The 119,508-nt window shown below is 38.4% G+C and overlaps 1 protein-coding gene across 2 annotated transcripts; it reads left to right on the top strand.

Annotated features, from left to right (window-relative positions):
- Positions 1-27,616: 27,616 nt before the first annotated feature.
- NFATC3 (nuclear factor of activated T cells 3) lies at positions 27,617-102,188 on the top strand. Of its 2 annotated transcripts, XM_068411109.1 has the most exons (11): positions 27,617-27,945; positions 44,546-45,677; positions 56,977-57,139; positions 72,592-72,791; positions 73,951-74,123; positions 74,889-75,029; positions 77,361-77,416; positions 78,052-78,178; positions 79,621-80,673; positions 88,866-88,967; positions 98,652-102,188. In XM_068411109.1, exons 1-11 carry the CDS (start codon positions 27,846-27,848, stop codon positions 98,774-98,776), a joined length of 3,372 nt encoding a protein of 1,123 aa, XP_068267210.1. In that variant the 5' UTR covers positions 27,617-27,845; the 3' UTR covers positions 98,777-102,188. The 2 variants fall into 2 exon arrangements, with proteins under 2 accessions (XP_068267210.1, XP_068267211.1); XM_068411110.1 differs by lacking the exon at positions 88,866-88,967.
- The last annotated feature ends 17,320 nt before the right edge of the window (positions 102,189-119,508 follow it).

Here is a 119,508-nt window from a genome sequence, read left to right as displayed (position 1 = left end):
TCTCTCGTCCTGCCACTTAGAAGAATCTGGCTTGTCGTCATTGTCCGTCTAAAATTAAAATGGAATCTTTGGATAAATCTCAATTATTATAGGTGATGGTGCCTAAATACAGTGTGGACTTGTGTGGTGGCAATTACTATGGTTTGGTGGAAATTACAGTAGATTGGGACCAATTTGTAGATAAGCCAGCCATGGGGATCATGTAATTTATGTCTTGATTCATAAAGCCCAAAGAAAAGTCACTCAGGAGAAAGTCTGCTACAGCTGATAATGGACCTCTTTCAGAAAAGAGATAGGATCATTCAGTATAGGAGCCAAGGCCTTCATAACAGTATTTGTACCTTTTTTTTCTCCTGTCATTTTTTCACATGATATGAACATGCATCCTTCCTGCCTCCTTAGTGAGATGTAGCCTATGTCAGCTTTCCACATTGTTTCTTTACAGCAATTGACTTAAAGTGTGATTCAGAGCACATGTTTATGGTGAGAGATAGGTGAGTCCAGTGGCAGTTGAGAACGTATAAAATTTGATTTTTATGTTGAACAGCTGAGCAGATTTCTGCAGCATGCTGTCAAAAATACACATGGAACTATAGTTGAAGATAGATGCCTAAACAGAGGTTGTATGAATACCCCTGCATGTAGATGCTTCACCAGTCGTCTTGTGTTACAGAATATGTGCCTTGGTTTGGTTGATGGAGAGAACTGGGTAATACTGGATATATAGTTTACTATGAAATAAATACCGTGTTAGCGCTAGTCTGTGAGGTATAGGTATTGTATTTACATTAAATCAAATGGGTGCTAAATGTTGTGGGGGGGGTGTTTTTCTAAGAAGTGCATGTTTTCAGATCTTTACTTAAATTATGTTGTCACCAATGTTTACACCTACTCCTCTCAATTCATTGTAATGGTTGTATACATTAATGAGGTTGTCTGCGCTGTAATTGTGGATGGCCATAGCTGGGCCAAACAGAGCATGTGAAAATGAAGAGTGAGTCGTCACTCAGTTGGAATGAGCATTTAATGCTAAATATAGAAGGGCTGTAAATTGTGGCAAATGGCTAGAAAGTATAACATGTTTGACATCCTTGACCAGTTTCAAAAAGACCTAAAGAAAAGCTGCAATTGTATGCATGTGTGTGTGCAAGTCAGAATGTTTTGGTTTAATGACTTTGTTACATGATTTCATTCCTCTTGACTCTGTTCCAAGTAATGTGTGACTTACTGTCCTACTTTGATCAATTCACTCTCACCATTTCTACAGCTAGGATAGTTGTATTTACTATGCCTGTTCCCTTCTCAGCACTGGTCTTAAAGTAATTGCTTCAATGACCAGTGCTTTACTTCTAGAAATTGTTCTATTCACGTTAGTTTTAAAGAGCAAACTACACTGGTGAGTAGTTTCTCCTGTGCTTCTCTTTTCTGCTGTACCTTTCATAAACAGAAGGTGGCAGATTTTTTTCCCCCAGAAAAATATGCTGATTTCTGCAGTATTTAACAATCCACCCATTGCACTTCTGCATTCTTGCATAGGGTGGCAATTGAGACCGCAGTTGGGTTGGAGGGTATTTAGCCTCACTCTTCAGAAGTCTTTGTTTTTTGGTTTTTTGTTTTTGTTTTTTTTTTTTAATGTGGTGTGAATATGATACTTGGTCAATACGAACTAAAGCTGTGCTCTATTTTAAGTATTTGCTTAGTGAAAATGTTTCACTATTAATCCTACGGAATTCAGTGAAGCAACTGTGTTTTTTTCTGTCACAAGGCTATAGCAAGCAAACAAAAAAGCAGTTGTGTTTTGTTTCTTGATACTGATGCTGCAGAAACTATTTGTAATGATACCTGCCAAAGTGTGATCCATCGGTATGGGGAGAACTATAACTTGTCCTCCCTGTAGTCTACGTGTACTCTGCTTATTAGAAACGTGAATGGGAATGCAAAGATATTTTTACTAGCCTTTTAACATGGATGCGCTCGCTGTGGGGCTACCTCCAGGGCCTTGCTGGTTGGAATGCTTTTTGGAATGTCCCAGGCTCTGAGCCCAACCCCGCCCTGGAATGTGAGGTTAAATGTTGGCGGTACAAATACAGAGTTTGAATATCAAAATCCTAGAGTTCCCCAGTACTGCAATTTCAGAAAGCCGGCAAGTGAACCACATGTCGGCTCAGCTGCTCTCTGATTCAAAGAGTAAGCATGCCTTGGGTTGCTAGGGGAGGAGGGGGAGGTAGGATGTTTTTTGGTTTCATTTGGTTTTTACTTACCCGTTATGACCTGCAGAAGGGCATGCTTTTCAAAGACGTTAACTGGCAAGATTGCAAGAGGTCCCAAACAGGTGTTAGCTAGAAAGAAATCTTCATTCACAAAAGCATTTTATCACTGCTTCTTTACTCAAACCTACAAGCTCAACATACTCGAGAGCTGTTGCCTTGTTAAACAGGAGTCTGCTTATATTTGGACTGCAAGTCAAGAAGCTCTGTTGATGAGATGGCCTGTAAGGCTTAAGTTTCCATCTGTACCACAGTGCAGGAGGCCAGTGTTTGAGGCTTTTATTCAGAGTTTCTGGTGACAAAACTGATGAAAAACATTAAAAGCAAGATGCAAAGCCTTTGGTGAGGAGGGAGTGCCTCATGTATTGTTAAACAGCAGTTGCCTAGGTCAGTTAAGGAGAAGAATTGATGAGCTCCAGACTGAGTCTAGTCCAGTCATCCTTACTCAAAGGAGTATTAACCTCAGTGTTTTTGAGAGGAGGCTTAAAAAATAGACATTTCTGGTGTTCGCTTAGCTCTCAAATGAAACTTGTTGTAGGAGTTAATGTGAATTTTCCTATTAAATATCTATTAGATAAATAAATAAATACTTTTCTCTTGCCCTGGCATGGTGGGAGAGTCTCTGTTTTCCATTTTTAGAAAGTTATTGTCTGAGAGAGATCCTCCTGTGCGAGTTTACAAAGCCCTGTAGCACAAATCTGACACTTTACTCACTTTAACTAAATTTTTCTTGATAGTCTCCATACATTTGTTATTGCTTCAGTGTGCCATTGTGTTTGATGTGAAAAATGAGCTTCCTGTTTAACTGCCTTTAAAAATTATTGCTTGGTGATTGTAAGTGAAATTGTTATAATATATTTATAGTTGTGAACATGGATTTTTGATTAGTATTCTATGGCGTAGAGCTGACCACTGGATTTGAGTATAGATCTTCAATCTGTACTTTTTAGCTGTTTTAAAACTGTATAAACATTTTACCTTTCCTAATAAGATTTTTTTTGTCGATTTGGAAAATTATCTACGCAGTGTTAGGATGCTGCATGTGCCGTGCATGCCTGTGTACTTGCCACTGTCTATTCTGCACACAGGTGTTAGGAAGGATTGTCAGAAAGGTCATAGGTCTTTATGTTAAACTTCTTAAACGGAAACTGATAAAATGGGTTCCCTCATTGTGGTCTGACAAAAGTGAGAGTTACAAAGATATTAAACTAAAAGCTGCTACTTTTTTACCTTTTTTAATTTCAAGTGTTGGAAAACATTCTCCTTTTGAGTTAGAAAAAAAGATGAGGCTCTAATCAAACTTCATTGGGAAGCTTCTCAATGACTTATGTGATTTGATTCAGTGCGTGCTTATTTACTTCAGAAATTAACTACTGCAATTTTCTTTAAGTTTCTCAGGCAGCAGACTTCAACGCCATGTAGTACTTTGCTGTTTTACTAGCTCTCTGAATCATTATAAAATTTAAACCAAATTTCTTGACCATCTGTGTATCTGCTCTAGTTACATACTGATATCAGTCCCAGGCAACAAACAATTGAGAAGCTGAAACCATTGTTGTTTTCTTCTCACTGTGCTGAAATAGAGCCAAATCCTGGACACCAGACAGAACACAAGTAAACATGTCTGGGTAGAGGTACCTATATGAACCACAAAACCCATGAGATCTCAACAGTGTTAAAAACAATATGGGACAGTTTCGCTTCAGCAGAAGTGTGCATTTATTTCCCCTGTATGACATACAATGCTTTTTTTTTAAAAAAAAAAAGTTTTTTCAGAAGTTAATTGAACATTCAGTGCAGATCCTTAGGTGAGATGAAACAGCAGATGGAGTGTTCGGAGGGGCTTCAGAACGATACGATTTTAGAAAGCTGGAATATTGAGACTGCAGGATTAAGCCAGTAAATCTCTGTACAGTTACACCATGATGCCTACCTGTCATATCAGTGACATGGTAATTCTAGTTTACTGTCTTGCTGCCCTGTGACATTCTTTTACTACAGCTAATACCAGCTTTCATATTTTGCACTGCCTGAGCATGGAAAACAGTTGTAGTACTTCCAATATTTATAGCCCTTAGGCTATATAAATATTGCATTATGGATAGTGAATTAATAGAGACTTAATAAATTATAATTATCTTCTCTCCCATTAACTTTTATCAGCATGCCAAATGTTGCAATGTAGACTGTAAAATCAGTGGTAGTTTGCTTACTAGTATAGGTAACATGTAAGACTGCAGTGTGACCTGAGATGTGTGCAAATCCTGTAATGGCAGTGATGCTGGGGTGAAGGGATAAGTAGGGCAAAAAAAATGAACTAGTCACTGATGTCTTTCTGTACAATAGTACTGGTTCAGCATTTACCGATAGATTTAGCATTTACCCATCTCCTCCTGTTCATATTCAGTATTTAAACTCTTGCAAGTCCGTAGTAGAAGGATTCTCCATTCTTTGTTAGAGAAAAAAATGTGTAACACACCGTTTATTTAAAATGATGCCCTACACCACTGTGTTACAGAAGCAAATGGAGCTCAAAATATGATGGAGGACAGAGTTTCCATTTCATTTCTTGTAGAGAAACACACTGAAGACAAACTGATTTGTTCCACCCCCACTTTGTTATTTTTTTCATACATCTTAATTAAAAAAAAAAAAAAGTAATTTAGATGAAAAGGAGATTTTCCAGAAAGGGTTGATGTATTTCCATGAAAGGAAGAGCTAACCTCATCCTGTTAAAAAACATCTCGCATCTTCACCTATCACTGCTAGACTGGCATTATGCGTACTGTTTCCCCCTCAGCCCAGCCTGTGAGTTCACCAGATCACCTGGTCGGGGAGAACATTTCGCCCACACAGTTCACTCTTCTCACTTCCCCTGTGCTTTAGAACCCCACATGCACGCTGTCATCGTACTGACATCCTATATGGCCCAACAAACAGACAATGATGATGTTTCTGTGTGAATGCATGTACAAAAAATGAACACTCTCCTTTCAAATTTTACAGGGTTTTTGAGCCAAACCTGATCCTTAAGCCATGAAAACTTCCCCTCTGGGAAAATGAGAGAGGTAACATAGTAGCTGTCCTGTTTTAGGACATTCTAATCCTCTAATTGTATTCTTACAAACTAGGTACCTGAGGTCAATGGAAAATGCTTCTGTTCCAAGGCCAGAACTCTCACCTAGGTCTGTAGTTTATTCCTGCTGGTTGCAAAGATAAAAGTTCCTTTAAGCCAATAGGAGGGATATTCCTCAGTTTAGTATGCAGTGATACTCCATTTTTTTGAGACACCTAGGATCCTGGACTCAGAAAGCAGCTAACTGTATTCCTTCTTGCATTAGTAAGTTTGGGTTTTCTATAACTGTGACTTAAACTGATTTTCACTAAATACAGCTTGGCTTTTAGAAAAGAAGTTGTTTGTACCTTTTTAACAGATTTTGGGATACTGACAAAAGCTAATCTTAGCTACTCTTCACTCAGGTCAGTGTGGGTTTGGAAGAGAGAGTTTTCAAATGGTAATTCAGAATAGTTTCTGCTCAGTTGTTTTCTTAGCCTGACTAAGCTAAAGTTAGCTTTTGTAAATACCATTCTTTTCTTTCACCTCAATATTTAGAGTAGGCATGTCAAGCTGACCAATCTTTTTATCTGAACATAAATAGTCACCTTGTTAATCCCTGAATTTCCATTGCAAGCCTTTCTTGCATTCTTTGACACTTCTATGCAAATTAGCACAGACATTAGCAAGATGAGAAGTTCAGACCAACTGGATGTGCAGTTGTCTGGTATGCTTCCTTGTGATTCAAGAAATGGAACTGGGAAATGTCTGGCATATTTCTATCCAGTATACTTCCCATCTATTTACTGCTTAGTAGTTTGTGGACAATCTGCATAGCAGATAAAAGCTATCAAATTTATTCTGCTAATTTGTATAGATTAGTCAATTAATGAACAATATACAGTATTGAGCTCTGTCAACAACCTGTGTGTGTATATATTATAACAGTGCATCATGAACTGCTGTAGTTTAACATAAGACTAGCACCAAGAGGATCTTCCTTGATAAGTGAGGAAGTGGCATGATCTGTCATTAGTTTCCTCCTAACGAGAAACAAGTATCTTCAACCACATCTTTAGACTCCCACGCCATTGTGGATATCAAGATGTTAAGATCGGTTTATTTTAAAGGTCATCATGTGAGATCTAACACACCATTTCTAAACTATAAACAAAACATCACTCCGCAAAAGGAAAATGCAGATTATCAAAAGTGAGTGAAACTTAACAATGTCTAAAAATAGACTCCAACATTATTTTTATGACTTAAAAACATTAGCAATTATGCACAGGGTTTGTTTTTTTTGTTGTTGTGAGATGAAGTTCAGGTCTGTGTGGTATACAGTCTTATTATCTGTATTATAGCAACATCCAAAATAGGCCAAGTGTTAAGAGTACATGGAGCATCCGCTATGAAGAATTTACCATCGAAGAGAACAAACATGAAAGGTAGGGCAGGCAGGATATAACTATGCAAAGAGTGGTAGGTAGGGAGGAGCACAAAGCTAGCTGACCCATTTTTCACAAGAGTAGAGGAGAAGCTGGAGTACATCTCTTTGTGCTTTTTGTGCTCTCTGTGACAGACAAAGATGGATGTGGTAAAGGAGGAGGAAGCTGAGGGACTCAGAGTGGACTCATGTCCTAATCAAGACATGGGAGAAAGAAAAACTTCATATAAAGCAGCTTAAAGAATGTGGTGCTGGCTGAACCAGTGAGAAGAAAGTTAAAATAGTCAGGGATCTGGAACTGGGGTTACATGAAGACATATTGATGTTATAGAGTAAAATGATTTACCATCTCCCTGAGTGCTTTTATTGGTGATTTAGATATGGTTCTGAGATGCTGGATAACGTCCTGAATTCAGATCTACCCACTACCAATATGGGAAGTAGTGACATACGTTCTTATATATGATTCTTGACAGGAGATTACTTAAAATGGAGATCAGCATTGTTCCAAGTTTTCGCTAGTTGACTATAAAGCTTTAGACTGAATTATTTATAAAGGATGAAACGCTGGGTAAATTAGATGGATTAAAGTAACATATTTTGGATCTCAGTTCTCACAAACTTAAAAGCTATTTAGGCAAGGAATTTTGCCTCGAGCCCTTTTCTGTTTGAAATTTTTAAATTGTGTGCTTAAAAAGAAGGAACTGGTATCCAGTACTTCATGGAGACTGTGTGAGATTTTTCATGAAAAGTATTATATTTTACTGAGATGGGAGGTGCACTAAAGAATGCCAAAAAAGGGTATTGAATGACCATCAGTTAAAGAAGTTAATGCCTGTCCTTGAGTCTCATAGGTGTATTAGAATGACACCGTGTTTGAACTGTGTTGCCAGTATATTCTTGGGACTAATTATTCCTGAAACAAATAACACACAATTCTCAGACACTCAAAGCTACTAAATAAACTACTGTAGCGTTCAATTCAAACATGTTAAATGCTTTCTTTCTTGAATGTGTGGAGATATAATTAAGGCAAGGGACTTTGAAAGCTGACTTGACATCTAGAATAGATACCTTTCATTGGGCTGTTCAGACTCACCAGTAATTTCATCCCTTTACAGTTCTAGTTCTTCTGTTAGCATAGAGACATCGTATGTTATCAAGGCTCACATAATAGGCTGTGGTTCAAACCAGGTTATCAAGTCCTTGCCTCCTGCTTCTTGTTGCAACCTCCATCATTTATTACCTCCTCCATTGTGCCAGCACAGACACTTGCTTATGGTTGCTTTTATTTTTCAGGCGAATCAATTCCCTGATCTGATTCACTGTGGGACCACACAAGTATTAGTGGTGGCACAACAGCAAGGATGGCACCCAGGCAAGAAAGGGTACCTGGGAATGGAGAGCACATAAAGAGGGGAAGTGTGGACTGCTGAAGTCAGTATTTATCACCTAGGAAAAGTCAGTACAGCCACAGCCTCATTAGCTTCAGGCCCAGAGAAGTACCTCTTGTCAGCCTGACCATTGTGTTTGTAGGTCTTGTTTATGGGCAGGGTTCATATTAGTCAAATCTGAGTTGTATTTTTTTTGCATGAGATTATCCCTATAAATGATGAGAATCATGGCAATAGAGCCCTCCTGAATAAGAACGCTGTCCGTTGGGAAACAGTTTGCTTTGCAAGTTCTGTGAGTCCTGAGAGCAGCTAAGACAAATGTTATTTCCAAGTAATTTAAGTCGTATTGTTAAAATACCAGTTAAAACGACTGGCTACTGGCAGAACAGCCAGGCCAAAACAGATCCCAGAGCTGGCTAACCTTCTCAAGTATTTATTCAGTTTTGTAGAATGTCATGCACCCCTGCAATGAAATCTGTGCTGCAAGGGTTCTGTTAGCAACAGCTAATACAGCTGCTTTATAGCCAGGCTGGCTGTGCCTGCATGAGCTGTACCTCTAAAAATGCCTGCAGTGTACATACACTCTCAGTCACAGTGGGAGAAGTTGGTGGGACAGTATCTGAATTATTTAATGGTAAAATAGTTGTAATTCTGATGGACTTCCTGCTGATTTTGATGCATATTGCAGCAATGTGAGTTTGTGGTGGAAATCTCCATTTCTGAGCATAGATTGTGATTTTAGGGAAGACTATCTTTTAAACCCTAGACATTTTATTGCCTCTTGCTAGTCCACAATAGTGATCATGGCAGCTGATAAACAATTCAGTCAAGTGTAGAATCTAAAATTAAATACCTTGTTTTACCTCTTTTGCCTTCCCACTATTGTTTCCTGAAAATGAAGAATAATTTGAAATAATTATTGAATCCACAGCATACTTCTAAATGTTTGTCTAGGGAATTAGTGCTCTGGAAAAGGTTTAGATTAGTGTCTGTACAGGCTGAAGTCCTTTGCCTGTGATTCGGATACAGTGTGGTCAAGTCAGGTTTACAAGCGTGTCTTGTGAAGTCAATTCTAGAAAAGTAACTCTGGACATTTCCTGCCCCAGCATCGCCCTCTCAGTTCTGCAGATGCAACTATGTGTACAACTATTTGGCTAACTAGGCTGGGGAACTCATGCAGGGTAAAAACAAGCCACCAAAATTGAGTGGTTTTGTTGGGTTGAATTTTTTGATAACCAAAGGCCACTGCTGCCAGAAGAACCGCTCATGAAACACTCTTATTCTCATCTAGGATTACTTTGAACCAGGCTATACAGTTCCTGGGCTATCCAGGGCCCCACAGTTCACATTACCAGATGCTTTGGACAGTGTCTTACTCCTAAATGAAAGATGAAAATAGATACTTTTTCAACACAGAACTGGCAGCTGTAAGTATTTAAAGGGTAGATATTGGCAACTACAAATGAGTTGAAATGGAAGCTAAGTGGGTTCTTGCATGGCTAAGACACAAATAGCATTCTTGTACAAAGTGAGTTGTCTTTCCTGGCAGTAAGGCAATCAGAGTTGTTTCTTGACCGTGTAACAGATGCTGTGCCTCTTTATGCAGGTAAGATATCAGTATTTCGTATTTGGAGGCGGGGGGGGATTAGTCTGCAGCAAACAAAAGTTGTGTCAATACAAAACATGGACAAGAGATCAAATATATTTCATCTTGCAGCAGTTTCTGATTTCACTGGTTTTAATTGTAAAAATTATTTTAAAAATAGATCTGCCAGAGGCTAAACTTTACAGATCATTAAAATATAAAGACTTTTTTCCAAATGGTCATCAGTTTCTCTCTTTAAAGAAACTGCTATACAGTTACCTACTCCTATGATATTCCTAGGGTTTCCTAGCGAGATTTCACTCCTTTCTTCTAAATTATGGTATTCATTCACTTTGTTTCAGGTATTAATAGCCATGGTAACCAACTCTCAGTGAGAACCTTGTCCAGTCCCTAGACTAACAGGAGCCAACAAAAAGGAACGTTTTTCTTTCATTCCTTTCCTATGGTTCTCTGATCATTTGCCACAAAAAGCAGATTACTTTGACAGAACCAGGTTAGGGAGTGGCTCCATGTGTAGTCAGACTGGCAGAGGACTGGCAAACTACAGGTGGTGCAAAGGAGTTCACCCCTTCATACCAGATCAGCTGCACAAGTCTGACTGTGTCCTCAAGTTCAGTAACGCTTCCTCTCAGATGAAGGCAGGGAAGATGGAAACTCCATTCTCAAGGTGCCTTGTGATACTAGTTCTTCTTTCAAAAAAAAAAAGGCCAAATAAATGCTCAGTTTATGGTCTATATGATTTCTGAATTATAAACTTGCAGTTCTAATTGCTCTAGACAGGCAGATGAGCTTGATCTTTTGCTTTACTTGGCTATGAGTGAAGCCAGGGTTTGCGGAGAGATCCTCCATATTGGAGTGGTCCCAAAGAGCATAAGAGATGGAAAAATGTAAGAAGGCAAAGGTTCAGGGGAAGTAATTGAAAGAAAACTTGTTCCAGGATCCACACTAACCTTTTCTCAATATGCTTTGATGCTGCTTCTGAGAATCTATTATTTTCTAACCTAATGAGGTGATGACATCTTCTACAGTATGTCTTCCTGATGAATCCAGGTACTTCTTACAGCTCCTGAGATACGTGACAGACAAACTAGACATTGTTATCTGTGAACCATATAACATATATCAGGAAAGCGTATAAACTTTTTGACACTATTCACTCTTGAATAATTTAAGGCAGATTGGCAAAAATAATACAGTTGGCTCTGGTCTCCATGTTCCTACCAAATCTATATAAGCCTAGATAAGATAGAAGTTCCTTTAAAAGGATTTATGCATTTTAGTTTTCATCTGACTCCTGGCTCCATATTTTTGTCTATAGATCAAAAAACCCCAAACATGCAGGATTATCAAGAGTCATTTCTAAAGAGAAAGATTTGGGAGGGGAGGAGCAAAACAAAAATGTCCGTCTATTCCCTAAAACAAAAGCATATTCTTTGGAATCTCTTTATGGAGATTCTGTATAGGGAGCATATACACTGGTCAGTATGTGAAAGGTACTCAGTCTAGTCCCGCTGCCCTTCGAAAATTTACCAGGCTCTGGCAGTATCACTGAGGAGGCAGATACGACCTGTAAACAGACTAAGCGTTAGGGATTACCTCCTACCTTATGCCAAAACAAGTACTGTATTATATGGAGCAGTAACTCAGCCCTGTGTTCGTAAAAGTGGGGAATGAGCAGCTGCCTAACAGTGCTTTTCTGAGTGTTATAGAGCCTTTAAAAATCTGTCTGTGAATTTTTCCTTACAAATGCCTGTATTGTGTAATCTGGTTTGGGGATAGGCAAACATTTGCGATCTTGGAAGTTTGTAAATTTATGTGTGGTTATAAAATAGTCTGCATATTTTAATTTTTAATTTTCCAATAAACTGCAAGAGTCAGTAACAACAAGCTTGTTCATACAAGAGCAGTATGCAGCTGCCACAGTATCTGGGATGGGAAGGACAAGGCGAGACCCCCTCGAAGACTAAGCAGAGTGAGTTTATTATAATGTGATCTTAAGTCTGTGTGACCCTTTTTAAGTGGGTATCTCCTTGGTCCTCATAACAAAAGTCTGAATTATAGGAGGATGTTCTTTTTGGGGAGAAAAGGGCAATGTCAGGTAGTTTGTGCACAGACAAAATGCCAGCTGAACTATGAGTTCCGAATACATAATATTGAGAGATATGGCCCTTCAAAAATTTTGAAATTTGAATAAGAACTGTTTCTACCACACAAGCCCTGTGTAAACAAGCCCAGTTTGCACATTTAGTAAATGTGCTGTAATACGGATTTGCAAAGAAGCAGCCAAAAGTGTGTATTTGCAAGGAAGTCACTGAATTCTACTCAGATATTTAAATGGCTCCCCTATAGTTTCAGTTTAAACGAGAGTTTTCTTATTTAAAGGACAAGTTTTGTTGCCATCTCTAACTGACACCTTTTTGCTTTCTAAGAATTCTCCTTTATTTGGCTGCTTGGTTAAGTAGCAGGAACATCCTATGCTCAGACAGGATAGCTGCTATAGTTTGATGAACACCTTTTCTCATGTCAGTGCTCCTCAATCCCCAACTGTTGATTCCCCACATCTTTGTCACTGTCTCAGTTGTGGCAGTACAATTGTTCATGGGATTTTGTGGTAAAACAGATTAGGGAATTGAAACAGGTTAAAAACAACTGCTTCTCCACACCCCTCACACACACATCCCTCCAAACAGTTGTTCAGGGGCAACAAGGGAGAAAGGAAGGAACAAGGAGCCTGGAAGCAAACGTGTTTTAAGTCAGCACTGCTAACAAAAGCAGTATTTATCAGACTATGTCCTGTAGATATCAGCTACCTGGTTGACTTGGATGTCTGTGACAATAGAAATCTGTCAAAGACTTCCCAGTAGAACTAGTCCAACGAAGTGTAAACCAAACCTATTTGTTTCGGCAAAAAAATACCTGATCTGTCAAAAGGGAGAATTCCTGTTATGGAAGTAATGTGCTGTTTCTCTAGCTGCCCTTGGTGAGGTAGAGCAGTCTGCTGGAGCTACAGCATGAAAATTTATGTGCACATGTACACCGGAGTCTGTCCTTTCAAATACATGTATTCGCCACATAAAGCTGTTGGTAAAAAGATCTCAACAAATCTAAGTAATTTAAAAGTTCAAGTTCCATTTTCAGAACTAATAATGGAGACTACATCCCACTGACTTATAATGAAAGACTTGATAAATTTCTAAGGCGTTTTGGAAATTAAATTTAGTTTTTGGAAATAACTTATCTGCTGTAGACAATTTACTCCATCCATAGCTAAGATGCTACTCCTACTGCTGTGTATAGTCAAGCTTCATTTGAAGGCACTGCCATAAGAACTTGGTGGTGATCAGAGTTATTATTCATGTTAATTAAGAGAGGCATTTTGATTTAGTGCTATGTAACTAAAAATCAGAAGTTGTCTTTCAAGTTGTATACGTGGGGATTTTTTCAATTTGTAAAATGAAAAAAAAAATATTTCTTCTGTAAGTGTATGCAATTTTTCATTTTTCACCAAAATTTTACTTTACTATCCCATTGTCTCTTTTAGTAACAAGAGCCAAAGTCAGTTTACATAGGATAAGAGTCTCACTGTAATCTTCTATTTTTAGAACTGAACTTTTTCCCCACAACTCTTGAAGACAAAACACCATGTGAGAAGTTGACTACTCTCATCATATTCCAGCTGAGAACAGAAATAAAAGCGCCAGCAACACCACAAATAAGCCTTTTTCTCACGAGACTTACAGCACATTTTTTTCTGACAGAAAGCATTCAGATGAATTTCTAAACTCTTAGATGTTTATCTGAACTATACCCACATTTTTTAACCTTTTGTAGCTCTTACTTATATCTGAGACTAAAAAGTACATTCATCAGGCCTGTGGCTTAGAACAACAATCATCCCTAGTGGATAGATTGTTTTCAGAGTTACTGGTATGAATTGTGGGGAGGGGGATGAATTGTTGTCTGTGTTTTAAAGATTCTCTCTTACTTGAGGTAAGTTTCAGTCCGTTTTTCCTGATGATTACTATTGCATATCACTTATTTCTGACAATGATCCTTTGAAGTTATTACCCTTCTCTTTACTGAATGCAAAATTTATCTCTGTAACTGTTAACAAGAGAAAATCCTATAGCAAATAATTCCATAGCCCCGTCTTTATCAGTTGCAATAAACATCATTACTTACTTTTCAGGCTTATTTTCTCCAAGTGTCGCTATTGATCAGCCTCATCACAGGTTTTCTTCTAAAGTCACTCTACAGCAATGTATTCACAGTATTTATCCTTGAGATGCCATCTGTTCATTTATATACTTGTTCATGGTTTTTTTACTGGCGTTTGTAAAGAACACCGATATGAAGGCAGTGTATTAGAGTGTTTCTCTCGAGCTGTTGCCCCTCGTGGGCATGCACCCTGACTAGTACTGCTTTGGCACTTCTGTCTCATGACACAAAGTATTTGGCAGCGGTACTAACTTAACATATCCTCGGTCTGCATTGCTTATTGCAGCCGCTACACCATCCCTGAACAGTTGTGCTGTCACAGCTTTTTGTGGGGCCACACTGTGGGTCACATCAGGGAACTTACCTGACCTGAACAGTCCTCCCCGACTCCCCCCAAATAAAGAATGAAGCTGGGTCGGTTCCCTTGGTCTGGCTCGCAGGGTGGCCTCACAAATGGTTGTGCCAAAACAGCCAAGCAGATGGCATGCTTCTATGGTGCAGAGGGAAGGAAGAAACCATGAAGCCAGTATTGCTTAACATCATATTCTTATTAGTCTCAAAGTACAACCAGATGTAAATATTAAATTTATCTCCTAGTACTTGTTGATATAACTGCAATTTACCTTAATGGCTAGGTTGCTGATTTTAAGTATAAATGAGTAAAGGAGGGGGTTTTGAGACTTAGCTGTTATAATTTATCATGTAGGCTAAATTAATTTATTTATTCAAATTGATTAAAATGTTGTTAGAGAAAGTTCTATACTTAATACACCCAGCTGGCATTAATGGCAGTCTGACTAACTGGTGCAGATCAAAGCATTGCTTGTTTTGCTAATTATTCTTTAATTGCTAAGTTAATATCATCTTTGGTTTGTTATCTGGCACAGTAGAGATACATGTTTAAAACAGCAACAAAGGGCCTGCAAATGGGGTCAGGTCTGGCTCTGTTCCCTAGATTGGAGTGTGCTCTGGCATTCAGTCAAATTGAACTGATTCCAGTGATTTCTGTACTGTGCCTGACGTGGGCTGGCTTTTCCTGCAAGTCTTGTAGGTCAGAAACCTGTGATTGTGCATTTGCTGCCCTGCATTCATTCTCCATAGATTGTTCTTTGATCCAACCTGCAGATACCCCATGTTTTAAAAGCTTTTTTTTTTCTCTCTCTCTACACTTCGGCACAAGGCAGGCAATTGACAATTTATGTTGAAGCAGCAGGTTCATTCTTATCAGTACCTTACTTTTTTTGAAACTGGGTATGTTCAGTTGGTATAAATTACTCCCTTTTTTTCTTTTTTTTTTTTTTTATGGAGAAGGTGTGTAGAAGGCACAACAGAGGAACAGGAAGGGGCTATGTGCAAAGCCTTGTCTTTCACACGCCTGTTGTGGCCTCATTGTAAAATAGGTGCATAATGAGAGTGCTCCGGTACACACCCAAAAGATACCTCCGAGAACTGGCTCTGGGGCATAGGCAGGTGGGTTGTTGGTGAGGAAAACGAAGGTGATAGTTATGACCGAGGTACAGGTTCCATCCTGATTTTCAGAGGGAGTTAAGGGAGATGTGCTGTTTAAGCTGTGTGGGCTAATGTGGATTATTTCACTCTAACTGAAAAGGGAGCATTCACTGCTTCGCTCTGTAAGCTGTGTAGGTGGCTGGGAGAGGTAACCTCTTCCCAGAACCCAGCAGCAATCAGACCAGGACACGCATCCATAGCCTCAGAGGCAAAGGTGGCAGGCTGAGCTGAGTTGAAAAAAACTGTTGCTTCCAAAAGAAAGTGATTCCCTTCCCACCTTATACTGCCCCAGGCAGAAGATGAACAAAGCAAAAGTGAGTGAGGTGTTTCCATCTGGTTTAGTGAGTTAAGTCAGTTCTCTGAGGGTCATGTGAGAAAGAGCATGCTGAAACCCTCCTTTCCCTTACAGGGAAGCGTGAGACTGGCGCAGCTATCTCGCTGCACCTTTACTCTGGTGGTTTTAACGAACGATTTATAACAAGTCATGCCGGGTGATTTGTGACTTTATGCTGAAAGATGTTACTGTTCCCTTGTCAGAAGTAATCAGATTTAGTGAAGTTTCATCTGTTTAATTTACTAGCTGCCATGTTAGTGGAACCTAAAGCTAATTATAGTTTAAGCCACTATTTAGTCTCTGAACTATGGGGCTCATATAAAGATGGTTAGCCACTGACCGTTGGGCAGCTCATGGTCCCAGGGGTTCTCTAGGACTTTATATCAAACATGCATGAAACGGAGCTAGCTGAGGGCCCTCCCTTGTGCCACTCATGCTACCATATAATGAGCCAGTTCAGGGAACCAACACAAAAAGTTGCTTTCTTTGGAGAGCTAGTTTGTAACTGGCTGAAATCCCTGAGCTGACTTACTGCACAGTGCTCACATCAGCACAAATCACTGAGCAACTAAGGGTAGGGTGGAGGGCCAGGCTATGGCAACTGTAAATTAGGTTGGCTTAAGGTGTTACAGAAATACACCCTAAACTGAAGCAGAAAATACATAAAAACTTCCCTTTAAGAATACTGTTTTTCTTGAGTGTTTGAGCCACTACTGAGAAATGAAGAGATATTAAGTACAAAGGAATTTAAATCCTACACAATTGTAATTAAATTTTTAATTTTGAGTCATATTAGGGCCAGTTATCTTATAAATATTGAAGTAGATTTCCCAAAAAGGAATTATTCCCACCCTTTTGTTTAAATACCTGTCATTTTGGTGATTTTATGGGTTAATTAGTTCATTTTCTGAAATGTATTTCTGGGATATTTTCCCTTTAACTACTTTGACCCATAACCTCATGTTCTGAGAGTTACTTAACCTTTGGTCTTGTACAGTTTACTGGCAATCATTCCTTTCCTTTTAGGATCTTTCTTATTTGTGATTCTCTTAGCAATATAAACCACATATAGCTACTATTTCCTAACATGAAGCCTCACACAGTGAATTGACGTTACATTTAATTAACGGAAGAGTTTTAGATATTTCACAAAGTTAGTGACACCAGGAACACTGTACATTAATACCAAATGACATCATTTACTGTAATAAGAGATTATAATCCCAGATGAAAATAATATTAAAAGATGGATCGAATTTATTGTCCAACTAAAGGACTGCTGTAGGAAAGAGTTAACATTGCTTGGATGTACTATATGAGGTTCTATGCCTTAACAAGTTTGGATTTCTTTCAGGTTTTACTCCAACAGTAACATTTCTTGGCTTACAGTTGTTTTCTACTCTAATTTTAAAGCTTAATTTTAAACAATCAATTTTATAGGAACCTTGGTATAATTTGTTAGGGCATTCCCAATGAGAAAAAGTCCAGGAAATCCAGTAAGACTGTTTTTAGTACTCTGAAGGTATATAAATACCAATGTTGAAACTATTTTTAGTTTGATCTTTTCTCTGATTCACTGGTACATACCAATTGTTTTGTACCAAGCACAGTCAGAGCCTGGTAGCCAGTTGAACTGGGTTTACAACTTTGGAAGCTGCTAGACGAATAACTTTCATGTACTGTCTTGACTGGAAAAGATTCATTACCAGTTTATGGTCATACTGTAGCAGACACACCCCTCTGTGATAATAAATATGAAACAGTATTCTGTGATACGGATCTTTAATATATTGACTGTTTTTGGAAGGTGTTACCGTAAAAATTTTAAAAGCATAAAATACACTTTTTCTTAATATAGGTAAAACTTTGAGCAAGCCATTTCCCATTTGGTGCCTCTGGTACTTTAGAAGGCTTTTCCTTTTAATGTTTCTTGAACAACTGTATAAACCCAGAGGATTAGAGTCTGCCTCCAGGAGAGCACCAAGAAGGGCAGCTGTTGTTCTCTTCAGCATTTTTTTGCTGAGCAAAAGCATGTCAAAGCCTTCAGGACAGCTTAATGTGACTACATGCTAAAAAAGTCATGCATTATAGTGATTGTGGGTACATACAGTCCTGCTGACTACTTCCTGCTGAATCCCTGCCCAGCAGAAACCACTTCATGGCTGATTGATCTGTTTGTTCCTTTTTAATTGAGCAAAACTGGAGAAGATGTATATGTTTTAATTCAAACGGAAAAGTAAGTGCCTTTTCTTGTCTGTGAGTACGTTTAGTTCAGCAAAAGGGTTTATTAAGTTAATGAAGAAATTCTCATGGAAGTACTAGCACCTCCCTGTACTTTATAATTTTATGTTAGTTTATAAATATTAAAATATTTTAAAAAAAAAAGTTCCACCCTTTTGTTTAGAAAAGGATGTCTGTCATTTTGGTGGGTTTATGCGTTAATTCATTCCTTTTTTTCAACTGTATTTATGAGGTATTTTCACTTTAACTGCTTTAACCCATACTCTCCTGCTCTAAGAGGAACTTAACCAAATGCATATTACTACTGTGTGCACTATTGCTAAAACATGTTATTCCTCAGGATCCTCCCCTTGATTAAAATCTTTTTCTTTACATGTTTCAGAAAACATTTTGGACTGTTCAGTTGCAGACTGAACGAGACTTGGAAAAGAGGTGTGTTTGGTTTTGTTTAAATAGGAAATAGGCTGATATGATCCTGATATCTATTATCGCCAGGTAGTGTGCCATGAACATCTCTTTACAGTGACAGTGTTGCTGTCATACTACTGTAATCTTTTGAAAATGTGTCCTTTGTTGTCCTACCTTGGATTTCAGCCTGGTACCCTCTATTCCTGCTCTCTCAATGGCTGACCAGGTAAGAGTCTGTACGTGTGCCACCAATTTCCATTAGTTTATTCGCTGTGGTTCTGTGGAGGGCACTGTCAGTGGTGCCTACATGTAAGTGTATTTACTAATCTCTTTACATTACTCTCCTCTTAATAACATCTTCCTCTTCTAGATGTTTACATTAAAACCCTTCTGTCTACCATCTGCCTATTTTCTTTGTAATAGGATAAAAGTTAGATGCCATATCAGCAGTAGAAATTTTACCTGGAAAAATTATCCATCTTTTTGATAATGTTTTGCTGGGCTTTTAGTCTATAAAGATAGAAACAGTAAAGGGATACAAAATAGGCAACACAGTAGTCTTCAAGCTTTTTTTTCCTTGTAATTAGATGAATTTCCAGTTGGAATACCTTTCTTGCTGTTTTCTTGATGTTTTTTTTTCCTTTCTCAAATGGTCATCAGACTCTTTTTCTAAATTTTCCCCCACTGTATTATCTTTATCAAAAACGTATCTTTAAAACCTCATTATGTCCCAATGAAAGAATATTTTACTCTGTCCCATACAATAGTTCTGACTTTTTTTAGATCTTCAGGGGTTTTGCATTCTTTTTCATCCGGATATCTGTTTCGTAGCAGTCATTGCTAAAACTCCGTTGTGTTTTAGTCTTCCATCTGTGGAAAAGGCCTTGAAGATGGTTTGCAGCCGTACCAAATAAGTTCTGACCAGAATCTATTTCCAACCAATAGTTTAGGAGTGTTAGTCTGTGGGTGTAAATACAACAGACATCTCCATATATTAGAAAACCTCTATATACTATATATTTTTTGTCTTCCGTTCTACTTTCTCCCTAAATAGCTTTTAACTTTGATATAGTGCCTTTCATTTAGGGACATTAAACTACTTGTTACTACTCACCTTTATCACAGAGGTGACCAGTTTCCATTACCTTATATTCTTTGCCTCCCAATTGTTACTACCATTCTGGATGTAACTACGATGACATTTTTGCCTAACAATGACAGAAACTAGATGTAATTGCCAAGATTAGAGAGTAGCCTGCATGCTGAGCAATTTTCTAATGATACATTTTGCAGTTCTTGGCTGCTTTCTTATCAATCAACAGATTGTGAACCTTGGTATCAGCAAATGCTTAATAAAAAAATCAAACTGAGTAAGTATAAAAATGAATATTTAAATGTTTTACCAGTAACTAGTGCAGTCTTGAACACTTTAAATCTAAACTAGACAACATTTTAAGTGATAAAGGCACATAACGTATTGTGCACATAATTATGTCTTCAGTCTGTTAAACCCAAGCAATTTTAGTGCCTGAAAAGGACATTATACAACAAAGTACATGAGAAAAAAGATTTTGACCACAGAGTAGTCTGTATAATGCTTTAGAATGGATGTATTCCTTATTTTAACATGAATCACTGTTAATGTCATGGTTTATACAATTGTTTCAGACAAATTTCATTTTTTAATGGGAAGATAATCTATTTACATTTGGTAAGGACCTCATAGAATTATTTATTGATCAAATAATGTCATAATGTTGAATTTAACAAGTTTAGCCTTTTCTCTTACCAGTTTTCTTAATCTGAAAATATTTGTTCTGTAGCTCATCATTAGTTTTCTCCTTGTGGCTTATTGGCATTATTTCTTCTTAACATACAGGAGCACCAGGCCCTGGTCTCCAAAGGAGTAAGCAGCAGGTCAAACATTTTCTTTTGAACTTGTAGGCAGATGATCTGTGCATATTCAGACGTCTGTGGCCTTTTTCATAATGAAAGCAAAAGGACTGATCATGTTATTAGTTTTTGCTCGCTGACTAGATGACATGAATCCTTGGGATAAGATTTCTAGTTTGAATACACGTTAAAAATCCATTTTATGTGAGCATTCATTGAAACTCTGTTGTTTTGTTTAATATAAATTAACAGCTAAACCATTCTTTATACATATCTGATGAATTAATATATAGGATCTGCAAATACAGCAAAAATAAATTAATTTTAAATGGGTGAACCTTTACTGAGTGATGTTCTTCCAGAGCTGACTGGGATCACTTCATTAATTGAATAACTCATTCTCCAGCTTGGAAGAATACTGAGATAGTATTTAATCAGTTATGCCTTTCTGTGTTTTATCTTTTCTGCTTTCCATAAATCTTTAATATACAGCAGTACATTTATCCCAATCCAGTCTGACATATAAGGAGCGAGAGGATGCAACTAAGCCTATTCCTGGGAAGGGCTTAGGGCAGAAAGATAAGGACTGGGACCAGCAGCATAATATCAGATGACAGACTGTAGTGAAGATTGATTTTGTGACCGAATCAAATAGTTATACCTCCCAGCCCTTGCTCTGTCAAAGAAGAATCAACCCTCTTACATGCAATCTGGACAGCAAGCCAGGTGGAAACTCAATCAACTAAAAAACTGAGAGGCAAGAGCTGCTAATGAAAACTACTGCCTCTATTCCAATGCAAAGGAAAAAATAAATGTAAACCACCTGGCTGGCCTGTTTGACTTTATACTGGGATGGGTCACAGCAAAAAAGCCACACAAGCACCTGCCACAGCTGGGATATGGCAATTGTGTTCGACACCTGCTGCCTCTCAGCTGAAACCTGTTGTATCCAAATTAAGATGTTAGGTCAGAAAGCTCATTAGGCACAGACTAAGCAAGTGGCGTGAGCATGTGATCTAACGACTGCAAAATGGATCCAGTTCCCCAGAGAAACAGTAGAAGTCCAAGATCCAAACTACCAGGGAGCCTTTAAAGTTTTCCACAGCGTTAGAACCTGTTGTTTTATGTTGGCTTAGTCTGATCTGAGTCAAGGACAAAAGAGTGATTTGCAGAAGGCTGACAGGCCTTCTCACTGAAAAGTGAGCCCAGCAGGCTTTACACAGAAACCTGGGAATATGCATATCAAGAAAAGATTAGTAATACATTTATTCTGGTTGCTCATTATGAATTATGGTGAAAAGCTGTAATGAGGGAAAATATTCTTTTGCTACCCCTGAAGACAATTAATATACTGATAAACCTTAATTTACTGATAAGCAAAGGCTATGTATCATTTATTAAATTACAATCTATAAGAAGGAATGACTTAAGTACATGAGATTGTGGTTATATCTGAGCTAATCAAAGGACATCAAATGTATGTATGGAATACAGAAAAACTGGTGCACCTTAAACTGCACATGCATTACACTTTAACAAAACAGAACCATATCATAGGGGTATCATAGTACATATAAATCCTAGAATGGAATAGCTAAAGGCTCAGAGACAGGGGTTACATTTTGCTGTAACAGTTGTGTGATGCTTCTCCTTTTCCAGTACAAAGAGAAATACTAGCCCAAATCATCTAGCCAGGCTGCCTGGCTGTTCAAACACAGTGTATAAGAAGTATTCCAGACTTGAGAGTCCTTACTCAGAGGCATTTGCAATCTAAGTGAAAAGAGAAGCAACAGATGTTGTATTATCCTTACCTTAGAGGGAAACCAAGGCAGTGTTTTAAGTGTCTATATAAATAGCAAGTTACTTGTGCCACTTTGGGAGAGTCTGAAAATCAGACTACAAGAAATTGGAAGCTTGGAACAGAACCTTTATTTTCTGTATCCCTGTCCTGTACAAGAGGGCTGTCTGCTGGCTAATGAGCAGTCAAAAGTTGAAGTTAAAATATGGAAAAGTAAGTAAAATGCCACCTTAGTCTTTGTATCAAGCCTAAGAGCTTTTATGAAACCTCATTTGAGTTTCCACAAATATTTATCTTATGCAAACATCACTGTGCATTAAAGGAGTTTGTTCTTGTTCCGGTAACAATCTCAGTTGTCATCTGATTTCACTCACAAACCACTTTAGGCTTTGTAATAAGACTCTAAAGTATCTGTAAAAGCAATCATTTCAGAGGTAAATACTCGTGCCTGGAGTGTCCTTATATATTGATATCAGTAATAATGCAGCTGATAATTTTACTTTGCTTTCACTTGGTGATCTGAGTGCAAAATATTATGAATAAAACGTCTGTGAAGAGAGCCATGCAGTTAAATGCCAGATTTCTAGACCCTCTAGTCTTTTTAACATGTGTGATGGTAACCTCCAAATGGGAGGATTCCAACCTGCACCATTAAACGATAGAAATATAAAGCAGCAGCAAACTTTATGAAGTAATGTCTGCTTTACGTGGCAGAATGTTAAACAAACAATAAAGCAAGGCAATGATTGTTTAATGTAAAAATATATTGAAGAAAAATATATTAAAGTGTATTAATATGACTGCAGTAAGTTTTGGAGAGCGATAAAACTTCTTTGAGAAAACTGTAGAACGGTTAAATGAAACTGTGACCTCATTAAGTTTTTATATAGGTATGTTTTTGTCAACACCCACCTTGGAGGCAATCTTTTTTTTTTAAACTTTGTAATCTTGCTATTACAAACGCCCCATTGATCAAATGCTGAGCACAAGATCTAGATAGCAGCGTTGTAATTAACAGCCATGGCACAGAGAGTCTTAAAAGGATGACTGCAGATTTTCACTGAAAACTTAACATTTATCCAAGTTCAGTCAAATTACTCCCTTTTACTCTGTCTTCTGTTACCATGTATTCTACTGCCTGAATTAGGATAACTCCTAATTTTCCTACAAAACTTTCCAATGCTATGCAATCTACTTTTGTTTTTCTTTTAATTCCCCAATGGCAGAAGTTTCACATTTCACCCAGGCACTGGTAATTAGCCAAGGAAATTATTTAAAATGCCAGATGTCACGTATTAAATATAAATAACCTATGACCTTGTGTGCAGAATGCAAGCCCCCTTTCCTATACGACTGTTGAATTTAACTTTCTTGAACACAGCCTCCATACAGAAATAGTAGCTTTCCCCTATGTAACACTGTTCTGCATGCTTAAAAAAATGGATGTGCCTTGTTAGCTCTAAGAGACATAAAGGCTGAGATGATTTTGTTTGTATGCCATTTGCAAATGAGTGTAGGTGTGTAAAGATACATTCACATCGGTCAAAAAATTTCCCTTGTTGTACTCATGCTTTTTTCAATAGTAGCTGTAAAAGGCATAACCACAGATGCAGCCAAGGAACATTATCTGCTGTTTCCAGGAGTCTTTGTGCTTTCTCATCTGCCCTTTCTATGCCACGCTGGTGTGTGTGGCTTCTAAACAGGTCCAGATTCAACCACAAATGGGAATGAGATCAAGCACATGAAATACAACCTTATGCGTTATATTCTTAATTCGAGGCTGTTTGGTTTATTGAATCATGCAGAACGAATGCCTGACCATGCTTCTTCCAAAGCCTCTTCTGGCTACAGTTGCACAGCTGGGTTTGATTTGCTGCCCAGAGGAAGGGGGGAGGAATCCCTGTTACTCCAAGACAAATACAGATCTGGGATGTGGCTGCAGATCCAGAATTCCTAGCTATCCAGCATAGGATGATGTGTGGAAAATAAAACACAGCACAATGTAGCCCTCAGGTTTTTGGAGCAGATAGTCACAACACGCCTAGAAAATTGCCCCAGTTTGGAAAGGACCCAAATACCACAGGAAGCGCGTTCCTGCCTTCTCAAGGCACATGCAATAACTCCAGCTTCTGACCAGATCAAGGTGTATCCCCATCTGGATGCAATAACACAGCCTTAAAGCAGCAAGGACAGAAACCACCTATGCATATTAAATAAATGAATAAGTAAAAGCACCCCTGCCTTACAAAACCACAAGTGAAAGAAAGTTGCCCTCGTTACTGCCACCTTTTAATCTCTCAATAGCAAGCAGAAGCCAAATCAGCCATCCATGCCATGGACCTCAAGCACAGAGGTTGACATAAGTCCCTGGAAATTGATGTAAGCCCACGTCAGTCTTTTTAGGGCTTCTGCCAGCTCACTCTCCATCACGCCCCAATTATTCTTTAGCTGCATAGAAAGGGTTTGAAGGTGTTTTTCTTTTTACAAATTCAAGTGCAGAAAGGATGCGCATTTTAATGCAGTAGGACAGAGAAAGCAAAATGAAAACTATGGTGAAGACAAGACAAAAAGAAAGGATATTGCTGGCAAGAAATCTAAGTTCTGAACTCAGAGACAGATATATCTGATTTTGGTGTAAAAACTTTCTAAAGATTACTGTAAATAATTGCTTACAATGCCACCTTACCTTCTACATATTCTGTAAATTCTTGTAGCTAGATGGTCATGACATAATCAATTAGTCTATTTTATTTTAGGATATGTAGTCTATTTTCTTTTTAATTGACAGCTGTAGGTAGGACTAAAAGCACTGACTAATGACCTGCATGTATCATAGTTTTCTGAATGAATACTGTCTCAGGGGAGAAGAGGTTTGTTTTACAGTTAAGGGAAAGGAACAAGACAACAATATACATATTTTTAATTTAGCATACTCATTAGAAATAAGCTGTGAGCATCTTCTCAAAGAATATGGATCAAATACTTACTTGTGTTCAGATTTCCCCTTATGGAGAGCACAAGTTTGGTTGTATTTTTCTCCAGGGACATGCATAATGAATAATCTATGGCTGTAGCAGAACAGGAAACTGCTATGGTTACTCCACGTGCTGTAAGCTGACACAACAATTATTTAACAATAAGACAAATTCTAATAGATCTGCTTTGAAAACATGAAAGATTACCCAAAAGTTTTTAGACAAAAAGTAGCTACTAAGAGCCATTTTATATATAGTATATTTTACTGAATTGTTGGTCGTAGACCTGTTTTCATTCAAGAATGCATGAGGGTTTTTCTTAACGGTGGTTAATCCAATTACACATTCTTTTCCAGCTTGTCTTGCTACATGACCTTGGATTTAGAGGTAAAAAGAGGCTACAGGCCAACTGGGTGTGAGCTTCTTATAAAGGTTCAGGCTTCCTTCAGGAGAGGGAGTTGGGTACCCTACCAAGAGCATCAACCTTTGGTTTAAGTAAAGTATTGTAGGAACAGTAGCTGTAGTTACTCATGTATTTTAGGTAAAGAAATACCTAGTGGCATGTGGGAAGTGGCAATGGAAAGGACAGTGCATTAGAAGATTATGTAAAAGATAAACATATCTGTGCTTTGTATTCTGGGTACTAGAAGCAGCTTCCTGTTTTCACTTGGGCAGACTCCTCCAGTCCCAAGTCTTACATAGTATCTTTTAATATGATGCTTTCTGTTTCTACTAGAATTGCAAGGTCACAAAGTAGCTTTTCATTTAGGTTTGCTTTCTTCAGCATAGATGACTGATCTTCCTTATGAGTGCACAGATAGATACAATTAACTGAGCTCTTTGAAAAGCCTTCTGGATTGAGAATTTTACACTGTAGCCAATTTCTCTTCCCCTTAGCCTTCTTTTCTCACTTTCAACCACAGTCTGTAAAGAGAACACCTAGATACAAATGCATGTATGGGATTATGATATGCTGGTTTGGATCCCCCTAAACAGCAAGAAACACAAAAAGACCCTGTGCATAGAAACCATTTGAATTAGTTATTTATTAATCAAACAATATTAACAGCTAAACCTAGAATTTCCACGTGGCCATAGAGTCATGACACACTAACTCTAGTTCATTTAGTTTTTCAACTAAGTAATGAAACGTGGTCCTTTAAAGGATAATAGCGATGATAATTCTGGTTAATATGAGTTTCACAGTCCATAACATAAGTAAAACTGTGAATATCACATAACTATCTATAAGCAAATGTGAGTGGCTGTGAGTAGCAGTTTAATTCCCATCAATGCCCAAGTTCCAGCACAAACCTAAAAATCTTTCTAATCACATATATTGAGGATTAATCTTTTATTAATTCCACAGCACCCAGGGGTGGTTTCATTAAGTTGCTCTAGGATTTCTTAGACTGCAAATTCCAGGCCAATGATGGTTTCTGCACTGCCATCCGCTGCTGGGAGCCGATGCTTCTGCTATCAGAACCACTTAAATTCTACATTTTCTTTTGCCCTTTTGTCTTTCAACCTTAATGCAAGGCAAAACAACAGGTGATGGTATATTATTGTGCAGGCAGAGTTTTCTGAAACTTCTGTGCTCTTTCTAATGACTACTTGGCTCCCTTTACTGATGGCGTTCACAGCTAAAAAGTATTTTAATTAGTCTCCTTACAGTTGCTTCATCGCCACTGTTTCCCAGGAGCCTGGAAGGTAAGTGGCTAACAGCTTAGAGTCCTTCAGCCAGCATTTGTTATCCAAGTTACATTCCGCAGCTGACGCCAATCTACCTAATTACCCGGTGGTTAATTGGTGCCAAGAACACCACCTATTTACACGCGATTCTTCACAAGGCTCTAGCGCGAAACCCGCATCCCCCGAAGGATTTTGCTCCTTTGCTCTCACGTGCGGCCATTTGCGCCTTGCAGGAGGGCTCACACGCCGACTCCCGAAGCAGTCCCGTCCCGTCCCGTCCCGGCTCTGGCGGGCGCTGGCGGGCGCTCCCGCCCGCCCCCGGCAGCCGCCCGGCCGAGCGCGGGCCCCGCGGAGCCCGCCGGCCCCTGCCCAGCCACGGCGACACGTGGCACGCGCACCCCGCGGCGCTGCCCCGCCCCTTTGTGCGCAGCTGGCTCCCGCGGATTGGGCGCCCGCTCAGGGCCGACCAACCAACTACAACCCCCGGCAGCCCTGGCGGCGCGGGACGGGGGGGCGCGAGGCGGGCTCTCCGCGCCACGTGACCTGCCGCGAGGCGTCCCGCCTCCCTCAGCGGCACCGGTGCGGGTCACGAGGCGCCGGCGGTGTCGCCGACGTCAGCGCGTGAGAGACCAACTGTGGGAAACGCCGGCGAGGGGCGGGGCGGGGGGGGCTGCCCGGGGGCACGGCGCGGGGGCGGGGCGGTGTGGCGCGGGGGCGGGGCCAGCCGCGGCCCGTAGTAGGCGCCCTCCTGCCCTGACTGACAGAAGGCGCCCGGGCACGGGAGCTCGCGCTGGGGCTGCAGCCGCCGCTCGCGCCGCCGCCTCCCCGCGCGCTTCCCTCCCCTCCCCCGCCCGCCCCCTCCCTCCCTCTCTCCCTCCCCTCAGGCCGCGGCGCCATCCGGTGTTATGAGGCGGCCCTGAGGGGCGGCGGCGGGGAGCGCAGCCCGGCAGGAGCCCGGCGCGGCCCGGCAGGGCGACGGGGTCTCGCTTCGCCTCGCCGGCCAAACCCATGACTACGGCAAACTGCGGCGCCACCGACGAGTTCGACTTCAGGCTGATCTTCGGGGAGGACGGGCAGCCCGGCCCCGGGCCGCCGCTGGGGCCCGCAGGTGCGCTCCTCCGCAGCCGGGTCGCGGTTGCTCCCCTCCCCGCCGGGCTGGGGAGGGGGGGGAGGGTCGGCTTCCTGTTTTGCTCCGAGTACAGCTCGGGGAGGGGGGGCTGCCGCCTGCCCAGCCGCCGCGGGAGGCCGGGGGGAGAAGCGGCGCCGTCCCTCTTCCCTCAGGCTGCGGCCGCTTCACGGCGCCGCTCCCCTCCCCTCGCTCGCGGGACGTGGGGGCTGCGGAGACGCCGCGGGGGCTGCGGGGGGCGATGCCGGCTGCGGGGCCGGGCCGGCGCCCTCCGGGCCTCTCGCCGCCGTTACAACTTTTCTTTGGGAAGAGAAACCCAAGAGCTCGCGTCCTGCGGGAGGAGCCTCCCGCTCCCGGGGCGCGGTGGCCTGAGGGGGGCGAGGCTCTGGCGGAGCCGGGGGGCGGTTTGGATGCGGTGGGGCTGCCCCCCCTCCCCGGACCGGGGCGGCCCCGCGTCCCGCCGCCGCCTCTGGCGCAGGTAGCGGCGGGGGGACCCGCCGGCGATCCCCTTGGCTGCCGGCGCCGAGCTTGGGCCGCGTCGCGGGGCCTGGGGAGGGCGATGGCGGGGGGTCCCGGCGGGGTGCGGCGCGCCGTTAGATTCGGCATAGGGCAGCAAGCAGCGAAATGCTAACGGGGCTGGGCTAGAGACTGGTTTGGGGCGCTTGCGATGGAAAGTTTCAACCCAGCTGTTCTGCGTGTATAAAGCACCGTGGTTACTCCAGTGTATTCTTACAAACTTTGTGTACGGGCGTGTACATACGTGTGGGTGGGCAAAACAGCGCGTGTCGAGAGGTGACGGCAGTTTGGGTCAGTATGTACGGACATCTACACGCGTTTCAGAATGCTTCTATTTTATTCTGTTTTGTAGTATTGGAGCCTGAAAATCCCATTAAAAACAAACAAACAAACAAAACTCATTTCGTTAAACCGCGGGGGAAAAAAAGTATTCCCTGTAAATTATGACGTGGGGAATCAATAAGAGCCAGCTGTGCAGCGTGTAGCTGTACCAGAGTTCAATGGCTGCATGCTTTTTTTTCTGACCTACTTGAAATAACGCGCTGTCTTAAGTCTGTTAGATGATAAGATAGCTCTGAAACATGATTGTATTCAGGCTAAATGATGCAGCCATGTTGTTTTGTTCTCTGACTCGGTTGTCTGCATAAGTTGGTTAGAAAAAAAATTGTTTTATACAGTCTGTATATAATCTAGTGTGAATTCGGGATTAATTTCTTACAAAATCTCTAACTTTCTTGGTGGTAAGATTTAGTTTACAGATTCCTTCAGATAAGAGGAGATTTTCTTTGCCTATTTTCCAACTTAGTGGAATGGCAGATGGTGCTTTCGGGAAGGGGGCCTGAGTTCTGCTAGCCAAATAAATGCATTATGGTACCATATGAAAACGATGGTGAATGTTAACAAATAACAACAAAAATAATTATGACACCCCTATTTCTATTCTTTTAACATAAAACTAGTAGTCTAAACTATGCTCCTCAGTCAACAGTAGGTGAGGATGAGAAAAGAAGTTGCTCAGAAAACTGGAAATACTAGTGGTACTTACTTCACTTTTATAATATATGTATTTTGGTAGCATTCTGTAACAAGCAGTTCAGATATTACTGTGAATATAGAGAATTTTCCATGCTTGATAAGTTAAAACTATCTTTAAGGCAAATTTGAAAATGTGGTATTCAGACAATGAACTGATTGGTTTGCTGTAGCTTTCAGTAAGAAATCCTGCAGCTGTATCTGCAGCTCAGTAATTTCATTGTTTTGTGGAATACTGGAGATGATCTTGCCTGCTGTGCACAGGTGTGGCCTTCAGGGGAAAGGGTTGGAGTAGATCTCTGCCTTCGAGTATTCTATTAAAAGGATTGCCAGAGTTTAGCTGTTAATTCTGCCCATATATTTTACGTATGAAGAACTAGATTTCGTATAAGAGGGGACCCATATTGGAAATCTTATATTTTTCTCTTCCCTCTCTTCCAAGTGTATTAGTTAGATGAACAAAAGTTCTTAGATCTCCCTAAAGCATGTATTTCATAATCCCATGTCACTTGCTTCAATGTTGTCGTCCGTTGTGCAGCAAAGTAAGCATAAGGGTATTTTTTTTTTTCTAATGTATGCTAATAATAAAACATGTAGGTCACAGGGAAAGGTGCTTAATTTGAAATAAATAATATTAAAATTACTAAGTTTTCCATGATCATGGAGAACACTTGAAAACACATTCTCATGGTTCATGCTGTATCTCTAGAAGTTTGGGATTGGCATCCTTGTGAAAGAAGTGTCTAATACTCTGGTTCTGGTGTAAATAACATGGAAATCTAGATTAATGCTTTATTTATGTCGAGACTGCTGTATTGTTATGAGGATTTTATCCTTTTATATATGTACATATATAAGTATATATATTTATATTTTTATTAACTATTTTAATTGAAAGAAAAAAAAAGTGAGTTATTCTTTCATTTCATTTAATATACTTTTGATTTTTGAACTACTAAGAAAATGCTAGTCCCGGGCAGTAGATTACCTTTTTTATGACATTAAAAGGACAATAAGAGAAATGAAATCATCTGGGATTCTGAGTTATTATACAGAACAATTTCAGTGTGTGGCAGAATGGTAGAATTAACATACTTAGTTCTGTGCTAAGTGGCAGAATTGAGACTAAAGCTCTGCAGTAGTGCTTGTCTGCTTGATCTGAAAGTTGTAGTTCCTGCTGCAGAGGGGAATGCATGAAAGATGGTTTAAAGGTGCTTAAAGATCTGTAGTCTAATACTGCAATCTTTGCAGCATACTTGACTTGAAATCAAAGGGACAGACAAATTTAATATAGCTTGTGAACTGAAGTAAAAATTTGCTCGGGTGATTGCTGAATAAGAGATTGTCAAAAGCTCTTCAGCTACTTTTAAATGAAAGTTAGGTACTAAGCACCTTCTGCAAAATCTTGCTCTCTTTTTCTGATAGTTTAGTGTCCTTGTCGCAAAGAAAGAAATTATCACGTTGATTTTTGTAGTGTTCAGCACTCAAAACGGGTGGTACCCTTCTAGGTACTAATGAACTTTGTCTTTCTGACAAAATAATTCAGGCTTCCAGTGCCCAGAGGTAATGCTATAGAGCGCTCTGAAGTGAACCACATCACTTTGGTATCCTCTTTCTTGCGAAACTGTTTGGTTAGTTGCAGTAGCATCTGATTGCATCTTTGCCACCTTATATCAGTTGCATTTGAAATGCTTAAGTAGGCATTTGAATTACAGTATCGTTCAGGTCCTGTACAGTCTACTAAAATAGATTGTCATGAACTAACTTTGTCAGTTAATATATTTGAGGTGCCACCATGTTTGGTCTTTTTAATTAAGAGATTTTTGAAGTGTAATATGTGGCACTTGGATAATTGAATTTAACTTGAATACATTTCTAATGACACACACAGACACACTCACACACACACAGACACACACCCCCCCACCCCCCCGGTTTCACAGTACTATTCAGTATAATTTGGGGAAGTTTGCCTAGAATTTATTAAGCATTAAGCAAATAAACTGTGTTAAGGTCTTCACACTACTGTTAAAAACTGCTGAGAATGTGGTATACTGTTTAAATGCCAAGCTGCAAAAGGGAAGCAAATACAAGTTGCTGTGATTGTTTCTTTAGCTGAATTTTTATTTTAAGTGTTCATCTTTTATTTTAAAGAATGAGCTTTTACAAGGGAAGAACTTTAAAGAACTTGGGGCATGTAGTACTAAGCTGGGAATTCAGGTTCGTGTAAGGTTCTGTAACATCCAAAATTATTTCTTGTTGGTACGTGAAATGGGGACTGACTTAAAATTAGAGGCTGCAGACTGTTCAATATCCAGAAAATGAATTATTTAATTACTTAGGAGATTCTGACAGATGAGTTATTGATGCTGCTGTTTAGAATCCTGTCTAAAATGTTCCTTTATTTCTGATGAAGTCTTCTAAGAGCAAAAGACGGGCTAAGGTTTTACTACCCAGTAAAACAGAGTAATACGTGGAATTTCACCCTAATGTTCACCTTTTGTTCTTGGGTTCTGAAGTAGGGGAGGAGAAATTAATATTATCTTGCAATATAAGTAATGATCCTTGGTTGATTTTTGTTTATTTGTTTTCCAAAAATATGAGTGCTTTAAAAATACTGATAAAAGTACCCTCTTTGGACTTCTGGTTCATAATATCTGTTTTATTTTCTTGGAAGCTATGAAACAAGTTGAAAAGAGGTCCTCCATATTTTCTGTGACTTAATATTTGGTTAGGTAATACTATTTAGTAATCTTGTTACAAATGAATCTTACAACCTCTCTTACTTTTCTCCTGAAAAGTATGGTATGAAAAGCATGAAAACTATCCCAGTTCTGTGATGAATTTAGTGACAGTTCAAAACATCTTTGCGAGCTGGAGCCTCATTCTGGATAAGGACAGTGTATCTGGATTTGGATCTTTAGTTTATTTGAAAACTTCTATACTCTTGTTCTCCTTTGAGGTTTTTTTCCTCTAGCTTAGAGCTTATTGGTTGAGGCTGTTACTGATGGAAATACATATTTTGCCATTGTGACTGTGAAAGTAATACCTGATCTTTTCTTTTGAATGTTTCCATGTCTGACCTCTCTATGAGCATCTGCAAGCTGCTTGGGCTGCTCAGCAGTTACCTCCTGCCCATGTATTGCATGCTCTGAAGCGATGCAGGGCACTGAATTTTTCCTCAGTAGCTAGGCAGAGTTCTCTGTAGCAAAACTGGCACTGTATATATGTCATTTAATTTAAATATGTAGTAAAAAGTCTTAAACCCGATTATTGAAACACCACAACAATACTAGTCTTTATAGCTTTGCCTTGATCGTTAATATGTAAATTATTATTCTTCACTTCTTAAATGTGTGTTCATGACAGGTATTGCTGTCAGGGATTGTTGGTAGAGAGTAGAAAACAGCCTAAGCTGTTTACAGAAGTTTGCAGTGTGCTTGAACTTTTTATTCTCTTCCCTAAGATGGTGGTTAAGGTAAGCAATACTAAGAAAGTCAAGTTGTGGTAGGAAAGAGAGTAGTCTCATAATTAGACTGAGTGGAAAATTAAGGGCTGGATGCTGGCAATAGTTGTGAACTTGAATTATGAGCTGACTGAGGGTTGCTCTTGGTGAAATTCATTTTTGTGATCACATACTTCTGATCCAGAACTGTTACAAAGTTTGCTTTCCTTAGCTGAGTAAGAGAAACTCGTGAGACATGATCTTCTGAAGTCTTTTTAACAGACCACCTTGCACACCTGTATGGTTCACATGAAGTTTTATTCCTTTTTAAAGTCTTTTTATTCTGTGTAGATTTGGTTTCCTGTGTAAACGGGTAGGAGAGAAAGTCTTTGCACAAGATGGTAACTCTGTGATTAATACATATAATTGGAGCCATCGATATAAATAAAGCTGTCTGTGCTGGTCTATAAACATTTGCTGTACAAAAGAGTGATCGTGGATTAAGACTGGGATCAACTGGTGCAACTTTAAGAAAGGAATGAATGGACAAGTTGCTTGAGTGTTTCTTTTTTTCTCCCTTAGACATAAATGATACTTTTTAACAGAAATGTTTATTTATTAGATATTGAGCATTAAAGGTATTGTAGTAGGAACCACCACTTGTGGGAAATTTAGTTACTATCATTTTGTTTTACAAGCTAGTGGATGCTGGTGTCTGTGCACGTAAAAGACTGACATGCAGGGACACAATGCAAATCAGGCATAGACTGTAGTTATATAATCTGCTGATGGAGGGGAGGAGGGAAAACCAAACAGCTGCATCTGACCAAAAATAGAGGGTCTGTGACAAGAGCCTTGTGACTTGAAGATAACTTAGAGAGACACTGAGGAAGAACCGAAGGAAAATGTGTATTAAAGTCAAATTTGGTATCAATGGAGTCAGAGTTGCCTGGCCGTTAAGAGTAACAGATTAAGATGGTAATCCTGGGAAGCTGACATGTTTGAATATATGGTGTTTTTTCACAGTATACTGGCTAAATGAAGTCTTGCCTGTTTGAATACAGCTTGACCAGGATGAAACCATTTGGAAAAATACCAAACTCTCTTGTGTGCTGTTGCGAGGCAGTTGTAGTTGTGTCTGATCTAATTTCATAACTTTTATGGTTTGGCATATGGTTCTTGGATCCCTACATAGTGCATCGAGAATCACTATGTAGTGAGTCACTACGAAGTGCAGAGATTTGAAAAAGTTTGACAAAATGTCACTTATTTTGTCTGTGAATTCATAGTTGCACTTCACCCTCTGTCTCCTTCCCTCCCATCTGAATTATGGGCACGGTGGAAAGGAAAACAAATCCTGTGAGTTGGGATGTGGGAGATGGGCAGGGTACAAAAGCAGTTGTGCCAATGCTTTTATTTTACATATTTCTGAAAATGAGAAATAAGTTATTTCTTTTAAGCAGAGGGCTACTTTTTACTTCAAACATTATGGTCTTTTTCGTTTTGTTTGTGTTGTACAACTGCAAGCAGTTTATTGTGTCCCACCCGAAGAGTAGCCAAATAAGTAATGTTGCTGTGAATGAGTGAGAAATGAGTGTAGATTGGGCCTGGGTCAATAGTAAGCAGCAGTTTGGCTGTTCACAGCAATAACGTAAATACAGGAGTTGCTGCCTAAAGCTGTCCTAGCGGGGCAGGGAGGAGCGTGGAGCAGACTTGGCAGTAAGCCCAGCCCGTAAAACAACATCCAAGTCCTTGCATTTGTCCAGGCATGCCATGTGGGGTTCGAATGACAGCGGAATTTAAGATGAGTGAAATGATCAGTAAGACTAAGTAAAATTGCTAGGCAGGAGCAAGCTTATCAACAAGCCGACATTCTCTTCTACCTTTAGTACACCAATCTGTGAGTATTCTTGTGAAATACTGGTGAAACAGAACATTAAAAAAACCCGTGGAACTGTTCGAAGTCATTCAGGGAGGATCAGTTTAAATGCGAAGAACGGCAGTACTGGTTGATAAGGAGGCTTTCGGGCTGTGCTGTGGCCTGTGCATCTCGTGAGGTAACTGAACAGCTAAACTTAATCGTTTACGTGGCTCTTCTGATTAAATGTCTCAGTGGCATTGGATGCATATGGTTACTTTTCAGACAAAGGACCATAGGTGTGATAGAAGATACTTTTGTCAGTTTTCTTTGGGAGGCCCAGTCCTCGTTTTTATGTACCTGGGGGAAGGAGAGAAGAATCAGCTTTCTGGGGATCTGACTACAAACCCATGATGTTTCAGCAATACATTCATGAACATAGAAGTCTGGGTTTGGTTTAGGTTTGGGTTGTGTTGCAGTTTTGGTGTTTGCTTTTTTTTTTTTTTTTTTTTTAAAGCAGAAATAAAAACTTCATTTAAAACACATTTGTAGGAAGAAACATGAGCAGGTACTTACAGCTGATTTATTACTCCTAGAAATGTAGACTCATTATTCATATTAATATTTAGATTAATAGCAATTGCTTGTTTAAAAAATGGCTGCATTTTGAAGAGTAGTCATCACTTCTAAAAATGAGTAATATTTTTGATATAGTAAAATATTGCTGGATGGAGTTGGATTTTTCTGTTTGTTTTTTAAGAGGATAGTGGAGAGGGTTATTTTCAAAATCTTGTAAATAATCCTCTTTGGACTCACTCTTAGATCCTTTCAAACAGAGATCTTTCCATTTTCTTATGTATGAGGTTATTCAAGATTGCAGGAGGCAAATACCTTTGAATTCACTGCTTAATGAGAGTCTTCATGTTTTAGTGGCTGCTAAATTTGCTTTTTAGGAACCAATGCTGTGAGAAATGTTTTTTTTAATCCAAGATTTTATTTTTTTTGATGATTTTGGTAAATATCAAGAATGGGAAGACCACTTAAATATAAATTCAGTGATAAGCAGCAATTGTACTGTGCTGGAGGGGGAAAGGGATTATGACATTGTAGCTGGAACAGGGCACACACTATTACCTTCTAACTGAACTTGTTTTACAGAGTAACCCTTTGTATCTTCATACCTGAAATGAAAACGCACTCTAAAAACAGAATGACTGATAACACATTCAGGGTGCATTTATTAACTGCTAGTGACAATGATTCACTGCTTTTGATGACTGCATAATGGACTGTAATAATGTCCACAATGATTTATAGCTACTCATGTGTATCTTAGATGTTTTCTAGTAGTTGTTCCCTAAATCAAGAACGCAAAGGAGATGAGGAGATGGAGTAAATGTATGATTACAAAAGGATTTAATGGTGTCATTTGGGATAGCTGTACTCAAGTGACAGGGCCACAAGAGAATGTGTGGTTTAATCCAAGAACCACTAAGAAAATCTGTCAATGTTTTGTATTTTGTGTAGCTTCTTTAAGTTAGGTCAGAGTCTCTGTATTTCATCAGTGTAATTTGTCAAATTTAGGCTTTTGAGAGCAAATGCTACCATCTTTCAAATTACCTAGCTTTTTTGGTTAGGGGCAGGAGGTTAGGCTGGTTAGGTACAGTATGTGGTGAAACCTCTGCTCCTACTGGAATAAACACAACATCTTTAGGACTCTGCAAAGAGGTGCCAAGTTTCGGGGCTTGCATGTGGGACAGTTGTGAGGCATGCTAACATGGTCTCCCTTATATTTTGGGGGTTCATTCTGAAAGTTGCTGAAAAAATGGTGTTAGTGCTCTGCTTCAGCCTCTCCTTTCTCATTTGGCTTTTTAATTCTTATTTCTGCCTTTTATGCTTACTGTGTCAGGCTTAGCAAAGTGAATTCAAGGTGGTTCTGATTCTACATTAATGTGAGCAGCTTGGAAAACAGGAAAGTTTCAGATTATCATTCTGGATCATTTCAGTCCTTTGAGGTAGAGAGCCTTTGAGTTTCACACACTGGAAGTCTACATTAAAGCTGTATTATAAAATATATTGGTGTAAAGCTGTACTATTAATGATCTGAAATACTGAGTGAACTATATGGTACGATTGCCTGCTGTGGAATGGTTTGCCCTGTGTCATGTAGGACAGCTGCAGAAGTAGAGTGTAATTTTGCTGAGGTATGAAGAGTTCCCAAACTAGTTTGTTCAGATACTGTCAATCCCAGTTCTCAGCCTCTGTCATGCTCTGTTTGATAAACAGAAAGAGGCATGCCCCCATGTTGGTCTTCCCTCTTACTGTGTAACCTCTCCCCACTCAAATTTCTTGCCTTGGCTTATTGCATCCCTTTTCTTCCAATTTTCATGAAGACCCCAGCCTATGTCACTGCGTTCTCCTATAAACTAAGATACTAATTTTCTTGTACACTCCTGTCTTGTTTTGTGTGCTATGGCTCTACTTACGCATTCTGATCTTGGAGACTTGTGTTCTGCTCAGTGCTTGGTTCGGGACTGGAGCAGACTGTAAAGCTGGAGCTGTCTCTGTATAGAGCAGCAGGTTGCTGTCAGCAAGTTCATTGGTGTTTGAAGTTGATCAGTGGTAAAGGCATCCATGTAGGTAGGTAGGTGAGGATTTCAGTTTATAGGTACAGCATAAACCAGAACTTTGAGTAACTGGAGAGCCTTTTATGGAGTCTATTAGCTTTGCCCCCACAAAGGGAAGAGTTAGGTTGTGGTTGATAAATTGGCCTGCAATACCAAGAATCTAGACAAACCTTCGGCTGGCAACTACAGCACATAATTCCATTCTTCTCTTCAATCAGTATTTGCCTAATGTCCTCACTTACCTTTATGATCAGTCTTCTTCCCAGGGGTCAGGCACAACACATCAGTTTTGGAGTGCTCCGTCTTCTCTCAGTTCCCATGTCTACACATACTAGGTGCTCTGGGATTGCAGGGCTGCAGTCCTTTCATGAATTCTAAGAACTGATTGTATAGAATAACGTACTTCAGGATAGCAGTGACAAATAGGCTGTTAATACTATGTGCTATCAGCTGCTTGTGTGTCGTTTTAAGAATCTCCCCAAAGGCCATAGTGTATTTCTTTATCTCTGAACTATTGGGTCGTGTTATGCTGACTTTCTATCTAACACTGAATGACAAATGAGGCTTCATCAAACTGGAGGGCAACAGCTTCCCTTTTGTCTACAAGGGTGTTAATGCAGTAAAATGCTCTTGAATGACATACACACAGCGAAAAAAAGGAAGCAGAGAGGAGCCAGTAAGACTTAGATTTGATTTTTTAAAAGTGAAAAGTAAATATTTTTCTTTTTTAACCTGTTATGAGTATTAATGAATAATCCTTGAATATTGAACCACAAGTTCTATAAATTTTTCATTTAAAGACATGCTTCATAATCAACCAGAAATACGAGGAGGGCTGGAGAAGGCACAGGTATAAACACTGCCTAGCACTTCCGCTTGCTATTTTCTGTTCTTGTAACTGAACTTAGAATGACTAATTCTTGTTGAACCTTACAGTTACAAGCTGGGTTCTTTACCTCCTATGTACATCACTTTTTATCAATGTATCTCAAAGCACTCTGCTATGAAAGATTATGAGAACTTACATTTTTTAAAAAAGGAAAAAATCTCAACTGAGATTAACTCAATTTGCTGCAACAGAAGTACACAATTTTCTGAAATGTGCTTATGACTTAAGCAGATGCATTTGATTTTCATGTTCATTTAGTCCGTTTTTCTTACACGCCAAATAAAATTTCATGACTGTTATTTCCCTATTTGGAACTTAATTCCGTTACTTCAGGGTGAAGCTGGATGTACGCTAAGACAGCTATTCTGGTTTCAGTGTGTGCCAGGCTATGGTCTAAGGATTTAGCGGCACGTTACATTTTCATTTGATAGTGAAAACACCTTCAGTTCCTGTCCTGGTTGCTCGTTTCTCCCTGTGTCCTAAAGCTTGCCATCCTGTCAGTTGTATATATACAGGTGTTTACGTTAGTGCACTCTAAATCTGTTTGCAAAATCATCTAGGTTAAAAATACCTCTCTTCTCATTTCCCATCCCTGTTTGTGTGTGAGTGTGGGAGGGTAGTTGCTGCTGAAAAAACCATAATGTAGTTACACCCTGAGAGCCAGTATGTTCTTATTTTATTCATTGTCAGTTGTAAACATCTGATATGCTGCATTATTCTCTTGCTTAAACTGCTTAAACTAGTGCAGCTTCAGTATTCTTCTGTATTTGTACTGAGGATAACAAATTCTCATCCAGACTCATTGAGGAGTTCCCACTGTTGAGAAGATTGTTTTTCTTGTACATTTCCAGCATTCTTGCTTAACACAAGAAAATGAGTGAAATTCTGATAGGCACGACAGAGCTGCCTCTAGTGTACATGACTGATGGAAGTAAAATTTATTTTTATCCTTTTTGAGTAATCTGATATGACCATGAAACAGAGCACAAAATCATTGAAGAGGGAGAACTGCTTCACAAAATGGCAGTTGTTGTAAATCATCCTTTTCTGAAAGCTTAAACTTTCACTACTGTTTTGTGTGTTGCTAAACTTGATCTATAAGGATGTGTCTTCCCCCTGCACCACCTTCCTACCTTAATTGTTTTCATAATTTATACTTTTTTGGTACCATATTTGGTGCCTTACTAGTCAATTATACTCCGTATAAACTAATGTATTGCTGTGGGTTTTATAGGGGGTTTTTGAGTTGTGTTTTTTAAGTTGATGTTTAAGCTTATAGGAAGTGTCTCTGGAGAGCTTACAGGTTGCAATGGAAAACTGGAGTAAAATATCCAGTTATAGAGCTTTAGTGTGGTAGTGCACCAAAAAGAACCCATCGATCGTCTTTTTAAGTGCACAAAAGGAAAACTATGACTATTGGGTATATTGGGTTCTTTGTGAAGATTGAGACTCCTCTTTCATCCCAAGAAATATATGAACTGCTGCAAATCAGTAGGATAATGAAATTTAAAAATGGAGCTGCATATGCCTTTTGTTCTTATTTACAGGTATTTCTGTGGCATTCTTTATAATACCGTTGTGTTCAGAAAGAGATAATGGTAACTGTCATGACAGAACTGAAAAACAGAAGAGGTTGTCATTCTTGAAGCTTGAGAGCGGAGACGGATTATATGACTTGCCTGAGAACACACATGATGTCTGTCGCAATGCTCAAGTCTTTCCTCATGCTATTTAAAGGACTTGATTGCTGATCTGTTTTTGAAGTAGTATTTTCATAAGACCTGGGTTGTGTTGTGCTTTCTTAGTACCTCATAACAGCTCCTATTGTTTGAACCTGTTTGTTTATGGGCTTACAAACCTAGAATAATAAAGTGGTTTGGATAAGTTTGGCACAGGGCTTGTGTTCAGACATTTGATAGTAATTGACCTTCCTTCTGTGGAGAAATCTGGCTCACTGCACAGCTGCACGTATGCATGTGTCAGTACATCACTGCAGAGTGAACAACTGGTGGGCAAGCATTACTAGTCCTGAATGTGCAGTCTGATATGGCAAATAGCGAGCAAAATGTACTTTAGGAGCAGTTGTTCTGGATATTATTTAATTATATTCTGCAGTTAGACAGCTTATGTTGAAGCGTAGTTAGCAGCTTAGAATTGGATGAGCCAGCATTGTTTTAATACTGAACAGGAGCTTCTGTAAACTAGTGTGTTTCCAGATGATAGCAAATGGACATTCAAAATGACAGACCTTCTGGTTCTCATCGATAAAGGGTGACACAGACACCTGATGAAAGATTGCAGTGGAAGTGTAAAGCTTTATATAGCTTATATACACTATGTGAATGTAGAGCATCTGCTAATTTTTGTGATCCCTCAGTAGTAAACCTGATCTCAGCAGGGTGGGGAAGAAGGCGTCACTAAATTTCTAAAGACTTAGTGGTTTCTCCATGCATGGTAGTGTTAAAAGTCTTAATAAGTTAAAACAAAGCTGAGTTTCTTTCTATGCTAGCTATCCAGACGACCGCCTTTGATCGTAAAGCAAAATTTGTTTGACATGGTTTTGTTCTTAGCAAACGTTGACTTCTTGTTTTGTTTCCCTGTCTCCTTTTAAATGCTTACTGGAACAAATAAACTATTAATACTACTTCTAAAACTGAAGTTAAACTTATTCACCCATAATTCTTCAGTACTTTTTAACCTTTTATTTAGTCCAGTTTTCTTTACTCTGCATTGTTATTAACTTTGTTAGCAATTTACTCAGTTGACTTTAGTAAAGAAAAGGCATTTACCAAACCTGCCTTTTCAGGGTCATGGCAGGCTTTTGACATGCTTGGCACTGCTTCTTTTGGTCTTTGTGTTTTGCTGTGTCTCTCCTATCTAGCATCTTGCCCCCATGTGCTTGCGGTAGTTTTTATGCTCTACCTTAGTAATCTGACCTAGTTTCTGTTTCTTGAATGCTTCTTCCTTATATTTTATGGTCAGTGAAGGCCTTACCACTTGGCCAACTTCACTTCTTTACTGTCTTTCCTCCCCCAGCAGGATTGTTTGGATGTAATAGCTCTCCTATTAAGTAACCAGATTTCTGTAACTCCATTTTTTTGCCTTGGGCTTCTCCATAACTCTTTTTTTTGCTTTGCACTTGCCTATTGTGAGACTTCCCTGAGTTTGTTTACCCTCTGCTTTCTTGAAGCCCTGAGTTGGATTTTTTTGAGCTATTCTCACTCCTTTCCATCTTCAGGGTTGTCAGCTGTTTTTTTTTTTCCTTTCTTTTTTTTTTCCCCATTTCTTTCACCCAAGTTATATTCATCTTTGTCTGTTTAGTAGTTCCTTCAAATTGGTTAGAGGGCTCTTCCCGATTGGATTTTCTCTACAGTCTTTAATAGGACAAAAATAATTATTGGTAAATAGTCTAGTAGAATTAATGACATGATTTGTAAAGGTCTTAGTAGTTAGTGTTGTCCTTTGTATGAGCAACTAACAGGTTATTGTAGCACATGACTATAAAGGGGGAGGGTTTGTGTGCAAACTAAAATAAATCTACCTGTTTACTGATGCTGTCTGAAAAGGGTTGGGTGATTTAGACTACAGAACGTATTGTTTCCACAGTCTTATCCATGCTTTTGGGATTTGGTGTTCATTAGATGCATAGTTGTTACTCTAGGTTTTGAGCGTGTGTATTTATGCTGCTGGGGAGGGGTGATATAAGAGCACTGTGCCAAACTCATTAGAAGTTGTTTGTTGTGGAGAGGGACCAGCAAAGCCTGAGTCAGAAGAGTGCTCTCCTGCCTTCTCCATCTCTTCCCTAGTTTTTCCCAGCTGGTGTTGATAAGGCTGTGTTAGTCTGATCTCTCCACCTCAGCACCATGAAACTTAAATTTTGAATATACATCTGCTGTTTGTAAATCCCAGTGACACTGAAAGTGGACAGATTGTCTTAAATATTTTAAGATTTCTTGATTATTGCTGCAAGAGAAATGAGGCTTTTTTTGCAATGTTGAGAGTTTTAGCACAAAAAATGTGCTGCTACTGTTCCTAAAGTAAATGGTTACACACAGGACTTGAAGACTTCACCTGGTGTTTTTCTGTAACATTTTTATTATTATTATTTCAAAATTTCAGTACCTGTAACTGTTTTATTTGTAAGTTTTGAGTAGCTGGAGAATTGCTCTTCTTAGGATTGCCTTTTGCCTCCCTTGACCTACGCTTTAATACTAATATTGAGTTAGGAAACAAGGACATCTGTGATCTTACACATGAATATACCAACAGATGATATAATTATCTAATATGGATAATTGTTATATATGACTGTGATATATATAAAAATCACACGATGCTTATAAAACTACTTAGTACTAGTCCTAAATGCAATTTTGTGCCTCCTTTAAGAGACAGATTACTAACAGGGCTGCTCCCTGCCCAGGAGCCTTCAGCCTTTTTTTTTTTTTTTTTTTTTTTTAAAGTCTGAGGAACATAATCTGTTCCTTGAGAACAGTATGCTTTCTCTCCATTTGAAAATGCTTCCTTGTTGTCTCTGAGGAGATGCTGCTTTGTTTTGTTTCTGTTTTAGTTAATTTTAAGGTGATTGCTATTAGTGAAACTGATAATAGAATGACTTCATTAGCATACTAATTTTTTTCATCATGGAAAGGCCTAAAATACATGGCTTCCTGTCTGGATATTTTATCTGATTGTGGGAGAGACTAGATTTATTTTAAAACAAGTATTAATATTCTACCGATACTCAGGGCAAAAAAAAAAAAAAACATTAAAAAAAAAAAAAAAGAGCTAATACCCAGAGATGCAATTAATGTCATCCAGTCTGGATTTGTGGAAAATAATTACATGAACATGATATTTCATCGTCCTATTTGACACAGGAGCATTTTAGTCTGCAGAAACATTTATGCTTTTGCATAACATTCTGTTACTACTGAGAAAAAAAAACTTAGAAAAAAAACAACACGCAAAGCACTAGGAACTGTATCATTTTAATGGTGATGTTAAATGCTGTAATAGGTCAAAAGCTTTCAAAGTGATTCAGCATTAAAACAAATTACTCAGGTTGTAGAGACAATATTGTTAACAGATTTTGAGACTAGTTTCAGTGTCTAGTGGGGATGGTCCAAGTGCATTTAATTTTATCTGCTAGGAGATGATAGTCTAGTGAACTACCTGAGGTCTCCTGCATACTTACTTTCTATAATTACAGAGGGAATGATCTATTTTACCAGGGGAAAGAAACAAGAGTGGAAGCGTAGTGGTTGCAAAATAATAAAAAAGCTGTGTTTTCTACTCTTGTTTCAGACAAATGTCTCATTCTGGCAGTTAATTCAATATTGAGAAGCGAGTCAAGAAAATCTGCTTCAGTTCTGTGAGACAAAGCTGCTGATTTTGTTAACTGGACTTGTACTCCCTCTCAATTGCTTGTTTTTCTTTGGAATATTTCCTGTGTTTTGGATAGGTTAGTGAGATCTGAGAATATTTTGGTTTCCCTTTATTATGCTGAACAACTTGTGCTCGAACTTCGTGAGACTGCACTTGAAAAATGCTGTTCTGTGGGATGGGACACTTGAGAGTTTTCTAAGCAACCAAAAAAGATCTTTGGAATAAGATACTTCATAATATCTTTAATAATATTCTTTGTTAGGCCTCTTTTGATTGAACGTTTTTAGTTGTTGCAAGTTTGAGTCACTGTAAGATGCTTTCTAGTGTTAAAGGAGATAAATATTATGTATGCAATATTCTGGTGCTTGTAAGTGTTGAGTAGTGGGCTTGCAGAAAGTATCATAGTCCTATTCGTTTAAAAAATATTGTTAATGGATTATGATTTAAAATGTTTAATTATGAGTGGAGTGTAGATATGAAAGATAAAGTTTGAATTGAGTGTTCCAGCTTAGATCCTTTCAAGATTTTAAAGCCATTTTCTGTGTGTATTATATTTTCAAGCACTGAAGATGTGTATAAACTGTGGAATCTGGTTGAAAACAAGATTTATGAGAGAAAACTGTGCTGTACTCATATTTACCTTTAAATATGGCTGGGGAAAATTTAAAATTAAGAATTAGCTTTATTTTGTGTGGCTAGTGTAATGGGAAGTGCCTAGGATGCTGAAAACAGGCCATCCCTGGGAAACAAATGATTTTGTTTATGGCATTTTTCAAGTATTGCGTTCTGACTCTGTTCCTTTTTTTTTTTTTTTTTTTTTTCTGTAGATCTTGAGTCAGATGACTGTGCATCCATATACATCTTTAATGTAGACCAGCCATCATCCTCTGTAAACCAGCCAATTTGTATTCCTCGCCATGGATTGCAGTCTCACTCCTCTCCTCTGTCACCACCTACAAGACTTCAGAGTCATAAGAACTATGAAGGACCATGTGAGGTACCAGAATCCAAATACAGTCCACTAGGTGGACCCAAACCCTTCGAGTGCCCTAGTATTCAAATTACATCTATTTCACCTAACTGTCATCAAGGGATTGAAGCCAATGAAGATGAATTGCACACAAATGGCACAGAAAATGAGTATATGGAAAGGCCTTCACGGGACCATCTCTATCTTCCTCTTGAGCCATCATATAGGGAATCATCCCTTAGTCCAAGCCCTGCCAGCAGCATTTCATCCAGAAGCTGGTTCTCAGATGCTTCCTCCTGTGAATCCATTTCTCATGTTTATGATGATGTAGACTCAGAGCTAAATGAAGCAGCTGCTCGATTTACCCTTGGCTCTCCTTTGGCATCTCCTGGTGGTTCTCCGAGAGGTCCCAGTGATGAATCTTGGCAGCAGCCTTATGGATTTGGGCACGCCTTGTCACCGAGACAGTCTCCCTGTCATTCTCCTAGAACTAGTATTACAGATGAAAATTGGCTAAGCCCTAGACCAACATCAAGGCCCTCATCAAGACCTACATCCCCCTGTGGGAAACGACGACACTCCAGTGCTGAGATTTGCTATGCTGGTTCTCTCTCTCCTCACCATTCTCCAACTCCATCACCTGGCCATTCTCCCAGAGGAAGCATAACAGAAGACACATGGCTAAACACGTCCATCCATAACGTACAAGGCCTTAATTCTGGCCTTTCACCATTTCAGTGTTGTACAGAGACTGATATTCCTCTGAAAACAAGAAAGACCTCAGAGGATCAGACTGCCACTTTATCTGGAAAAATAGATATCTGTCCTGAAGAACAGGGTAACTTATCATCATCCCTTGAAACTGCAGTAGATGACTGTTCTGGATCTCAGCACACCTTGAAAAAAGATTTGCCTGGAGACCAATTTCTTTCTGTTCCTTCACACTTTACTTGGAACAAACCAAAGCCTGGTCATACTCCTATATTTCGGTAAGTGATAAGAAAGTCCTTCCCTCCCGTTTTTCCCTTGCTGTGCATCTTAAATAGACAAATAAATGTGCTTATATTTCAGTGATGCATTAAGACTTATTAAAGAAAACTTCTTGTAGGCAGGTAGGTGATATAATTAGGAAAAAACAAGTTGAGACACCAATACCCATCTTTTTCTTCTTTTAAAAATACAGTAGATGCATTGTAACATAGGATTAGTTTTATTTAAATCTTGTTTGCATACATGCACAGAGCCTAGCTGAATCAAACGTCTGCAGATTTTGTACATGCTTTGCAGTTACATCTAATCTGAGCAGTTAACACTTTAATATAGCTAAAGAAACCTGACTTACATGGTTTTATAAAACTGTGAGACCACAAAAGAGGTGGGGAGTGTATTTGCTTTTGGTTTTACTTGCTTCTTTGGGCTGATAGAATTCTAGAAATAGAATAGAGAAAAAAAATTGCATGCCATACTGAATATCATCCAGAAAGAATTGATTTCTGGGCTGTAGTTCCAAGGGTATTTCTACCATCATGGTGCTGAGTTAACTATCTCTTTCCCTTATGTAGTCCTGTCATGGGCTAGCAGGATGACTTGTGGAGGCTCAGAAAAGGGAATTAGTTTGGTGGGGGGAAAAATTTGCCCTCCTTCCAATTCTGTCACTTTGTAGTTGGAGTGGTTCTGTGATCTTTCCAACCACATAGCTTCTGGAATCACTTTGCCAGTACAATGCAGTGGGTGGAGTAGAAATGAGAACTCCTTAAGCAGCATTGCTGATGGATGGACATATACTGTGATTACTCAGCTCAAGTTATCCTTTTGATTCCTGAACCTTTCTTGTGCTCTACTAAGTTTTAAAAACAAGAGGTAGAGAGGTACTGGGAGGAAGAAGCTGCAGACATTTTTCGTGTGGACATTTTGTAAGAAAGGTACATTAGATTAATATCTGTAAAGCATAATTATCCATATAAAAGCCATTTTATATGTTTAAATGTCAGTGCTTCCATGTTAGTCTGTATTGATTTTAAAATAACTTTGATTAAAATAGTATCATTCTGTCCACAGGCAATGCTTAAGATTTGCCCTTCAAGGATGTAGTGGATGAAGCAATTCCTTTCTTAGAGGGGGGGGCAAGATAGGGTAGGATTGTCCACATATATGCTTTATTTTGAAAAAGGCAAAGCTTAAATCCTAAAAATTACTAACAAAATACAGTGTTCTCATTGCAAAGACATCTTTGCAAAGCACTTGTTTGCACATGCTGTATTTTTAATTTTAGAAAGAATGGCTTAGAAAATATTCATGGTTTTAACATTTTCCTCCCCCCTAACACCTCCTCCCCCAAAGTAAGTGAAGCAAAATAAAGAAAGAAGTGTTTCTGACCAAGCTTCAGAGATGCCATGTAGGGGGCTTTTTTCCCTGGCTCTGAGTTTTACATTCTTAGCAGAAAACTAGAATTAACTATTGCCCAGTAAGCCAAGCTTACTGAAGAGGTATTGTTTTCAGGGACCTCCCTCAAAAGCACAACTTGTTGAAAAGTGGATGCTGGCTTTCATGGCAACATGCTGGTTTTTATGTAATTCGCATTTCTAGTGGGTTTTTCCAAATTTGGATATCATTCTTGCATCATTTAATGTCTTGATGTATTATTTCCTAATGACTTGTCAGATGGACAAGCCTGTTGAAAAAATGTTTCAGAATACCTGTTCTTATTCTCTGTTGTGTACATGAATGTTCTCAGGGATGTCCATCTTGTGGAATATAGAAGCACTCGGTCGTCTTTTAAAGATTGCTATAGCTGATTCTTTCCACGCACGTTTTGGGCAGAGAACTAGTGGAGAAAATTCAGCTGTAGCTTTTTCTATTGAGTACTTAAGACGGAAGTTATGAACACAAATGGGTGAAATATAAACCAATACTTTCAGGGTACAGTGAAAGAAACATCCTTAAAACAAATGGAAGATAAGTGAATCATAGCTTTAAGAGCTTCCCAAAGGGTAACTTCTGATGAGTACATTAACCAGGCTTCAGCGTTCATCTGAGTTCTAACGATGAACTTTTCAGTTTTACTGCTGAATGTATTCCTGCGTGTTGATGTATCACTGTCACACAGAAGGATCATTTTTATTAATACAAAACTTCTGTTAATTTTAAAATTAAGTTTTGTATAAATTCTTTAGAAGTTGTCAACTAGCTTAGACTGGCATTTTTGTTAGCTTGCAGGCTAACATAGTTCATAAAAGGTGAGCACTATTGAAAGGTAAAAGCACATGAACATATAGGCGCATGGCAAGATGGGGTGTAGATCTATGTTTTTTTTGTGGGATCACCAAAACAGTTACGAAAATAGATAGTTAAACCTGCTTCCTCTTGTATGGAGAGAACTGAGCAAATCTGAATAAAAATCAATTTTACTGTTTTCATTAAGAAGTAAAAATATTGTTTTTAATGTCAAAATTTATTTAGAAGATGGCACTGAAGAACTCTAAATTTAAAATGGGCAAACAGGCAGAAGACAACAAAAACTACACCTAATCACAAGTAAACTAAATAAAACTATTAAGCTGTATACATTTGCTGCCAAAAATGTAGCCTATTGAATTAGTGGAAATGGCTGCATTGGCAGCTGTATCCTCAGTGAAATGTTGAATTACTTACCAGCTGTAGCCTGTTCCACAGGTGCTATGAGAGTATGTGTCTTCAGTATGTTAAAACATTTAATCTGTCATGTAATATTGTATAATTTTGATGCTTATAAAGCAGGGAATCTAAGTTGACTCTTATGTTTTATGAATAAAAATTAAAAGCAAGAAGATTCACTGTTTCTTAAATAGTTTATGACAGTGACCAAAAGCAAGCACCTCAGTTGTCATAGTTAGATATTAATTGTATATCTTTATTACATATTATGTATAGTAATAGATTGTAGTATAAATTACAATATATTACAATTAGTATGCTTTTAAAATGTCTTGATTGTATTGTCAAGTACAAAGTAGTGCATGAAGTAAACTAGAGTATCGATTCTAAGCATGTGAAGTGACTCTGACCAGTGTGCACCCTCAGCTGCAATGAACTGACCCCTGGTAGCAGTGGGGATAATTTGCCTTGCATGTGACATGGTGTGAAATGTGCAGATAGCAGCTTCTTCTCTGAATGCTATCTAAAGTAAATCTGTAATCTAGTTTATCTATCGACTCCTGACCATGTTTTCCTTCTTTATTCTATGTTCAGTAAGTGTGCAATATGAAATGTGTAACATGCTTTTGAGCATTTTAGTCGTATTTCAGATGCCATCCAAACACTTCTGTTAGATAACAGCTTGGTATTTGGTCACAGAAATCCCTAATCTGCCAGTGTGTAGCATGTGAAAAACGTGTATGTATTATGTGCCTTGAGTCACGTTTCTGCTTCCTTGTCAAAGGTAAGTCTAGACGAGGGACAATGGACAGAAGCACTGCAACAATTCCTTTCCAATAGGTAAAAAGGAACTAGGTAGTGTCTTCCGTATCTAGGAATAGTGAAGGTATCTGTTGATGATGTCATTAACCACGTACCTTGGCAGATGAATGCTCTTTCGACTGCAGATTAAATTGGTCACTTTACAGAATATTCAGCACTGAAGTTATTTGATAATTTTATTTATTACATCATTACTCTTGTTACTGTTATTTAAGATACCTCTTTCTTCCACCCCCGAGCCTCCTCCCAGGATGATGGATAAGAAATGGGTTTATCTGTGTCTCATATTTCCCTCCCTTCCGCTTGGAAAATCCCTTTCTTTTGGGGATCTTAATGTAGTGATAGGAGATCTGACCTCCGCATTTGCTTATTACCCCAACATTTCATGAAGGTGCTGGTTTTACGACTTTCTTCCACATCTACTGTTAGAGCTTGAGTTTTACTCACAGAAAAAACTCAGGTTTTTTTTTCACTAAATCTCTTTAAAAGACCTATTTCTAGGCTTTCGCATAAAGCTATTTGAGATTTTTTTATTAATCAGATTCTCTTTTTCTTTCGGTCCTTTTCCAAATATTGTATTGGCTGTTGGAAAGGTAACATAGTTGCTTCAAGTTCACTTTCTTATTTAGATAGCCTATGTCAGTATAAGTTATAAATAGTCTAGAGGAATACCAGAATAAGTGTTTCTTCCTAGAGTCTATTCGTATACAAATAATCTAAATTTGATCGGCTTGCTCACACTGAGGCACCATCTGAAAGAGGTTAGTATGCTTATGGGAGTTATCTTAAGTCTTTGAAACTTTGTGAAATTTCTGTTTAGTAGGTATTTGGTAAATATTTATGAAACCATGTAGTATTGGGAAGCTCTTCAAGACTGATCCTTTTTATTAAAATTTTGTTGTTTAGATTCCAGTCAGCCTCCTTCCAGTCAACCTCCTTAAGTACAAAGCTGCTGTATTAGAAAGATGAGTAGCTGTCCTGGTTTTGTGAGGAAAAAAATTATAGAATCCATTTTCTGTTACATTTGGTTTCAGTTTGTGGCCAGCCATGGTATGGTGATCAAGGCCATTAGCAGTAAGCCATGGCAGCTGACCCAGGCTGGCCCACAGGTGTATTCTGTAACATAAATGTCATGTTCACTATAAATGGGAAAGCTTTGCTCTCCTCTCCATATTTTTCCTTTTTCTCTCTTCTCAATGGTTGTGATTCCTGGAGGGACTTGCCACCACTCTATGGGCTAAGTATAACTTCGTGTCTTTTGTATTAGTATTGATATTGGTTTTCTTATTTTATTAAATCTGTTTAAATTTCAACCCACGAGTCTCTCTCCTTTTCCCAATTCCCTTTCTCAGCTGGGGAGGGGTCTTGGGTGATAGAATAACTGCTTATTGTTTAGCCCTGGGTGTGGGCTAAACGAAGACAGTAGCAAATAGTATTTTGAAGTGATATGCATATTTATTTTACAGAAGTTAATGTTCTCAGTTACGATGTTACAGCTCTTCTGTATCTGATCCATCTCCCCTGAAACAGGTTCACAGTTGTAAGATTTCCAGAAAATGCAAAAAAAAAATAATTAGTCTGTTTTACAGTACTTTTTTTAAACTTGATCAAAGGGAATAAAAAGAGTGTAGGGAACACCCAGAAACCTCTACTGAGCAATTAATATAATATAATACTTTTGGTGAGGACTTGTCACTAGAAGTACAAATTATAAGAGGACAGCAACATTTGTGGTGTTAACAACCATGGTTAACAGACATGGCCAGCACTGATGTAGGTAACATGGGGTATTTTGTTAGGAGAGTCATCAGTGATGATGCAACAGAAAATGGTGGGGGTTCGTTGTTTTTGCTTTTAGGTTTGTTGTTTTGTTTTCTTTTGCTTTAGACTTGCGACTTTAAACATGAATGGTTGGTGAAACAGTAACTTTTAGGTTCTGTAAAGTAGATCTTGAGAATCCTAATTTGTGTCTCAAGCAAATAGGCACTTTGTAGGGTAGTAAACTTAAAGAGTCAATTCATTTTTTCTTTCTTTAACCCCTGAAGTATTTGATAGGAACAGACGGTACATCTGTGTCTGGCAGATAACCAAGCAATATTCGTTAATTGCCAAAAATCTTGAAATAAAACCTAGTTTATTTTACTGTGTCTTCCCTCATGGAATTCTTAGAGACTTATACATTAAATTAAAAACTACTATATAAACTGATGTCTTCAGACTGCTGTGTCACAAATTTAATCTAGAGCACTGAAGTGACAGGATATCAAGTAATTTCTTTGTTCCAGTAGTGATGAATAAACAGGCTTTAATAGATGTATTTACAGTTGAGGAATCTCTTTAGTGATGGAGGCTTAATGGCAGCTTGAGAGTATTTTACCTGCACTTATCTGGCAGTTACTCCTGGAAACTAGGATTGCTGGCAATGTTGCTTACTCTTCCAGAAAAAAAATAGTTTAAATATAGAGGTAGATGGCCGAATACTCGGAAAAGTTGCTTCTCATGTCTGAATCCTTCTCTTGGAAGTCTGGGGAGTAGAGAGGAACAGAATTCTGTTCTATTTTTAGCATAACTATTGGGACTTTGGTCTTCATTTTAAGAAGAATAAATCTTTCAGTGTGAGTGGGCTATAGGCAAACTTAGTCTGCTAGGTAGTTATCTTATTTTGATAAATAGAAATAACACCAGCGCTACATTGACAAAACTTTAAAGTGAAAATATTTGCAAATCACGGACTTTGAAGATAAGGACACACTGAAGTGAGACAAGCAAGAGAACTTTGAACCTCTTAGATTTTTAATAAGCTAGGCTATTGCTGTAATGTTTACACACCATTAATGAATCCAGAGAAATTCATGTAGTGTTTGATACAGGACCTTTGTGCTGTACATGTGATTCAGCTCTCTACTTTGTTCTGAAATGATACAGTATAGATTTTACTTGGCAGTATACTGTATCAGTACCCTGAAAGCTTAGTTATTGTGGGTCTGCTAGTAGTAAAACCGTGATATTTTGAATTTAAACTGTATTTTTAAAGTCTGTCGATAAGCCACTGTGGCCTCAAAATTCTTAACTCCAAAATTTTACTCCACCAGGGAAAATGTTGCTTTGTTCTAGATAGTGAAGAGCAATCACAGCAGTATTTTGGCTCTACAAGCATTCTGGAAAAGGACCGTATTATTGGATCATAGTTATGATTTGAGATTCTCAGGGGCTTGCTGTGTTGCAACATTGACTTGTCACAGGATACGCTGTTGGTTAATCTCTGCAAAAACTTGGGATGAGGAAAAGATGTGGAATATCCATTGTATGGTCAGTGAGCTTTTTCCCCCAGTGACAGATTTTGATGTCTTGGGAGGAACCGTAAGTGGAAAATGTTATTTTTGCCGCAACTAAGAAATAATAAAAGGATCACTCTAGGAGATCCGTGAATCTCAACAAACAAAGGAAATAAGAACTTTCACAAGCATCTTGAGATCCTAGTGGAGATCTTTAAAAGGTTATTAATGGAATTAGTGACTATAAAGAGGCAGAAACATGTTCATACAGAGTGGCTAAAATGAGTTCTTACATCAGTTCCACCTGTGTTCGAAAACTTTCTAAGCAAGGAGTCCAAGCCAGCATTAGACTAAAACTGAGCTAATAGCACATGTGCTTCAGCTGAGGTACCAGCACTAGCCGTCTGTGTGCACAGAGCCCTGGCTATTCATCCAATGAATTACCCAGGAAGAGTGCTACAAGTGGAAAGTAACTGTCTTAAGTTTTTAGCTGCATTATTTTTGTGGCTCTCATAGGCTTTGTACTGCTTTCCATCCCACGTGTACTGCTGTGGGGCCACCGTCAAATGCAAACAAGCCATCTTGTTTCTGGTGTTTGTTTCTTCCTGTGCGAGAGGCACATAGTCAGCCCATGAGCTGGGCCCTGACTTCTACAGGTCTGCATACTGAAGTCCGTATGGACACATCTGGCTGTCCTTATGCTGAACATTAGGTGTTTCCTCATAATTTGTGCAGCCTCAATCAGTTCTGATTTAGAGATAATGGTTGCAGAGGAAGAAGGTACCTCTTAAATTAATATTGATAGAATCATCACTGAACTGACAACTTCAAATGCAGTGGCTTCTGCTGAGGATGCTGCTGAAGGGTTCCTTCTTCTGAGTTTCTTTTAATAGCTGCTGTTCTCTGAAGCCTTTAATCTTGATGTGATAGGAGTATGAGCTTTTGGAGGCTTGCATTAATCAGATTATAAAACTCTCTTGATATTACTGGGAGAACATTTGCAGGTTTACTGATTGCTGCTGTTTCAAGAACATGCTAAGGTTTGATTTAATGAAAGTATCTCAGGAAACAGAAATAATGAGTGACAGTCATTCTAAAGCTATTTGGTGCTTTGCTGGTAGGTCACTGTGTTGTTAATAAGGTTTTTGCTGATTTAAAGAAAACAAAAAAAAAATAGAGAAACTTCTGTAAAAGACTCAAGTCACAAGCTATTGCAACAGTAATTTGGCGATGAACCGGGTAAAATTTTGTAATGAAACAGTATTTACGAATGTGTACCACTTCAAGTCTGAAAAGTGAGGGGTTTTAAATAACAAAGGTTCTTATTTCTTTTAATCTAAATTGACTTGAAAAAAACCACCACAGTCAGCAGCTGATCTGTATTCTGCATTCTGAATGCAAAGTTAGATGGCTTTATCAATCATGCAATTGCTATCGTACTGTGTGTAAGCTGGGAGAGACAGAAGTCTTAACTGTGGTGAGTTAAATGTCTAGCAGTTTTACTGCTGATCCTCACCTAATAGTGTAGACTGAATGATATTTTCTTGAGAACGGGTCCTTAAATGCAGTAAAGCTAGCTGCGCCAGACTTACTTTCCCATATGCAGCATCTGGTACAAAAATGGCGTTGCTTCGTGTTCAAAATATATGCAGACTTGTTACCTCTTGCCCCAAACCGCTGACATTATTGTTTTGGTTTGATAATGATTTCTACACAGTGTAAAAAAAAGCACAAGAGTTTGTAGGATGTATTCTGATATTTTTAAAATTTATTTTGTGTCCAAGCTTGTGGGTTCATGTGACTTTCAGAAGGTGACAGGGCTGGCTAGGAAGTTCCCACTCTCCCTCTCTCCCACTAGTTCTGTTTGAAGAAGCTGTGTAGACTACTGGGGCTTGGTAAATTAATAAGATTCGAAAATTTATCTTTCAAAATGAAATAAAATTAGATAACTTATCCAGTTTAATGTGTATCTCTACAGCATTTGTCTGAAAAAAAAAGGGTGATGTGGAAGCAGAAATACATTAAACTGATATCCTCACAGGGCAGAAAGATGCATGACAGTCTACCCTAAAACTTAAGATTCCACTGCTGCTGAGAAGTTGAGGGTGATGGAGACAGCAAGAAAAAAACTCAGAGAGAAACAACAGTTCGGGTATCCAACGTCAAAGTCCAAAGGAAGGCAGCTGTAACTCTCTAGCCTGCTACATCTAGAAAACAGCAGTTTGATGCAGCACAGCCTCAAAGGCTATGTCATTTATTTGGAAAACTGTTTTGAAAGCTTTCCAATTTTTTGATGTTTTAGGCATCTGCGCATGCGTTGTATACTTGCTTGCTCTCTCATGCTGATATTTTCTGTTTGTTTTCAAAGAATGACAAAATCTTGAGACTTGGTTATTTTCCTGTCTCTGTGTTTGTTCTAGTATTCCAAATATTTTTTCAGGAGATAATGGGAGTCTGATACAGCTTGTGCCACATTTTGTTAGTTAATTGCAGAAGGAGTAAACCTCTCTGAGAGGCTGTATGGAGAGTGGTCACAAGCAACAAATACTTTTTTCCTTCACTGAGTTTATTATTAAACTTTCAGTAATACCTCCCAGTATTACTGGTATATAGGCTGTGGTGTGCGTGTTATACCAAGTTCTCTTAGGGACCATATCTGCTCCCTGTATAAACCAACTATTTTGACATAGAATATTTGGTTTTACGGGGGAAAAAGGTTTCCAGAAATATTAAAGAAAAATTTCTCACATGGTACATTTCTTTTTAAGCTCTTCTTAGTATCTTCTAATCCTGCCATTTTCTTTCCTTTTTCAGACTGAAGACTTGAGTCCTCTTCTCCTTCAGTAGCTATAAAAGTGAATGGCAAGGTCTAGTTGGTAGCCAATAGTAGCATGTAGGCAGTACGTCTTGGCCTGTGGTAAGTATCTGGAAGGATTGGGCTTACACTGCATTCCTGCCAGATTCCTCTGTTATTGCTGACACCTGCAGTCCTCTCCTACCCAGTAAATACTGTTGCTGTGGAAGGACCAGTCATCAGACCTCCTTACTGGGGGAATAGTAGTCTTTGCTGTCCACTGAATGCTTGTGGAGATGATTTATTGCTCACATTTCTTCCTTTCAGTATGAAGAAAGGGAAATACTCTTGTTCCTCCCATTGCAACGTTAGCTCTCTCCTCAAATGCACAGTAGAGGTACTCCATGAAGCAGCAGGTCAACAGGCTTGTAGGTTGTTCTCCTGTAGGAGGAGGCCAGCAAGTGGTGCCTTTTCTTCTTCCTCTTTTCCATCCTTAGTGACAGTGATTTTTGTAGTAAAAAGTAGATGTATGGTGCTGCAGGCTGAGCCCAAGTCCGTCCAGATACTTGCTAAAGACAGAGCTTTCTTTTCTTTCTTGTTCAGTCCAAACATTATCATCTTTCTCACCTGTGGATATGTTTTATAGGTCTTAGCTAAATTCTCCAGAAGGTATACTTATCTTTCTTGGATCTGTGCCTATTCATGTTTGTGGAAATTTGCATGGCTTTGGATTGGTGGTGGGATTTTTCCTGCCTTCCTGTATAGTGGAAAGAAACAGAATTGAACTTTCTCAGATGAGAGTACAAAGCAATATTTGTCCATCTCTTTAAATCCTAATTTGCTTTCCCTGTTGGTCAGAGTAAGGTAGTACAAAACTATTTTAATAGACCCTTATTTTATTCTGAATGTTCTTGTTTGGTACACAACGCTATAAATGTTCACTTTTAAATGTTCACAAATTAATTTGCTTTACCAGGTAATTACTGACTTGAATCTGACCATCTTATTAGAATCATAAGTCTGTAAATCTGTGCAGGTAAAAGGGTAGGTATGAAAACATTGGTGATATCATGTGACTTATTTCCCTTTGAGGTTCTTCCATATCACTTCTATTACTGCATTTTGTTGTCCTCCTTCCTTGGAGTGACTTTGCTGCTGTGTGTAAGGGTATATATAATCTGTGGATAAGCTAAGCGTGTACTCTAGGTGTCTTTGTCTGTTGCAGTAAGTCTGTATGCTTAGATAGGACTACTGGCTTTAAAATTTTGGATCATCATATAGCGTTCATTTTAATGATGGCTAACGAAGTGCAGTGCTTACCAGTGTTAGAAAAACAAAAACAACAAGCTGCAAGATAATAATACAGAGAGTTAAACTTAATGACTTACAGATTGAATTTAGGCTGTTCCCTGTAAACAACATTTGAACTTGCTTGCTCATATATTTGAGGATAAAAAAAATGAATATAAAGGCATTATACAATAGCACTGGTAATGTGGGGTAGGGGGGGTTGTACAGTACCTTTCTTTTAATCAGATATTGGAAATTCCACTCTAACAACCCCAAAAGAAATAATTGAAGATTTTAATGCACCAGCAGAATTTTTTAATTTTCAAGTAACGGTTTTAGGCTAATAGCTATTCTTATTTGCTCATTGTTTGTTAGGAAAGTGATGTCATTGTCTGTATTTTACAGTGAAGTTACTTTGTACTGTGGCCAAATAGCATACTTCATCTAACCATAGTGTGCTCGTCTTGATTGCAGCACATCTTCATTGCCACCTCTTGACTGGCCTTTACCAAGTCATTACGGGCAGTGTGAACTGAAAATAGAAGTCCAGCCTAAAACTCATCACAGAGCTCACTATGAAACAGAAGGAAGCAGAGGAGCAGTAAAAGCATCTACTGGAGGACACCCTGTAGTGAAGGTAGGAAGTCTGGCTTTCTTGAAGATAATTTTTAAACTACAATTATTGGTATTTACAATGCTGTGAATTTTTACCTTGTGTGAAGCTTACAGTCCTTCCTGGGTAAGATTTTCTCCATTAAATGTAACTTGTTCAATAGAAAAGTTGGGTTTAGATGTTTAAAAATTTACAGTTTGCTACAGTTGTAGTAAATGTCACAATTCTATGCTGTCTGCAGTTTTATGCTTGTGAGTGGATTCACAGTGCAATAGTGTATTAATGTATTCAACATGAACTTTAAGGAGGAAGAAGTGTGCATGGGGGACAGGTAAGAAACGTAATGCTAATAGAGTAGCTGGAGCTACACTGAAATGTGATATAGCTTCATTTGAATCAAATTGTCTGTCTTTTGGTGTTGAGACACCTTCTGAATACTATAAATGCCTCTTGTTTGTGTTTTTTATTACATTATTTCTGTGAAATGGTACCCATAAATTCTGTTAACTTTCACTTAAATGTTTGGAGTAAATTAAACTTGACTCTTTTTTTTTTTCTTCAGCATGAACCAAAGGTTATTACTCGCTGTTTAATGGTAGATATCTTCTTAAAAAGTAAGGTATCACCTACTTTCATTAGACTTTGACTGGTAATCTATAAGGGCACATAAGACTTGTTCCTTGCTTTCTTTTTTTGACATCATTTCTGTTGTTTTACTGGAATCGTGCAAGCTTTATTGTCTCGTAGAACAGCTTAGATCAGTTTAAGGACTAAACAAAATGCTGTCGTGCAGGCAACAGTCCTCATCTGGCTAACACAGGGTGGTGATATACTGACTGTTTTGGTAACTGGTACCTGCCATTAACAGTTGCTTTGGCTGGGTTCTTTTGCTAATGCTAAATATTCCAAATGCTAATAGCATCTAAAGCATAGTATTTAAATACTTTGCAAACACCATCCAATTATTGTTGAGCTCAGAATTAGGTGTAAGGTCCTGGTAAATTAGGCTTGGCTTTCGTAAGAAAGCTTTGCCATCGTATTCTCTTTGAAGGGAAAGATGTGTGGGTTTGGTAGTGTGGGTGTAACTGCGATGTGCTCCTCTGTGATTCTCAGAGTACAGGTGTGTACACAAATATCTTACTCTATGCTGGGAAGACTTCTGGATTAGTCACTGATGTCTCCTTTAATATCTGCAGTGCCAGCTGGCTGATGCAGCTTGAAAGGGAACCCATGCTCTCATTCCCTGGACGTGGGGCAGATTGTGCTGAGGAGCTGTGGGACTTCTTAAAGTCCCTTAATTTATCAGTTTGCCACATCCTTGGGTGAAAGCAATGTTTCTTTACTTATTCACCTCAATCTTGCTTAATGGTCTTTATCTTAATCCCAAACCAGGTTAAGATAAAACTTAACTGTTCATTTATAAGTCAAATAGTACAACAATTTTAAAATCTTTATAAAACAAATAGGAAAAAAAATTAGTCTGATTACATTAAGGTTACAGCAGGGTTTGTCTTTTCCCCTAAATCCAGGATATTTCTTGTTCTTTTCCAGCAAAACAGCAGTCAGGTTTTCAGTCCGTAGTCTTTCACTATAGCAGTCTATACATTAAAAATGTGTTTTGATATATTTATCATATTCCAGTAGTTGGAAGTAACTCATTACAGTTTGAGACCAGATGCAAAGTGCTAATAGGATTTGCATAATCAGACCCCATTCTCTTTCTCCTACTCGTACTGTAGTATAAACACGTTATCACTTTTTCTCCCTGTAGTTTTTTCCTCCTCTCTGACAAGCAAATTCTGTCATGCTTTGTAATTACACTAGTTTTGGAACAGCTCTAATGTTCTACCTATGTCAATAAAGATGTACCAGCAGAATTTAAATGTCTTGGACTACCTACTCCTTTTTGCTTGCCTAAACAATCTCCTCCCCCCAAGCACTTCATCTGATTAATTTCTTCTCTCAATCTGACTCCTAATCATATTCTTTGGGCTATTTATCAAACTCTGTTTCTTCTCTGATAGCTTACCTTGAACTTTTTTGTTCCTCCTCTTTTTCCTCTTAAGACTTTTTATCTTTCCTTTCTCTCTCTCAAAAAAAGGGCTGGTTATCTGCATCCTGTCATCTTTCTTGAATGCCTTTCTTTATCCTTCCATTTCCATTCTTAATCTGAGCTCTTCATCCAACTCTCATGTTTGTTACAAAGTTGCTCAGTGTTTTCCCCCTCATCACAATACCATTGCCTAACCAGCTCCAACTTCCTCCTATTCTCAGACCTACTAGATTTCTTAGCTCAGTAGAGGAAAGGGTCAAGTGCTTCTCATGGAAGTCTACGCTGCAAACCAGAGAAAATTGAGGATGCCTGGGCTAGACTGGAATCTGAAAGTTGGCCGGGCACACGTGGAGCATTGTGTTGCTTTAGTCGGTGGAGAACAAGTAGACGCAACTTTCACATGCCAAGGTGCTGGCACTGGAATTTAACACGTCATTAATGAGGATAGAAACTTGAGAGATTTTAGCTGACAAAATAAGTCTGCTGAGCTTTTGTGAGCTGCATTCAAATTTTTTTTTCTCCCCCTGGTTGTTTGTGTCTTGCACTAATATTTGCATTAAGGGAACTTGTTTTGCTGATGTTTATAAGATTTGACAAATATATGTAGGCTTACTTTCGCTTACAGAACTAGATGCTTCTAAGCTGCAGTACTAATGCAAGTTAGAAAAAAACAGATCTGTAATCATTGTGACTTACACCAATGATTTTAAAAGCTATTTATTTACATTAGAATTGTGAAATACCTTCCTATGACATGAATGCTCTTTTAAAAATGGGCATAGTATTTGTGTCTGACAGTCTCATGATTAAACACATGGATTGTACTATGCCTCTCTAAATTAAAATGAATACAAATGCAAATCAATATTCTGTTTTGCAATTTGGTCTCTTCCAGCTGGATTAGAAATTAGTTGTGCTTGATGGGAGAGAGGAAGTTGTTACGAAACAAAACATTGATTTGTATTAACTTTTTACTCACTGCTGGGAAAAACAGTATGCTAAGAGCCTAGTTTGGTGAAAGGTAAATACAAAATAGATGTGAGCAGATAAAAATTACTCTTATTTGAATACAAAAGTGGAATCTTTTCCAGCACTTCCAGAAGCTTAGTACACAAATCCAGTTCACGATATGCATTACTGCTTGTTTCTGACTTGACTTAACTTTTCTTTTTGATGCTCTTAGCTTTACACCAGTCACTTCCACGTGTGTGATCATTGCAATAAAGTACTCAGCATTTTCTTGTGTGAAGTAGCTGTATGTTAACCAGTGTCAGAGACGAGAAGGGATGTGGGTGAATAGAATAGAATAGAATATTCCAGTTTGAAGGCACCTACAATGATCATCAAGTCCAACTGCCACATTTTTGGGTGCTTGAAGGCCTGTGTGCTTTTGCTTGCTACACAGTTTGTTTTGCTCTTGAACATTATTTTATAGAAGGCTCGAGTATCTCATTTCTGAACTGTGAAACCTCTGTAGTTCTGCATGTGCAGTTGGTGTATTGTTTAAAATAAAGATTTTAAGATAGTACATAGCTTCAAGCCATTAATCTATTAGTACATGTCATTAATCTATTACTAATACTGTACCATACCTGTTGCTAGGAGACTAAGCTTCTGACAAATTTGGCATCATCTGTTGTGAGTACGTTTAATCAGCTTATTTCCAAATGTGAGGAAATGAAATGAGTGGAGCATCATGCTTTGCTTTGTAAGTCCATTGACTTTAAGGAAGCAAATTCTGTAATGAAACTATCTTGTGTTCAGCTTTTTTAATGCAAAATGTTCTAAATAGTAGATACATGTAATCTTAATCTCTGCTTTCTTGGGAGTATGTTCCAGCTAATCCATGTCATCTGGAACAATTTATTTTACTTCAGTAGAGAATCTGCAAGGTAACGCTGACAATTTTCACAAGGAAGGAATAAATAACTTGGCAGAATGGTTAGCAAGGAGAAGGGTGGCATGTTGAACTTTCATCATCCAAATTATGTGGAAATTTTGTATTGCATTGTCAGAAGACAGAAAGCCTCTGAGCACTGTCTGCCTTTCTAATGCAATAGGTTACTTACTGTACCCATCTACGAAGCCTTTTAAACAAATAGCTGCCACATTTCATCTGACTCTAAATGAGTGGTCATCATTGCTTGAATTTCCCACCTTTCCCATAGGTCAGATTGTACATAATAAAATAATGTTTACACTTACAATTTACTAGAATGGGCTTTTGCTGTTATCTAAAATGATTAGGGTTCTTCATGAGACTTCACTTGGATAATGCTTATCATCAAAAACATATGAGCATTTTAGAGCAGGTGGGCACACGATAAGGATCTCTCAGGGATAGTGGGTTTTTTACTTTGTATTTTTGCTTTCTGATCTAAGACTTTTTTTTCTTTTTAGAACAAACTTGTTTTGTATACTATGTTCCTGCTATTAATGTCGACTTCTGCAATTTTCTGAGTTTTCTTAAGTATTTTAAATTTAATGATGTCTTTTGGTAGTAAATTTCATAAGCTGTGTTATGCACAACAAGAAGTATTTCCTTTTTACCTCTTGTCCTGTTACTAGTGAAGAAGGTGATCTACATGATATTATTCTTGATAACCGTACAATGTGATATGCTGAGGGACTATTGAGCTAACAGCTCCTTGTTACTCCTCCTTGCATACAGAACGGTGCTATCATCTGTCCTGTAGCCATTTACCACAGTGGGAATCAGTTCTGGATATGAACTATGATAAGGGGAATTTATTCTAAAATTGATGATGTGTCTGCAACAGACACTGTATAGGATCCACTTGTGCCCCAGGCATGCAAGACAAATTTGGGGCAGTGGTAGCTATTAAGAATTTGCCTGTGCCAGCAGTGTCTTTCTGCCACCCTACGAAGGGTTTAAGGATAGAATCATTCGTCAATTCCTCTGCCGTAAGCAAAATTCTTACTGTAGTTGATTCTGCAGTAACAGAGAAGGGGAAGCATCGTGTAATCAGTATGGGCAACTCGGCAGTGTTACAGCTGAAGAAAGGTGTAAGATCAAAAATTAAAGAAATGGTAAACAAAAACCAGTTTATTTAAGTGGTTATACACTTCTAGTCACTGACAAGCAAACAGTAACCTCCTGTGTCAGGTTTAATGGAGACCTGTGAAAGAGTACTGAATGTCAGCTCTGTTTAAAGTGATTGCAGAGCTTGAAGTCATGACTGAAGAGCTACAATGGAAGAAAAAGTAAACTAATTGAGATAAAGTAAACTAATTTTGAACTACTTTGAGAATTCTGAAACAGGAATGTGTCCTCAAAAAGCCTGTCAAACTCTGCCTGAGTTCTGGTGGAAGAAACTATAAACCTACAAGAGAGGATCTAACTGAGCAATGTCAGAGATGATCTGATAAAAATAAATTAACAAGGATTGTCTAAATGAGTATATGTTTCCTGGCCTGTAATTCTGGGGCTGTTGCCTTTTCCCAGGTGTTCTGTGTGGCAAATTCATGTAGCTACTTGAATAACAGGTATACTATCAGAGTTCTCCCTGTTCTCTGAGCCCAATAAATAGCACACTTTTTCTGTGTTTTGTGACCCTTCCAATTCTTCCTGCCTTTTACTTTTAATTTTTTTTTTTTGTCTTGAATTCTTCCCTATTTTGTACATCACCAGAAGGCAGGCTGTATCCCAGCTCTAAATGCCTCCTGTTGTTTGGTGACAACAACCTGCAAATAAATCTAGAAGGCAGAAGGTAAGTCGCAGCCTGTGTGAATCATGTTGTGGGCTGTATTGGGAAAAACACTGACCTTTGGATGGGATTCTGATCTAGAAAATGCAGTAATTAATGTGAAAAACATTAAAAATGGCACACTGGACGACACAGTCATCTGTTTTTTGTATCATATGTTTACTAAAATGTGGAAAAGTGGTAACTTTTTCCCAAAGTAAAACCAATTTATGGGTTTTTTTTCTATAGGTTATGTGGGAATAACCAATTTCTATCCTGGAAATGCTTGTCCAAGAACTGTCCATTGCATAATTTGGCACTGGAAGTTGGTATTTCAGGAATACCACATTTTTTTTCAAGAGTGTAGAGCAAACTGCAGATGGATAGTGTATTGTGATGGCTAGCTAGATGTGACTGGCAATTCTGCACTGTGTGAAATTGTACTGTTAGTCTAACACGATTTTAGATATGAATTGATCTCCTTTTTTTTGGTAGCATAGAATGGGACAGGCTTCTGAGCTAAAGCAGTCTTCAAAATAGCCTGAAACTAGTATTTAAAACACTTTCAATCCTGTCTGCAAACAGTGAGTGAGTGTAGAAGAGTGTGAGATTTCAGAGATAGAAATCCAAGGTTTTAAACCCTGATGGATGTTCTGCACGTTGTGTAAACACATGGTGTCATAACCAATAATGCGCTGATATTTGCAATTACTTGTTTGCTTTAGTCTTTTGCAGGACCCGTTTGTCTGTGATGACCTTTAAAATGTTTTTTAAATTGGACTTGTGCCACTATCTAATAGTTTATTAAAGTTTGTTCCTTTTATGTCTCACTGCTTTTTTCAGAATTGCAAAGGTCTGTACTACTTAAAAGTCTTCAAGTCAGTCTACTTGATAAGTTTATTTAGCAAAAAAGGAGGATGCTTTTTTGATGTGTGGGCTTTTCCTTCTCAGTTGATGGAAAGGTACATCAAATAATCAAGTGATAGAAAATAGTACTGCGCTTCAGGAAGAGGAAGTAGATATTGTTTTGGTTTAACATATTTTAAAATCAGACATTTAACTTTTTGTAACATTATAAGTTTTGCAGAATCAGAATGAAATTAAGAAAAAAAAAAAATATTGCATGTTCTGTTACAACTTTCTGAGACAGTGGTTGGGTACTGCCCAATAGATCTGAATGGAGTTTTCTTCTGTGAATTTCTCCCGTTTCTTTTAAACAGTCCATTGAAGATGATAGGTCAGCACTCCTTGCACCTTTGCAAGGCCACAAGAAGCTTAGGAAATCTCCATCTGAAGTATATGCTTAGTAAGTGCTTATAGGTCTTGACACAGCTGTGTAATTCCTTCCCTGTTCTTCATGTTTGAGCTGAGGATTTTTATATGGATACTGGTGCATTTGGTGAAGCTGAAGTTGTTAACAGAGTCTTTTGTTCACTGAACTTACCACAGATTTTTCCCCTGACATGGCTTGTATTTCAAGACTATGCCCTATTTTTAGGGAGGCCTATTTGTATGTGAAAACTTGCTTTCTCATCAGCCTACTTTACCAATCTAGTAATGCCACGAGCAGTGAATTAATTGTGCAAAGGAGAAGGAGCACTAAAGCACTGATAGAATCTTCATCTTCAATTAGCAAGCAAAGGAAAGGCACATAAAAGGTAAACCCTGAGTATTAAATCCCAGTGAAAGTTTGGTTAAACATGGCAATTTCCTAATAAATGCTGGGAAGTTTTGCATTAAAATTGCTTTTAAAATACAATCAAATGAGTTTTGGCACTCTCTGGAAGTCACTAGTATCTAGTATTGCTTGATTGCTGAGCATAAAACTTAGCTAATAAAATTATTTTCTAACTTCCACCTGACCAAGCTTTAGTTCCATTTTTTTTTTTTTCCCCTTCACAGAATCACAGACTGTTAGGGATTGGAAGGGACCTCGAAAGATCATCTAGTCCAATCCCCCTGCCGGAGCAGGATTGCCTAGACCATATCACACAGGAACGCGTCCAGGCGGGTTTTGAATGTCTCCAGAGAAGGAGACTCCACAACCTCTCTGGGCAGCCTGTTCCAGTGTTCAGTCACCCTCACCGTAAAGAAGTTTTTCCTCATATTTATGCGGAACCTCCTGTGTTCCAGCTTGCACCCATTGCCCCTTGTCCTGTCAAGGGATGTCACTGAGAAGAGCCTGGCTCCATCCTCATGACACTTGCCCTTTACATATTTATAAACATTAATGAGGTCACCCCTCAGTCTCCTCTTCTCTAAGCTAAAGAGACCCAGCTCCCTCAGCCTCTCCTCATAAGGGAGATATTCCACCCCCTTAATCATCTTCGTGGCTCTGCGCTGGACTCTCTCTAGCAGTTCCCTGTCCTTCTTGAACTGAGGGGCCCAGAACTGGACACAATATTCCAGATGCGGCCTCACCAGGGCAGAGTAGAGGGGGAGGAGAACCTCTCTTGACCTGCTGACCACACCCCTTCTAATACACCCCAGGATGCCATTGGCCTTCTTGGCCACAAGGGCACACTGCTGGCTCATGGTCATCCTGTTGTCCACTAGGACCCCCAGGTCCCTTTCCCCTACGCTGCTCTCCAACAGGTCTGTCCCCAACTTGTACTGGTACATGGGGTTGTTCTTGCCCAGATGCAGGACTCTACACTTGCCCTTGTTATATTTCATTAAGTTTCTCCCCGCCCAACTCTCCAGCCTGTCCAGGTCTCTCTGAATGGCTGCGCAGCCTTCCGTTGTGTCAGCCACTCCTCCCAGTTTGGTGTCATCAGCGAACTTGCTGACAGTGCACTCTATTCCCTCATCCAAGTCATTAATGAATATATTAAACAGAACTGGTCCCAGTACTGACCCTTGAGGGACTCCGCTAGACACAGGCCTCCAACTGGACTCTGTTGTTCCTTAGTTCCATTTTTTTTTCCCTTTAGTTTTTAGCCTGAAAGAGTAGGCATGTGAAACCCTGACATTACTCCTGAATTCAGTGACACTATTAGGTATTCGATTTTTTGGTAAATAAACAAAGTGGGGTTTGATTCAGAAAACCAGACTATTTCAAAGCATACTAGTACGGTCTGATAAGTACCTGTTTACTGTGATGCGTATAGTTTTTGTTGGATGTTTTTCTGAAGACTTGTTACAGGTCTTAAGAAAACACATCTTGCAGCTAAATAACGTTTACATTTGAATAGAGGTTGGTAATACTTGGCCTGCAACAATAAATGGAAAATATAGATAGAACCTTCTTAATTTAAAAAAAGGCAGGGAGGGGAGGTAAAACTTCTAAATATTAGAGACTAAAAAAAGTGTTCTCATAAGGCTGTCAAGTGTTGCAAGCTTTCCTTCAGATCAGAGCATGGAATTGATGACATGTCAGCCAGATATGGCCCCAATATAATCAGCATGTAATCTGGAAAAAAGCTAACTTCTTTTTTGCACATTGATGCCTCTTATTTAATGTGACCTACTTGCTTTCCTCAGCAAGGAAAAGGTTTTTGCCACTACCACAAAATTGCAAGTTTAAATGCTGCTGTCTTCAGTGATCAAATTAATCTATGTAGTCTCTAATGTTACACATTTTTTTAAGGATTTTCCATATGTGCATTAAGAATGTATCATGTTTTCATAATATAAACTACAACTTCTTGATGATCCAAAAATTCTCTCATTAACTTTGTAGTTACTTGGTAAAAATTGTAAGATAAGTGCTGACACGCATGCATGAGTTTACTGTATGCAGCATAGTAATACAGCTGGAAGTGCTTTGGCGTGGAGCTCTCCTGGCTTATCCTGTGGTGACCTTCAGTCTTTAGCCTTCCAGCTTTAGTTTAACTTACGCATGCACTGACCTTTGCTATGGAAACGATATAGAAACACACAAACAACTTGGCTGAGTTTCCTCTGCAGAGCGGTGGGTGGTGTATCAGGATTCTATTACAGAGGAGGGTTTCCAGAGGTCAGTAGTGACAGTGCGCAGTAACTTACTAGTTGTCTACAGCACACCGTTTGCTACTCCTGGGAAACTGGGGTGTCTTTTTCTACAGTAAAGTTAGTAACTTTTTGTAGTTGTGCAACTCTAGGATTGCACATTAATAGAGTAACTGCTGGAAGGTATACTTGAAAATGTACCTAGTGCTGAACCAGTAGTTTAAGTTACTCTTTCTGTAAGTGACCCATGACTGAATCTTGGGCAGGCTGATAGCGTAGCAATTATCGTAATGCATCTGCATGCGGTGGTTCTGCAGCGCTTACCAGTGCGTTGTAAAATGTTGTTAATTTAAATACTTATGGTCTGTATAGAGACACTATGTTCTTATTTGGATATATTGTGTATTCTTTACTAAGGTGAACTAAAGGTACAAATAACTGTGGCTTCATTAGGTATTTGACCAAAACATTGTATCTGTTCTTTCAAGTTAATTATGTAGGTATTTTCATTGAAGAACAATTAGCAATATTTTTTTTACAGACTTAAATGTTTGGGCTGTTCAACATACAGAATTGTGCATAAACTAGATGAGGTAATAAGAAAGTGTCACCCTGCTGTTAATGAAACTAAGATCAGTGAACATATTTTTTTTTTGCATGAGAACAAAACTGTATTTAAAAGGAATGCATTTAAAATTCCAAAATATGTCATTTTTCCTGATTTGAAGTTGATTTGGGGTAGTAAGCCTGCTTCATTATTCACAAGACAGGTATTGCATCAATAATGGCAATTCAAGCTCCAAATATCATCTTTTGGGGGAGAGATGACACCATTGCTAGGAGACGGAAGGTAGTTCAGATTCTGTGATAATTCAGTCTCCAGTGGGGACCAAGCGTGGAGGGCAGAAAGTTCTGCTTTGCTTACTCTGTAGAGGTTCTGTGCAGGGACGGTCGTCCAAGGCTTAATCTCACCAGGACTATTCATATAATGGCCTTCAGAATACTTTCATGCTCTTCAGCAAACTGCTGAATGCACCCGCAGTTAAATAAGGTAGGAGTACTTTCAGGTGAATTAACAAAGTCACCCTGTGTTGTCCGCTGTTCCCGGGAATGGTATGACAAGGGCTGTCTTTAATTATGTGGCGCTAGGCACAGCGTGTTGGTTTCGCTGAAGGCTTTGACTGATTATGTAATAGAAATTACATGGGACGTGCAGGCATCCTCTCCACAAGCTATCGGATCATTTTCTACCTACCCCTTGGCTCGCTGGCCCCCACAGACTCTTCTCTTTGATTTCAGACACTCTATAAATTTTCAATTTTACTCTTGCAGAATCCATGTCATGCCTAGAGTTGTCAGCTCACTTATTAGATAAGATTTAAGGCGAAAATGTTAATTCTAAAACACAAATGTGTATAATAAAGGTTGGAGGTTTTTTTAATCAATGTGTTTTACACAGTCTCTCCCTCTGCCTCAAAGTTTCAGCTAGCGCACGCGGCTGTCTCGTTAGCATCCCTAGCCTATTAAGCTTACTGTCTTTTTTGCTTTTGTAAATATGGCTGTTGGGAACATGAGGACACTATGCAACCAGCTCGTGGCTTGCTTAAGACTGTGATACGGTTCCTTTTTATGTGGCCCTTGTTACTGTGATCAGGCCCTGAATTACACTCTATGATATATGGGAGATGGGGTTATTCTGTTCTTTCCCACTCCCCAGTTACTTAATTGCTGCACTTACTTGCACACAGTGGTTGTATTTATGGCTTTACATTATTTTTCTTTTATTCTGTTCTCTTTTTATTTTAAACCTTGAATAAATGCCATAAACCATCTGTAACGCAAAGTATAAGTTTATGAAGTCTCTTCTACCTTGCCAATGTTACTAGCCATATATATATTCCAGTATCTTTAACCAGATCCTTTACAGCAATTCATTTGAGACAAAGCCATAGTGTAAGCATCCAATTGACACAGTTTGGGCCAGGGAGCCTTGTTGGCTTGCTTGTTTGTTTTGAGACTGGTTTACACTAGCATGGCTTTTAAGTATGCATGAAATTTTCAGGGGTTTTGTCCTGATGTTATTACAGAATATTTTTAATTATGAGATGCCTTATTTATATGTTTCTGTGTTATAACATGCATAGCATATCATAAAACATTCTTCTAAATTACTATAAAAGTGTATTCTGTTTCCTTATAATGTTTTTCGTTGTAGTTTCCTTGGTGCTTGGCTTTCTTGTTTTTCATTTACTTTAATATATAAACCAAAAGGAAAGTCACAAAAGGTGGTACTGCTGTGTGGGGTCTTGTTGTGGGGTTGTATTATGTCTTCTGAAGCTGTAGTAACATCGTTTAACATTTTCCACCTTGGTATAGCTAATGTACTGCAGTGATGCGAGATAGCCAACAAGCTTGTGTCACGAGAGCATCATAGAGAACACGCACTTGATAACCTGATATGTAACTAATCTGTTGGTGAGGTGGGCGTTTTTTGTCACTTTCCCACCACTTTCCCTTCCCACAACATGCTTTGCAGAAACCAGGCCTTATCTGTCTTCCATAGCGTATCTGAGCGAGCATGGAGGGTGAACCTCTGCTCAAGAGTAATGGAAGCAAAATTAGTGTTAGACACAGCTGTGAGCAATTCATATGTAGTGTATGGCCACAGAGTCTCGTAGGCAATACCATTGCAACTGCTGGCATGGGCTCTATTTTGCTTCACTGAATTAAGCTCCTGCTCTGTAGAGGACAGTTTCTCCACTGACTGTAGACAGACCAGCCTAGTTTTACGAGTATCCCTCCCTCCCCCTTTCTCTCTCATGTCACTGGTATCTCTAGAACTGTTGTGTACGTGTCCATTGTTAAGGAAGGGAAGATAGCTTTAATTGGAATTTAGCTTTGTCACAGTGACCCCGTTTGGAAGTTGTTCAAATTTTTGAATAGGTCTGACTTGTAATTTATATAATTCCCAGTATTAGAGTGAACACATTTAACAAACGTCACACTGAGGCTGTATTCCATTGTGTTAAGGTTTAATTTTAACTCTGAGGAAAATGGATGGTGGAGTCACAGTGTTGAGAACTTGGGACAAGATGGCTGCTGTAAATGTAAACTAATTCATGTCCTTAAATTTTCTTTAAACTCCTAAAATAACTCAGACTCATAGAAAATATGAAAAATATTCATGTGGTATTTAAAAAAAAATTATCTTTTGGAAAGACGTTAGAGTTCTGCATCAAGGTTTGTTGGGGGTGGGGGGTTCTGGTTTTAGGTCTGTTTGTACTGAAAACTCCAGTGAGAACAAAAATATTTTACATATTTGACAGAACAAAAGCCTGCAAATAATAGCCATACATATAAAATGCAAATAGATGAGGTAATGTAAACAATTAGTTGGAAATATGTCAGTTATAGGACAAGACATTGTATTTGATAAAAGCTGCCATTACTTTTAAAGCTTGCTTGGCTTTTTGTGGCAGATATTTTTCCTGTATTATAATGAGGGGCTGAAGGGGTAAGGGTTGTTAAACCCAAGGGGAGATGTGACTTTTTGATTTAACGTTATGAAGTCAGTTTGTTCTGCTTGCCTGTGCATGGGTGGATTCTTGATGGTAGCCGCAATCAGGTGGGGAGACAGGTGAGAATTCATTGAGTTAAAGGACAGAAACCAGTCTGATTTAGCACAACCTCATTTGTGGTCTATGTACAATGTAGTACAGATGTAGTCTGCATTTTATGGTAAAAGTTGAACGGGACTGGCCTCTTGAACGCACAACAGCTGGGAGGTGTGCGACATCTCCCAAGAAAGGTACTAGGAGATTTGAGGACCACAGAATTCGGAATTCTCTGCCTACAACCATGAAAAGCAGCACAGTCTCCTTATTGCAGTAATCATCTAGAGAGCTCCCAGCCCAGAAAAGCAACAGAAGCAGTAATGCTGAACTGTCTCCTTTCTGTTATTGCCATTTAAAAAAAAAAAAAAAGCAGAATGGGCATTTTCTCTGAGAGTAGTCTCGTAATGCTGTGATCGTAACAAATAGTGTATTCGATCTATCAGCCTTTCATGTCAGCTGCTCAAGATATGTATGTTGTTGGTCAATAACAGTTATGTGCTGTAGCTTGTCTGCAGTGTCTCTCTTTCAGGAATTATTTTAGATTGTGTGTGCTAGATACAAAGAGGTGAAGAACAAGCCTCAGCTGTCATTTTGGGTTTGAATAAGCTCAGTTTTATTTGTCTTAAATGGTCTAGACTTTGGCTGTTCTGCTTCTCAGTCACATTTAACCTCACTGGGCAAATGGGAAGAACACTGAAATATGACCACACTGTTGTGTCTAGCTGGATTAATTAATGAGTATTACATCTGGGACACAAGCATTCAAGTAAGGCTGAAAGCTTTAAAGTTCCAGACTTGTGTTGGAAACCAGATTTCTGTTCTTGTTTGAGAAAGCGCTAATAAAAGTGACAGGACTGGTAGGTGCTGTCAGAGCTGTAACTTGAATATAGAAAACGGGCGTTCATTTGGCGTACGTAAAACTAACTGCCAATAGCAGTGCATCGAGATACGAGGGATCTCCAGTGGTGCTTCTGATTTCTGGGTGTGGGTGTGCTTTGGTTTTTTGTACTGCTGCCTACTGGCATGAAATTACTCTTGGAAGTAGGTTAAATTGACATGGTTTTGTTTGTTTGTTAAGTGTTAGTTCTGTAAAGAGCCTGGATAATATTGTTGTGTGACTAAATAACTCTCTCTAGAGACAAAAATATTGACATGACAAAACCACATTTAAAGAATGACTGTCTGGCCCTTCCTCCAGTTTGAACATAAGTTGATGGCGAAGTCAATGAAATGTAAATTTGCTGTGTTGCTTTTTAGAAATTATATACCTTGCAGTGTGCATCATCTGCCAATTGCAGGAAGGGGAAGACATTTTATAGGCTTCAGATTTAAAATTGCAACGGCTAAAGGAAACGTGCATGTTACTGTTGGTTAAATTTGTTTCCTTAAATCTTCTGGATAATACGTTACCGATGTACTATCGTAAAACTAGCTTGTTTTTAGAGTTCATTTATTTAAATTTCTTTTTTTCTGATATTTCAATGTGGTTTGTGCCTAGAATTACTACTGTTAGATCAAGCAACAGGTGGCTTTAGAACAACTGAGTGCGTTGGTGGTTAGTCTTATATGTAAGAAAAGGAAAGATGCATGAATTAACATGTATCAAATTTTGGTTTTTAAAACACCTTGTTTGCCAAAATTAAACCATACTTCATTTTCTCACTATGAATTAAATTTTCTTTGTCGTAACATAATACATTTGTTATGTATTGTCCTAACATAATACAATCACAAAACCTCTTTAGTTTCATAAATCACTATTGCATTCCATAGTAGAAAAATAAACTTTAAAATATTTTATTATTTCTAGAAACTAGGTGTATCTCAGTAAAATTGGTAATTTGGCTTCGATTAAAACCAGTGTCAGAAATGCACCTATAACATAGCATAGCTTTGACGTAGAAATTCTGTTGATAATTTGTTTCATTTTGAGAGATTCAAAAGTGATGAAGATATTTTAATATCCATTTGTTCTGGTAAGTGTTGTTGCCAATGTTTGCATTGGGGGACAGATACCTGTACTCTGTCTTCTGATTTCTGAAGAGATTGAAGAAGATTTTAATTAAATACTACTCTTTGACTCTTAAATCTTTGTACTAGTTGTGTATCTATACTATGCACACACAAATGCAGTAGATGTCAACTAATATTTTACTTCTACTTTTTCATCAGCTCCTGGGCTACAGTGAAAAGCCAGTAAACCTACAAATGTTCATTGGAACAGCAGATGATCGCTACTTGAGACCTCACGCGTTCTACCAGGTGCACCGAATCACTGGAAAAACAGTTGCAACAGCTAGCCAAGAGATAATAATTGCCAGCACAAAAGTTTTGGAAATACCACTTCTTCCTGAAAATAATATGTCAGCCAGGTACATTGCAGCATAAATTAGCTGTTTAGTTGCTATGTGTCTTTTTTTTTTTCTAATTTCTACAAAGGTAAAAGAAAAACCTTGTAGAATAGCATTTTTTCCACAAATACGGCTCATGATTAAGATAGATACATCTCTTTAAAGATGCCAATATTAAAAATTAAGTGTTTAGGTAGTCAGAAGTAAAGGAGTAGTAAGATTGACAGGGAAATGGATGAGTGCTTCTGGAATTATACTTCCCCAGAGAATCCATACATATACATGATTCCACATTGTAGAATTGCATGTGGGTTACTGGCTGGTAGAGTTTTTGTTTGATTTTACAGAGACATATGACTTTTTTCTGTGAAAATACAGTCATACAGTTTAGTTGCTTGTTTCTTGATTGAATGTGATGATTTCATTTCTGGTATCTTGGTAAGCCTTTTCCTTGTTTTGGCTTTTTTTTTTTATTTTTAGCAGTTGCATTATTCTGACTTTTAAGGTCTCGCCAGATAGAATGTGCTAACTAATAGTCTAGTGGTTAGTTATAGCAACAATGAAACGGATTTGTTCTACCTTGGGGGGTCAGTGAACAGAGTAAAGCACACTTGTTTATGTAGCACATTTATTTCATATGTAGACTTCTGAAGTCAGCTTAGATTTCATGCTAGTTCCATTAAATGCTGTGAACCCACAATGATGTGCAAGGCAACACTCTTCACAAGCTTATGTATATGTGTTACTTGATTAAAGTATGTGTGTCTCATAGGAATAATCAATAACTATGTGGAATGGGAGCTGGGATTTGATGGCTATGTTTTTGCCATTCTCTAGCCCTTCCTAGGGCAGAACTAAATATAAGTCTCTCGCTCCTTGTAAATGATGTTTACTATGTTAAATAACTGACTTCAAAGGCTAAACAATGTGCAATAACACAGAATCTTTTAAAGGCTCAAAAGAGCAGCAGGTAGACAGGTGTTTCAACAGAATACCTGCTGCCATTTTTGGCACTTGCAAGTCTTTTAGTCTCAGACATTTAAAATAGGATAACATGGGGAAAAAATAGAATGCTCTTCATCCTTTAACAAAAGAAAGGCTTACAGAGTATATTTTGGCAATAGTTTGATTCATTTTCTTCCATTTCTCTTCTAATCCATCAATCCTCACCTATCTCCAGTATCGATTGTGCTGGTATTTTGAAACTTCGCAATTCAGATATAGAGCTCCGTAAAGGAGAGACAGATATTGGAAGAAAGAATACCAGAGTGCGACTTGTGTTTCGTGTGCACATCCCACAGCCTAGTGGAAAAGTCTTATCTCTGCAGACTGCTTCCATACCTGTTGAATGCTGTAAGATTGCTTTAACTATACATAATTTACACTCCTAGTTTCTGCATGTGTTAGTAGTATTGTCATTCTGATAATATTTATTGTCAGAATTATATATAACAAATGTGTGTAAAAAGCATTGTGTATCAAGAGCTAAATTACAAAAAATTAATATATCTTTATTTAGAGATGGTACTTGCCAAATGGCAGCCTGAAGGTTTGGAGGAAAAAAGATGTTTTAGGTTTTAAACCTAGTTCTGCAGTCACGCAGCTAGCAGCTTCAGTAGTTCCTGTATACGAGCAGAGGCAGCTGATATATCTCAGTGAATAATACCATTTCATTTACAAGAGTCTGTACCATTACTTGTCTTTATACAGTATTATATCTAATGAACAGCTGAACTTCTAGAGAGTTCATTTGTTAAATGCTGGCACTAAGGAATCAAAACATGACCTTAAATAATCTGAATTTCTCCTAGGATCCATTTTGTCTATAAAACACTAAAGTAATTTATAAAGCAATATTTCTAAACTAAAAACTTAATTTGCTGTAACAGTAGAGACTGTGGGGATTCATGGCTTCCTGGTGTTTCTTTTCTATAATTATATAATTTCACCATAATTTTAAAAACAAATATAAATAATACTTGTGTGTGGTTTATCTATGTAAATAAATGGTGTTTTAGTTTCACCCCTGATTCTTCAAGTTAGGACCATAGAAGAAATGTCATTATGATTAAAATTGTGAATAATAATTTTCCCCTTATTTTTTTTTTTTTTTTAAAGCTCAGCGATCTGCTCAAGAACTTCCTCAGATTGAGAAGTACAGCATCAATAGTTGCTCAGTAAATGGAGGCCATGAAATGGTGGTGACAGGATCCAATTTTCTTCCAGAATCCAAAATTATATTTTTTGAAAAAGGACAAGGTAAATACAATATTATTCTTTTTCTTGAAAACAAAACCAAAAATGCTACCTGAGCATAATTTTAGGAAGTAAGGATTTTTAAAAAAACAAAACAAAACAAAAAAACCCACAAAAGTTAAGTCACAAGTAGTAATCTGAAACTTCAGTTTGGGCACTGGTCTATATGCTGGTTGGCAATTGTTAATGAAATAAGTACTTGTGATTCAGGAAGACAATTACAGGCTAACTAACTTTGAATTGTGTGTAGTTGAAAGATGCTGTTGACAGATCATACCATGTATTTTCTCCTTCTTATAAAAAGAATGAAAATGGGAGCTCATGGAAATGTACTATTTGTCATTGATGTCATGTTTTGTCTGATTTAATCATTGCATAGGAACAGAATTACTCCTAAGCTAATGGAAATAAATATTAGTTAGAAAACACTACTGATTTTTTTTCAGTTTATTTGCATAAGATTTTCTGTAGAAGTTACTCTTAAGGGACACATTTTTAAAAAAGTCTCAAGATCCGGCTCAGAGTAGGTGTGCAGCGTATGCTTCAGCTGTGCCTGTGCCTCATTGGCAGCTGGAAACAGACAAGCATGCAGGTAGGTCAGATACAGGCAATAAGCAGTGGTATGAACAACAGGGACCTTTTGTGTGATAAACATTCGTGTGCTTGATGAGCCAGTCACGTATTTAATTGCCAAGAAATGAGAAATGTTATAGTCAGTTGTATTGCGTGATTCTCATTCTCTAGAATCCACGTTCAGTGTTCTAGGCAACACTTACTCATGGGTGGAAATGCAGCAGGCTTGCACTTGTATATTGGTAAAGTAAAATAGTACATTGCAGGTGTGCATTTCAGTTGAGGTGTACTAAAGACATAGCATTTCCTTCATGCAGTGAAATGTGTAGAATAATTTAACTGCTTCCTGCTGATCTCATTAAATGAAAAAAATTATTCTTTAGGAAGGTAGTAGATTAAATTTTTCAGTCATAATATATTGGAAATTGAATGTCAAAGTAAGCAAGAAATTTGCAGATTTTGGATTCATGTTTCTAAAACATCTTTCTTGAAAGGTAAATACAGTTTTGAAAGCTGCTTTTTTTTTTTAAAAAAAAAAAAGTGTTCTAACTCTCTTCTATCACTTCCATAATGATGCAATTCCGTAAACCAGAGAATGTAACACAAAAAACCCCGTATCAAATACTTTTTATTTTTAGTTTACTACAATCAGATAGAATTAGCATTTTGCAAGTTTTCTTTGGTTTTGTTTGTGGTATATGCAGGTGCGTGTTCACGCACACACACTCTCTCAGGTACATAGTTATATATTACTCGAAGATGTTCCATTACTCAACATTCCTTCCTGGTTCTGTAGCTCTTCTGCATATACATCTTGATCTTAATGTTTCTTACTTAGAATGAAATGCATGAAAAATAGCTGAAAATTTAGGACTAGCTGTCTTAATACATGGAATTCCTTTTCTTCCCTGATTGTCCCTTTAACAGAGAGAGCATAAAATTTGAACAACTTAAATTGCAATTGCTTGAATACCTGGTTTGAACTTTTGGGAAAACAGTAGCAAAAGGCAGTCATTAAAAACAAAAGTTTGCAACCAAATCCAATTCTTCTACATCTTATTATTTTCTTAAATATTTGAGAGTTGGGGCTTTTTAATTAGCAAATGTAACATAAGTGGGAATTTATGTAATAATGTATTTTGACACACAACTTGAACACCTTTTAAAGAAGTACTGCTGCTAGACAATAGGTTCACTGATAACCTGTACAAACCCCAATGACGGAGAGACCTGAGTGTTAGATTAAGGCTCATGGGTTATGCTAGGTCAGAGCAGAGAGAGGTTCCCCAGGGTGTTGCGAGCACAACACAGACAACTTGCCCAGTATTTGAACTACAGGGTCTTTCACTTCAGGGGAGGGTGTTTGTTTTAAATGTATAACCTGTGGGTATGTGCATGAAGATATGGCATATGTTATCTCTCACGTGGTGACTTAACCTGTAAGTCATCAGCATGTTTGTTTGAATAATCACAAGTGTTAGTAATAATTTAACTACCTTTCAAAAATGTTTTTTGAAAAAAAAAATGGAGAATCCTGTACAACAGTCAACTTACAGACAGTGTCTGTAGTGTTGAAACTCCTAAAGCATCTCTGTAGTTTACACTTTGTTTACAGTAGATCTCTGTCAGGTGAATGGCCTCTTCATGACTGAAAATAAATGCAGTTTTATATTAAGTATTGAAGTATTTTTCAGATTAAGTATTTTAAGTGTTTTAGAAAATGCTTTTTTGCTTGAATTATCTGTAAATTTCTCTCAACAGATGGACGACCTCAGTGGGAGGTAGAAGGGAAAATAATTAGGGAAAAATGTCAAGGGGTGAGAAACAATTTTTCTTACTTTAGAAAGCTTTCTGTTTTAAAATGAGAAACCAGATGTCTTCATTGTTGCTCTGAAATTTAGACTTCATTTAGTAAAGTAAGTAGATCGTTGGCTGATTCAGTCAGACAACTGAGACTTATAAATTAGCTTAATACTATGAAGTAGCCATTAAGACGATGCTTTGAAGGAACTGGAAATAGTATGCTTATTGTGAAAGCAATGAAAAAAAAATGAAAATTGAAAAAAGAAAACTGAAGATAATTTTGCTAAGATGACAAATGATTTCTAGTGCATTAAAATGTTTCTTAAAAGCTTAATGATCCAAAATGCAATTCTTTGACTGCTAAAGTTTTTTTATGCTCTGGCAGATATAGACACATCATCTGAAGGATGCTTTGTTTTTAATTCAAAGCATTACCTTCAGAAGACTTGAGTTTAAAAAAAACAAGGAAGTCTCCAAATAGAAGTTTGCTTATAGAACTGTTTTACTGTGTAATAGGCATAAACTTGAAGTTTACCATTTTCAAAACAGCAGTTTGCAAAGCTAAAGCAATGTTTTAGTTTTTCTGCAATTAGTAGCAGTTTCATTTGCATTTGATATGTAAAACTTTTTTGTTTCAACTTTCATATAGGCAAACATCATACTTGAAGTTCCTCCATACCATAACAAAACCATCACAGCTGCAGTTCAGGTGCAGTTTTATCTCTGCAATGGCAAGAGGAAAAAAAGCCAGTCTCAACGTTTTACTTACACACCAGGTATTAAATAAAAATTTAAAGAGTTGCATTTTGTTTTGTTTTTTAAAGTAGACATTTGAAAGTAATTCACAGTCATGCCTTTGTCAGGTAGATAAGACTAGCTTTGAATTGTTTGTAAAACAACTTCCTTAAGCTTGTCTAATTACAAAGCAGAAATTTAGAGTAATAAGCTACAGTGCTATTATTACAGCCAGATATTTCTTCGCTACACTTTTTACAGAATAATTTGCATTCTACTTTTCTTTGAGAATGATGGTGAATCTCAGAAGCTGCTCTTCTAAATAAACCCTAGTGATGACATGGAAGATAGTGAGATCATAGAAGAACAGGTTTTATGCTTTTTTCCCCCCCTCAAATGTCAAAAAACAAACCAGGTTTAGATAAAAGGAAGATTAAAAAAAAATATTTTCCCCCCACTCTGGACACATTGCAGCATGTTGAGAGAAAATAGTTTGTAACTTAGCCAGCAGCAAAAACTGTACATGTTAACTGTATGTGTAGGTAAACCATCTTAATCCCTCCCATTTGGTATGAGGAAGTGGTTACTACTAGGTATGCAATGCCTGCTCCTTTGCCTGCCACACTTTCTTTTCTTTCAAGAAGTTCAGATCCACTTAGAGTAGTCAGGATTCACGAGGTACCAGGGATGGTGCAAGTCCCTTTAGTACTGTTTGGAGGACTTGAATCAGGTAACTGAAGGAGTCTTTAAAATCAGATATGGATAATAATATAAACTTCCTAAAGCTAATGTGTATGCTGACAAAGCCAACTACCATTAGTTTACACTATTTAAAATAATTTTTGCTCACTTGTGCTGTAAACTTACCTACCTCATACCTTCATGCACAATTTAAGCAATGATACCTTGGTATTTGGTACACTAAGTATACATTAATTGTGTTATCAGATTTATGTGGTGTTTTTCAACTATTCTTAAGAATATCAGCTCCCAAGATAGTTACAAGACACATCTTAAACTATGTTTTTATTTGAGAAATCCATATTTAAATAATTTAAATGGTGGAATGAAGTAACGACACTGCTTAAATAAGAAGCAAATTTAATTATAACTGCAGCTGTTATTCCAAACGTTTTAAAATCCATTTTATCTATAAATGCATATAACAGTTTCTTAACACTGTATTGTATAAAGTAGTAATGGCTGGGTTGCAAATGTCTTTAAAAACATGCATTGCATAGGAGGGTATTTTAGAAGGGAAGATAACTGCCTGTGAATAAATGCTGGAGAGGTCCTCTGGCTTTTAAAGGTTAATATAGCAGGCATAAAGTTAAAAAAAAAAAAATTAAAGCAGAGCAAAAGAAGGGAAATTAGAGCAAGGACATTAACAGTACTCTTGTGGCTGTTAATCAGCAATTAGTGTGTATTTATCACGGGATACAAATGGGTTGGAATCATAATAACACTGTTTTACTTTTTCTAGTTATAATGAAACAAGAGCACAGAGATGAGGTGGATTTGTCTGCTGTTCCATCTTTGGCCCTGCCTCACACAAGCAACGTCCAGGGCCTGCATTCCATCCGAACTCAGTTGCCTTCACCAGAGCAAGGGCATCCACATGACAATTTACTGTCTACATCCCCCAGGAGCCTTGTGTGTCCAGTTCAGCCACCGTACACAGCAATGGTGACCTCAGCAGTATCCCACCTGCCACATATGCAAGGTAGAAACCTTAGTCCGAGTGAAGAGTGTCATGTTTTGCCTCCTGCTGTGGTTCAGTCTTTTCAGGTAACATCAGCACCTCCTGCGAGGCCTTCTTACCAGCCTATGCAGTCTAGCGATGTATACAATGGACAGTCTGGTCTTCCTATGAACTCTGCCTCCAGCCAAGGATTTGATGCTATTTCATTTCAGCAAGACACAGCTGTACCTCATTTGATAAATCTTGGCTGCCAAGCTCTACCACCAATGCAGTTTCATTCTTCAAATCCAGGTTCTGTGTCACCATCAAGTACAGCAGGGCACCCGCTAGCACACCCAGCTCATTCAGGACAGTCGTCTTCTCACCTGCCGTCCATGGGATACCACTGCTCAAGCGCTGGGCAGGGCTCCATCCCTTCTGCAATGAGTCGGTCCCTTGGGCAGCCTTCTCCCCAGCTGCAGCAAGTCCCGTACCATTCTACAAATCCAGCATCCGCTTCATCCCCATCCCCAACAGCTTCCCACCCTTTGGTCCATTCACCGCTGTCTGGACCTTCTTCACCCCAGCTACAACCTATGCCTTACCAATCTCCTAGCTCAGGACCTGCCTCATCTCCCCCGCCAACCGCTGTAAGTCACTCGGGACAGCACTCCCCTCAAGCACATAGTCCAGCGCTGGGAGGTCTTAATGCAGCGTCATCCCTAGTACACCATACCGCGTGCGATACATCTCCATTTTCACCAGATGGGGCAGCTATTAACATTAAACCTGAACCTGAAGATCGAGAATTGAATTTTCAAACAATAGGACTACAAGACATCACACTAGATGATGGTAAGTGGCTATAATATTTTAATACTGGGATATAATCTACATTAAACTACAAAGTGGGTATGGAAGGGTTGCTTTGTTTTATACTCTGCACAGAAGTAAATCTGTATCATCAAAATGGAGTCATATTTCTGTGTCCAAAGCAACGACTTATTTAAAACTAACGGTATCAGCTGTAAATCTGTAGTTACACAGTTCAAGTAGTTTAGTCTAATTTGCCCATAGACTTTGGTTTTGTCATAAAACAGGGCTTGAGTGTTAACTCCTACATATTGACACCTTATATACAAGGAATTAATTTGAAGCCTTTTCTGATTGTCGTATTGGTATGTTTCAGTGAAAGTCATAATAATAATATATTTAAGTTGCATAAATGTAGTTTGAAATCTTGTTTCTTGGAGTTGTCCCAGTTTTGAAGAGCAGGCTAGTTTGGTTTTTTTTTCAATATATCACATGCATTTTGGCACTGTCTTAGTCTCTTCACAGACATTCTGTAGGTATGCGTCAGCATTCAGCACCTCTGCTCACAGTAGCTGTTTGCTTTCTCCTTACCACTCTGGCTACCTTTCGGAGAAACTCACTTGTTTAACGTAAACAGAACAAGGACATTCTAGTGCTAAAGGCCAGGCTATAAAGTTCTTTAAATACTTGGACAGTGTTAATTTACAAAACTTGTCCAACCAAGTGAAGAGAGATGTCAGATCCTAAACGTCAGACTATTGGACGTGTAGGTGCAAAGCAATTTAAAGAACATGTCATGTTAATAAGACTGGAAGAACAGAAGGCCTGGCCTTAAAACGTGTGTAAAAGGTGTTTGGTATTGATGATGGGAATCTTACTAGTATCTCTTCTCTACAATAGCTTTAACTGTTGTGGTGGGATTTTTTTAATCATCCCTAGTAATGACTTAATAGCATCAGCAGTAGCATAAAGACTTAAGTGTAGGCCATCTATTAAATAATCCATGTCAGTCAGTTCCTTGCATAAATGGAGCTTTGCTATCGTACCTCCAGTCAGCAGTAAGAGATGCCTTTTAAGACACAGCATACTAAGAAGAAAATGAGAAAAACTTATAATGTAGTTGTGCTTTCAGTTAAATGACCACCCTAGTTAGACAGCATTTCTAAAAGAGAGCTTTGTTTATCAATCAACTTAACTTTATTTAGAAAGGAAGGAAGAGACTGATTCTATCAAGGATTTGCTGAGGGGAGAAGAACAAGGCTTTATGAAACAGAATGCAACCAAAAAAATACCATTTTCTGCTTTAGTACTAGAGGAGTAAGAAAGAAATCTAATGTTTCAAGAAGTGTCATGTTAGAACCTACCTTTTTCTCATCCTTCTTCCCCTCCGTGCCCATAAAAAGATGTAGAAATAAATAAAATACAACTAAATACTGTAGTTAAACTTCTCACAATATAAGCAGAAGTGTTAAGCATTTATGAGCATCTTGGCAGTTTATACCTGTTCAGAAATTAAAATGAATGCACAGGACTGAAAGACAATTTTTTTTCCCTATATCATAAGTATTAGTTGCTTTTAGAAACTATTTCCATTGCTTAACACAATGAAATTAGAGAGTTGTTTCTGTGCTGACAAAGACATTGAATCATGGGAAAAGCTGCAAGAGCCACACTTAAAGCATGGCCGCTTGCTAATACTTTAGAGAAGTGTAGCAATGTACATACGAGTTGAGTGGCTACAGCATTATTATTTTCTTTTTTTTAAATAATGCTTGCTATAGAAGTTTAAAGGAGGTCTGATAACTGATGATTAAACTATACACTTCCTACATGGGAAATTGGACATGGATTTTAATTGTAAGCTAGCGCTTGGCAGCAACAATACATTTGCAAGCGTAGAGATTATCTTCGTTTCAGTTTAATATTACCACCATTTGATGCTTGCTTGGGAGGTTGGGTTTGGGGTTCTTTTTTCATTTCCAATCTGCAAATACAAATCAGATGTTTAGCCTGAAACCTGCTGTTCCAAAAATCTTGAAGGGCGTAGTGACAAGAAACAAGCTGCTCAATTCTCTCAACATGAGTAAATACTTCCTCTGCTTAATCAGCTTTAAATAAAAAAACATGTTTAGACAGGAACACTTGTTTTTATAATGTATCTAACATGTGCTTTAAAAAAATAATTTCAAAATTTTTCTTTTCTCTATAATTGAATTTTAGTTTCTGTACAAATGGAGCTAGACACAACTAGCAAATTAGTTATTCTACGTTAATGTTATAGCAGTTAAGGAAAAAATCCAAACATAATTGCAAACAAATGAATGTTGATACAGTATGTTCTCCCAGCTAATGTATCAAACCTGAAAGCTATATTTAGTTGCAAAATAGATTTTTTTAAGGGTTACCAATTAGGGCAAATAAACCTCTCAAAATAAAACACTAAGGCAAATCCAACTGAAAATTTTATAATTCATGTCTGGATTACTGACCTTAAATATTGAAGTCAGTAGTCTTAAAAGTAAACCAAAAGACCTAAAAAGCCCTGACAGCATAAATAATCTTCTTTTAAGTAACTTGCACCATTGCAAAATTAGCATAGTAGATATTTCTTTGCCAAGAAAATAAAATATTTCAACAAATTTTAACAAAATTTGAGTGTAGTATGGAAGTGCTACCTCAGGACAAAGTTAGTCCTGGAATTAAGCTGTTTAAGCTTAGTAGAGTATTATTCAAAATTATTTTACAAAAAAACCCAAACAAACCCAAAACACATAGACCTCCCTCCCCAAACGCAAAAACCCCTACCTACAAAAGTGGCAGTCTGGATAGTAGATACGTACATTCCTTTAAGCAAGACTCCTAAAAGTGAATCTTACTGCCTCTTCAGCCAACATTCAGGCTTTTTCTTCAAAACACACCAAAAATCCCCCAAATCCACTACTTTTAATACAGGACTACAAAGCTTTTTCATCCATCAGTGCTCAAGCCAAGAGCATCTGGATTAGTCTTGATCCAGCGTCTCCTGGAAGGCATAACATATCTGGATTCACCATTTATAGCTCCTCTGCGAAGTCAAATATGCTTGCCCGTGACCAGAATGGAGTATCTTTATAAATCTTGTTTTATTCCTTTGCCCCTTACCTGTTAGAGCAAGCTGGGCTCTGTCCAGACTATGACTGAAAAAGGATTACATAATTTAAAGGCGGATCCTCTACCTGGGTATCTGCATTAAGTACACTTTTTTTTTCCTTCTTTTTTTTCTTGCCTGCTGAAGTTCCTGTGACTCTTTGTTTTCTTGTTTTTCAACAGGATCTGGTTATATCATTAGGTTTTTTCTAATCTCCACCTTGAATTTGCTCTGTTATTGGGCTTCCCCTCTTCCCATCCTTGCTTCCTCCAGGAAGCACTTTCTAATTCACTTGAAGAAGCAAGGGATCAAAATGCAGGAGGACACCTAGATATGAAATTCAAATGATATTCCAGAAAACATTTGAAACATAACACAATTTCAAAGCAATTTGTACCATATGCTACTACTTAAAAGGTGCTCTGAAAAACAGTACTTTTTTCTACTTGGGTCTTTGCCATAGTCAACCTCCCCAAGCAGCTGCTCCTTTCCATCCTTTCCCATATCCGTCATCCATACCATGCTCTGTTGTATATTCATCTAATAAAAGTCCCATTTCTTCCCCGCTTAAAAAAAAAAAAAAAAGTCAAAGTTAGACTCAATCTAATTATACAATGAGGCCTTGTTAATTTTTTTCCCACTCCATTTTTAAAAAGTGCTCCTTGTGTGGTGGCTTATCTATCCCACTGTCAAGTTTTAGATCTAAATCTATTCTAATACTGTTGATCTAAAATTTAATCTCTTATGTTTTGCAGTTTAGGAGTGAGTTTACCTTGGATTTCATGGCTTTCTACAGTGATGAGATTTCCCACATGTACAACTGTATTTAACCATTTTTAAGGTATTATGTTAGGCTGTATTCAGCAAATCAGGATGACCTTCTACTAATCCTCTTACATTTTGTTACTCATTGCATCTCCATTACATAAAGCTGTGGATTAGAAAATCCAGTATGTGGATTTACTATAAATCATAACTAGAAATCCTCTAACCGTTTTGTGTACATAAAGCAGTAAGTCTGCTTTGTCAGACACATTCCATGTAGAATTCTAAGCCATTTGCATCCATTCATTTTAATAGCTCTGTGATAACTCTCTAGTTGATAAATTCTCTTGCTGGGAAGCTCAGAGATTATTCTGATCTTTGCTAGAAAAAGTGTACGTCTTTACAGGTAGCTTTTTACTGTAGCTTCAGCTTAGCTTCTGGAGAATCACAGTACTAACTAACAAGAAAGTATTAGAGACTTACTGTACTGTGTATTTCTCTATATATTTAAAACTTGAGCATTAACAGGCCATTCTTAATTAAGGCAGCATCCTGCCAAACAGAGCATTGAAGGTCTACAGAAACACAAAAAATACTGAATGCTAGAGCCTGACTTAGTGTGGAAGAGAGCAGCTCAAAAACTGTTTTCTTGCCAGTGCAACTCAAACTTGAGGTGTTCTCGAGACGTACATCTCGAACTCAAGGTTTTTTGACTGTCTCCTAAGCACGGAACAAAATGTTGCATCTTGCAGCATGCCCAACATGGATTTGTGTGACAAGAACTCTAGCCTACATTGTACACGGAACTCTCAGCATATTCCTGTTGATAAAAGACATTACAAAAGTTATATACTAGTATAAATTGTTTAGGAAGGTCGTGTTCAAACGCCTCCTTAGTATTCTATACGTTCAATATATATTGTCAAGCAGTATGGAGATAGCAATAAAAAGCAGTTCACAATTCTCATTCTTCTCATAAGCTTATGGGCTCCTGCAGTGAGATGTTGAGTAAGGTGGTAAGGCAGAAGCTGAAACGTACTGGAAGAGACTGGGAATCTACTTTTAGAAATGGGTGTTATGAATGAAATAGAGAAAGATACAGACACTGAGCAGTAGATGAAAAGGAAAAGATTGGAACAGTGAGGAAAGGTGAAGAGAATGTTATCCATTTGGGTTGTCAACAGTTGAAGGATGCTATGACCATATCTTCTAGTGGATTCATTCACTGTGTTCATAAAATCTTTGTCAGCAAGGCATCTCTTAAGAAGACCAGTTATAGACTGCTGATCTGAGAGCCACAGAACACCTTGTAAACAATTCAAAGTAAGCTCAACTCGTTGCACCACCACAAAAAGATTCCCATTTAAGAATTAAAGAGGTTAGAAACTCATTCTGTGAATGTAAGAGGCATGTCTACATCACGATGCAGATGCTCACAATAGTAGCAGAACTGGAAGGAGTCAGGCATGCCCTTATGACACTGGCAAAAATATGCTGAGACACTTTCCCACTGCTTTCCACTGCGCAGCATGTGTCCTCTAGCATGTGTCCACGCTTTATACTTACTATACTACTTTTTTTTTTTTTTTTTTTTTTTTTTTTAGGGAAACTTGACCCTGTACTACTTGCTGGTCAGGTGGAGTCAAAACCAGGCTAAATATACTGCACTAACCAATATGACATAGCTGCAGGGATTCTTAACATAAATGCAGCTAATAGAACTCCATCTGGAGTTGACAAACGAAGGCCTGTATCCAAGGAAGTGTGTGCTGCAGTATATCCATAATGTTCTTCGAGGTTTACTGATCCTCAGTACATCTGTAAATAGAGCAATTCACTGATCTGTCCTCTAAAACACATGAATTCCTAGGTGCATGCAGCAGTACTACCAGCCCTAGATAGCTGATACAATCTGCCATACAATTATATCAAGCTTTTTTTTTTTGCAAAGAATATTAAAAAACCTACTCTGTGCTGCTTACTGTAGCGACACTGCAAACAATCATGCACTCTAGAATATTTTTGGGATCTACTTTTCTAAAACCAGTACATCTTCTCATTTAAGTCCCATCACCCGCACATCCTAACTCAGTTCAGTAGCAGTAAAGGATACACAGGCTAAACTTTTAATCAGATAGAGCTACAAAAAATGAAGTTGCTTGACTCCTGTAGGAAGAGATCCTGAAAACCAAGTGGTATAGCTCCAGTAGCTTTTTAGTCTGCCTGTATCTGTAATAGACCTCTAATTTTAAGTTGACTTACTGCTTTGACCCAAATCTAGTGCAGATAATTGAGGTTTTAAAGTTTTGCTTAACCTTTCTTTACTTAAGGGAGGAGCCAAGACAAAGAGGTAGTTCAAAGAAGTATGAATTCTTGATCAGTTAAATAGATAGTTCTACAGGATGTCAGTTTTCTTGATTTCTATTTAAATTTAATAGTTTTAATTTTACTGTTATATTCTTTGGGTACAAACCACATTTTAGTATTGCTTAAGGAAGTAAAAACCTTTCTCAAGTGTTTATGAAATTATGAGGTAGAAAGGTATTTTTAATGTACATTGATCTGAGACCTCAAGTTCTGTCTGACTTAAGTGTGCATTGAACAAAATCCTTATGCTGATTACACACTTTAAAAGGCCGTTGCTTTATTTACGATGTTTCAGAAACAACAAATATTGTGTGCCTGAGGCATGTGCGTGCTTCGTTCCAGAAGGTGCTGGCAGGAGATATGTTACATATGCTATGCATGACACGTTTTGTCAGGAATTTATAAAAGCAAAAACTCAATACTGTCAGCAGCTTTGTTAGGACATCAGGAACCTCAGAATCCCTCTATGTATGAAATTAATTAGTAAAATTGCTCAGAATCATATTTCTGTGCTGAAGTGACAGTTAATCCTTACTGCATAAGCTATACAGACTTTATGGTGCAGAGACTGTTGCTTAAAAGAGCTAATTAACTCCACTGTTCTCTCTAGAGGCTTTTTGTCAGTGTGTTTGTTGTCTGTTCCTTTGAAAGCGTGAGCTTTAAAGGGGATTGACTGTAAAAGTTAATTTGTTTCATCCCAAGGTAGTTTTCTGCCCATCTCCCTGGATTCATTAGATCCTTATTTAAATGTCACTTTCTTGCTGGTTCTACCGTAGTTGGTAGGAAAAACGTTCTTTTCTTAATCTCCTGTTATTTGACAAGAATTTGTCCTTCATTACTCCTTTCCTTCAAAATGGCAGTAGACATTTTCATTGAACCAGACCATGCTTTCCACTTCCTGTTTAAATACATGTAACTTTATGCTTTAAACAATTAAACATAAGAAGTCACTCAAGGAAAAGTAATTTGAACTGCTTGAATTTCAGGATAGACTTTAATTCTCCCAGGACTCATCCCTAAGCAGGGCTTAGAAATCATGCTGGCATAGCAAATGTGTGCTCTATCGAGAAGGCACAAATTAGCCAGTTTCCAGAGTAATTTTCTTAATTGTATTAAAGTCTAATTTACTAAACTTGCAGCTCTGTCTCAGGCAGGGAAAAAAAAAGCTCCAAACCCAACCCAGTATACTGTTATAAGCTCTGCATAGTCACTAATCACAACTGAATAAACACACACTTGTTCAAGTAATACACTACTCTACATTCATTTTTTCTCCAGGAAGTAGTTCAGCAGAATACAGTCCTCCACTTCCTTGGTTTCTCACATTGCCCTGGTCCGATAGAGCCACCTGTACTAGGATAATACTTAGTTTTCTCATGCTTCAAACTGTGTGGCCTGACTGCAGATCAGTACCTTGGGCAAAACCTTCAGCCAGCCTGACAAGTAAAAGGGAAGCTAAAGGCTGTTTACAGCAACAGTTCCCTTTGTTTAAAGGACAGGAAAAATAAAAATAAAGTTTTTATTTACTAGTACTCTTTTGCCTACCTTGTTCAGTGGAGGTTCTGTCAGGGGGCATAAGCACTTTTAACTTGACCACAGTAAGTAACACAGATTGAGAAAATTGCAGGAGGAATATTCTAAACTAACACAAATACTAAAATGAAATTTATGTAGTACAAAATTTATGATGATACAATTAGGTAGACATCAAAAAGTATTAACCATTACCTTTTTGGCTCTGGCTGCTAACTGAAAAGTAACTAAATATACAAGATAAGTGATATTGTTTTTAATAGGCACTCTGACAATTTATAAATAGTTACTTATGTCAACCTATGTAGTAGTTGTGAATGAAACTGGGTATATAAAGTTAGTGCTGTTAAAAGAAAACTGAAAGTCACTTCCTGGTTGAGTGAACTGTAACTTCTTGGTTTAGTCCAGTCAGTAGTTATGTCTGTCTTCTTCTCTGACACAGACAGTTTTATCTCTGACCTGGAATACCAGCCATCAGGTTCAACAGAGAAATGGACTCAACATTCAGCACTCATGTCCAACTCCTATGTGGAAAATCTAGAGGGTGAGTCTGCTTACTGAAATGCTTCAATGATTGAAATTGGAGCACGAAGGAGAGGGGAAAGTGTTTTAATAGTCTTTAACATCTACAAGTGAAAAGCGCTATGTAATACTTCAGTATTGCTATAATTGGACACCTGTGTATTCTGAAATAATTGGAAATTCAGAAGTTGTGAACCAGGTGTACACTCATTCAGAAAAAACCTCCACTTAAAGTACATGGAGCTGCCACAGAACTTCCTGAGTGCTGTAGGAGCTAGTAAAACAACAGAAGAGGATATGAAAATCTTTAGCCAAATACGGGCAAGGTTGTAGAGTGGCCAGATCAGTTAACTATGAGAAATTCAGAACACTTCTCCTTTTTTAAAAAGATGAAGCAACGTCAATTTAAATAGATGGAACACAGTGGTGCGCACTGCCAATCTAAGTATTAGGAATACAGATTTTGTAAATAGACTCCTACTTGAATGTGCACTATAATTGGGAAGGATAATCTGGATTTATTTTAAGGTGCTTTCAGCTTCTTTATTTCACATATAACAAGATAATTATGCACTATGACTCTCTTAAATAGTAACAATATTAGAAATGGACACATGGTACGTTGGTCGTGTTTGTGTTTATACTCATTCTTCCTAAGTGTTTTTCACTTTATTACAAACATGCCTAAAATGCCAAAGAACTATACTGTCCCCTTTTTTTTCCCCCAATATATATACACACATCTATAAACACATATAACACACTTCACTTTCTGCATAGATTTTTAAAAGGGAATATCTGTAAGTGTATAGTAGATTGGGGGTTGTTAAGTAACCAAGCTCTGTGTATGGCCTTAGTAAAACCCTAACACAATTAGTGTGTAGACTGATCTTAAGTTTGCCCATGAAGCTGAAATAAATCACGATGTTGGTCTTTGACCATCTTTGAAAAAACTGGCTTAGTTCTGCTTTCCGTACATATCAAAGTGTTATTAGTGAAGTAAGTAGCTACTATTCAGAATGGCAAAACTAGATAAAGGACACTAAATTGACACTTTCATATCTTGAAACAGCAAATCAATTAGTAAAATACTAGTTGTGGCTTAGATTATTTCTGTGTTCTAGACTATATCCTGTGCAACTCAGAGTCTGATAGGTACAGAATAATTGTTGAAGAGCAGGAGTTCTTGAAAAATGAAAACTCAATTTAATAATAAAATAACCCCCAAATACCAGTATCATTAACTGAAGAGTGACACGCAGGTTGGCAAACCCCAAACTTAGGATTATAAAATGTATGCAGATAGATCACTTTTAAAAAGGGCACAAAACCAGACCCAGAGAGAAATATGCTTACGCACAAATGCTAGCATCTGAGAAACGGAATTGAGAAAGGTGGCTTTTTTTTAATTAAAATAATGGGTATTTGGAGTATTTGGTGTAAGAAAGATAGCATGGTACTAATGCAAGAGACATGTTTACACAGGAAAGGTAGTAGAATAGTTCTGTACCTTGAAGAATGCTTAATGTCGTATCAGACAAGCTAACTATATCAACTAGTAGTACAGAATGCTTACAGATTTAACTTCCAGGCTTAATTTAGGAAGAGTAGAGCTTCTAAATTATACTGCTGAAGAGGAGAGCAACCATAACTACAGTGTGCTGCAGGAGATCAGACAATCTGCAAAGGCAGGAAATACACTAATGGAATACTTGAGTCATCCTTCATAGAATGGCTAAGTGTGACGACTGCTTCGTGGAGCTCTAAGTCATGAGAAGAACCCACAAGGGGAAACATCTCTTTATTTGGTCCAAAGAAGCGTACAGGAACTGCTTCAAAAAAAATTTTTTTTTAAATCTTTGTTTTGTAGCAGTTTCAGCATTACAGGCTGTGACAAACTTCAAAAGGGGAACTATAGGAAAACAATAAAACTTACTCTAAAAATAGGTGGTCAAAAGGGTACAATAGTTGCAAGCAGTCTGTGAACTATTTATGAAGGTTCAGATTAAGTGTACAACTACTCTGCAGTGAGAGACTACAAGTTGCTTCCAAATACAGAAAAGAACATGAAAATTATTAGGTTGAATGTGAAACCTGGCCAACAGATGACAAATCAGGAATTCAGTTAAAATTAGATAAATGAACTTAGAAAGTTTTTTGTATTGAGGCTCACAGCTGAGGAACAAGAGATTCTCATGCCGAAGTCCTTGGAAAAAGGGATATGTGGCAGAACCCATCTCAAGTTGATGTGTCAGTAAAAAGGTTTCAGAACAAACAGATAAACAGACAGTGACAATTCACATCAACTAGATCACATGCCAGACAACAGCTCTGAAAGAGTAACCAACAGCTGAACTATTAACTGTAACATATAATCTCTTGCTTAAATCTGATGGGGAGCCAGGGGACGGGAAGCTGGTAAATGTGACCCTGCTGCTGCGCAGCTATTCAGAGTAGTAAAAAAAAAAAACAAACAAAAAAACACACACACCCCAAAAAAACACACAACTGTCTAGAAACCTCGTGATTACAGAAAGTCAGTTAGTTAAAGGAGTGGAAATCAGGCAAGGGCAGGAAAAAAAAACCTGCCCTAATTCCCTACATACAGTGACAAGCTCTCTGAACTATTCTCATTTAAAGCCATCTTGAATTTTAAATGGACAATTCTATGAAAACTTGCTCAGTAGTGTTAAAAGTAACCTTAAACAGGTGAATAAATGCTAGGAATAATTAGGAAACTAGCAGAGAATGAACAAATGCTGCTATATAGATCTGTTATATGCCCACATCTTGTCCCTGATGTCACAAAAGAATTACACATGTACATGTTGTTGTTTTGTGGGGTGTTTTGGTTAAGGACAACTAGCATGACCAAAGATTTGGAACAGAAGTTACATTCAATCAGCTAGGACTCTCCAGCCAGAAAAATGAATGAGGAGAGTATGCTAAGGATAATAAAATGAATGGGTGGCACAGAAAAGGCAATGGAAGATACTTCTTGAGAGAGAAGATAATAAAATTGTCCACCAAGTAATCATGCAGCAAGTTCAACACATACAAAAAGCATTGCTACAGCTATACATAGTTAAGCCTTGGAACGTACTGTCTCAGAATGTTGCAGATGACAGAATTTTGCACAGACTTAAAAGACCCCAGGGAGAAAAATCCAAAGGGGACCATTCAGCACAAAAGATACTGTGTCTGGCTCAGGAATTCCCCAGGACAAACACATTTTGGAGGCTGGTGGAACATCCTGGGGAAGCATCATGGTGTATGTTTTTCCTAGGTCTTTACTATTGCCCATTACATACCTAATGGCTGGTAATCTGAACTGGTTTGCTTGTAGCTCTCCGTGGAGGTTTTCAGGCAGTATTTTTGATCTACAAAAACCTAAAACGCTTGGTAACTGCCTATTAGAGAGATTCTCTTGTCCTGTAGAAAGTGTCAATGCTCATTATAGATTACCAGCTTCCTGCAAGGGAAAAGAGGTCACTTGCGCTATTCCCAGAAGGGCCTTTAGGTTCAGGAATTGCTTATATTTTCCTTTGTGCTCCAATACAAAATATTTGTCTCTTACCATTCACAGAGATAGGGGGGAATAAAGTACAGAACAATTGAGAAGCATGCTAGTATTTGGTTGGCATTTGATTTAAAAGTGTAATGCCTTTACTTCTGATGTTAGAACTGCAAACACTTATCTTGGAGATCATGCTATATCTCAATGTGGTTTTATTCTAATACAAAACATTCAGTAAGGTGGTACAGGTATACAAGCTGACTATTATGGATTGGTTGCACACCAAGAGAATAAATTAAGGTGACATTGTAGAATTAATTAAACAAACCCAATGGGAAAAAAACATATCTCTCATAAATGCATCAAAGCAACAGTTCCTCTTAAGAACCTGTTACTCTAAATTTGTAACTTTTTTGTAATTTATCCTAAACACTCAGCAGCAACTTATTATTAAAAGCACCAGCTTTCATGACGTTGTCATGGTTCATAACACAAGAGCTTTGTCCTGTTCAAATCAGCTAACATGGATAACTTCTTGTAGATGAGAATTTCTCCTGAGAGGTTGGTCAGTACTGCTCACAGGACACACCTCTGTTGGAACAGCTGATAAGATTACTACCCCTAGCTGTATGTCACTCACTGCACAAATGGCTGAGCTGTTCAACCTAATTTTAGTTTATCTTAAAACTCTGGATTGCAAATTGCAAGAGTTTTAAGAGATCTTCATGAAGGGTCTGGCTGTTCACACAGCAAACAGCTGGAGCAACAACTTTATCAGCTGTCCCAGTGCAAGCCTTCAGTGACCAAGAGGCAAAGCCCTCCTCCGAAAAGATAAGGGCAGCAGGAGGGAGGAAGCGGCCCCCAAGGAGCTGTGGCCCAGTTTTCTGTTGATCTCAGTGGCTCGGCTGTCTTTCATGTGTGCGGTCAGCAGGGACTTAAAAAGGCAAACAGAACACTATGTGAAATCAAAACAGTGGGAACAACCCAGTAAAACAGAATATGTGGTTGCTCTTGTTTTACAAGCTTGACAGAGGATCCAAAAGTCAGAGCTAGTTATCTTCTACTCTGTGCCACTGGCATTGGTGTTAGTATGCTGCTTAATTTTTTTGAAAGGTTATAGGGGCTTGAGCCTTCAGATGACTTTCAGTGCTTTTCAATGCAGCATGTTCATGCTTTTTTGATGCAACACAGAGGGGGAAGAACAAAAACAAACACAAAAAACTTGGCAATACAATACTACAGCATCACCAGTATTGACGGGTCCAATCTAATCTGTCTGTAGCAGAAAGTTTTCTCCTCACCATGTTAAATTCTGTTCTGCACAATCTATTTTTAACTATCCATATAAATTTACCAGCCAGCTTACACTATATATAAATACTAGGGAAGAAAAAGGTGAAACTATTGCAAATAAAGTAACAGCTGAAATTCTGAAATCTGGGATAACTGCCAAAGAGGTCAATTAAGTAGACATAAGAAAGTTGTTAAAATCATTTCCATTTCACAGCCCAGTTTAAAAAAATAATTTAAAAAAGCTGTATTGCATTTTGATCCGTGCCATATCTGACAAACAAGTTTTCAAAATGCAGTTACCACTTTTATAGTGGAGGAATCTGCCATATTTCTGTAGAACTCTGTAATTATTTAGTATGTAAAATATTTCTAGTTCCTCATCTCTTGACAGTATCGGTCCGGGGTATGGATTAGCAGTCAGAACACCTGGCACCAAGCATACCAAACAGGCAGTGATTGGGGGGGGAAGTAGTTAGGCTGAAAGAGTCAAGGTCCTACTCATGTAACTGTTCACCTTCATCTTAAGTGCCATGAGATTGGCTCTCTTCAAAGAGGCAACAGAAGTATAAACTACACAACACAAATGAACCTGGCAGACAGACCACAGAGAACCTTAACAACATACTCAAGATCTGTATTACTGAATCCCGAACAAGCTCTGCAGCCTTCCCCTAGAAACTTTTGCTGAAGAAAGAAAGGAAGTTTTATAAAAAAAATAAATGTATCTGTTAAAAAAGCCATGCATCTTGGTTTCTATCTAGTTGCTAACTGGATGGCTTTTAAGGTTAAGGAAAAGGGCTATATTTCTAGGACAGCGTAGCCCATGCACCCCATAGTCAAAAATAGGAAAGGTGGGATAAGTGTTCTTCTGGAAGCATAGAAAAGTTTCCTTTTGTTTGTAAAGCATCATCAGTACAGCCTGAGCTCTGTCCTTTCTCAGGACTGTTGAGGTTGCCTTCCTCTCCCAATTTGTCACCTAAGATATTGCTAGACAACATTGTAGAAAACCTGTTTTTATGCTCATGAATTAAGATTTCAGTTTTAATCACAGACCACTAAATGTTCTGTGATTGACTGTGTGGAAGAAGGTAACATGTCATGCATTCAAACACTAACATTTGGATTTCTGTTTTAGTCTTTAAACTAATACGATTTTCTCCATCACAAATTAATACAAAAAGGAAAACACCCTATGATTTCACCTTCAGTCTTGTACATTTTTATGCAGGATTTTAACTTTTCCTTCCAACTACATGATTTACATTTTAAACTTCTTTAATTTATACCACTCCACTGTCACAAAGACATGGTAATTACAACAATGCTGGTAAAGACAGGACACCCTTCATATAAAGCCAAACGCGTCCCAATTCAGATATATTCAGGCATCTCATTATCTGCCGCCTTAAAGCTCAGTTGTACATCTCTTCAGTGAGCTGTTCCAAAGGACTTCCAGGCTGCCTAATTTTGGCAAATATTGAATATGGCTTCTTTACAATGGGGTTTTTTTTTTTTCAGGCTTTAAAAGACCTGCCTTCTGTAGAAACGCTGCTTTCCTGGTTTAAATGCCCATTCCTCCACCTGCTAGCCTGCATGCTAGATCAGTACTCCCCACTGTCCCCATTCATCCCTCCCACTGCTCACAAGCGTGTAGGGCACAGCCAGCCAGGCAGCAGCCCCGTGCCTCACTTAGCCAGCCCGCCCATCCCTCCCAGTACCGCCCTGCCCAGCTGCCTCGAGCCCGGCAGGCAGACTAGTGCACCCCAAAAGATCAGAGCACTTGGATCTCAGCTGCTGGCTTCTGCAGGCTGAGCTTGCTTTGAAGCATTTTTACAATCATCTGTACATAATCTAAATCAATGTATAGTCTTCCAGAGTCTGCAGGCTTCCCCCCTTCAGTTGTTGCTTACAGATTTCCAGACAGCTGAAATGGGCACTCTTGGAAAGTATAAAACAGTAAGATGTGTTAGTCAGGAGGCTATGGTCTGTGAAAAAGTGAAGAAACACCTTTGCCAGGCACAGCAGAAAAAGGATTCTGGCCTTTTATTTAAGTCTGCGTGGCACTCTGACAAAACACAGATTTAGATACTTCTTATTTTTAAAAAAAAACAAACAAAAAACTCAAACAAACCAACCACACTCAAATACTGGTTGGATTTAAAATTAGCAACCCTAACAAAACCACTGGGGCAAGTAAAACCACTCCACTAGAATTTTCTGTTGGGAAGAAGACAAGGTACTGCATTTCCCTTAGAAATGGTAGATGTTTTTTATGTAAATCCATATAAACCAGGTAAATCTGTATTGGCCACATGCTAACTGTGTTGCCAAAACAAGTTCTCCAACAGCAAAATGGAAGTTATGACAGAATTATCACCCTGAGCTATAAAACAGCTTCTTGTAAACAAATCAACGATTATTTAAAAAAAAAAAACAAAACACCACAAACTAACCTGTAACTTTCCTTTAATATTCTATACAATGAATTATACAGAACTTTGGCAAATAAAACACCACATGAGCAGCTATTGTATTCACAGTGTAATTGTGATTTAAGAAAAACTTAATGCCACATGGCTACATGCTGTTCAGTTAATAAACGCCTTTGCCTGCGGGAACTAGAAAATGTTGCAAGAGTATAGACAGTTTGTTCTGATGTTGCCTACTACAGATACAGAACATCTATCAAAACTTAAAGGAAGTAACCATCTAATAATTTCAAAATATAAACGATATTTAGCTATGTTGCTTTTTATTGTACTGCTCATCAAAGTTTTAGTAGTGCTGAGCAGCTGCAATATTGAATTTGCACAAAGCAACTGTTCAGTAGCATAAGGTAGAGAATAACTGTTAGAGGTCCTGTAGCTAGAGCAAGCTAATGAGTACCCTGCCAGAAAACTGATGGAGCAGAGTTCTTGTAAGTGAACATTTAAATTTTGTTATAAAAAAAAAAAAAAAGTCTTGTTTTTTAACAGCTGTTTACTTATGCATTGTGTTGGCATAATAAAAGTACTTGAAAAAGTATCCTACCTGCGGTCACTGAATTTTCAGTGTCATAGTGCCAGTTAAGTTCATTGAATGAAGGACTCTTTTGAAGCCCAGTAAATTGCAAGTCTTCTCGTAATGCTTGAGGGAATCAGTTATTACATAGCTCTTCTGAACTGTTTTAGCCTTTGGGTTGCCATAATGTGTATTTTTTACAAACTGTCCTTGCATTCATGCAAGAGAATAACATTGCCAGTGATTGACTTCTAGATAACAAATACCTCCTCCATGGTTACATACGGGTAGATGACATAAGGTGATTTTAAAGCTTTCCTAAGTAAACTAAAAGAATATAGACAACACTTTGTTTTCTGAGTTGCATTTTATATACATTATACATACTTCAGAGCATTCACAAGATTACTACATTTTCTTTCAGACCCACTGATGCTACTGCTGCAGCAAAAGGCAATGCTCAGACTGTTGAACTCTCTATAAACATAAAGAGCAATTTACACTACCTGTAGATGGATTTTGTTATGCTTCTGCCAGACAGGAATAGTTAGTAGGAAGTGAAATCCTGCTATGGAAGATTAAGGAAGCATTAAGAAGGGTGGTGAAGTATATCAATATTGTTCTGTGAAGTTTACTGATGGAGAACAAAAGAGCAAAAGCCTAGGTTCTAAATCTGTTAAAGATTTTTCAATAGAACAGCTTACTAGGAAAATGAAAAAGTTCTTACATTTACTAGGAACAGTCCTTATTCACCAAAAGGATTCCATTAAATGCCTGTTTATAGAAGGTCCAAACAAACTCATGTCAGAGGCTTTTCTTTTATTACTATAATTCAGCATATTCAAAGTCTTGCTGAATAAGAGATACTGTATACCTCCTGCCACTCAGTCCTGGAAAACAACATGATTTACTGCCCCTTCTAACTGTTAAATAATACTTTATATTTTGGTTATCATCTAGTAGTTATCTAAAATTTGTTGTTACTATTTAATGTGATATTTTTCATCTCCGCTTAGCATATTATTCAGTTTTCTTAGTTAAACTACCATTGCCTGTTTTGTAAAATGGGCATTTATATCACTGCATTTATGCTTATCCATTAAAATAGCTATTTTTGTCATCCTCCAAACTCAATTGTACTGCAATCAGTTATCCAGGCTTTAGAGTAACACTTCAAAATGGTCATTTGTTGATAACGTCAGTGCTACTTCGTCATATTCACAGTGGTGTCCCTCACTTGTAAACAGTAGTAGTTGACTAATCTTTGCTGAATTTGACACACACGGACATACAAACTGATGTGACCTGCATATTAGTAAATCTTCATCGCTCACTATAGAAACGTTGACTGATAACTAAGGAAGATTTTATTACTGGAGTTTCAGAAATGCAAGTACTCAGAAAACTGGCCAATTAAATAGGTATATAGTATTAAAAAGAACATTAATATTGTTTTAACCCAAATCCGAGTTCTGAGGAAGTTCTGTAAGTAGCCTGAAATAGCGAGGAGTTATTAGAGTTATTTGTTGTGCCTGTGACACTCTTGAACAGAAAGAGTTCTGTGGGGAGATCTGTACTAAACTGACCAATGCTGTTCCCTTCTGTTACCTGGTTGTCATGAATATGTATGTGCTTATTTTCTTCAAGCGTTTTAGGGATTCTCCAACACCGATTACAGTAAGTACGTAGTGTAATACTGAGAGAAACAAGGACTTTTTTTTTTTTCCCCTCCCCCTTGCTCAACTGTTACTGAAGTTGGGTTCCTCATTCATCCTCTGTTACTTAACTCCATCAAGGCTTAGCACTGAAATATTTCTTTTTAAAAGGGATACACTGATGAGTTCTGCCTTTTGGAAAGCATAAAAAGTCACTTTTTAATTTTTTTTTTTTTTGTAGTGAATGAGATCATAGGAAGAGATATGTCACAGATCTCAGTGTCACATGGGACAACAGTGGCCAGCCAGTCTGCACGTACATGTCCTGGATCTCTGGAGACAAGAATATCTGATGGAATCCAGTAATGGATAAGCTTACAACTCAACATCCATGAAAACTTAACAGTTTCTCTGAATAATTCTTCGTCCTTTTCCGCTTTAGACTTACTGTGCTTCCAACTCTGTGGCCTTTATGAACTGGAACAGTGGATCCTTGCAAAGCCCTTTTAGTGGGTTACATTTTTGATGTAGAGACAGAGCATTTATAATTATAGTTCCTCAGATGCTGTAAAGAGACTTCTTAAAATGGACACCCAGAATCTACACCAGATATTTTAACTGTTTTAAAGTTACAAACAAGCTTTGCTTTTTGCATTTAAATAGAATACTTTTATATGGTAAGTGCTTCAAATGTGTGGAGATGTTAGTTTGCTCTTATGATATTCACAGTTCTGAATGTGGAAAAAGATTTAATACACATCTTCAGTGTGCTGCTTTCCCTTAGAGCTAGTATAGTTTGTAACTGATGATTTGTAACACCTTTTGGTCATTTTGGAAAGCCTTTAAGCTTATATTGTTTATTTTTTTTTTAATACGATCTTCCAGCGGCAAATCGTACCTGTCATCTGAAGCCAATGCCATGGAAGCCATTGTGTATACAAATACTGTAGTGTTCTCTTTCTTAGATTCATAGGAAGCAAAGCCAAATGTAGATCTGCACTTGTTTATAAACTGAAAATGTTACTTGATAGGCTGCAAAAAGACCATTCCATCATGAAAGTGTTGGGATAGAAATGACATTCCAAAATTTAACTTTTATAACTTTGTGGATAATCTTCCTGTTCCTTATTAGCACAGGCTCCTCCTTGAAATAGCTTTTTCTTAGAAAGTTACATTTGTAATCAAATTTGAGCAGTAGGATTTTAGACTAAAGAACAGCAACATCAAAGCCATGTTAGATACAGGAGAAATTTTAATATTTGCTGAGGATCTAAGTGTTCCTGTTATCCCTACAGAATATGGTTTTGAAGCCACCAATTCAGTGGCATTCAAGTTTTCCATGCAATAAATCATTTGATCACGTCTGTATCTTTTATATGCTGTATGCCTGACCATGCCACTTGGAAGTCCCAAGGAGATGACAATTACAGTTCCTGAAATTGAAGCTGTTTATAAATGTCAGTTTGCTAAAAAGTAATTTACTGTGAATTAGTGATTAGGTAGTATAAATTGCCCACATTTAATTGTAAATGTGTGAATGAGAAGCTACCAAAGACACAAGATTCATAGCAGCAGTAAACTTTGTGCTGTACTCAAACGATGCATTTCCCTTACCCACATAATCTGATACATTTGAAACAATCTGTTTACATAGTTATTAAAAATCTCAGGCCTCTATGATTAGAAACCTAGGAGAGGATCTGAAACTGCCTGCTTCGGCCACAAACATTTCCCTTCCCCAGAAGACAGTGTCTTTTACAAAGCATTCTGATATGGAACATACAGGGTACAACAGTCACCGCCAGGACAGACCAGAAATACATTGAACCTCAAAACATTTAAGATGTTAGTTTTAGTTCCTCATTTGGGTGAGCCACGATGCTCTAACAAAAATTAAGAGCGAATACACTCAAAAATTTTGTAATATAGAAAGTGTATTTGCATTGAAACTAGTTTAGACAATTGTGGACATTTTAGTGGTTTAACACATGTGGAGCACATGCCTCTTTCTGTAGAAAATTACTGTTGACTTAAAATTACAGTAAAATGGTCTTAAAGCGGATACCATTACTGAATTATAATACTTGCTATAGTAAACACAGATTCTACTGATGTTGCCTTTTGGCAGACAGTCATGGGGAAAACTTTCCATTGAGACTTTTGTAGGCAAAACATTACACCTAAATTGAAGTCAGCGCCCAAGCAATACCATTAAAGTAGCTATAATCGCATCTTTGTAATACCTGAATCAGGAACTTTTAAAAAGACCATACATTAAGCAGGTGAAATTATAACTCTCTATCATGTACTTCCTTTTAAGAGTGCAGCCTAAGGCTACTAGCTTGGTGTTCCATAGATATTTCAGACAACTTAATGCAAGGCTGCTGTGTGCGTGCTGGGAACCTTAAGCATCCTTTTTGTGAATGTATTGTTCAATGGTGCAAATCTTTAAATTTGCAGAAAAAAATTGGCAGGGCTGTAATCTGAGAAGTGTGATATTGTAACTGTCCCTCAGCAATGGTGCTTTACTCTGTCCTCTACTCATTTACGTTAAAGATCCTAGAAAAGGATTCACATGCTCAGAAATACATCTACTTACATTTTTAACACTTACAAAAAAAAACCCCAAACCAAAAAACCCAAACGCCACACAACACTGTAAACTACGTAATTGTCTTCAGACTGCATGCTGGTGGCAAGGCATGGTCCAGTTTTCGTTCGTGTATTGGGTCTTTTGCATTAACCATTGTTTGTAGGAGAATTCTAACTTAAAAGCTTTTCATACTGTATGGGATTTATGCTCCTTTATCCTACTGGTACAGACTCTACTTGCAAGTTCTCCAAGTAGCTGGAATTCACACTGTACCTAAAATATAGGAGCCCAAACAGTCCGGAGTTGCTATGCACTAAATTTTCTGATGCCTTTAAATACCTTGATGCCTGTAGACATAGAGATGCTTTCCTATTTAAAAATGAAATAAAAAAATATAGCTTTGGATATTAAAGCAGTTTTGTATCTGCCTTGTAAAAGCTTCAATACAAGGGTCTTAATTTTATTTTAGCTTGTGTGATAACATAGGTAAAGACTGTTAATCTTGTATAATTTTAGTGATGAAAAAGCACACAATCTCTATTGGACTATGCAAATTTAATTAACAACAGAACCCGGCAACTGTTGATATTTTGTTGGCATCCACTTCCCTTACCCTTAAGTCCTTTCTTCTCCCCAAGTACTTTTCCAAAACTTTTTAATAATTTAGATTATCCTGAAGGAAAGCCTTAACGATGAGGTAGCTTTTCTATAAGGTAGGTCAAAGATCAATGTTAAAAACAAAAAATTAAGGGGTGTATATTAATCTGCAGGGGGGCTGGGGGGTGATTTCTGACAGTACCATAAACTAGCAATCTGAATTTCTGCAGTAAAACTTTCATGTTATCAGGGGAACTGCCATCCTTTTTAAACCAAAGAATTGAAAATAACGTGACAGTTTTGTTCTGATACAAACAAAGCTTTGAAACTCTATTTTTGATACTCATAATGGATGTCATTCCTTGAGGTTCGGAAATCGTTCAAATTGAAGTTTTATATTTAAAATTGTGGGACAATAAAGATTTAAGTTCTAGATGTTTACAGAGCCTTGTATTGTAATTTCATGTACATTTTGTATTTTAAACATTTTTGTAAGTTATGGTTGCAGTGCTACTTGCAGAAATAAAGGGAAGAACTTGCATTTAGGCTCTTAAATCATAGCGTTCGAATAAATAAAAAGAATGCAAATCCGTTGTCATTTATTTAAAACGCAGACCCAAATGCAAAGTGGGAAGAAACTCCCTATTTGTGATGCAGTGGTAAACAGCTACGCTTGTTGTGACATATCAAATGAGGGACATTTAATATTCCCCCTAGAAGAGTGGTGATTTTGAAGCAATATGCAAGAGTTTGGGGTTCAACTTAGAGCCAGCAAGAGTGAGCCTGTGCATACCTAATGAACGACCAGCAGTGCCCACAGAGCATCAGTTTGCCCCAGAACTAGTGATTTCCTATTTGCAAGTATTGTTCCAATTAGACGATCACAAGATTATTTTGAGAAATTATTCCAGAAGTTATTATTCAGGGAGCACATCATCAACAGTAACTTCCATTCTGAAAGGATATTATCATAGGCAAGATGCAGGTAAACTCTTTCAGAAATAGATGTAAAATTCCTACAAATTCTAAATTATTTGCCAAATCTTGGCTGATCAAGCAGTACTGAGGGAAGTGCCTTTGGGAATGGTACAGTAGATTCAGGCCTTAAAATCTATCTCTCATCTCAGTGGTATTAGTGTTACTAGAAAGATTTTTATCTCCCTTGCAGTTTTGTTACAGGGTCTTCTCTTTGTCTGTGGAATCCCTGGGTGTATTAGGGTATGCAGGTGTTCCAAATTCAACGTTGAAGCTAAAGCTCTGACCTTTGGTTAGCAATGCACACCCGCCCGAGAGAGAACAGGAGCAGCGATCACAGTCATCTCCTACTCACATTGCACGGTGAGAACATGGGCCAGTTTAGGATTAGCATCTTATTTAGAGTGCATGTCCTGACCCATTACCTTCACCGACATTTTTAATCTATAAATATAGCAGAAAGGGATAGCTACAGTGCCAGTAACTGAATGCAAAGTAATTATATCTGAGTTTTACTAAAAATAGCACAAGGAGTTTGAAAGCTGTTCCACATGTTTTCTAGTATGATTACCGAGTATATAATTAGCATATACCAGCACTAGTAATAATCCATGGATTCACTGCATATACTTCACTGTCAATTCAAGTCATCTTTCAGATGCAAATAGGCTGAAGGCTCATTCACTAAGATTGATAGGATAGATGACAGGATATGCAGTCATGCCAGGGGATTTAAAGCACAGCATGGCTAACCCTGAGCACTCACACTGACACCCATACCTGTTGTATTGCAGAGGAGACTTTCCTCCAGGCATTGTGAAAACGTCACTTCTACCTTGCAAAACACTGGTTTGTAATTTTAAGTAAGCAGAGAGAAGGAATGTTTTGTTCCTTTAGAAGAGTAACCAGAAGTTTCTGTTCATTTAGGAGTCAAAGCCAAAGGAAGTGCTGGCAGAAATCAAGGCCTTTTAATTCTCTTATTGTAGCTAGGATTTCCTTACAATATTCCACAGCAATACTCGTGCTATCTGCTTCCCTCTGCCTGTTTCTGGACTTTTATCCCTCTCCCTGCCATATCTCCCAGCCAAACTCAAAATACCACTGTATGCTTCAAATCTAACACTTACTCCACTCTAGTGTTGACCATTTCAGGTGAGAATTGACCATTTCCAAATGGTTCCCCCCCCCCCCACCCCCGCCGCTTTAATTAATTGACAAGAACAATATTCAGGAACCAGGCACTGCTGTAGTCATTGAAGTATTAAGGTTGTGAAAGGCCATTAGGAGCGTTCTCAGTCCAACATGGAAAAGAAAAAAGGATTTCTAATATATTTAAATTCATGAGTAGTTTTGCATACAGACTTCTCTGTGTGGTTTTTATGCAGTGTCTCCGAGCATGCTGGTTGCTCATAAGACATTAATCCTTACAACTGCGTGTTAGTAAGAACAGTTGCTGTTCAGGTCTGTGCTGTGTGATCGTCACAAGTTCTTGTAGTTAATTGTTCCTGTCTCTAGCTGCGCTAATTGGCACACTTACTGTTTTGCCGATACATGCATTTGTGCAATTCCATGTTCCCACCACTTCTTCCCTTACCAGGAATAAAAATTTGCTTATAAAATCTACAGCAGAAAGCAAATATGAGAGGTCGAGGATAACTTTATTCAAGTAACAGCAAATACCACCCTGTGACATTTGCCTGGCTGTAGTCACAGTAGCTGGATGAGAAGTCCAAGTCATCAAGCCAATAGGACAAATAAGGCAATCCTGAAACTGAATTAAGTGCTACTATGGGATTATTTTTTCTAAGGATATGAAGAAAAGAAGCTATGCCAAGAATGTCATCATTGCCATCTGACCTCATCACTGACAGAAATTATAATGGAAAAGTTGCACAAACAATGAAGGAAACAAGCAATCCAACACTGGCCAAGTACTGGGCTGAATGACATCGTGGTTTGGAGAGACAGAGAGAAAGACATATATTTTGTGGCTGTCAGCAGAGTTTCACAGAGAGTCTAAAACGCTGACGGTCTGAGCCTAAACCCTTTGGAACTAATCCAGCTGCTAAAATGACACTGGAGACTAATAAGGTTTCCTTAGCTAGAAAGGTAAATACAAAACATACAAAAGAAAAAAAATATATTGTGGTTACTGGGCAGGTCTGTCTGCAATTGCAGTCTTCCACCACTACAAACGGCTAACCTCAACTCCTACTTCATAGCAGAAAGCAGAAAAATCCCTCACAAAGTTCTTAGTGATACTTTCTAGATAGCAGTTAAGCTGTATAACACACCCTTTAGATAAGCAAGAGTTAAACATATCACTGGCTAAGCTGGGCACATTCTAGCGTTTATTCTTCAGTTTTTCTGTGCCATTTTTGCCCTCCCTCCTTGCTCCACCCTACAGGGACTGGGCCTTCATTACTTTGTATTACTTGCAAATATATTACACTGTGCTCAAGATTTTTTCCAACAGTACATGAACTCTTAGCAGTTCAAACATCAGACTAGCTGAATAAAATGGAATTCTATCAATTGTAACAAAAAATCCCATTTGGTTGGAAGGACACAGGCTAAATACAGTACAATACTGAGTGGCATTAAATATTTAAACAGTGACTAAGTCTTTCATAAACAAAGTAGTGAAAACAAAAAAGGCCATTAAGTTCTATCTTTCCACTCAGCTTCTAAGATAGTTTTTAAGCTACATTGTGTTTCTTTCATCCAAAATACACTCAGATAGCTTATGCATCACTGAAGGCCACTTTGCAGCCGTTAGAGATCTGCTGCAGATGGGCCTGAGCAAGCAGAATCAGAACTGGATATCATGCAACAGAAAAAATGCTCAGTGGTGATGTTTAAAAAAAGAAAAAAAAAAAGAAATCACATTATGGAGATATGTGGAGCTCGCTTGTTACGCTGTTCTCAAAGTGTTTCTCAAGCTCTCAAATTCGTTTAAAACAAACAAGCACCTTCAAATCTTCATTTGGTATTGCTGGCACTCTACTGAGTCAGATAGATACAATCCCGTTTTCTACTCTGAACATCATACTGGCTTTTTTTTTTTTTAGAAGGCAAACTGCAGCTTGGGGGCAGGGTTGCTACAACATTTAATCACTGTAAAGATCCCACCTCCATGCCTGTTGTTCTAACTCCCTCCAAGAAAAGTCAGGGGTAGGAAAAAAGTTCACAAAAAATTAGACACAACTCATCTTTTCACTGAGTTTTCAGGCACTTCTCTGGAGTCTCTTTTGTCTAGCAAATGAGGTGTGAGCACTCACAAAACACATACCTGAATCCAGCTTATACTTTGTGAGCTTCCCAAAGGCACAGCCATTGGACACAAAGTGAGAAGTTAATGGCACACCAGCTTTAGCTTTCTGTTTGCAACTGAGAGGGACGTTTAGGATCACATGCAGTTTGAATTATTTCTCCCCATTTGTATATTTTGAGTCACTTTATTCTCAGCAAGACTCCCACAAAATAAACCTAACAAGCAGGAATAGGAGACAAAATCTCACATGCAGAAAGATCACTGAGGAAAACAGCTTTGACCCACCTGCACTGAACCAACATCTAATCAGGAGGTTCACAACTTCTAGTGTCCTTCTGCACTAAACTCCAGTTAAGCCACTGCTGCTTCTACTTCTAATCAGCTAGGAACTGGACAATCTTTACACCTTTTTCTGACCATCAACGGTGACAGAAAACAGCCTTTCCCCAAAGACACTAAGAGAATGACAGCTACCCAAGATACAATGTCTCCAACTGAAAGCCAAGTCCGAATTTCTGGTACCACAACTAACCTGGCAGTCACATACACTTAATCATAGGGCTGAGGAGAACAAAGCAGAAGAGTTCAGTGGAGACTTGCTTTTAGAAGGAGAAAATGCTAGGAGGCCTACAAAGGGAAAAGGTTGGAAATCTGCTACCCCTGAGCGGTGGGTAGTGCCTGGTCTCTGTCAATAGCCAGTAACAAGCTACATACAACTACAGCGTGCTGTTGGCAGTGTACAGGCTGATACAGAACACTCGGCCTCCGTGAAAGTGTGGTCTGAGCAAGGAGCAGTATCCATCAAAGGGAGAGGAGAGAATTTAACACCTCACTGAGGCAAAAACTAGTTTTAGTAAAAGAACTGATGTTTAATATGTGGAAACATTTACATACCTATGGAAGGGAAACCACCTTTATTCTGAGAGGGTGGCCCAACTGTCTCCTACTCAAAAAAAGAATAGGATCTGGAAGAAGAGGGGCAGCAGGAGAGATTGAACTGGTATAAATCCTCTAGAAGACTTGAAAGGGAATAATGGCTATAAAAGCTAGAGATGCCCCACCAAAAAGGTGGAAGACACAAAGGCTAAACCCTTAAGTAGCTCTTATCAGAAGGGGAAAGAGCAAAGTCATTTACTGCACAAAAGGAGAGCTTTCTCACATAGTATAAATGCAACTAGAGTAAATCTGGGTTTGCTTATTTATTTCTACATCTATGTCTTATTAAAAAAAACCCACAACAACAAAAAAACCCAAACCAAACAATAACAAACCTGCTTGCTCTGAGCATAATGATTAAATGCTGTATTCACAATCTAAACCACACTTCACTCATGCTAGTTAAAGTAACCTGGGCAACAGCAAGGCATTCCTTATCCTAACACGTGGTGAATCTATAAACTGAGACTTCAGGACACTTTAGCAAGTGACCCGCCTACCCAGTACTTCATCCACTGAGTTGAAATAGTAACAGAGCAGGTTCCCAATTCCAAAGGCACGGCTCGGGGAAGAGCTGACAGCACGTGTGCCAGAAAGGCAAAAATAATTCCTAGTAACTGTTGGCCATACTGGAGGCTCTCTGCCAGGCAGTCAGTCATTGGGTACCTACTTAAACCCCAGGGCTCACAGGGGGCAGAACATCGCAGCATCGAGTAAGCTTTGGCAAAATGGACAAAGATGTCTTAGGATGTACTAATTTTTCAGCATTACTGTATCGCAGACAACTCATGCTATAATTTTGGTTTTAACCCACTTTCCATTATGAGATATTTCAAATAAATGCAAAAAAAATCATGCTAGTCATCAAGTAGGCAACCTCCACTCAGCTGGAATGCAGTAAGTGTTTAATATTAATCACAGGAAGCCAAGAAATTAAGAAATATCATAGCTAGCTGAAATACAGATGAGTTTCAAGTAGGCATTGCATATTTATCCAAGTCTATGAGGCCACTAAGGTAAACGTTTTCTTAAGCGATCATCATTTGATTTCCATTGTTATTTTCCACTATGTCCCACAGAGATAACACAAATTCTCTGTTAAGTACTGTAATCCCCAGCTCCCAGAACTCAATATATGTTTTAGTTGACATTTCAGGTCACATATATAAAGTGTTTTAGAGTCTTATCGGTTATGATGCACACCTTTTAACCTCAGTATTTGTCAACATACTACATATTGATCATGAGTTGTTCCATCACCGATCTTTCCCATAACTCAAACTTTCAACCATTCACAGCTTTATCAGTGATTTCCCTCCCTACCCCTAGACAGATTCACCATGTAAAGTCAGTCCCCAGCCAGAGGAAATTTAAGGTGCTGATGGAAGGATAATTGCTTCTTTCCCCCTCCGTGCCACTTAGTGAATCCATATCAGATTCCACTTGGGAGAAGAAGGACCAGAGACACAGATCCTCCCAGTTAGGAGCTCTAATTCAAAAGCCAGGATTAGACAGGTTCAGATGATGCACTCACAGCAGGTCCCCAGCTCTCACTGTACTCAGGAAGCATGTCAGCTGCTAAGCAGCAAACGTGTGGGGAGGCAGGCAGGATAGTCCTATTCAAGTGCTTACAGGATCTGCAACATACATCTGCAATGGCAGCAGTGCCTCCTGTCAGCTCTTCGGTTAGTGCTGTTTGTGATATCTCACTTCATTCTGTTCCTATTATTTCATATTTACAGCCTTCCTTCTCAACTCCAAAATTCTGCTGTTACTGAAAGATACTCAGGTTCACCTAATGCCTTATTTGTGCTGCAACATCAAATTCACTTAAGTAACAGATGGCAGTTGAACCCTAGAAATTTTTACCACATGCTTCTCTTCTCAGTTTCCTTAATTCAAAAGTAATCAATAATTTATACATAAACAATTAATTCAGTGTCCCTCTCTTGTTCCTACAACAGTACAGAACCATCCAAACCACATGAAACAATTGCCTCAAACACCAGCCATGTTAAACAACTGCTCAGAAAGACTTCAGTCTCCCCTTGCCTCAAAAGGTACTACCTGAAAGATAGTGTTAGACAGCTGGTTGTTTCCACAGAACAAATGCACAACCAAAGAAAAGGACACATGAAGGCGTATTTATGAAAGGCAGCATTAAATCTTACAGAACAGATTCCCAGTATTCCAAAATTTACCACAGTGCATTTCTCAAAAAAAAAAAAAAAAAAAAAAAAAAGAGGACAAAAACCCACCCCTCTACAGCCTTATTTGTCTAAAAAGTATTGCAGAATTTTGCATGGAGAAATCTCCCTTTGTAAGAAACAAGATACTTGGCAAAAGGGACTGGATTCAGAGGCATGGCCAGGTAGGAGCAATGATTCAGTGGGGGCTTTCAGAAAGAGAAGTCATTCCAAGAGGAAAAAAACCTTGTCCTTCAGGACAAGAGGTTCCTGCTATAGTAGGGTTAAGAGGAAATCTTTGTTTGCTCAGTGTTGGGAACATATAAAATTATTTTCTCTAAAAAGTCTGCATAATTAAGGCTGGCCTTGGTTGGCCTTCCAGCAACTACTGTAGCCACTCCACTGGCTTCACACAGCTGGAGCAATGTTTACAAGAGCTGGAGAGCTCAACTCTTCTCAGAACATGGTGGGTGGGCTGGGAACAGTAGGCACAAAGTGTGCTCACGCTGCACGGCAGCGAACTCTCTTCACCAACAGCAACACCCTCCGCTTCGCTCTGACTTAAAAGCCAAACCAAGCACCTCAGCTTGTCAGACACCCCTTGATACTTCCTATAAATATCTTCTCATCAGCATGTCCTCTCAGAAATGCCCATTAAATTACTCTTACAGCAGTGCAGAAAGGATTATTTATAAAGCTCCACATTAGCAATCTTTTAGGGAATGCTGCAGTAAGATAAATGCAGAGGCACTTTTTGAAAGGGAGAAATGCTTTCCCATCATGAAGCATTATCAAGAGAACATTATCTTCAATACTTTAATACATTTGACTCAAAAGGCTATGTGTGTGGTTTGACTATTGGGCTGAAATGGACTGCATTTACTGTATTCACCTAGAAAAATAACATTTTTTTTAAAAGTTATTTCTTTGTGCTTCTAAATGAAAGTCTGAACAATTGAGGGGGAAGGAGGGGACTAAAAAAAAAAAAAAATCACAAGTTACCCATCTTATTCAGTGTTGAGACACTATGTGAAAATAGAGCATGAAAACAAAAGTCATTTTAAACTAAACATTAACATCATGCTTCAAATATACCCAGTGTAGCCACAACTAGATGAGCTCCTTTCACAAAGTCTAGATTTAGGGAATATCAGAGGAAATCTGGGCAGTGATGGCTGTTGCTCTGGCAGATTGCTGGCCTAGACTACTTGTGCAATCCATTCAGACAAAGGTTCAAGAAAAAACACACAACAGAAAACTCGATATAAAACGCTCGCTATGCAGAGGCTACAAAGCATCCAGCATACAGAGGCTGGGTATACTCTGAAGAGGGGATATACAAAGAACAGGCCAGAGAAATGCAAGACACTCAGGCCTGAAACACAGTCTAGGCTGTGCCACAAAGGTGTTCTGGAAACACAATTTGAGGAGCTACTCGTAAGCATCAAAAGGTAGGACAAAAACTCTCCTTTCACACTGATTTTATTATATCACCCTTGGTATAAATTGTCACTTCCATTTTCCCATTAAAAAAAACAAACCAACCTACCATGCTTTACTCCTTTTAGCACTGCACAGCCACCACAGTGACAAGGAGTATTTTGGATTATTTTCCATATTGTTCATGGTCATCTATTTGCAAACCTTGCCACTGGTGAAGAAGCAGCAGGGTTGAGTTTCAGATCTTAGATTTTGTCACTCATGAAAAACACCTTGTTGTTAATCTATGAAATTTGGAGTGATTGAAGGGCAGCAAGCACAAAGCTTTATATAATTTCTAAAGCACATGAGCAGAAGCCATTTAAGAGAGAAGAGGGGATAACTGGTATTCTCTCCAACATCATATCTTCCAGTGAAACAGACTGTCATACCAGTTACCATTCTGCACAGCACAGCTACTCACTCCCAGTACTATCTGAACAACATGGATCTGCAAAGCACTGTGTGTTTTGCATCAAGAAAGGTACCGAAAAACTCATCTCTTCGGTATCAGTGTTCCACTGTTGATTTGGGTGACTAAGGATGGAGTGTTTTTAATAAGAAAATTCAAAAAACACCCTATGGTTTATGTGGGTAAAAAATAAAAATGAATGATAAACCACAGAGTCTTATTTTTCCTGGGTACAGTGAACAATAGAGAAAAACATTCAAGTGGGGGCAGGGAGGGCAGTGGTTTTGAGAATTCAGGAAAAAATGCAAGTCCTCTTACACAAAGAGTTTGTAGAGTTCAATTTTTAGTGGCAAAGTCTGTTAAACAGCAACCATATTTTTCCTGTATACTTCACAAATTTTATATCTAAAGCTAATATGAAATTGAATATTTCTGAAATAGGTAACAATATGAACGAGAAGAATTTCTGAAGAGACGTGCTGTGCTTGCTAAATAGAATTCAAAAGTTACTCATTAATTCAGTAATAGCTTTTCTGAAGAATTTACGACTCAAATGCCAGAGTTACAAATTCAGGGGTTCTAAGATCCAAGGGTGTCTGCTTCATTACCAGCTCCATAATTATATCTCAAAGTTATGTGCTTTTTACTGTGACATCAATACAAATGTTACATGTTCCCTCTTGCTAAATAAACCTTCTTTTACAGGCATGAAAACTGAGGTGCCGGCATAAGAAAAGCTGTTCCTTGGCTCTTCCTTCCACTTTCAAATTTAATTTCCTATTCTATATCTAGAGGTTAAACCTTCGTTTATGCTCAATGACAGACGTGCAACGAACAAACTCCAGTTGTATCCAGCAACCTTTTGCCGCTTTCATTTATCTTAATTGTCTCAAAAAACCTAGAGTCCGTCATTTTATAATCAGTTGTGACTGCAGCCCATGAGACCAGCAACATGAGCAGGATGACCTCTCTGCTGTTAACTGCATCCCTACTCATCCAGCTTTTTGATGTAACTACACTCCGTGCTGCTGAGGCTGCCTTGCCGGCAGTTCCAGAGCTACCCAGGTCAAAGCTGGTTTAGTTAAATCTACAAAGCGCTTTTGACTGATTTTTCTCCTCACCTTCACCGCTCCATTTCTGGCCTATCCAGAATTATCCCAAGAACAGTCTACCAGCAGTAATGCCCTTTGCCTCCAGCTCATCCCACCCTATCCACAGCACTGGCTAATACTGCAGACTGCCTCCTCAGCATGTTTCCAACCTGCTTTTCCTGTTCAAAACAGGTCAGAAAATCATACCGCCTTCTAAATCCTTAGAAGAGCAATATTAATCTTTATGCCACTAGCCAAAATAGTCTAGTCATTACAAACCCTCTGAAAGCCACAATATCCAAAATTGGACTTGCCCTGTAGTTGGAAGGTCTTCAGGCCCACTTCAGTTGTGAGTTACTACACCACAACATCACCGTGCTATTTCCTCAGAGTGGCTATATTTAAAAAAGAACAAGTGGATGATCTCCTGGTGCCAGTGAACAGAATAGGAAAAAAACAAAAAACAAACCCACACCAAACCCAACCCTCAATATGGCCTTCAGTGCATTCCCAGTTTCCCCTGTTGTTAGCACAGGGACTCTCTGTGATGCCATCACCAGTGTCTAGGCCCATGGCATTATAGTCTACATTCTTTTCCAAACCAGCTCCAAAACTGTCCCCACAACCTGAAAATTCTGAAATTCAGAATTCCTTTTTTTCTGGGGGCTTACTTCTTACAAAGTAAGATCAGGTCACTCTAATAAAAACACTGACATGCTGTTATCTCTCAGTCATCAACATCTTTTAGCTGAGCAAAAAAGATTAAATTCAGGAGACAAACAGAAGTCGCATTTCACTGAAAACATGGAAGCTGCCATCCTTATAGGCCTTTTCTTCCTCACGAGAGAAATGGTCTGTTATTCACATGAGCACTAACAGGTATAATCCCAATTTTTTACTGCTTGTTTTGGATATACCTACTTATGGCCTGCAGATCATCATCTAACCTGCATTCCAGATCCCATCAAGAATATGATGTACTTGACTTCTAATAAGTCATTTTAGGAGGATTTAAGAGGTAAATACCACACGCAAAACATACAGCATTGTAAGCGATCTTACAACTTATATTCATCAGGCATAGATTACTTCAGTGTCAGTAAAAATTAAGCAAAATAGATTGTATTTTTAAGTTTCTGCATTGCTTTTCAAAAAAGGTACTCCTGATCTTTTCAAGGACACTTTAAATTAATGCTATTACTACAATTAATATTCAGTGTAGTTTGCATGGATTTTCACAGTAAAATTCATGATTGCACAAGAACTCCATTGCACCAAACAAAAGAAAGACACCCCTAACCCAATGGGAATGAGACTCACATTTTCAGAGCATGTTTAAATAAGAATTCATTGGATTAAATTGCAGCAACAAATGTTACGCTCCAGATGAGACTCAAACTGTCCTTTCGTCATTTAACCTCTCCTGCCCCAAGTAGAGATGAGGAAGCACCTATTCCTTGCCTGCCTTCCCGCTGTTCAGCTACAGCACACCTTTACTTGTCTGCCACAGCAGTCTTTGTGTGTGTGCCATCCATGATGAATGCAGTACACACCTGGACCTAGGAAGACAGATCCCTGACAGCAAAATGGTACAGAAAACATCAGGAAAAGATCTTACTCTGCCTGACAAGCCCACAAGTGCTAGCTTTCAATGTAGCAAAGAAAGATAAATTCTATTGCTACTGCACTGCACACATCAGAGATTTTCCCAACAAACCTATAAACAGTTTTTTCAGAGCTTCTGGAAGAAAATTCCTCTAAGTTTCCCCCTCCCCAAAATACCATCATACATTTCACTCTTCCTCTCCTCAGTTATTCTAGTGTGGTTTCCTTCTACCTCTAGTCCATTCGTGTGGATGGTGGTAAGATATATATTTCCTTCATTTTGCTCTTGCATACTTTTTAATATAATTCTTTTAAAAGTACTCAGAGTAAAGACTTTGAAGATTTTTGCACATAAATACATATTTTAAAAGCTACACTGGCATTAATTTCAAGCATCCTAAGTTATTTTAAAAGGGAATATACACATACAAGTGACTCATGGCAGTAGCACACTAGCTTTCCCTGTTCCCAGCAAGTAGAAAATTAAGTGCTGATAACAGGTGACGATTAAAAACAAAAACTGCAACAACAAAAACTTTTCAAAGTTACAATGCTGTAACAGCCAAGCTAAAAGGTAGGGACCAGTATAAGAAATTGATACAAACCAAAACAATTGCACATTCATCAGGTCTATTGTAAAAGCTGCTCTCCCAAAATAAAAGCAACGCAACATGTTGTTGTTCACATTTTTACTTAGTGCTCAGCAAGGGTTGCTAACTTTTCTCTAAACTCTCCCTTGTTTCTAACCATTCCTTTGTACTTTCTGCTACTTCAACATTCTTAGTGCAGGGTCAGAAGTCTGAGAAAAATAGATACTCATTACACTTACAGGAAGAAGAAAAAGAAAAAAAGGAAAAATCCCCAGCATTTTAAAACTAGAATTTCTAATGTCAAAAATTAGGGGTTTATATGCTTTCACTTAAAAACATACCTTGCAAATGAGCTTATTGTATTTTTTTAACCAAACACGAGTTTCTTTTATAAACTCCTCACTTCAAGAGCTAAAGATTTTTTTCCTTATAGTTCTATTACTACATTCACATTTTAAATGAGTTAAAAATACCTCACTCATTCTTGAACTGTGTGGGAAACATCATGACACTCAAGACAGGGAATGGTTCAAAGCAACAAAAATCTACAAAGATAACTCACGTGTTTGAAGGTTAAGGGTTGTGGGAGGGAGCGTTTGTTTGTGTAATTTTTTAAATAGCAGAACTATTGATACACAAATCTCCTTCCCCACCCCCAATCATTCCTAATTTCACAGAATTCTCTCTTGAACAAATGAGGCAGTCCCACAACATGGCAAGTGCTAGAGCAACACAAGAAGATCTAATACTAAACATTAAAAACCCCTCCCCATTTTTATGATACCTCTTTCTATACTAGGTACACACTACAGTCTGAGTGATTAACATGCATGAGATCCTCTACAAAGAGAATTTCTGAAGCCTGTCAGTTCATGGTGCTCAACACAACCAAAGGAAATGACCTGAGAGATGGAGGAAAGGCTGAAAATGAAAACAAGCCTACATCATCAATTTGGCTTTTTCTTCACGAGGGGAAATGAACACATAGAAGGTGATTCAGAACATCAGACGTGGGCCTTAGACAGAGGGGCAAAGTCAATGACAAGTCTGGTTCTCCTCACGCTGAGCTCCAGCTCCCTCCAAGCCTTATGCACAGCCCGCTCTGCAAAGGCAGCATTGTGGCAAGTACTGGTGTCCCTGTGTATCTGGCCACCATGCCAGGACATCCAGCAGCCGTGGATCTGGAGTAGGCTGGAAACAAGATCCCAACCAACTAGAACAGCAAATTTGCTCTCTGCCAACAGTAGTTTACAACCCCCAGCAACGAGCTGAACAAGCAACTTGAGAAAGTCACCACCTCTCAAAGAGAAACCCTGCCAATAGCGAGGCCATTCTACTGCACAAGGATACCAAGAAACAACCACAAGGCCAAGAGCAAGTAAATCAATCAGCAAAGCATAAACACCACAGTCAGATCTACCAGCTGGGAGCAGAGAGCCATCTCAATCCAACTTACACTGCAATCATGGTTTTTGCTACCAAATTTAATCGGTCGTAAACCCTTAACTTTATGCTATTGGTGTAAGTTTGTTTCTTTCTTCACGTCAGAAGACTAAAGAGTCATTTTGCTTTAATTTCTCGGTCCCATAGTTTCTTATGCTCTGAAATAGTACATTCACATTTGGGTCACACTTAAAGCACTCCTTTTGTCCAACCATTTCCACTGGATTTGTGTTAGATATTTTAATGATTTCTTTTTGTAAAGCAATTTTTAAAAGTGTATTTTTCCAACCAGAGTCAGATACTACTGTAATTCTCAAAATTTGAAATAAATTTGTACATTTCAAAACAACCCTACCAAATATCAATGAACACACCGCTCTACACAGAAAACATTTAAAATAGAAACACAAGAACAAAATAAAAAAAAAAAATCAACTGTTTTATGGGAAACATAACGATCTCTGATTTTAAGACTAACGGACATCAGATTTACTGACATTTGTATGCAGAAGCTTCTACTGCAGTCGCTAACAACGGAACCCAGAGGCCCCGCAGTATTTGCATTTCAAGCACGCTGCCTGCAAACCCTGGTCTAAGGGGACACCTGCTGGTGGCAAGGATCAGCGTGGGCAGTAAACACCAAACCAACAGCTGAACAAAATGACACCACCAAACTAAAAATCCACTGATGTTCCTGACAAATCTAAAAACTCCTACTCCTGCCACTAAAGAAAGATTACTAAAAAAAAAACCGCCAAACCCACAGCAAAATATACTCTCTCAAAGACACAGCTAACATTAAGTAGACACAATTATAACAGTACTTGAATAATGTTTACAGAAGGGAAGGCATTTTATTTAAACAATTATTAAAATTATTTAAGCAAGAATACCCAGATATTTTTTTAAAAAATCATCAAGTATATAAAGTAAAATGAAAAAGGAGTATAACAACACATCAATATAAGAAACAGCAACTGGCAAGTCTAGATTTAACATACCATCCTCTTTATTTGCATATTTACATTGTCCAACTGCATATGCAGCTAAATGATATAGTACCCCTCAGCTGATTATATAAAAAGAAAAAAGAAAACCCGACCCCCGGTTTATTTTGGGTTTGCTTTTTAGATCTACTTGTTAATCTTCTTTCTTAAAAGGCAAATTTTTAAATTGACTACTGGCAAACCTTGGCACATATCAGAAGAGTTTTCTGCTTTAGAATATTTCAGGCTATCTTTAGGTGCAATCAGCTTTTAGAAGATACTGAAAGTGGCAGACTCAAAATTCATTACCAGGGACTTTGTCAAATACAGATCTACACAAAACAGGATGCAACTGGTTAAATAACAAGTCTTGTGATTAATTTTAACCAACTGAAATGAAACAAGTACTATTTCAAAAATGAAGTTGTTGAAAGGTTTTTTTTCTTTTTTAAAAAAAACACCAGGAATTGTTTCACTAACAAAAGTTTGTTAAAAATATCTTAGTTCACATAAACAAGCAAAACTTACACGCCTGTCTAGTGCAAGTCTGCTCTGCAGATAAAGAAATTCCAACACGAAACTCCTAATCTGAAAGCACAGCTACAACCATTAAAATAGAGAATGGCCATTTCAAACTCTTCAGTCTCACCTCTTCTCAAACAAAAGTAATAAGAATAAGCTATCTTCTCTCTAAACTGACAAGAACACCCATGGGATGGCCAAGATATAAATAATTTCTAGGAAAAACTAGCGGTATCAAGAGGATGGGAGCAGAATACATGAGTAAAGGTATCATCTCCAAATTAGCACTCTTAGAAGCATGAAACTAAGAAACAAAATACAAACAACACTAATTCTGTTCTTCAATACAATATGCCTATACAAGTGCAGGTAAAGCATTTTGCTGATTGTGAGCACAGAAGCAGCTTCTTTTTGAGAAACAAGCTTTATGGCTGATGACAGAGCATGAGGGCCCTTTCTTTAACAACTGTAACAGTTAAATCACAGTTCTTTCCCAGACTTCACTTCTTTGTTGGAACAGTTAAAGCTTAACACTTCTGTCCTTACTTTTCTTGTTCCATTAAACCACACACATATAAAGACAGCAAAACCTTTGATAAGGCTTCCACAACACAGCACGGTCAAAAAATTCAATCACAAGGAATCAATGCATATATCAAAGAGAAGAAAAAATATTTAAGACTTACCCAAGTTTCCAGCCTTCTCCAGTGGTGTAAGTCATCATTTGAAAACACATGATGCAAGTGTTTTGTTCCATTTGTAAAGGAGAACTCTTAGATGTGAAAGCCAGCTCATCACCTATAAAGTCTCTACTGCCAAATTGCAGGTAAGCAGCTCCAAACTGACGTTACTTCTGGTGCGTGCACCTTCCAGAAGTGCAGCTAAGGTACGAATGTAAGCACACCTCAACTTCCAGAAGTTACCTGCCATACCTGCTTTCTCCAACGTTCAAAATACGTCTGCCTCACCTCAGCCCCTCCCCCTGGCCTCAGAGCAGACTCCCCCCCTCCCAGCTGAGCCATATTAACCCTCGGGGGCAGCTGGGCCACATCCACCAGGCCGGGGAGGGAGGGCCTAATTACGCGAGATTTGTTCCTTAGCTTGTTGCAAGAAAACTTCAAACGCCGAGAGCAAACGCAGCCTGAGGGGAAAAACTGTTTGCAACCGATGTCAGGCCTTGGGACGTGGTAGAGGGAGGCCGACGTGCCCCTGACACGGTGGGGAGACGGTCCCTTCAGGGCCACGGCCACCTGCGGAGGCTCGGCGGGCTCCTCAGCCCCCCCGCCCTGGAGCCGGCTCCCCAGGGGAACCACCCTGGCACGGGCCCGTCTCATTTTTACGGCTGCGGAGGGTGAAAGGCCCGGCGGCAGGGGCAGCCCTCCCGCGCCTTCCGCTGACGGGGGCGCCTGGGCAGGCCGCGGCCCCGCGCGCCTGAGGGGAGTCGCGGCCGCGCGCGCGGCTCTGGGCAGCGCGAGCCGCCCGCCCGCCCCCGCGGAGCGCGCAGGAGCCCGCGGCAGCCCCGGGCCCCTGAACAGGGGTTGCGGCAGCGCAGCTTTTTCATTATTAGTATTTTTAAAGGCTGGAGCAATATGCATTTAAGTGAGCTATTCCACCGCATATTCTTTTACCATTATTTTCTTCATGTTTCTTTCAGGCAAGACCACAGAGTTTTCAATAAAGTTCAAGAAAGGTCAGATTAAGAGTGTCTCCAGGTGTGGCCTGTTGTCAGACCCCCACCTGGCGGTCTCTGGTCTAACCAAAATGCTATCACTGCCCTCACAGCTGTTTTGCACAGATAAGTTCTAAAACTGTCCACACCGCAGTTAGTGATAGCTAAACTTCTTTTTTATTATAGAGCTAGATAGATTTTGCACGTGGCAGAGTCTACTACCAATTTCTGTTCATGTCAGCATGGGACTGCACTTAAAAATTTTCAAACTACAGTCATCCTTGACTAAACCATAAAGGTGTTAAAGAGGAAGGGGAATGTGTACATCTAAAACATGCCTGGTGTGTTACTTGTGCTCCATTCCAGCCCTGGCTCAGCTTTCCCAACCTGCCAAGGAAGGCACACCATGTATAAACAACGGAAGGAGCTGTAAAAAGACCACATGCTTTTAGTCGATTAAGCATCATCTTAGCTAACAGAAAATCACAAGTTCCATACAGGCTGTTAAGAGGAAAATGAGATGTTTCAACTGATTGCAAAGCTGTAACAGAGAGGTGACCAGCTGGACCACGGCAGAATGTAACAGTGTGGACTGGTAGCTACATGCCACAGGTGCTGTATTGCTCAGGATAGAGACACACAAAAACTACAAAAGGGAGCAGCATTCTCCCCAAAGCCACAATGAGAACATTAATTATAATGGTGCAGTCCTCTCTAGCATTACTTTGAAAGTAAGATTT

This window comes from Nyctibius grandis, chromosome 12 (assembly GCF_013368605.1).
Source record: "Nyctibius grandis isolate bNycGra1 chromosome 12, bNycGra1.pri, whole genome shotgun sequence".
Lineage (NCBI taxonomy): Eukaryota > Metazoa > Chordata > Aves > Nyctibiiformes > Nyctibiidae > Nyctibius > Nyctibius grandis.
This window is presented reverse-complemented; position numbering and strand designations above follow the sequence as displayed.

Excerpts from the sequence above, each read along its gene's own strand:
- NFATC3 (XM_068411109.1), top strand. The coding sequence starts at position 27,846 with ATGACTACGGCAAACTGCGGCGCCACCGACGAGTTCGACTTCAGGCTG. Across the intron at positions 77,417-78,051 it reads TTAGGGAAAAATGTCAAGGG|GCAAACATCATACTTGAAGT; the intron begins GTGAGAAACAAT and ends ACTTTCATATAG. Across the intron at positions 88,968-98,651 it reads CTATGTGGAAAATCTAGAGG|TGAATGAGATCATAGGAAGA; the intron begins GTGAGTCTGCTT and ends TTTTTTTTGTAG.